Consider the following 125,593-nt stretch of genomic DNA (forward strand, 5'->3'; position numbering starts at 1 on the left):
TTTCAAAGGCATAGAAACTTTTAATTTCATGTTCAGTTGGCTGGAAGTCACCAAATTCTACACTTTGTAAGTGCCTGGATAAACTTGTCTATATACTTGCCAAATAAGTCACTTAAGAATGAAATTCCTGAAATAAATTACACAAACTAGTTAAGCCAACATTTCCAAAAGTCTCAATATTTAGTTTGAAATTTTCAGACAAGTTATTTAGGCCAAATTTTGATGTTCGGTTTCTAGTTTTATTTATAGCACCTTGAAATTTGGAACTACACCCTTAAGAACATCAAACAAAATACAACAAGCCATTTACATATAGAAATATTTTAATAGCACTTTCTTTATAAATATATTCTCACCGGCAAGAATTTTATCCTGGCAGATTGAAATGAGGACTGATACATATACATTTACTGGTTTCTTAAGCTTATAAATATATCCATAAAATGTCACTCATGTACTGGGTATCTTGAACATTCTTAAAAGATAGCCTCCCCAAGTGATTTGTTAACAAGCCAGTAATAGAAAATTTTATATACTAAATAAACAATGTGTGGCTAATGTTTAAACTCCTAAAGACAATGAACAAATAATAACTTTATTATAAATATATTCCTTTGATAACTAATTAGGTGCTTATCAATAGTTTTATGGATATATCTATTTTAAGAGAAACATGGATTCTTCCCATTAATTTTCATTACAATAGTAATCAAAATATCAGATAACACCACTATTGTATTTAACATACATGTGCATCCATATTTTTGCAAAGTTTAACAAGTTAATTGTAAACAAATTTCGTTTTCTAGTAATCTGTATTTAGTATAATATTTAATCACGTGGTCATAGCAACTGGTTCTATAGACAATAAACTACCAAATAAAAAATGTTGAATAACTGGATGCTTACATAAAACCTGGAAAAATAAAAAAAACATTATTGATATTTAGCAATGATACTTATTCAGTTGTCAAGTTCATACAGATAAGAAACTTTTCTTGCATTTGAAATGAAATGGGTTTTTAGAGCGTGTCCGCGAGAAAACCATGCAGAAGGTGCTAAGGCTTTAATCACAGATTTTTGACCAAATTTGGTTTATAAGTTGGGATAGTCCCAAAACACATAAATGTGCAATATTAGATAAATCTTTCAATTCCTGTATGAGAAAATTGAAAAAACATTTTTCATATGGTGAAATTGCCAAAATCTGTCTTTTCTCAAAATACCAACTTTGGCAAGTCCTTACACCTTTACTATACGTAGCAGAAAGACCAAACTAACACAGTTTATCGATGACTCAGTGCTGTTACCACAATATTAACTTCAGACGATTCTGGCGAACGAGATCTGTATACGGACTGGATATCAAAGCCTGTCTAAATTCCCCATTTTTCGTCACCCAAAGTTTGACGCCCTATAGCTATTTCTTTCATGGGGTGGGTTTAAAAAATTTATGCTCACGTGAACAAGCAAACTCCCAACATTTGATACAAAAAATAAAAATGACCGGAATCGACTTGACAAAAACAAGGTAAAGGAAACAATAACCCATGAAATTAACCTGTAATTTCCCTATTTTGGAGATAATTAACCGTAGTAGATAAAAAAAAAACTAACAATTTATTTTCCTTTTCATTCATATGGTGTTTACTACCAGCCTTAAAATACATTAGTATCTGTTTTATAAAAATATCTTGAAAAAAAATACTTTCAAAGGCCTGTAATCGTTCATGGCTCATCTGTCGTCAACGGGAATTGACTTCTGCAGTTGTCCACGACCTTCCATTGGAGTTTCGACGTGCTCAATCTTAACAAACATATCCATTACTCTCAAATAGACATTATTTTAAATAAAATAATCCAACGAAAATGAAAAATTCACCTAAAAGTGAGATTCGAACCACCAACCGTATGACTTCCCCCGACCCACCCTCTCACCGAGTTGTTTGTCCCAGGGCCCCAAGGTCCATGTCGTGGGCCCTGTTCAGGGGGTTTGCCTAGGGCCTCTCTTATTCTAAATCCGGTCCTGAAGGTGCAGCTGACGGTGCCCGAGAGCTGTAGCTACCATACTACACTCTTCAATGTCACCCACTTCGACACAATTAGGCTTACTTGCTGTTAATATTTAAGCTACCACATTTCTGTATTGTAGAAATCAGTGGATGTGTCCCAAAATGAATAGTGGAAACATGCTCTGAAATTAAACATTTTGTTGCCATTTTCGGTAACTTGTTTGAAAATGAAATCTTAAAGAGACAATACAACAAATTTGTTAAAGGCCTAGGGACAATACGACAATACCAAATATACAATAAATAGAGTACAACATGGTACAAATAATGGCTATGGATATGATGAAAACGTATAAAAGTCCAAAATTTTATTTCTCTAATTAAATTCGCAAAAAAATGTATCACAAAAGCTTTTTTTTTAGCACTTTTCAATAAGCTGTATATTTTAAGTATGTTTCATTCCGGTCATTTTTTTTACACCTATGCATACTATGTGCTTAGCACTTCAAAACCATCCAAAGAAATTCTACTTGCGACCATGAAAGAAAAAGTTACAGTGTATCTTTTTCTGCACTACAAGGACAATGTGAATATGGTACCCTAAAACAAGTCCACACAAAATTAGTATGTACTGATTTTTTTTGTTCAAATAAGTGCTGGGGTAGAAGTTGACCACTCGCTTTATCAGACAGGTTCAAAATTAGAAGGTTGCTATTCCACCATAGAATTCAGTCTGTGCTTAAAAAAGGTGATAAATACACATGTGAAAACCGCAATTTTACCCATAAAATGAATAATTCCTGTACAGTCCTTTAGAGCGACATCAGGCTGTAACCACTTCAGCATGTTACCTCTTGCCCCTAGGGGGTGTCACACCATAAGTTTGATCAAAAACTTCCGACCCCCCATCTTAGCACTTTTTGCGATTTTTGCAGGGTCTTCTCGCGGATACACTCTTAAATTCTTTTCTGCATCAGCAGGGCTAACGAAGATGGATGTATACCATGCAGTGAGTTTTGAAGTGAAATATGGTGTCGACAGCACTGTTTCTAACTATTCTTCATCAATGTGTACACTGGACCTGAGTTTTTTTCCCATCCAAATGACAAGACGATGTTTCTTGTCAGGTCCTTCCTCCTGCACCACTGACAAAGGAAAAATCAGGCTTCAAAATCCTAAAGAACTTCTCAGTCAACAATAGGATCGAACTTGGGAGTTTCAAGTTAGTGAATGAGTGCCTTTTGCATTTCAACTTTTGAAATCCAGGCCCCAAACTATCACTCCATTTATTATTATTTGTAACTTAGTTCAAATTGAGTTTATGACACTACAGCAATCGGATCATGTGCATTGGTTGGGATATTTGTACATGCACACTTCACAATTATTAATGCGTTTAAAACTCCCACCATCCATCCCCTTACCCCCCCCCCCCTCATCTTAATTGGATAGTAAGACATTCTGTATATAAGTTATGAATCAATTCTTAATGGCCTCACTTACAGCACCATCAAAATACCTTAGTTAGTTTGATGTATTACTATTAGTGTAACAATTGCTTATTTGTCACTTTTAATATTCATTGGGGCCACAGCTTCACATTTCTTTGCTGTAACTTAATTTTTTGGTGAAGTAATTGGGCTGCAGCTCATTATCTAATAAATCATAAATCATCACGTTAATCACAGGGGCTACAGTCCCGGGTCTACCAGCATTTCATAAGTAGATCGCAGGGGCCGCATTCCCAGGTATACCAGAATTTCATAAGTAAATCGCAGGGGCCTCAGTGCCGGATTTACCAGTCTCATATCTAGATTCTAGGGGCCAAAGTCCCGGGTCTACCAGCAGTTTACAAATAAATCGTAGGGGCTGTAGTTCCGGATTTACCAGAAATTTCACACATATATTGTAGGGACTGCAGTCCCGGGTCTACCAGCAGTTCATAAATAAATCGTAGGGGCTGCAGTCCCCGATTTACAACTTTAATTGTGTTATTAAGCAGGGCTGCAGTCCTGGTTTACTTAATGTTTAAATATATCTAGTTTATTGTTATAATTCCATTATTATCATTCTATTGTTATCTTAAGATAAGGTTTCACTTAATTAGGTCAGATTTGTTAGTTATTGTTACTATGTTAAAGATACATTATGGGAGATTCGATAACGAGTTGGCAGTTCTCACTATAATAGTTAAAAACTAGATAATGTAAAGGCAATTTTCTGAAAATTTCATTCAAATTGATCCACTATGAACCGAGAACTAAGTGATTGAAATTTCCGCATAGTCTCGATCATTATTACTCAAGTCAGTATGATAAACAGTATAGTCTCGATTATCCATTTAATTGTTAAATCGTGAAGAAAAGTTATGCAGTAAATCGTTTCATAATCCACTTAAGATCGCAGGCTAGCGATGCCATCTAGAGTTGATTATGGTCTGGATAGGTTAATTAATGTCTAATTAATAATTTAGATAACATTTCAGGCCTAAAGAAAGACCTGCAATAGACAGATTTAGCTCTTGCATAATGTATGTTTAATTTGTTTTTATCTTGAGATAAGTTTTTAAACTCAATTTACTTTTTTTCGTGCTGTCGGGGTGCAACTCTGGGTGTATTTCTCTGTGACTGAATTTGGTGGAGTGCATGCCCCTTTGTGCAAATAAATTGTTCAAATTTTTACTATTCTTGTTCTCTATTTTATTGGCGTAAAGCTATAAGTAGAGACCGGTGCTGTACATGAAACTAGGGTATGCTTACAATTCCTAGAAAACCTTATACCACTTCTTATTGGAAATGTTCAAATAATTAAGAACCATTTGAATTTTAAAGCACAATGATCTAAACTATTTTAACAATATGAGGCTTAATTGTCACATCTAATAGTAATTTCACTATTCAAATATTAAGGAATTTGTGTGGAAACGGCACCAGAAAATTATCCCTTTCGCCATGCACATAAAAATAACTGTATGTTTTGAAGAAATAACTAATGTAAAGCTACATTCACTATATTTCACAGAAATGATGTGCAATGTACCTTGACATAACTAACTCATTTTGTTTTGAGACTAACATATGTAGTAATTCTATTCTAAGGATCTTTGTAGTTGGATATAATTGGGAGACCAAACATCTAGAATGCAATCCTTTAGCTCTGCATTCTCACTTCACACCCATTATCAACACTAAGACAAATTTATTTGATTTTATGAATATAATAGCTTATTTACCTCTGCTTTATACATTTTAATTAAGCCAGAGTTGACTTTTGACCAGTTGGGCACTCCACTAACATTCCACAGTTGATTAGAATGTTCAGCAAAAGGTCCAGTTTTCACCTGAAATGGCCAAGTTTCCCATAAAATCTTTTAATTTGTTGGTACGAATCATGCGCATCAATATCCACTCCAGAGAGAACAGAATGTCAGATTATGTGTACACAGGAAACATAGACTTGTGATAAACAGGTTTAATAACTGAGAGACCTAAACCTAACCAGTCACATTCTAATCATGGCGTTAATCAGAATAATTACATAGTGTTAGAGAGTTACATCGTAAGAGTAGTTAAAGTGAGATCTACATATAGTCAAATAAACATACATAAGGAAAGTTCATTAAAATAGTATACAATTAAGCAAGGTATACACTTATTAAGTCTAAATTTACTGTGTTTCAAAGAATAACCGTTTAGATTGCAGCAGGACATTTAACTGTGTGTTGATGGCCTTGACATTGAAAATTAGAGCAGATGTGAAATATCATTGCCTAGAAAATTTCATGAAGATTTGAAACAAAAACCTATATAACTAAGAAATGTGGGCATTTAAAAATCTGAAAGGAATAAATTATAGAGTTTACCTGATTAATATATTTTATACAACCTAAAAACATATAATCTTTACAAAAATGTTCGTAAATTTCTGGATTCACAAAAGATTTCGGTTTAATTCTTGGATGGTCTGCAATATAAAAAGTTAAGACATGAACTATTAAGAATAAGAACTATAATCAACTTTTTTAAATTAAAGATATATTATGGGAGATAAGATAAAGTTCTGACAGTTCTCACTATAATAGTTAAAAACTAGATAATGTAAAGGGACTTTGCTGAAAATTTCAGTCAAATTGATCCACTATGAACCGAGAATTAAGCAATTGAAATTTCAGCATAGCCTCGATCATCATTACTAAAGTCTGTACGATAAAAACATAGTCTCGATCATCCATTTCATGATTAAATTATGAATGAAAGTCGAGCAACAAATGGGATCATAATCCAGTAAATATTGCAGGCTAGCAATGCCATCGAGAGTTGATTATGGTCTGGATAAGTTAATTAATGTCTAATTAATAATTAAGATAACATTTTAGGCCTAAAGAAAGACCTTCAATTGGCAGATTTAGCTCTTGCATAATGTATGTTTACTTAAGGCAGCAACTGAAATAATGGATTTCTTCATTGGAAGTTTTATTTTTAGGACACTTCATTCAAATCAATCATCTTTTGAGTGATATGGTCAACATTCAGCCATCCTCAGACAAATATTCATGCCACTTCCTAGAAATGAGGCCCAATTTATTCATATTTATATTTGAATATATTTCTATAGATAAAACAATACAGTGCATTAATCTGTGTATTTGTGAGATTAAACACAGAAGATCCGTAGATCTATACTAAAATTATATCAACCTCTCAATGAATTGTTTGTAAATGAACTTACCTATAAGTTGTGAACTACCCCATATAAAAGGTATAAATTGAAAATCATCTAAACTCCAGACTCCATGACTACCAGCCGGTTCCATTCTATACAATGTCTGGCATTTTCGCATTAATTGAAGATATCTGTGGATTATAATAAGATAGGTTGCCAGGCAACAAAACATACGCCCACAGCAGCTAAATCGTCCGAGCGATCGACAAGGGTTGTCGCATATTTATTCTTCTATAGGTAATTAGGGGCAATTAATAGACAATTTCCTACAGATGACATTATAATTTTCGTCATTTGAGGGTTCACAAGGTTCTAAAAACTAAAACAAAAGCCGTAACTCTGGAAGTAATCTACAGAAATTGTTGAAATTCGACAGGTTTTTTCGTTTTACTAATTCAAATAATGCATATAAATTTCATAAAGAACGGATGATAACTTTTGTCGTTCGAAAGTTCACAAGGTTTAACAAAGTAAATCAAGGGCCATAACTCACGGCATAATATACGGAAATTGCTGAAATTCAATAGGCTTCTTCGTTGCACTAATTTAAATGATGCATATCAATTTCAAACAGATCGGATGATAACTGTTGTCATTAGAGCATTCACAAGATTCAACAAAGTGAAACAAGGGCCATAACTCTAGATGTAATTAACGGAAATTGCTGAAATTCAATAGGCTTCTTTGTTTTACTAATTTAAATGATGCATATAAATTTCATACAGATCAGATAATAACTTTTGTTATTAGAGCATTCACAAGATACAACAAAGTGAAACAAGGGCCATAACTCACGGCGTAATTAACGGAAATTGCTGAAATTCAACAGGCTTCTTCGTTTCACTAATTTAAATGATGCATATCAATTTCAAACAGATCGGAAGATAACTGTTGTCATTAGAGCATTCACAAGATTCAACAAAGTGAAACAAGGGCCATAACTCTAGATGTAATTAACGGAAATTGCATATAAATTTCATACAGATCGGTTGATAACTTTAGTCGTTAGAGCTTTCACAAGGTGCAACGAAGTGAAACAAGGGCCATAACTCCAGAAGAAATTAACGGAATTTATTGAAATTAAATAGGCTTCTTCATCTCACTAATGCAAACAACATATATCAATTTCAAAACAATCAGATAATAAATGTAGTCTGTAGAGTGTTCACAAGAAATTGTGGACGACGGACGGACCGACCGACAGGTGGACGCCCCGGGGGGCGACAGCAATATACGACCACATTTCCATGTGGGCGTATAAAAAAGGTATTGAAGTCAACTAAATGTGTAATCTTCTTTTAGGTGACAGAACATGGGGGTACTTGCTAGCATCTGGTCAATACAAGCCTTGAAATAAGGAATCTGCCATAGGCAATATCAGGCACAGTTCATATGTGTATCGGTATTACTCACTGGTTATTAGGTAAGCTCAAATTTGTAGCTTTTTAAAAACATTTTCCCTGAAGTGTCTTGATAGATTTTTTAAACCAATTTTTCTTTCTTTCATATTTTGGATAAGTTTCCATTGGAAACTTTCTAATCATTGGTTATGTAAGAAACTTGCTCACCTTTCAAATATTTTAAGTACAGCTGCTATAAAATCATCAGGTTTTAAAACACCAACTTTAAACAGACAACATAAAAATGCAGCAAACGCCATTTCATGTCCTGAACCATAATCTATTCTAGTAGAATTACCAACACTTTCTACTAAATAAACAGATAATTCTACGATAGCTGGATGATATTTCTCTTCTAAGGCTTTCTTTAATAAATCGTCTACATTCTAAAAATAAACAGAAATATTATTTTCATGTCAAATAAAGACGAATATCATTCTGACCAAGAACATAAATTAGCTTTCAGCGATATCAAATTTAAAATAACATTAGACTCAATAACTCGATTATTGAAAATCAGTGTAGTATTTTTACAAGTGTTCGTTAAACTTGTATGATCGTAAATTGAAAGTTAAAGATAGGTTGCCAAGCAACAAAATATATGTGTACATGTTTATGTCCACATGGCCACACCAGCTAAGTTTAGTAGTCCAAGCAGTCCACAAAGGTTGTTGTATATTCTATTGTAGCTAATGGAGGCAACTGATCAAAACTAACCATGATGTAATTATCAGAAATAATTAAAATTTGATTGGTTTCTAGTTCTTCCTAGTAACATTTATTATAGACTTTTTCATCTAACAAACATAAACACTATGTATAAATTACAGACATACAGATCGGGTTAATGACAATATATGATGTCAGTGTAGGCATGTAAAAAAAGTGTGTATATCAGTGTGTAACTGTTATTTTTACGATCACTGTCGATTAGAAAAAAAAAATTACCCAAGTACTACAGTCCATCGAATTAGTTAGCAACATACATAGTTTAAGGATGTTCTGTAGATAAACATTAAATCATTACCTCTTGTAGTTTAAAAAACCAGTCTCTAAAAGCTTTATTACCAAATCGCTGAGGTTGATCTATTGGAGGTATTTCATCTAACCATTTATCTAATTGTTCTAATAACTCTAATAATTTAATTATATTCTGAAAATAAAAACATTGATTAAAATTAGACAATAAACTGTTAGCTAAAAAAAAGAACAAAGAATAAAGAATAAAATAAAAAATTCACACTCTGCAAGAAAGTCATAGTCATTCCACAGTCTCAACTGTTTTCATCAGATTCAGGGAGAACAGTAAATACAAAGCATGTTGTTGTTACATTTTACTCAGTAGACTGTTAATATTGTTAATTATTTTTCAGCTCGATTTTTATGTGTTCTTTATTGACTAAGAAAAAAAAAAAAAATTTGAGCGTCTGGTGTGGTATATACAAATTTCACTCTGTAACGAAAAATAGTGCAGTTGTTTTTGTTTGTTCCCAAATCTCCATTAGTGTAATAGTCAAAGTCACTAAGAGTTCACAACAGGTACTGAAAGCATCTACAGTGTACTGAACATTATTTACAAGTTGTAAAGATAAATATTGAGGTTGAGGACTAACCATTAACCATGTTCGATAATGCTCAGCATAAAAGTCAGTATATACCTATTCTTACCTCTGATACTGGATATGTGTCACTTATTTTTTTACCCTGTATTGCTTTGTTTAATGTCATCAATAAGCCCATTAAATCAGCATATGCCTATAAATAAACATCAAAAATCATTTACTATTAAAACATTTTCCTCGCTGATGATCGATGGATTAATAAACCTCTGAATGACTGGATACACTTTAAATAGGATTCTCAAGTATTTATCAAGCATTAATACAATTATAAAAAATGATGGCACATGTAAGCAACTATAATATACATGTAAGCAACAATTACAACAACTTCATTGATGATAACCAATCTAAGATATGGCACTAACTATCGTGAAGAGAACCTAAACTGATTTCCAGTTGAATTGCTAAATAGCATTAAAACAATTCTTCAGGTTACAGTGGTAAAACTAAATTTTACAATGGGTCAGGAAGTGTCAGATGGGAGGACGTATAGAAAGGAACAACTAGAACCATTTACAACATGTAATTACATGTACCTACTTTTGATTTTTCCCATTTTGGTATGTGTTCTGGTAAACTGACTTCTTTCTGTGGTGGTATAAAAGTATGTGTAGAAATATCTATTGGTTCATATTGTCCTTCTGTAAATATTAAGAAAATATACATTTTGGCTGGAGAACATTTAGATCCCTGGGTCTGTATTCAAAGGTTTTCTTACAGTTGAGTAAAAATAAATTAATTTTTCCAATTAACTCATTGTGTTACTTTAATCGGTATTCAGAGGCTGTATGTTACATCTCCTTGGCTATGTGAAAAACTTAATCGTACACTTAAATTATGAAATACCTGCAATCACCAAAAAGCATGAATTTCTAACTTATGGAATTACACACCACTGCCAAAAATCACAAATTTCTAACTTTGCATGCAAGTTATGTCCCCTTATTAGCACCACTATACCAACACTAAACTTACCCTGTCTGTTTGCAATTAGCTCCACTTGAGAACAGACACTAAGCTAATTGACCGACATTTAAATTCATAACTCGACGATTTTAGTCAAAAACTTTAAGTATGCTTTGATAATTTAGAGAAATCTTTATTCTGCTTCAATTTAATATCATTTAGTCTATGGCGGATAGCACCACATTACAAAATACACGTGAAATGAAATGAAATGGGGTTTAACGTCCTACTGTTTTGCTCCGAACTGGGCTAATGAAGACGGGCATACGCCATACAGTGTGCTATGAGGGTAATTTTGCCCGGACAGCGGCACTACGGCCTACTCTTATATCGAATTCCAACTGTCAAGGGATCTTTTACGTGCACGCCAATGTGTACACGGGACCTCGGTTTTTCGTCTCATCCGAATGACTAGACAGCTGTCCTTGTCAGGCCCTCCGTCCTGCATCACTGACAAGGGGGAACCACGCCGGAAAATCTGGATGAACTTTCTCGGCCAATGCAGGGATCGAACACCCGACCTCCAGGCTAGCGAGCCAGCGCCTTACCCACTTAGCCACCGTGATCCCCACAAAATACACGTAGCATACTAGTTTTTGGATAGGCAGCCATTTCGGGCAGAGATCTATTCTCAAAGAAGATATTTAGAAAATGATCCAGTAAGCTACTCCTGAAACAACTGTAATCATGACTATTGTTTATGCCATTATAATACATAACAAAGGAGAAATGACTCCATCTCAACACAGTCTAGCTTACTATATTTAGTAATTTCTTATTAAAATCTGAATGGTTGACAGCAAAGGGAGAAATAAAATAGTCAGCAAATTATTTGAAACTTAGACACATCTATGTCTGTACTATACATTTTCAATGTATAAAAATGTAGCCTCTTGAGTCTACAGGCAAAATGCAAACCATGCAGTTACTTTAACTATTCATCCCACTTCCGAGCAAATAACTGGACCTCTATTTAATCTTGAATGATTAAAATTAATTCGCTCGAATGACTTTTAAAACCATGGTATTATAACAGCAAAATTAATAAAAAGTCAGAAAATTTCTCACCAACACCTGCCATTTTGGATTTATATGTAAACATCCGGCGATGTTCTTAAACGTAGTCAAAGGGAAACAACTTCATATTTTTCGAAAAAAAATAGAGTTGCCTCCCTCTAACTGTAAACATTTGTTTTAGGTCACGTTTCCGAGAGATCCTCGAACTTATCAAAGAAACGCGACCCAGGGTTTAGGGTGACAGCGAGTTCAGACGCTCCAAATAAAAGTTTTGTACTTTGTACCTTCCTTGCCTTTGTTGAAATAGATATCAGTCTGTGACAATTAACATTATGCTTCGTCACTTGTTGAGGAAACCAGTGGTAATTTTTATCAATCTACATTAGTTTATGGAATATTTCTAAATAATCTTAATTTGCATCAGTGAGAGCTTATAACATTATAACTCAAAAACAAGGCAGGCATATTGCACAGATTGCAGTAACATCCAAATTTATTAATATCATATCTATATGTAGATAGATCTACACCAGTTGTTTGTTAACACTGGTGTAGGCCTACATGTATGCTGGCTCGCTTGATTGCCTACGTACAGTGTCAACATCAGTATCCTTATTATAAATCACAGAAGAATAGCATCCTACTCAGTCCTAATTTTTGGAAGCTCTGCCATCTAGGCATTAGGCTGATTAGCCTTGTGTGATGATTTTGTTAAATACTGGAGCAATGAAATTTTGCTATATAAAGTATTTTATGATTTCTTTATTATGCTGTCTTTTTATTAGGCCTATGTGTTTTTCTTTTATTTTAACGGTGATCAGGCATATTTTGAATACGGTAGCCTACTGGGTAGTTAATAAGCTTAAATTTATTCATTATCATTTTATTCAGTAGGCCTATAGTGTAGACTGACCTAGCATTTATTATAGGCCTATACCCATATCTGGATTATGTCAGATGTACAATACAAAATGAATTTTATTAGAATTTATTAACAAAACATTATTTTAAATATGGCGACATATGAAGATGTATATTTTACAGCATTAAACATTGTAAAATTTAATGTTATTAACCTGATTGATTCATCGTGCCTGTAAAAAATAACAAAATATTATTACTTTGCCACAACAACAAAACCCATTTCATTCCACATTGCTTTTAACAATCTCTAAAATATCCTCAATATCCTTATGTGAAATTCACAAGGTTTTCAGAAAATGGGGCTGAACATAAAGTCAAGGAATGCTGAAAATCGATTGAGTTCATGCTCATGACCCTGACCCTTCACATCATGAAAAAAAATCTGTTAAAAATGTAGCTCAATTGTTGCAGATTGTCGCACGTGGTAATGACATTATACACCCCCCCAATGGAATGTGGATGTATAAAAAATCACCACATCATATATAATAGACATAAGACTGAAACAGTTCCATTTTAATGCATATGACAAATGATTGGAACTATTAAAATCATTGGATGTGGCAGTTACATCATGGCTGGTTTTGTAGCTGTAGACTAGGTGTTTCAATATTATTAATACTTATCGAGTTAACTAGTATTATGTTAAAAATTAGCCTACTAAAGAGCGGAATTCATGGCTGGAACGAATCCATCGGTCAATGATTATTTTAGCGACAATGGTACACTACTTATAATGCAGATGAACATAGCTTGCTGATCATTCTTCTGGTGTGAATGTTCTGTTGAACCTCTGTTGAAAGTTATTGCATATTTTATAATTGGCTTATAAAAATTGTGCATGTTTGACACGTAATTTCTGTACCTTTGCAATATAAGTTTTGTTTATGACTCCTGTTTAGCTAAAACATAATTTCATCATTTAGATTTTTATGTATTTTGCAGATAGATCATGCAGCCTTAACAATGAACAGTATGCCAGCTCTGGCAATGGTAGGTCCCAGGAAGGGACGAATGTTTTCTGTTCAGGCGTCATTGCCAAGACTGCCTGTTCCTCCATTAAATCAGACACTTGACAGATACCTGAAAACCATCCAACCTCTCGTCACTCCAGAAGAATTAGAATATACAAAAAAGGTAGATCTGTAACATGTCATTAATAATCCAATCGAAGCTCATACCTCCAGAGCAATTTGTTGATGTACACCAGACTCAGTGTCTGGTTAATCGAGCCCGAGGTAACTTACTAGCTCTATAATATTACGTAAAAAGCACAATTGACAGATACCTGAAAACCATCCAACCTCTCGTCACTCCAGAAGAATTACAATACACAAAAAAGGTAGATCTGTAACATGTCATTAATAATCCAATCGAAGCTCATACCTCCAGAGCAATTTGTTGATGTACACCAGACTCAGTGTCTGGTTAATCGAGCCTGAGGTAACTTACTAACTCTATAATATTACGTAAAAAACACAGTTATCCAGACATTATTCAATGGACTAGCTTCCTCTTATGTTTCTAACTTAAGGAAATGAAATGAAATGGGGTTTAACGTTTTACTTTTCTGCCATGACTGTGCTAATGTTTTCTGCACCGACTGAGCTAATGAGAACAGAACTTAACATACATTATGCAAGAACAAAATCTGCCAATTGCACGTCTTTCTTTAGGCCTGAATTGTTATCTAAATTATTAATTAGACATTAATTAACTTATCCGGACTATAACTATATTCAACTCTGGATGTCATTGCTAGCCTGCGATATTTTCTGGATTAGAATCCTATCTGCTGCTTAATGCTCATTGATAATTAAATCAAAAAATGGATAATCGAGACTGTTTTTTATCGTACTGACTTTAGTAATGATGATGGAGGCTAGACCCAAAATTCAATCGCTAAAATCTTGGTTCAGAGTGGATCAATTTGACTGAAATTTTCAGCAAATTCCCTTTATACATTATCTAGTTTTTAACTATTATATAGTGAGAACTGCCAGCTCTTTATCTAATCTCCCATAATCATAATGCACCTTTAAAGAAACAAATGCCATATCCACTTAGATCAGCAAGTGAAAGCAATTGAAACCTGAACTATAAAGTTTGAGTAAAAGTGATCAAAATATTCCACATTACTTTTAAATAATACAGAGATGTTTTACTGATAAAGTTAACCAAAATATTCCATTTTTTGAGTTTTTTTTACACAGGTAACAGAAGAATTTCGAAATCATCCTGGACCTGTTCTGCAACAATTTTTAGAAGCAAGAGCTGCAAAAACAAACAACTGGGTAAACTTTTATCTCATCCATCCATCCCTCCATAATCCCTTTTTTTGGGGGAGGGGGGGAATAATTCTTTCAAAATTTTCAGTTTCTAAAGTTTTGTTCTTCTACAAGAATATATATTCACATGTGATTAAAATATAAATTAATTAGATTTCAATAATCTTTCTAGTTGTCAGAATGGTGGAAACATGTTGCATATCTGGATTTTAGAGCTTCTGTTGTCCTGAATTCAAACCCTGCAGTCATTTTTCCTAAACAGAATTACAGTGGTATACAGGAACAGTTACGGTGAGATGTTTAAAAAGAAAATATAAACTTATAGAATTATTGGATTTACAAGTAACTGTGTGAATTGGGTCTGTTTTTGGTTGAAAAGATTTTATCTGTTGAAATAAATATCTGGAATTTTGATGTAATTCGGGCATTCCCTGCAGATGAGGAATATGCTAATTAGCCAGTCACGAGATGGATTTACCCTTACTCATTCATGTAATGTTCTTTAAAATGTATTAAATTATTTTATAGGTTTGCAGCCAAGTTGGTATCGGGAGCACTCAATTATAAAAAAGGAATAGACAAGTAAGATTTACAAAAAGATACCTCTTTGAATTAGATGACAAATAAAAGTGTTGGTATAATTAAATTTGTCGAAGTAGGTAACTGTTGACCTTTGAAATTTGAGGTCTACAGGAAAAGCCTGTGTTGAAATATAAATGATTTTGTGCTCAAGAATTTAAGCCAATAAATTGTTCTCTCACTAAATGAATATACATCTCACACAAATCAGCTTTTTATTTTGACATTAATCAGTGTGGTTTTACAATCCAGTAAAGTGGTTATATTTATCTGTAAATACACAGGTCACTATTTTATGGATAACATGACCAGTTATTACTAAGGCTCTACGATACACCTGTGTGTATTATATAATATATTAATACAAGGGTGGGGGGGAGGAGTGGATGGCCGTATGGTTAGCGCAGTAATGTTGTATATACGGTCTGTCATTGAGTCAACTGGTGTGGTTTCGAATCCCCGGTTGTACGTGACAAGTAGTAGGGTCGTCTGTCAAACCTTGCCAGGAAAACCAAAATCATGTGTATACCGTTGGCAACACATAGAAGATCCCCTGACAGTTGGTTTTCAAAGAAAGTGTAGGCCGAGTGTTACTGTCGGAGGCGGAGCAAAATTTCCCTTATGATGTAGGCTTATGTTCATTAGTCATGTAGAAGATGAGATACAGGATACACAAAGTTTACTTACAAGATAAAAATGACAAATTACATCAGTCACCTTTATCCAAAATAACCATCAAATTAATATATGTTTTTTCTGAGATATCGGTTCACAAGCTATTCTTCTAAGAATCCATCTTATACACATATATATTGCTTTGATTAGATAAAAGGGATGCACTATATTAACAAATAGTGTATCATAGTCATATTGTACTATGTATCATCAGCATTATTTGTGAAATGTGTCGTATCACCAGAGTGGTGTGTCATAAAACCCAGCGATATTTTGACCAAGATCCTCTTGTCTTTTATGAAGCAGATGATACAATTTTAATAAATGAGACATACTTACAGATCAATTACTAAATGCCATTAAAACAGTTTATTTATCTTTGCAGTCAATCAATACCAATTGAAACATTAGGGGGTAAACCATTATGTATGTCCCAGTATTATAAAATCATGTCTGCCTGTCGAATACCAGGAGCAAAGATAGACACTCATTACTGTTATACACCTGGCTCTTCTAAACCACCTCGACATATAAATGTCATTCACAATAATCAGGTAGGTCTAATAGTATGAAATACTAATTCAGTCTTCATATAATGCTGATGTTGATCATAAATCTAAACTAGTCAGCATTTAGTCTAGCTCTAGCTCCAACACTGAAACAGAACAGTCCAATTGAAATGTAATTAAATACCAGAATCCCTTGTGACAATGACAAATACTTTCCGAAATGTTTTGGACTAGATATTAAACATGCATTATCCAAGAGCAAAATCTGCTTATTACAAGTCTTTCTTTAGGCCTGAAATGTTATCTAAATAATTATCAATTAGACATTAATTAAAACAATCCAGACCATAATAAACTAGGTCTGCAACGATACACCAGGCCACGATACGATGCGCATCACGATTCATACCCCACGATACGATTAATATCGCGATGCAGTTTTCTCGGTCCACTGAACGAATTCCATTCTTGTCATAATTTACGGGAAATCCAAAAAACTCCCATACTTGTGACTTATACTTGGCAGAGGGATTTTCAATTTCTACATTATTTTTGTCGCCCGTACGACCTGAATTTGTTGACGAATGCATCATTATTAAAAATATTCTGTTGCTGAATCAATTCAATGGCTGGCTCGTATTGCTACAACAATTTCAACCAATGGAAAGCTTTCTCGTTGTCAGGTCAGTCGTAGATGAGAGAATGGCAAAGAAAATAACAATACGAAATTTGAATGTCAAAATATTATTATACATTGAAAATATAGAAAAGATAATTGTGCTGATCATTGTATGCACCTATCACCATTCTTGTACAGTAGTCTTATTACAAATCGCATATTACTGACGTATTTATAATATGTTGTATGTTTTTTCCGCATATTATTCAAGTGTGTAATTTGCAAGTAACCTAATTTCATGCCTGACTTGCTTATCCAGACTGATATTTTATTGTCCCCCGCCTTTCGAAGAAAGCAGGGGACTATTAAAATGGGTTCGTCCGTCTGTCTGTCTGTCTGTCTGTCTGTCCGTCTGTCTGTCCTTCTGTCTGTCCGTCTGTCTGTCCGTCACACTTTTTGGGACACAATAACTCTCTTCCTAATTGAGCTAGAATGTTCAAACTTGGTGTATGTGTTTATTAGGTCAATGCCTTGATGGAGTTCGAAGATGAGCATTTTCCGCTTAGGGTAAGCAGAGATAAGCAATTTGATTGGTTGATGCTTTGGGACACGATAACTCTCTTCCTAATTGGGCTAGAATGTTCAAACTTGGTGTATGTGTTGATTAGGTCAATGCCTTGATGGAGTTCGAAGATGAGCATTTTCCGCTTAGGGTAAGCAGAGATAAGCAATTTGATTGGTTGATGCTTTGGGACACGATAACTTTTAATTGAGCTAGAATGTTCAAACTTGGTGTATGTGTTTATTAGGTCAATGCCTTGATGGAGTTCGAAGATGAGCATTTTCCGCTTAGGGTAAGCAGAGATAAGCAATTTGATTGGTTGATACTTTGGGGCACGATAACTCTCTTCCTAATTGAGCTAGAATGTTCAAACTTGGTGTATGTGTTGATTAGGTCAATGCCTTGATGGAGTTCGAAGATGAGCATTTTCAGCTTAGGGTAAGCAGAGATAAGCAATTTGATTGGTTGATGCTTTGGGACACGATAACTTTAGTTCTAATTAAGTGAGATTGATGAAACTTGGTGTATAGTTTCATTACAGTAATACCTTGACTAAGTTTGATAATGAGCATTTTCTGCTCAGGGTAAGCAGAGCGATACGCAATTTGATTGGTCGAGACTTTGGAAAACAATAACTCTCCTACTTTGATTGTCCCCCGCCTTTCGAAGAAAGCAGGGAACTATTAAAATGGGTTCGTCCGTCTGTCTGTTTGTCTGTCTGTCCGTTCCGCTTATGGTAAGCAGAGATAAACAATTTGATTGGTTGATCTTCGAATTGAGTAAATGTTCATGCTTATTGTCCCCCGCCTTTCGAAGAAAGCAGGGAACTATTAAAATGGGTTCGTCCGTCTGTCTGTTTGTCTGTCCGTTCTGCTTAGGGTAAGCAGAGATAAACAATTTGATTGGTTGATGCTTTGGGACACTATAACTTTAGTTCTAATTAAGTGAGAGTGATGAAACTTGGTGTATAGTTTCATTACAGTAATACCTTGACTAAGATCGATAATGAGCATTTTCTGCTCAGATTAAGCAGAGCGATAAGCAATTTGATTTGCTGAGACTTTGGAACACAATAACTCTCTAATTATTTTCCTATTTCGGCGGGGGACATCAGCCTCACTGTTGGCTTGTTTTATTCTTGACGAAATAGCTGAAAGTCTCGAATTATTCACGTGCCGAAAGCGAGTTAACACGTACTCGCTGAAAGTAAAAAAAGTTATTTTACTCATAGATTTATTTAGGCATTCCTCGTTAGGATATTTAAACAACAGAATGTCAGTCTATTTTTTTTTTAATTTTGGATAACGAATCGCGATACGGACATTGATTGTATCGTGCATCGAGGATTTTTAAACTATCGCGGTTCATCGATTCATCGATTCATCGTTGCAGCCCTATAATAAACTCTCAATGTCAAGGCTAGCCTTCGATGTTGGCTGGATTAGATTCCTATATGCCGCTAACAGCCGTTGATAATTAAATCAGAAAAAGTGGATAATAGAGACTATGCTGTTTATATTAATGATTTTAGTAATGATGATCGAGACTATGCAAAAATTTCACCCGCTTCTTTCTCAGCTCATAGTGGATCAATTTGACTGAAATTTTCAGCAAATTACCTTTACACTATCTAGTTTTTAACTATTATAGCGAGAACTGCCAACTCGTTATCGAATCTCCCATAATGTATCTTTAACATAGTAACAATAACTAACAAATCTGACTTAATTAAGTGAAACCTTATCTTAAGATAACAATAATGTATCTTTAATATAGCTATAAACATACAGATGTAACAGCTTTGAACTCTTATCATGAAATTGAAAAAAAAACCTGTTGATATCTTTAAAGGCTAGACCATTGTGGTGCAAATGCATACAGCTTGGATAAGGACAATGCCTGTCTACAAATGTCAAATGCTGTATCATCCTGTTTTCAGATCTTTTCATTAGATGTATATGGTGAAGATGGAGGTATATTAACTGTGGACCAGTTATTCGATCAATTGATGAATATAGTAAACGAATCCCAAACTGTAGCACCACCTGTAGGTATGCTTTGTGTTTTGGACAGAAAGTCATGGCACCAAGCTTATAAAAAAATTGTCAAAGGTAATATATATACAAATATTTTTGCTTTAGTGTGATGTTCACCATATCACCCTCTGATTATTCTACACATTTCAACTACTGTTTTCATTTCCCATCCCGGTTAATAACAACTCATTATTCCAATCACCAGGGGGCAGTTTCACCAAAGTTCGTAACTTTAAGAAAAAAAACTACGTTAAAAAAAACTTACGAAAAAGATACAAATTATTTACGCCAGTTTCACAAAGGCCGGTGTAAGTTTTTTCTTAACTTAACGTCATGTTGCATCACTTCATTTAATCTTCTGTAAACATTCCCACGGTCTGAATATTGACAATATCGGTATTATTTATAGCCGTAATATTTGATTTGATCCTTACCTTTTGAAACATAAACGACGAAATGATATATTCCTTATATATACGCCAAGATTTAGCTGTGTATTTATGAATAAAATGTTATTTTCGTGGCTATTTTACTTGTTTTTGTTTGCTACGCCATAGCACGTGACATAGTAGCATACGTCATCTGTCAGTCTGCCAAAAGCCGAAATTGAGGCTAAAAAGCGTAAACAAAATTGGAACCCTGCAGCTCTCAGTGTTTTGATTGAGGGCATTGAGCAGAACTATGGAATTCTGAAAGGAAAATTGAGCAGCAGCCTGACCAAGTCATCGAAAGACAGTGTTTGGGAGAATATTTATACGAAGTAAGTGTCGGTCTTTGCCACGATAGGCTTACTCTTTAGGCCCTAATAAGCCTACAGGGCCTAGTAGTAGTAATACTAGGCCTAATAGTAATACCGGGCGTTAGCCTTAGTCTTGTTCAATGAAAACTAGTATACTGAGATTATTTTTCCTGGGCTCCTTTTTGTGATAAATTAAATTAAATACTATGTTGTAGTGTAAATGCTGGCTTACAACCGAAGGCCCACAAGGCCCTAGGCTTCAGCCTGAGCCTGCCAAGCCTAGGCCTATAAAGGCATACCGATAGGCTACTATAGTAGGTAAATCCAACCCTGACCATAAAACTTAAAAGGCAATTAGTCTAGACACTGATGGTATGCTAACCCCATGTGCCATCAGCAATAAGTTTTTGGAAGCTACCTGTGGCAAAGTAGCCTATCATAATGCAATCACGACTTGTACAGATGGCAAGGATTTCGGACGGTAAGTTGCGGTTTCGATATCCTCATTAATACAGTTAATAACATGTAATATACTGATCCGATCAAGTCTGTAAGCTACCGCGAAACTAACTCCTCGTCCGTATGGGCGTCGAGAGGGTTTAATCTATCCCCGAATATTCTTTCTCGCCGAAGTTGCCGATCCACATAAAGTAACAAGACGGCCATTTTGTCAAAGATACGTAAAAATTTCCAACTTACGACAAGGTTAGAGTTGCCGTAGACTTTACAATAAAAGTTACAAATTTCATAAGTTAAGAATTTTAGTGAAACGCGATTTTTACTTAAGTTTATGGTACGATAAACATACGCAAATTTTTCATCGTAAGTTGCTTTGTGAAACTGCCTCCATGTCTATTCCAATAGTTACTTTTACTACCTGTCTTCCCTTTTCCCACTCTTCATCATTCCATCCACATTCCCCATACCAGATAGTAACCATTCCACTGATTGTTGTGGTACTAAACATTCCACACGTCTTTACTTTTCCAACTAATCAACATTCTTATTATACACAAGCACAATGTTTCGATAAGTATCCTCTTATCTTTAACAATAAGAGGACAATAACAGTGTTAGTTTTGTTAAGTTTCCAATCGCTAAATGCCACTAAAGGATTATAATCAACATTCTAGTTACCTTTTCCTGCCACCAATGTGCTTTTTCTCCCACCATCCACTATTCCCCTCTTTATCATTCTATTTATTTCCCCTATCCCAGTTACTGATCATTCTGCCCACTAGTCTTAAAAGGACATAGGTAAAATTTTGACGCATTCTATCCCACACAATTTCTTCCATTCTGCTGTACGTACTCAAGCCAAATATAATAAGTATTTTACCAATTGTAACCTTCTCATTTCCATCCAACTACTTATCTTTCCACTTCCAGCTACTGTAGTAAGCTTTCTACCAACTACTTATCCTTCTATTTCCATCTCCGAATCATTTCACCACCTTCAAATGTCAAGCTACCAGTACTTAACATTTTATTTAACTTCTGGTCATTTCACCAACATACAGTGTTCTGTTTTTATGACATGCATTTTACATTTACTAGTAAGAAGAGCAAAATTATTATGAAGAGGATTGTCATATTTATGTTATGTTTGTTTATATTTTTTAGATAAGAATAATGAGAGTATTATGGCGTGTATACAGCATGCTATATTTATTTTCTGTTTGTTTATATTTTTTAGATAAGAATAATGAAAGTATTATGGAATTTATACATTGTGCTATATTTTTTAGATAAGAATAATGAAAGTATTATGGAGTGTATACATTGTGCTATATTTTTATTATGTTTGTTTATATTATTTAGATAAGAATAATGAGAGTATTATTGAGAGTCTACAGCGTGCCATATTTGTGTTATGTTTGGATGGCAAAATGGGCAGTACAACCGATGAGACTGAAGAACGCAATAACAGTACTAGACAGATGTTATATGGAGGAGGAAGTCAGAAATATTCTGGTAATAGATGGTTTGATAAAACTTTACAGGTTTGTACTACTGGTCAAATTGACTACCTTTATTGACATATTCTGCAGTTTTGTTTAGTGTAATTGTAGATGATAGTGTTTATGATTTGTTTAATGTAAATTGTATTTCATGGGATTTGTTTACTGTAAATTGTAGTTTATAGTATAATAGATGAGCTGTGATTTGTTATTGTAAATTGTAGTTTATAGTATGTATTTGGTATTTTTTTTTTGTAAATTGTAGTTTATAGTAGGAGATGATGGTGCATGTGGTTTAAATTATGAGCATACAACAGCTGAAGGTCCACCAATAGCAGCTATTATGGATCATGTTTTAACATACATGTAAGTTATTTATTCTCTAAACTACACTTTTAATATTCTGTTGAAGGTTAAAGCCTTGAAGAATATCTGGAAGTTGGTGTACGTAATGGGTCGCATTCAAATCATCATTATTTCTTCTTCTTTGTTTATTATGGTGCAAATAAACGTTGTCTTTTCACCATAAATTATTTACAACCTAAATATTAACATACATGTATTTTATTTTCAAGAAAAGATTTGAAAAATGTTTGAACACGAACATAAACTGGTTGTCATAATGGAAAACATTCTTTTTTAAAACATTTGATTTTAAAGAGGGGATTTGAAAAACATTTGGACAGAAGCATATTTTAGAATATTGTATTCTGTTAAAGAACAACTCTTGTTTTGCATGCTTTTGTAACCACTTTAAAGTTTATTTTAAAAATTTCAGCATATTTTTTTTATATTTTGAACAGAGAACAATATAAGGGAGGTGAGAAAGCAGCTCAAGGGTTATCAGCCCCTATTAAGTTAGAATTTAATCTGACCAATGACGTACTTGAAGCAATTGAAGAAGCTAAAGATGCAGCAGATTCGTAAGTAGACAAAATAGAAATGAATAATCAAAATGAAAATACTTGTGATTTGGCATTTATCAGTGACTTCTAAAATAATGCTTTTTGATTCTATAGTGTTGTTTGATTATGGAGATATTTTTATTGTCAGTTTTTCATTTGTTTTTTTTCTTATTGAGAATGATATAATAAGAATATATATAATAAATAAAATGGTGTTAAAATTTGATACTTGTATGAGCTTCTCTACTGAATTTCAAGCATGTAAATATTACATTATAATAATATGTAAAGTTAAGGTTGTTCTTTCTAAACAAACCCAAGATACTAGAATTACTAATAGAAAAAAAAATGTCCTTCTATAGAATCTCCTTTGACACTCATCGACAAGCTCATTATATTTTTGCCATGTGTACAATATGTTTGTTGCTCTATGTAGGACAAGTTTCATATTTTCTGTGGTTACTTTTTGAGTAGGTTGAATGAAATCTTTGTTGAAAATTATATTACATTCTTCATCTCTCTATTTTCAGATTTGACAAAGATATAGATCTTAATGTTTTTACATTTAAAGATTATGGTAAAAACTTTCCTAAATCTGTAAGAATATCTCCTGATGCATTTATACAAATGGCATTTCAACTAGCTTACTACAGGTTGGTTCTTTTAGATATATATTTGAGCCGGGCTGTTGTAAAAAAGGGGAATTTCTCTTTGAAAAAAGTAAGATAAATAAAGATCAGGGCCCTTATTCACGAAAACATAAACTAAGATACAATTGAAATTTTAAGAAATACTGCAATTCGATTGGCTGACCAGTAAAATCGATTTGCATATATCCAATGAAGTTGCAGTATTTCTTAAAATTTCGGTTGTAACATAGTTTAAGTTTTCGTGAATAAGGGCCCAGATTTTATTCTGTAAACATTCTATACAGAACAGCATGGAAACAGCACGTAAGTAAATATGGTAAATAACAAATATGAACAACCTTACTAAAGATAAAATAATAAGTGTATCTGTCAGTGATTGAAAAAAAAATATTTCATTTGTTCTTACCCAACTATATAAGCTTACCATTTAAAATAGGTCAGACAGGTGCCAGAAAAAGGTTTGGATGGCATTTGTCAGGTTTTGAAAAAGGACTGCTTTATGTTTGTTTATTCTCATATAACTATCTACCTATAGAAAAATCAGACATTGCTTCTGTCATCCTTATTTGTGTACACATATTTGCTTGATAACGACTTGTGACATCTTGTTGAAACCTTGCAGTGTAATAAACCCTAGTAATTGTTATTCCATAAAAAGTATGTTATTTGATTATGTCAACATGTCCCAATTACTAAATGCCATTCAAAGAATAGTTAGTGACAGCATCCATTTTTCTTTCCTAAGCATAAAGGTTGGGTGGTTGATTGCAAATACTTGTGCTTTAGATCATTGATTTAAGGTGTTAGGTTTCGGTCATGCTGTAGAATGTGACAAGTACACGTTATTTTTATAAGATAAAAGTCTAGATCTGGTTTTATTTAGACCCCGTATAATACAGCTTGGGACACTGGTCTCCAATTCCAGATGACAACTTCACAACTGACAAGTTTAAGTTGTTTGAAAACGTATCACCTATATTGAGTTAGTTGCTCGGCCCTAAGGTAGAGGATTTTAAGGGCTTTTAACACAAAACACATACAACTATTTCATATTAGTAATATACAAGTTCAAATTTAATTACTTTTCCAGAATCTATAACGAACCATGTGCTACATATGAAACAGCTTCATTACGACGATTTCAAGAAGGACGCAGTGATACAATAAGATCATGTTCGATTGATTCATATAATTTTACAAAGGGAATGGATAATCCATCTCTCAGTCCAGCTGAAAAATTTGAGTTGTTAAAGAAAGCTGCTCAGTCTCATAGAGAATACACTGATCTAGTAAGTGGAAATATGGAGTCAAATGTTGATGATCAATTCTAATTGCTGGTTGGATATCCACTTTTCAACTAAGCACAATATGCTTGCACATTGACTCACACTTTGGTTTGAAAATGTATTTCATATTCTGGTTCATCCAATTTTAAAATAACATTGCATGAATTGTATTTTTTGGTCAATATCAAATGGCTCACTTCTTCATCCATGCTAATACATACTCAGATTGATTATTTAACATTTAAGAAAGAAATCAAAATATCAACACTAAATAAACTCTGGCTTGGATTCAATCAGATTAAAAACAGGCCCATCAATTTGATTTCATGAAAATATAAAGATGGCGGTGGGTTTGTTGTTTTATCGGAATACTGTGACGTTATCTGCAGAATCCGACAATAATTTATTAAAAATACTTGTACCTGACGATTACCGTAGATTAGAAAATGGTAGAAAGTTCAACAATCGAAGAAATGTAGGGATTCCTATATCACACTTTAAATAGATATACTCAACTTCAAAATAACATTATTTTTATTATTAAATTTTGCAGGCAATAACTGGGAATGGTATTGATCGTCATATATTGGGTTTAAAACTAGCAGCTATCGAAATGGGAATGGATATACCTAAATTACACATGGACAGTTCATTAGCTACCAGTACTTACTTTAAAATGTCTACAAGTCAGGTATAATATATATTAGTAATATTACATTGTTACAGCAAGGAGGGGTTTATTGGGTGTCATAGTAGATACAAGGTTTCCGTTCCTCTCTTAAACAATTACTATGGAAAATGACATCTACCATTGAAACCTGGAGCAAGAAATTGCCAGAAAGTACTAAGCTAAATTATATAAATAAAAAAAATAAAAAAATGGTTTGTCATAGAATTCAAATGGCTGGCAATATTTTCACAAATTGTATTTCAATTACTTGGGTGTAATTCTGCTGTTGAGGGCTCACAGTGGCTTAGTGGGAAAGATGCTAGCTCCCTAGCCTGGAGGTCGGGTGTTCGATCCCTGCATTAGCTGAGAAAGTTCATCCAGATTTTGGGTGTGGTTCCCCCTTGTCAGTGATGCAGGACAGAGGACCTGACAAGGACAGCTGTCTAGTTGTTTGGATGATATGATAAACCGAGGTCCTATGTACACATTGGCGTGCACGTAAAAGATCCCTTGATAGTTGCCGCTGTTTGGGCAAAATTTCTCTCATAGCACACTGTATGGCGTATGCCCGTCTTCATTAGTCCACTTTGGAGCAGAACAGTAGAACGTTAAACCCCATTTCATTTCATTAGATTCTGCTGTTGGCCTTGAAGTAGAAATGCTACCACAACGGATGTCTTCCGTCTTGCTCCAGTCACAGTAGTGGATCATTCTATGGACTTCTTTTGAGCATCTGATGACAAAAAAGTTACTGGCCTATAACTCCCTTATACTCTTCAAAAAAAAGTAGGGGATATTCAGAAACAATATTTCACTCGCAAAGAGATACACTGTCAAAATTGAAAATGAATGTTTTTGATTTTTGTCCTAATGAGTAATTGCCCCACCAATCCTCAGACATTCAGCAATTCGTCGTGGCATGCTCCTAATCAACCGTCCAATCACGATTTGGGGCAATCTGACCCACTCCTTTTGCAGTGCCACGGCCAATTCTTGCAGTGTTGTCTGTTGACGTTGACGAACACGTCTCCCGATCAAATTAAACATAACACACTGAAGCAAAGATACGCTAAACAGTAAATCTTCTGCAAGAACCGATAGGAAAGCAAACATGGATAGATAAACCAGCACACGGCAGTTTTCATCAACTCTTCCTTGAAGTGTCAAATTTGACAATGAACCCCTCCCACGTGTATGGAGCTATTGCGTGTCGCATGTGCAGCTCAGTGGTTCTGTTATGGCGATAAGTTCTTCATCTGTGAACATACTCTCAAAGCATGTCAAATGTCCATGACTATTTATCATATCGCAACCTGCATAGGTATTTGCATTTTTCATTATCCCCTACTTTTTTTTAAGAGTATATAATAAACCAATTCCCATTGAATTAAAGGTGAAACTTACCACATAAATTCATAAATTTGAGAAAATCCATTGACTGCACGATATTTCTGTCCCTTCTTAAATAATCTCCGAACCAGAATTAGTGCACACACTGGATTTCACTTCACCTCGAAAATATACAAAAACTGTTCGGTAAGATAAGAATAAGATTTCATTGTTCTACTCTTCACTACTGTAACATAATTCCAAACTGTGATGATATGTGTTGAAAATTTTGCAGTTTTAAGACAATTATCACGGCTATAAATATTGCAGCTAGCCTTGAACCACTTAGAACATATACCCCAGGTAGTAAATTCAGCTTCTGAAATCCAGTCCATTTGGCTATAAATATGAATAAATGACAAGTGTTGTGCATGGGGTAGGGTATGCTTACAATTTCTAGAACACTTGATACCACTTAATACTCTTTTTATTTGGACAGGTTGGTGCGAAGTATGAGGCTGTAATGTGTTTTGGACCTGTTGTACCTGATGGTTATGGTTTGTGTTATAACCCACAAGAAAAGAAATTCAGCTTTACTGTGTCTGCTTATAATAACTCACCAGAAACAAATTCCAAACGTTATGTAGATACCTTAAATCAATGCTTAAAAGATATGCAAAGACTTGTTCCGACTCCCTCCAAACTTTAAAATCATGATGTTAATCAATGTATAAGGGACAAATTGGCATCAAGAAGAACGGTGCAGCAAATCACCTTGCAGGGAATAAGCCGGTATTAAAAATTTAGGGACTATTGTGATAAGTATACACAAAGAAGAAAACTGTGTTTCCAACTCAATGTACGCATTGTTAAATACACAGGGTTAGCTTAAAAAAAATTCTTTGAGTAAGCTTATATATTAATAAACATAACAGAACAGAAAGTGCTACTTGAGATAGTTCAAACTTGGTGTAAATGTTCATTGGTGGAATGTCTTCATATGGTTTCATGGTAACCATTTTCTGCTTAGTCTAAGCAGAGATAAGCAATTTGATTTGTCAATGCTTTTAATGCAATGACTCTGATTTTAATTGAGTGATGAACTTAAATACATCAGTACCATGACTAAGTTCGATAATGGGCATTTTCTGGTTTGGCTAAGCATTGTGATAAGCAAATTGATTGCACGATGCTTAATAAAAAGATAAATGTGCCATTAATTAATGAATGTCATCTACATCTGTTTATTTTGGCACTGAGGCAGGAGACATCAGACTTATTGTTGGCTTGTTTATAATGGAAATCAATATTAAAACAAGCATTAACTTAAAGACATAGTCTAGATGCACAAATTGTAAACATACTTGAAGAACTTTAATGATATAAAAGTATTTTTATCATCCAGATAAACTGTAATGGATTGCTTGCAATAATTCCATTCTTTAATTTCTGGACTTGAAGAGGGATGTTAGGGAGTGTGTAATGAAGAAATTTTCAGCTGAACATTTAAAGTGTATCAGGGAGCAAGTGATGTAATTTCAATATTAAAGTATTCTTTATTTAATCAAATAAAATGTGTTCAATGTCAAACATTAGCCAATGAAATGGCCTGCTTAGTCAAGATGTACATGGAATTCTGGGAGACATGTATAAATTTAAAGCAGCAGAAAACAAAACAATGGTTTATTATAAATAGTTTACACAATTCATCCAAATTTCACTCCGATGAATCCTGATGTCACCTTCCACACAAATGGGTTACTGTTGATGTGTATTGATAGGGAGCCATCAAAAGTATTGTGAAATAAATGAACTGTGTTTTAATCAGATTGACAAGTAATGTAATGCAGTGCAAACACCAATAAGCATAACTACATTGTAATCTAATTTTGATTCAATTCTTATTTAGTGGAATAGAATGATTATTCCATTGTTAATTAGTAAATATATTTAATCAAGTGGATATGGGATAATACTGTTAATTGTATCATACAATTATATTATATATATATAGGCATAAATGCTATTTGTGTATCATCAGAATTATTCCTCTTGAGTTTCAAGAAATTCTGTCAGTATAACTTTTTCAACTAAATTATTATGGTTATGGGGGAATATGCTGTGGAAATTACACATTCTCATCTAGACATTTAAAAAGAAAGAAAAGACAATAAAAATGTGTTGTTTTCTTCAAAATACAGAACAACGCTTGTGTGAAACACTATTGTTTTTATTAAGATTATTATTCTTATTAGGCTTTCAGACTTTGAAAGACTATTGTTATTACCAAAATTATTATTTATTATTTTTTACCACCGAAGTCTATTTCTCCATGATCGAGAACAGATACGGATCTAATTTTCTTAATTTTCTATTCGGAAACTGGGTGGTGGCTACTTAATAAAATATTTTTGAAACTTCTGCACAGACCGCTTGCACATAGGGGTCTTTAGCAGTGAGAGGAAACCAGAGGACCTGGAGAAAACCCACGAGGTTGGTCAGGCGACCCTACTCCTTGCCACGTACAACCAGGGAATCGAAACCACCCCAGTTGACTCAATGACATACTTTATGATACAGCACACACATGCCAACCATTCAGCCATCCACCCCCACACCGGTCTAGACTGGAATAACCAGACACAAAGACTGCCATTCAATTGGGCCTCTTCGTGTATTAGAAATTACAGTAAAAACAAAAACGACTGAATGTAAATCAGTTTACATACATTCATAATACGTTATTATATGAAGAGCCCCACCAAAGAATGATCTAAGTCACCTTTAATGGCGCCATGTGGTAGCAAATTGTATAAGCTTTCTGTGGAACAATCAATTTCAGGTAAAAACGATCTGAGTCCCATCGAACTAAGGCCCTTCTGAAATGGCCTTCCGGACAAATACGTCAATCATACCCTTTATTTGACCTTAATTTGGATGAAAAGCGGAAGTCAGTAAAACTGTTGTTGTACTGTTAATTATGATTCGTATTAAACATCATTTTGAAGTTGTAATTAAACCAACTCATTGTTCTGTTCGCGTCAAGCATTCTCGTCCAAAAGTCTGTTTTGCCTTTTATGCGAAAAGACAAAAATGTGACTTAGATCGTTCTTCCCCTGGACTCTTCATATGCATTGCGACCCATTTGTGTCCCATTTCTAGCGATTTAGCTCCTTTTAAGTTGTTGACCCACTTTGGTTTGGGAATTACTCGGTTTTGGGGCAAATTATAAGGCAAACTTAAAAGATCTTCTTCAGAGTGGCTAAAATAAATCACATTTACAAATTAGAAATATCTCATTACGATCTATTCACGCTATTATCTAGTGCAGGGGTGTCAAACTCATTCATTTCAAACGTCCTTGAAACGGGTAATTTTTAGACTGGTGTCCAAATTGCCAAGATATAAAAATATTGAACACAACGTTCTCTGTATTACATAAACTTAGATATCTATGACAGTACAGAACTTCGAAGTCAGGGTTTTACTGAAACCATGGACCTTATTATTATAATGTATTAGGCCTACACTGACTATAAAATAAGATCCATTCTGAAACTGGATAAAATAATAAAAGATTTCCACCACTAGCAAGTTTCTAAGAATTATCGACACGTCAGATTGTTGAAATTTGTTCCACGGGCTACTTTTAAACCCTTGTGGCCCGCCTGTCACATGTTTGACACCCCTGATCTTGTGTATTTTCATAAAGAGAAACAACAGACGTGCGTTATTGCTCTACTTTCGATTGCTCGATTCATCAACTCGCCCGTTCATATCTCCACTAAAGGAGAGCGTGAAGTCTTGTTTCACCAGTTTCGATAATAATAATAGAAATGCAGTCTGCATCTACCGTCTTGACGAAAAAAGATAAACCGTCCCCGTTATCTAACCCACAATTCATAGTTCATATGATTCGGTGGACTTCAGTCAAGTCGGAGATTGTCCTGTATAAATGCATTGATTCTATTTGACATTTGAAATAATTTGCAAATATGGGCCGCAAAGTATATGTTGTTGGAGTTGGAATGACCAAATTTGAGAAACCAGGCCGACGAGAAAACTTTGATTACCCAGAGATGGCCAAGGAAGCTGGCACCAAAGCTCTTAATGATGCTGGAATTTCTTACGAAAAAGTCCAACAAGCTTGTGTTGGATACGTGTTTGGCGATTCAACCTGTGGTCAAAGGGCCCTATATCAACTTGGTTTGACAGGAATTCCAATTTACAATGTTAACAACAATTGCTCTACTGGTTCAACAGCTCTGTTGATGGGGAAACAATTAATTGAGGGTGGTATTGCTGATTGCGTTCTCTGTCTTGGCTTCGAAAAAATGAGTAGGGGTTCCCTTAAGGGTGTCTTCAACGACAGAGTATCACCAATGGATAAACATGTCGAACATATGGCAAATTTACGTCCAATCGAATCAGGACCAATAACAGCTCAGATGTTCGGAAACGCTGGTCGTGAACACATGGAAAAATATGGAACAAAGACAGAACATTTTGCAAAGATAGCCTGGAAAAATCACAAACATTCTACCAATAATCCATATTCCCAGTTTCAAGAAGAATATACCATGGAACAAATAAATTCGGCACCCTCTATACATGACCCACTGACTAAGTTGCAGTGCTGTCCCACCTCAGATGGCTCAGCAGCAGCCATATTGGCAAGTGAAGAATTTGTAGAAAAACACAATTTGCAGAGCCAAGCTGTTGAAATAGTGGCCATGGAAATGTCAACTGATTTACCTAGTGTTTTTGGGGACAAAAGCTGCATGCAAATTGTTGGCTATGACATGAGTAAAAGTGCTGCAGAAAAAGTGTTTGCGAAAGCTGGAATGGATCGAAGCGCTGTCGATGTAGTGGAGCTTCATGATTGTTTTTCTGCCAATGAACTAATAACATACGAAGCACTGGGCTTATGCCAACCGGGAAAGGCTGGAGAAATGATTGACAGGGGAGATAACACATATGGGGGAAAATATGTTGTCAATCCAAGTGGCGGTCTGATATCTAAAGGTCATCCATTAGGTGCAACAGGGTTGGCTCAGTGTGCAGAATTGTCATGGCAACTTAGAGGAATGGCTAATAAAAGACAAGTTAAAGGAGCTAAGGTTGGTCTGCAGCATAATATTGGTCTTGGGGGTGCTGCAGTGGTAGCATTATACAAACTAGGTTACCCTGGAGAACAAAGATTACAAGCTGTTCAGGCCAGTGCATCAAAGGAATCAGATTTCAAAAGTGCTGCAGCTTTTAAAGAAATCCAAGGTGTCTTGGAAAAAGATGGTGGCAACATTGTTAAGAAGATTAAAGGGGTCTTCTGCTTCAAAGTTAAAAATAAGGCTGGTGAAAATGGTGTCTGGTATGTTGATGCCAAGAATGGAAATGGTTCCGTCAACTTTGGAGGAAGTGCAAAACCTGATGTTACAATAGTTATGAATGATGAAGATCTTGTTGGACTAATGAACGGCAAACTGAATCCACAGACAGCATTCTTCCAGGGTAAACTAAAGATTACTGGGAATATGGGGCTAGCCATGAAATTGAAAGATATACAGCCACCAAAGACTGGAAAGTCCAAGTTATAAAATGCAAATCAAGCCCAATAAAGACAATGTCATAGTATTCAAAAATTGAAGACAATTTTATTAAAATCTTACCTGATATAAATTTTCATTGTGAAAAATAAATCTAAATATTGTGTATGATTAATTAATTGGTCAATGATAATATACTGCTTTTTACAAATGCTTGTCCACTACTTGAATGTGCCCAAATCCAAATTGCTTCATTGGATTTTATGTCGATTTGTTTTATTGTTGAAAATTTTATGTTCTTTGATAAAATTAGAATTAAACAGCTTTATATGCAAAAATATATCGGAAACTGCTCTTTAAATCTAATAATGAATTAAATTTGTATTCTATTTATCATATGGTATGTATGTATGTATGTATGTATGATTTGTTTGGTTAAGTAAGTTTCTGAGTTTGACTAAAAGATGTATATCTAATTAAGAAGAGTTGAGTAAATTCGAATGTTAATAAGTAAATGCTTGATAATATTGTTTTAATGATTTCATTTACCTGGTGTAATTTATTTTTTGTCTAATATAAGATATGAACATTAAATGTATTTTATACAATTCTAAACAAGTTTTTCATCTCAGTCTGGTGTTATCACCGAAACAAATAAAATGTTTCCTGGTATTTCCAGTTCAGTAGTTCTATGAAAGACAGTTACTCAATTTTAATTCGAACCAACTTTAAGATCCTAGCATATGGTCGCTGCAGTGAAACCTCAAAAGGTTGTATCCAGGTTTGGCCAAATTGTTCAGAAGAACACCAAAATCTTGATATTCTACAAAAACACCACATCAAAATATATTTCTTAATATTTTTACTGCTAAAGACCCCTATGTGCAAGCAAATTATTGAAATAAAATTGAACCATATGTTAGTCCCGAAATGACCTGGTTTGTGTCAAGTGGGTGTTAAACCCCATTTCTCTCTCTATATATAAGAAATGCATATATGTAGTTATTTAAACAACATGAAGCTGTCCGCACCTATTTGGCTAAACATCCAGGGCTTAAAATAAGGACTGAAAGTAAGTAATTTATAGTTTTTTCTAGTTTTATATCAGGGAAATAGATTCACCTTTAATCGCTTGAATATCATTGATAACATGCAGTAGAGGCTCAACAATAATTTCAACAGATACCGAATTAACTGTAAAACCATATGGATGGGCTGCTTGTTATGCTTTGGTACCAAGTTGAATTTTTCATTCAAATTACTATTCTGAGCGCAGTTATCACTGTTTGAAGTGTTGACAAAATGTGTGCATTGATTGTTTATTGTCGTAACCACGATGCTGGTTATTTGAGGCTTAACCTTGCTTCTCTATTTTTAAATTACTTTATTAAATGGCTGAACCATGTCTTGTCATGTTAATAAATGTCTAATTTATATACCATTTAAGGCCTAAAGAAAGACCTGTAATAGGCAGATTCAGCTCTTTGATACAATATCTATGAAACCTGTTTTTATTGGCTTAAAAGTATGTCAAATTAGATAAAAGGATGTGCAAAAAAATTCTGAGTCTAAAGACACAAGGGGTGAAATATGCAAGATACAACCTTTAGACTCCCATTTAATATATGTGGTGAATGTCTACAAAAATTCAAAACAGTAGAACATTGTATGAACCATGGCTACTATTAGCTAAAGTCAAAGTTTAATACTAAAATTTGGTCCAAAATAGCCTAGGTCCTGCAACCAAAATCTCAGTCTGTGCCGTTCTGAATTCCAGTCAACTTATCAATCACTGTTGTGACTGTGTACACCGTACACAAGAAATTTTACTTTACGAAAAACAGACTTAACAAATAATGATGATGCCAAAAAAAACCCTCTCGCTTAGAAACCACAAATTGATCATCGGTAAATATTCGCATGGCTGCTAATAATAAAGAAAGACTTTCGCATTACTGATGCATCTGAAGCAATTTGTGTCCTGCAAAGCCAGTCGCCTGTGAGCACTGAATCAAATAATGAAATTGCCTGAATAAATGTCGCGCATATGTGACTGATATTTAAAAGAAAGTAAAATTAGTGTTTTATTATCAAGTAAAAGTCAACAGATTTCAAGCACTTTTACCTGTCTGACTAGAAAGCAGAATATTTGTTTCCAAAAACATAAATTCATGGTTTTTTTCTCACTTTACCTGTCTGACAGGATAAAGATGGGGAGCAATTACATATAATTTTGTTTTATGAAAACAAATTTATTGCTAAAACAAAAGTTAATAAATATCATAACACAACACAGTTTTATGGATAACAATCACTATATTATATATCAAGCATACAAATTAATAAATATCACGTAAGATTTACATTTACACTTTTTAGCGCCTCGACAGCCCATTCTGGGTAATTTTTATTGGGAAACATGGTAGTAAAAAAGGTCTGTATAAATTTAGGAAATTTGTCTTCTAAGATACTTTCTCTTATTCTTTTCATTAGCCGTAGCTGAAATAAAGAAATAAAATATACAATAACCAAAGGGCAATGGTTCATGACTGAATTAGCACAAGAAACAATAGTTTATGACAAATTTAGTACAACGAACAATAGTTCAAGCAAATTCAGCAAAAGAAACAAATGTTCATGACAATTACAATAAAGAAACAATAGTTCAGGTAAATTACAGACAAGAAACAACAGTTTGAAATAATCATGCTCAAACTGTACCAATGCGTACACTTCTTTTATCCCACCATCAAAATATCTAAGGAATAAACAGCCAACAAGAAATCATTGCTCAGAGTTTGTTTTATTAAGAAATATTAGAAGAGAAAAATATTTTACCTGATAAGCTACATTATGTACTGTAACTAGAGAACACGCAACCGTTTCATTAGTAACCATAGTATGTAGATACGCTCTAGTGTACGATTTACATGTAGAACACTGACAGTCCTTGTCTATGGGTTGAAAATCTTCACTAAAACTTTTATTCTTTAGATTCAATAAACCGGTATCAACTAAAGCACTGCCAAACCTCTGAAAGATATTTTCATACCTTATATTAGTTAAAGTAGCCAAGTCTCCAACTCAATATCATCCAAAATTTTCAACAGTGAAAACACTATTCGTCAAATTAAATCAACATTCATGTTGTGATCTTACCGGAAAAAGATGGGCTTTTGATATCCAATATTTAAGACAAAATAAACATTTTACCATTGGTACACGAATCGTGTACCATTATGCGCTTCAGCCCCAGTTGTATCAAGAGACTCGAGGGACGAGGCTAGACACATTGCACCTAATGACCAGACGCTAGAAATTTGCACGGGCTTGAGACTGCTGGCTTATTTCGCCGAACATAACTGATTTGAAATTGGAGTAAAAACGGAAACCATTGAATATAAATCAGTTTATATATACTATTCAAAAAAAGTAGGGGATATTTGATTTTTAAGTGTTATTAAAGTCACCTAATGAAACTGACGAAGAAACAAATGACAAAATGAAATGAAGTTCACATTCATCGATTTATTCCAACTGATCGTTAGACTAAGTAAGGCACAGACTGACCATTATAAGGGTAAAATGATACCCGGGGTCAAACAGCAAAGTTACCACAGCATCACAACCTTTGGTGGCCGTAAACTCGATAAAGTAAATACATTTAAACCATAAAATTTCTTTATTCTGTCCACCATAGGATTTATAAGTAAACCTTAAACCTTGTACATAGCGGTATTGAAACGCGTCACCGTCCCTTTAACTTGAAACTGCAGCCATGCCGTTACCAATACTCAATAGCCGATGTCTTGTTTACCGTTAGCCTTTCACATAGACACGACGAATTGAGACCTTAAACTAGCAGCTTATACAGTTCGCCATCGACACTCAATATCCGTTAACCGTGTGACATAAGCATTGAGCATCTATAGGAAAACTTTAACGTTAATACCGTTGACAACGGTTTCAAATAGTTTGAGACCGCTGTTTACTTCGCCATCTTTCTTTTGCACGCTTCCCGCTTGCTTACATCATCCTTTTTAATAAAGAGAGTTGCCTCCCTCTAACCGTTAAACTAAAATACATAAATTGATCGGCTGCGGGCACATACCCGGTCCCTAAATTAGGAAATCAATTTACAAACTAATATTCAGTCTTAATAACTGCAGCCGTTTAAACACATTAAAAATTGTCCACGTTAAACCGTAATACCATTAAAGTCATTTAAATACTATTAAACATTAAATCACTTAAAAGTCACTTTAACACGTTAATCACCATCTTCCTTCTCAAGTAGTAGAACCAATTTAGCAATAGGTCGGCGTAGTTGAGTGGTTGACGTTCTAATTTTAGCAGCTCTAACTAGTCCTTTATTATCAGTTTCTGTTGAAACGATTCTTCCCATTATCCATTCGTTTCTAGGGAGACTGTCATCACACACAAGAACAATATCATCAATCTGGACATTACGTTGAGGATGACACCATTTATTGCGTTCCTGTAAACATATCATATACTCCTTCTTCCATCGGGTCCAAAACAGATTGGCGAGATACTGGACTCTGCGCCACCTGCGACGTAGATATAGATCTTCACGTTGAAAACATCCAGGCGGTGATAAAACAACTTGAGTCTTAGTAGTTAAGATGTGATTGGGCGTTAAGGGATCTAAATCGTCTTTATCAGAAGAAAAGAATGTAAGAGGTCTAGAGTTTAAGATTTGTTCGACCTCGCACATTAAAGTTCTAAACGATTCATCATCTAGACATCTTCCATGTTCCTTGAGGAGAAAATTGAAGACCTTTCTAATTGAGCGAATTTGGCGCTCCCAAATTCCTCCCATGTGGCTTGCCGTTGGGGGGTTGAATATCCAATCAACGTTGAAATGCAGTAATTTATTTCTAACTTTATCCTTGTCCATTTCATCTAATGCCTGACGAAGCTCCTTTTCGGCACCAATGAAGTTGGATCCATTATCACTTCGTATCTGTCTAACGGGTCCTCTTCGGGCTATGAAACGTTGAAGAGCTTGTATGAATGAATCCGTTTCCAAAGAGTTCGAAACTTCGATGTGAATACTTCTGCTAGCTAGACAAGTGAAAATAGCTCCGTAACGTTTAAGTTCACGTCGTCCATCCTTAATATAGAACGGTCCGAAATAATCTAATCCCACGTAGGTAAACGGTGGTGAGGGGTTGACTCTTTCGGCTGGCAAATCCGCCATTTTCTGTATGTTTGGTTTAGCTCGGTTGCGTCGACAGGGAACACATTTAGTTATCACCTGGCGTACTGCGGCGTTGGCTCCTATTATCCAATACTTTTCTCGTAGCGATGCTAGAACATGACCTCTTCCTGCATGAGCAAGTCGTTGATGAGCATGGCGAATGATGAGTTCTGTTAAGTGACCCTTTCTGGGAACGATTACAGGGTGCTTTAAGGATTCCGAGACGTCGGCTTTGTCTAACCGTCCACCAACGCGGAGAACACCATTATCGATAACTGGATCGAGCTTCCATAAATTTGACAAATTCTTCGTTAACAACTTTTTGCACTTAAACTGTTGGCGACGATTATTCTGATTGAAGTCTGTTGATCTAAGAACTTTAAGTTCTTCAGCGTATTGATGTTCGTGAACGTACTTAAAAATACTACTTTCTGCTTTCTCCATTTCTAATACAGTTATGGGTAAGTTTAAGGATCTGAATGAGGATTTCCTCCGTTCAGTCATAAAGGCTTCTTCTGATCTATTTAAATGATTATGATCTTTTCTGTCCTTACTCAAACGCAGTAGAATTGATTTAAACCGTAAAAATATAACAACAGCACGTTTTAATCTGTGCCAATCTGAATAGTGTTCAATAAACAACTTCACAGGATTATTATCAGAACAAGTTACGTTCGTTACACAATTAGAAACTTCATCCTTTACTTCAGGATCTGATGAGGGAATTAGTCCAGGTAACACTGGTTGTTTGATCCATTCCTCTTCTGGCTTCCATAAGAATTCGGGACCTTTAAGCCATCTGTTTGACTGTAGGAATGTTAAGCTTGTTAAACCACGTGAGGCGTCATCAGCTTGATTACTTTTAGTGTCGATATACAGCCATTGGGATGGTTCTGAGCAGTTACGAATCGTTTGAACTCTGTTCGCAACAAAGATTTTGAATCGTCGTTGGTCATTATGAATGTATCTTAAGACAGTAGTTGAGTCTGTGTGATAAAAGACAGAATCCGGTTTATCAGTCAACTCATTTAACAACAGTTGGCCAATGCGTGTTGATACTGTAGCGGCCGTTAGTTCGAGTCTCGGTATAGTAACTGTCTTTATCGGTGCGAGTCTACTTTTACCTAGTAAAAATGAACAGTGTATTCGATCGTTATTATCCTTGAGTCGAAGATAAGCAACCGCTCCATACGCTGTAGAACTTGCATCCGAAAATACATGAACTTGCTTTGATAGTATAGGTCCAAATTCAACCGGTTTAACACATCGTTGAATCTCTATCTTCTCTAAAGCCAGAAGATTATCTTTCCAGTTTAACCATTGTCGTTGATACTCCACTGGTATAGCGTCATCCCAATCAAGATCAAGGCGGCATAAATCCTGTAATATTCGTTTGGCTGTTAACGTTACCGGGGAAACAAATCCGAGTGGGTCATAGATTGACGATACCATGGATAAGATACCTCTGCGAGTTAAAGGTCTGTCCTTTAAGGTGATTGTGAAACCAAAAGTGTCCGATGAAACAACCCATTTTACGCCAAGTGCTCGTTCTACTGGTAGGTCTAAATTCAAATCCAACTCCCGAACTTCCTTAGCCCTTTCGTCCTCTGGAATAGATTCAAGAACCTCTTTATCAGAACAGATGAACTTGGTCAACCTAAATCCGCCTTTAAGGCATGCACCTTGTAACCTTCGTATTAAGTCTTTAGCGATTTCTGGAGTCTTGACACTTTTGAGGCAATCGTCTACATAAAAGTTATTACGAATAACATTTGCGACAGTTTTACCAAACTCTTCTTCTGATTCATCCGCAGTCTTCTTTAATGCGAAGTTTGAGCAGCTGGGGGATGAGGCAGCTCCAAACAGATGTACACACATACGGAACTCCTCTAAGTCGTTATCAATGTCGCCGTCCTTCCACCATAGAAGTCGTAGAAAGTCTCGATGGTGAGGTGGGACCATTACCTGATGGAACATTGATTCGATGTCTCCCATGAATGCGATACGTTCGTCCCGAAATCGAGTTAATACACCAATCAATGAGTTTGTCAGGTTTGGGCCCTGTAGTAGCTGATTATTCAAAGAGATACCTTGGTACTGCGCGCTACAATCGAACACGACTCGTATCTTGTCTAATTTACGAGGGTGGTAGACCCCATGATGAGGAAGATACCACGAATGTCCTGGTTCCGGTGAGGCATTTTCAGGAACTTTCTCGATAAAACCCTTATCGATATTGTCTTGAATAAAACGTTTATAATGTTCATAATACTGAGAATCGCTTGACATCTTTTTCTTCTGCCATTCACAGCGTTTAACAGCTTGAAGTCGGTTATCTGGGAAGAGAATATGCTCTTTACGAAAAGGAAGTGGGATCTGATAGTGGCCGTTTACGTTACTTATACCATCATTGACAATTTCTATAAACTTCCTGTCGTCTTGAGACAAACCATATTCTTCTGAGTTTTGATTGATCGGATCCTCGTTAAAGTCTCTTTCGAACATTTCAAGAACTGTTTGCGGTGAGAATATTTCCTTGAACCTTTCTACTTCTCTAACAGTTATGCGATTTACTGAGACTTCGTTTGTTGACAAAGATTCTTCTACGGCAACTGGCCCACACAAGGTCCAACCATGAGGCAAGCGCATAGCAAATGGTCCATTTCCTTCACTAGGTTTTACTTCTAACGGCCCTAGAGCTACGGGACAATTACTACCGATGAGAAGCCCAATGTCGCATCCTTGAATAAGTTGAGGGATTTTCTTTGCTATATCTTGAAGGTGTTCCCATTTACTAACGATTTCTGGTGTAGGAACCTGTGAGAGTGTGACGGGTATTTCACCTACTGTGTACGTTTTAGGTAATTCTATTCCATTATTGCCATCGATGTCAAGCACCAACAGGTTATTTATCATTTCTGAGTCTAACATGTCTTGACCATGCATGGTGCCCAGTTGTACTTTCGTTGAGACTCCTTTGGCATTTAATTTCGTCTGGGTGTCTTTTAGTAGAAAACAACCGCTGCTGCCATTATCATAAAAGGCAAGCGTAATAACCATTTTATCTTTCCACTGTAAACGTACTGGAAGGATGGGTTGTAAAATAATAGAGTTTACTGATCTGGTTACATTGCACACTGTTTTAGGAATAACATCTGATATCAAGTTAGCTGTATTTTCACTAGCCTTAGACGATTCAAGATGATTATCAACCATTTGAAGACTGAATCCATCAATATGTAAAGTTGTTGGATGTTTCTTTTGACATTTACTGCATGTGGCCTTTTGTAAACATCCCTTAGCCATGTGATTTGTTCCGAAGCAACTAAAGCAGAGTCTATTGTTTACCAAGAAAGTCTTCTTATCTTCCATTGTTTTCTTCGCAAAGGTTGGGCAATTATCTAAACCATGAGCGCCCTTACAAAGTTTACAGCTTAGTCCAACTTCTGATAACTGATTTTTGTACCCGGTCCCGTTTGAGCACCCGGAATTCGACGATACTGAACTCGTATTTGTAGCAAAGCTTTTCTGTTTGGGTATAAACGGTTTCCTACCATGTCCATGTAAATCTTTATGCTGATAATGTGGTTTAGTAGCTTGACTGTTCGTTGAACTCGATTTCACCAAAGCGTCTTTACCGTATATGGGATCGTTTGCAGCTTCTGCAGCATCCTTTATAAAGTCTACCAGGTCAGTGAATAATGCAGTTTTCATTTCAACCTTTCGCATTCGGACAACACGTTCTCTCCATCTTGCTTGAAGACTGTATGGGAGTTTCTGTACAATGCACTGCATATTTGGTGGGTGATTCAAGACTAACATATAAGATAAACTACTCATGGCGTTTCTACACTTGATGAGAAACAGAGAAAATTTCTTTAATGCTGACGAATCTTCTTTAACTAAGGACCAATTAAGAACTTTGTCTGTGTACGATATTGAAAGCTTGTATGGGTCGCCATATTCTTGATCCAAAAGTTGTAACGCTTCTTCAAATCCTTCTTCGGGATCTAGATGTAAACATCCGTCGATTAAATGTCTAGGCTCTCCTTCTAAGTGCTGTTCAAGATAATAGAGACAATCGGCACTGTTGGAGACTTTAGACCGAATCCTTGCGTTGAAGGCTTTAATGAATGGCGTGTATTCTATCGGGTCGCCTTTAAACTTATTTACTTCCGGTTGAGGTAATGTCATTGCAGCCATTAATTGTCTATGCATCAAAACCACATCGTGTTGAATATTAGAGCTTGTAGCATTCTGATTTTCGTTTGACCTTGTCTGTAACTGTGTTGAATCCAAACATTCAGTGTTTGTCGGTTGAAATTCATTGGCTGTGGGGTTAAGACGTTGACCTTGCGGTGTGGTATTCTTTGTGCAGTTAGGCAGGGTTTGCTCTCGCGGTTGACGATAAATAAGCGGTGTACTCGAGATGGGTTGATTTAAATTACTTGCACTTGTTTGTTTATCATTTACATGTATCAATGGCGGTATGGCTGTATGTGGAAGATCACTTGGTTTTACCGTACTAGAATGATCACTGTTACTTGAGGATCCGTTGACTTCTGAAAGAACAATATATTCGTTTGACAATCTGTTTACATTATCTTCATCAACGATTTCACGGAAAGCCTTCTCTCTGGCTTGAGCTTTAGCGATTTTCACTTCAAGTTCTAATTTCTGAATTTGTTGAGTTTTAGACAACATCGCCTGTTCAGTCAGCAGTTCTGCAACTTTGGCCTTTTCCCTTGCTCGGATCATAGAACTTGAATATCTTGACGAACTAGACGAATTTGAACTTTTGTGACTTTTCTTCGTGTGCCTTGATTTATTTGAACTGGTGTGTAAAGTACTATCATCATCGCTATCCCGTTCTGCTACCGTATCTTCATTATTGTTATTACGAAGTTCTATTATCAAGTCTTTACGTGAATCCATGTTGATAAACTGTCGACAATTGACTGTAGACAAACTATCAAAACACTATAGGACGTGTCATGCACTTTAATCTATGGAAAGTCACTTAATAACCATTAAACGAAACAGTTTTACAACGTTCATTCAGTCTATATGAGCGGCTATTCTATTTCAACCATTTGACAATACGTATGTATGGCGAGAAGTCAATAATTTTTACTATTTGAAACTAATTTGGTGGCCGTAAACTCGATAAAGTAAATACATTTAAACCATAAAATTTCTTTATTCTGTCCACCATAGGATTTATAAGTAAACCTTAAACCTTGTACATAGCGGTATTGAAACGCGTCACCGTCCCTTTAACTTGAAACTGCAGCCATGCCGTTACCAATACTCAATAGCCGATGTCTTGTTTACCGTTAGCCTTTCACATAGACACGACGAATTGAGACCTTAAACTAGCAGCTTATACAGTTCGCCATCGACACTCAATATCCGTTAACCGTGTGACATAAGCATTGAGCATCTATAGGAAAACTTTAACGTTAATACCGTTGACAACGGTTTCAAATAGTTTGAGACCGCTGTTTACTTCGCCATCTTTCTTTTGCACGCTTCCCGCTTGTATACATCATCCTTTTTAATAAAGAGAGTTGCCTCCCTCTAACCGTTAAACTAAAATACATAAATTGATCGGCTGCGGGCACACAACCAAGTCAGTAACGGGTAAATCCTCCTCTGTTTGCCAAACAAGCATTGATCCGACGTGGCATACTCCTAATGAGACGTCTAAGGTCATTTTGGTCCAGATTGTCCCATTCCTGTTGCAACGCAGCAGAAAGTTCTTGGACATTGGCAGGACGTTGTTGACGTTGACGTAACCTCTGTCCAAGCATGTCCCAGACATGCTCGATGGGGGAGAGGTCGGGACTCAGTGCTGGCCAAGGTAATGTGGTGATGTTCTGTTGTTGGAGGTAACCTGTAACGATCCTGGCCCTGTGACATCTTGCGTTGTCATCCTGGAAGATGAAACGGCGGCCATGACGTCGTGCGAACGGCACAACATGGTCTGCCAAGATGTTGTCCCGGTAGTACTGGCCTGTAACACGCCCTGCAACAACATGTAAAGCTGTTCTTCCAGCAACAGTGATGCCTCCCCACACCATAACAGAACCACCCCCAAATCGATCATGTCTGATGACGTTAACGTCTTGGAAGCGCTCGTTTCGACGACGCCACACCCTCCTACGTCTGTCCAAAAAATCAACAGTGAACCTTGACTCATCTGAAAACATCACATTGCTCCAGCGTCGATTATCCCAGTGTTGACGATCCCTACACCAACGACGTCTTGCCTGAATGTGATGATCTCTCAAACAAGGGATCACGCGAGGACGTCGGGCGCGAAGGTGACCCCTATGCAGTCGATTCCGAATCGTCTGGCCACTCACTCTCACACCAGTGTCTGTTTTAAGACGAGCGCTGATCTGATTTGCTGTGATGACACGATTTCTCAAGGCCAAGGTACGGATAAATCGATCCTGGGCTTGAGTTGTCGCCCTTGGTCGACCTGAGCGTGGTCTGTCCTGTACAGATTGTGTATCACGGTATCTGGACCATAGCCTGCTTATGACAGACTGAGAAACATTTATCGTCCGCGCCACAACCGCCTGTGTTGTGCCGATCTGTAGCATGCCAAGGGCACGTAACCTTTCATTTTGGGTAAGCCGACGCATATCAAAATTTGTTTTCTGGTCACTAAAACAATTAAACTGATGTTTCCACCCTGGAATTCAATGCCACAATGACTGTAACATTCAAAGTCAGAGTCGTGCAAATCTTGGGTTGGACCCCCATGATGATCCCAAGCATCACCTGCATTCCATGCGGTAGCTATTGGTGCGTTTGGACGTCACATGTAACTGGAAATGTTTCTTCTGTTAGGTTCTATAGTGACTTTTTTCGTAGTCATTTGCATATTATGCCCCCAAAATCAAATATCCCCTACTTTTTTTGAATAGTATACATTCATATTACAGTATTATATGCGTTGCGACCCACTTTTGTCAATTTCTAGGTCCCAAATGTTAGCGATTTAGCTCCTTTAACATATCTTCATAAATATATTAGAATTTTTTTTTTTTTTTTAATTCAAATTTTCAAATAAATGCCTGCAAATAATTAGAATAATAGCATTCAAATGTAATGTTTACACACTTATCACTGATTGTATCCTAAGAAAAGCCTTGATTTGCTATCAAACAGCTCCACTATAATCCATGGTGAATATGTCCCAGCACTTTCTACATTTGATATTTTATTGTTTCCTTACCAGAAAAGAATTTGAATGATATGTAAAGAATAAATATATACTTACTGCTGTGCGTGTTGGATACACACAATCAAACATATCACATCCAAGGGCCACACAAACAACCAGATCTACTGCAAACCTTCAAATATAAAACAGAATAGCGTAGGGCTTAATAACTCCTCAACACTAACACTTTACAAAAGCCATTTTGAGAGTACATTTTGATTGGTGGTTGGGTTTCTAATACATGTGGGAACTAAATGATGGCTCAGTGAGTATGGCATGGCCCGAGTTCACAAAGTATTCTCAGACTTAAGAAAGTATTCTCACTGTTTATGAGAAATATCTTTGATCCAGAAACACAAAACTTTACACATAGTTTCTTATTCATATATTTGATACAATAAAACAAGAAAATTTTTATAATGGGCTATATTTTAGTTAAAATAAGGCTAACAATTTTGAGTAAATTCTTAACTTAAGTCTGAGAATGCTTCGTGAACTTAGGGCCTGGTGTTGACCAACAATATTGCTATGGGTTATTCCAGAGGTGTCAGACAGAGAATCTGGCAAGAAAAGAGTGTGTAGTTGTTTGCATGGGATGATAAAATCGAAATCCACCCATGTACACATTGGCGTGTGTAGTGTTGTATCAGGATTGTGGATTTGGTACATAAATAGGGAAGCTAGGAGCCAAGGAAGAGGTAGTGTAGATTCTAAGACATATTTATTCTTCAGCCATTACACAACTCTGAAGAGGGGAGACTACTTTATTGAAGTTACATATGAAAATATGGAAAAACGTAAAAAGAACCCTTGGCAGTTGAAATTCTATGAGAGTAGGTGAAAATGCTGCTGTCCTAGCATAATTTACACCATGGCACACGTTAAACCCCATTTCATTTCTAATACACATGATTTAGTTCATATGGTCTGTTATCTATGGAAACATCATGGTTTTGAACCCATAAAAAGAATACTGTAGCATGCCTAACCTTGAGGGCTTCATTACATTCTCCTGTTTCCTTTCAATGTTAATTAAAGACCCTATTAGGAAATGATTAAAAGAAAGACATACCATGTTAGTCCCAACATAGACCAGACTTGCCCTCTCTTATATGATTTTTTAAAGATAATCAAAAAGGAAATGAAATGAAATGGGGTTTAACGTCCTACTCCCACTGGGCTCTGGGGAAATTTTATCTGGACAGCGGCACTACAGCCTACACTTATATCGAATTCTAACAGCCAGGGGATCTTTTATGTGCACACCAAGCGTACACAGGACATCAGTTTTTCGCTCCATCCAAACAACTATACTTGTCCCTTGCCAGGCCCTCTGTCCTACACCACTGACAAGGGGAAACCATGCTGGAATATCCTGGTGATCTTTCCCGGTCAACACAAGAATCGAACACAGGACCTCCAGCTCAACGGGTCAATGTTTTACTCACTGAGCCACTGTGGCTCCCATTCGACAAATGGCTCTCAGAACCTACCCCATGAGTACGACCTATACTTTGAGCGACATCCTCCATTAAAATTATTTCATTTTAGGGGCAAATTGTCCTAAGGCTAATGTTTGACAATAACTTACCCTACACCCATCAAATATCGTGGTTTCTCATGAGGTAAATGATCTGTCGATAAGGTCACCATTTTCCAAAATAAACTTTTCTCCTCACCACCACTTAACCCTCCAATAGCAAACCCTGCGACATCGCGTTTTGTTAATTCTAGAAAAACAAGCAATCCCAAAATAAATAGATGACACACATTAATTAATTGCACATTTATTTTTTTCGAAAGTATTGAATAATCAAACTGATTATCTTTACTTAGTCTAAGCAAAAAATGTTCATGATCAAAGTTTCATCACTCTCCATCAATTAGAACCAAAGTTATCTTGTGCCAAAGCATCGACCAATGAAATTGCTTAGCTCTGCTGAGCTTTAGCGGGAAAAGTTAATCATTGAACTGAGTCAAGAATTCACCTAATGAACATCTTAATCAAGTTTAACATTGTACCTCAATTAAAAACAGAGTTATGTTCCAAAATCTTGACCAAAAGGCGAAGGACATCAAAATATCAGGAAATTATTGCTGAAGTAAATTATGTGATCAGACATAAGGTCATAGAAAGTTTGTCATTGAAATGACTCGGTTCCTTGCAAAAATGGGACACAAGTTAAACTGTGCTGGTTATAGATTTATCTGGTACTCCTATTGATACAGAACCGATTTTATAACAGCTGAGTACCATATTCATTTATTCTCTTGCTTAGTTTAGTTCTATGTAACTCTCTTTATTAGTGTGCTTTTCATTAACCCTAACAATTTTTTATTAGTATTGATCTTTGATTTAGAGTCATAGTAAATTTTTATTTCTCATTTCCCCCCATATGTGTTTATGGAATACCGCAAATTTGTACTGAATTGGCTACGGATTAAAACATTTGGCAGAGGGGACATCAGCCTCACTGTTGACTTGTAAAGTCAAGGTTAAAGTCACTTTTTTGTTACTAAATAGACCAAATTAAACCATGAGAACAGATTGTTCTAAATGGAATTTCTCAAAACTCGATTTTATACTTTGTTCTACAACTAAAGAGGCTTGATTTATAAAGGCATTATTTTTATTATATATATTTTGACCTGACAATTACAACATAACTATACTTACCTATTGCACATTGTTTCCGTAGTTGAGAATCTAAACCCCCTTGAACTATAGGAAATATACATTGTTCATCAGGTCTCTTATTAGCTTTCAGACATCTATCTAACCATCTTATAGTTCTAGAACATAAATTATATGTGAATGCACATATTAAGATTGTCCAATCATTGTTGAGTACTTGTAATGTTCTAACTGAGAACTTGGCTGTACCACATTACTACTGCCAATTTGAATATAACACATCACTGACATGGTGGTTTTAGCACCTACATGTACATGTAATATGAAATTCACCACTGATCTGCTTGATGCACCACATATGGTAGAGAACAGATGACTTCATTGACATTTTGGTTGCACCATATCATTGGTCACTGGTGGTTGCATCACATCGCTAACATGGTCACTGGTGGTTGCATCACATCAATGACATGGTGGTTTCAGCCCACCAATCCACATGGTTACTGGTGACTGTACCATATCACTGACAAGATGGTTGTAGCACATCACTGATGGCTATAAACAGTAGCTAGGGTTGGATGGCTGAATGGTTAGCGTGCGTGCGCTGTATCATAAAGTCTGTTATTGAGTCGACTGGCGTGGTTTCGAATCCCCGGTTGTACGTGGCAAGGAGTAGGGTCGCCTGTCCAACCTTGTGGGTTTTCTCCAGGTCCTCTGGTTTCCTCCCACTGCTAAAAACCCCTACGCGCAAGCAAATTTTTATAATAAAATGTTAGTCCCGAAATGACCTAGTTTGTGTCGAGTGGACGTTAAACCCCATTTCTCTCTCTCTATAAACAATTGCACCAAATCAACCACATTTCGCTCATGATTGCAGCATACATGTACATGAATCACTGACATGGTAGTTCCAGCAAATCACTCACATGGTCACCACAAGAGATGGTGTAAGTACTACATACATGGTATGGTCAGTTGTCAAAACAGAACGCTCCAAATTGTCAGAATTGCAATCGAGTGATGTGGAATACAGTCCAGTCACAGTTTTGTCAGTCCCGACAAAAGAGCTGGTGTGAGTAGAATCACGATGTTATCAAACACAACGAATATCTTTCAGTTGTCATGGTTGGTTGAGATATATTCTTAAGCAGTTGGCACATGGCTCGATTGTTAGTAGTTTTGGGATTGAGAGAATTCAATTCAGGAACGTTAAATCAAGTAACAACCCCTCGATTTATTATACTAATAATGCTGCACCACTCCATTCAATTGCATCTTTATCTGTGTCACACACTCCTAAACTTTATCTTTTCGACACAAATAATATAAGTCTCTCAATCAACATACTCCCAGCAGTGTTTCGTTTGATTACAGCTAATCCCACTAAACACTGCTTTAATGGGAGCAGATTTATGTTCCAAATTATGACGAGTCAATAGTCCGATTAACAACCAATAGCTAACTGCGTAACAATATGATTACGCTTTAAACAAAGCTCCAAATTGGACCAAAGATGTTTACATAACGTTAAGTCATGACTCACGATTTTATTATGCCCAATTAACCAGTGCATAGCAGAATATTGCAGAAAAACTAATTGCATAACAAATGAGGCTATCAACACGGATACAATGAAAACAATACTGTATGAAGACGAACAAGACTTTCTCCGTTTTTAATACCTTAAATCACTGTCAAAAGTTTTAGGGAAGACCCCAGATTAAACGAAGGGCTATCATGTTGCTGTACTTAGGATAGATTTGATTGAACGGGAAGAATAGACACACTCCCTTAAAAGCTTAAGTATCAGAAGCCAATCCAGCAATGACCTGTAGCCAACACACAGAGACACAAAGAGAGAGAGAGACAGAGAGAGAGAGAGTGAGAGAGAGAGAGATGGGGTTTAACATCCACTCGACACAGGCTAGGTCATTTCAGGACTAACATATGGTTTAATTTTATTTCAATAATTCGCTTGAAGGTAGGGGTCTTTAGCAGTGGGCAAAAACCCACGAGGTTGGACAGGCAACCCTACTCCTTGTCACGTACAACCGGGGATTCGAAACCACGCCAGTTGACTTAATGACACAGTCCGCACGGGCTAACCATTCGGCCATCCATCCCCTCCCCTCTCATCCCCCCCCCCCCGAGACACAAAGAAAAAATGGGTGTGGCTCTGCCCCTGGGGGTTGGACAGGCACCAAAAAACAATAGGGGTCATCCTTAGGGTATAAAGAATAGGTATGCAAAGTTTCAAAAGGATGTTAAGAATTGTGGCATGTAGGTGACACAAAAGACACACAAACATTGGGCCATTGCGGGCTGTAAGTAACATACAGACACACAAAAAGAAAATGGGCGTGGCTCTGCCCCTTGGGGGTGGGGCAATCACAACAAACAATAAGTATGCAAAGTTTCAAGGTGATACATTAAGAAATGCAGCCTGTAGACGACTAAAAAACAAATACAAGAAATGGGCGTGGCGCTGTCCCTGGGGGTCGGGCATGCACCAAAAAACAATAGGGATCATCCTTAGGGTATAAGGAATAAGTATGTAAAGTTTCAAGATGATCACTTACGAATTGTGGCCTGTAGGGGACACACACAAACATACACACAGACAGGGGCAATATACATGTACGTCCACATTATGAATGTGGTCATATAAAAATTGTGACCTGTAGAGTGTCTACAAACAAAATGTGGGCGTTCGGACAGACAGGGGCGACAACAATATACATCCATCCACATGAAAATGTGGGCGTATAAAAATGAAAAAGGGAGTTAACCTGTGCATTGCTTCTTCAACACGAGGACCTGTGGTAGTACTGTGAACTACATCATCTAACTGCATCATTATATCAGCACCTGAAAGAGATTTAGGAACATTTTAACAAATATATGCATATATTATATATTCCTACCCAATCAAGGGGTTCAGTGGGCTATTTTTAATTCTCTCACATTAACATGGTCTATTGATTCTGCCCCCCCCCCCCATTCATTACATCTTTCCTTAGTCTTCATCCATCACAATTAACCAGACACTTCAAGCATCACCCAATACAGAGGTATGATCAAATAAATGGAGTTTAATTTTCTCACCTATAGCATTTTGTATTTCTATAGATTTTTCTGGTGTTAGCATCATAATAGATCCATCATGTGGTGATTCAAACTGTACTCCATCTTCTGTTATTTCAGCCAATTTTAATAATGATACCATCTGAAACCCTCCACTATCCTACAAAACATAGCATCAGGAATGTATTAGTTGCTAATTCTAACAGATGAAAACTTTGAAAATGAAAAATATCTCTATTCTTTTGAGATTAACACAAGGTTATTTATTTTTCTGTATAACTGTCTGAAACTCAACTCTTGTTAATTAATCCCATGGGATTCCCATCACACATTAAAATGCTGACAGTACAGCATGGTTTTATATGTCAGCTGTATCAGATTTTAAAGATTGTACTATACATTATTTTGTCAGGCTCTTTATGGAAATAAACAATTATTATTATACATGTAGTGTGATCTAAAATCAGTTCCCACACAGTAGAAAGTAAAGGGATGACAATGTCAGGTATGTTGTTAAGTTTTAATCATTTTAATTAAAGATAGGTTGCCAGGCAACAAAACATACGCCCATAGCAGCTAAATCGTCTGAGCGGGCGACAAGGGTTGTCTCATTTATTCTTTTGTAGGTAGGCTAATTGGCAGCATTCCCGAGACAATTTCATACAGATCAGATTATAATTTTCATTGTTTGAGCGTTCACAAGGTTCTACAAACTGAAACAAGGGCGTTAACTCTGGAAGAAATTTACCGAAATTGTTCGAAGTCATTTAACAAATATTAACTAATCTAAATGATGCATATAAATTTTATACAGATTGGATGATAACTTTTGTCATTTGAGCAATCACAAGGTCCAACAAAGTGAAGCAAGGGCCATAACTCTAGAAATATTTAAACGGAAATGGCTGAAACTCCATAGACTTCTTCATTTCACTAATTTAAATGATGCATATAAATTTCATACATATCAGAAGATAACTTTTGTCATTCGAGCAATCACAATGTCCAATAAAGTGAAAAAGGGCCATAACTCTAGAAATAATTAAATTCAATAGGCTTGTCCATTTCATTAATTTTAATGATGCATATAAATTTCATACAGATCGAATGATAACTATTGTCGTTAGAGCATTCACGAGGTTCAACAAGGGCTGTAACCCTAGATTGAATTAATGGAAATTGCTGAAATTCAATAGGATTCTTCATTTCACTAATTTAAATGATGCATATAAATTTCATACAGATTCATTGATACTTTTGTTATTAGACTGTTCACAAGGTGCAACAAAGTGAAACAAGGTCCAGACGAAATTAACGGAAATTATTGAAATTAAACAGTCATTGTTTTTTGAGGCGAGCAGTAGCTCCTGAGTGCCTGCCGCACACCTGAACGTCGATCAAGGGGAGGGTTTTCTCCCTCGCCTTAAAATTTAAAATCGCTCTCCTTATTTCTTAATCATGGACATATGTATTTTTTTTTAAAAGAGTGTGAAAGAATCACATTTCGATCGCTCCCATGCTGTCATTGTGAACATTTATTTGGTGTATTCAATTAGTGTATAATGTGATTGCACATGGTAATAAAATTCAGATGAATGTGTTGCTAAAAAAAGATGGTGCATATGCATCATTGGTTAATTTAACTAAAATGTAAATTAGAACTCTCGCGAGATGTGTGAAATTACAAGAGATGGCACGTGAAAAATTTCTGATGAGAATAATTCCAGAAGAAATAGATTATATTGTGATGGAATTTTCAAGCGTTTATGATTATATTTTTAATAGGGTTATGTTTTTAAACACAATTTATACAAGCTATATATATATTTAGTAACCATATATAGTTTTAGACGATAGCAAAAGTTTGACTTGACCGTACGACTACAAGTACTATTATTTAGCAGACGATGTTTATTATCATCTGTTTTTTGTAACCAGGAATGACCCCTTACACGCAGTTATTGATCTTCAGAACCATTTCCAATACATACAAATAATCAATCTCCTAGGGATCAGATCACTCTCCTTAATTTCTAACTCACTCTTCTTATCGAAACTGGGAGAGCTTTTTTACGGGAGCGATATTTTCAATTTGTTCACTAAGGGGAGTTATTTCGGCTCTCCTCTAAAATACAAAAAAACAATGACTGAATTAAATAGACTTCTTCAGCGCACTAATGTAAACAACATAATTATATCAATTTCAAAACAATTTTGTGAGTTTACCCATATTTAAACTGCAATGACGCCGCCCTAGAAATGGTTCCACTACTGATGTCTTCCGTCTTGCTCCAGCCACAGTAGTGGACCGTCCTAATGCCTTCCTTTGAGCAAATTTTGTAGTCATTTGACTACAAAAAAGTTACTGGCCTATAACTCCCTTAATTTCCAATTACACTGACCCCAAACTGTCCTGTACATAGCTTAACATATAAAAAACCAATTCCCATTGAAATAAAGGTGAAACCTTACCGTATAATTATACGATTTGATTAAACCCAACTGCTATGCGAAATTTCTGTTTGTTTTATAATGGCTGCCGAACCAGAATCATGTGATGTCATGTAACTCGAAAATGTAGAAAAACTGTTCGGTAAGATACATGTAAGATTATGATTTTAGTGTTCCACTCTTCACTATTTGTAACATGATTACTTATTTCCATGCAAACTGTGATGATATGTGTTGAAAATTTTGCAATTTTATTTGCTCAAAGCCTTGAATAGTGTATCAATTGCAGCCGTAGATAAGAATTATCACGGCTATAAATTGCAGACAGCGGCGCCAAAGGTATTTAGCTGGAGGGGACATATTTTTAACAGCGTGTTACTGATATCACATCATTTGGGACTCACGTCATTTGAGACTCAACATAAACGACATTTGGGACTCAGTTGACGACGTTTGGGACTTGATTGGTGTCAATTGGGACATATTTAGCTGGAGGGGACATATTTTTAACAGGGTGTTACTGATATCACATCATTTGGGACTCACGTCATTTGGGACTCAACATAAACGACATTTGGGACTCAGTTGACGACGTTTGGGACTTGATTGGTGTCAATTGGGACTCAACACAAACGACATTTGGGACTATTTATTTATGAGATATATAGTAACAGCTGTCTTAGTTGTCTTTCGTTTTATTTAGTTGATCAGCGATTGTTGAGACCGCGATTAACACTGCTAGTTCTCCATTGTTTTGTTTTATCTGCGAGTATAAAACTTCTCCTTTGTTTTGTTTTATCTGCGAGTATAAAACTTGACAATAATATATTGTTGAAAATTTGTGTATATTTAGTAATACTTTGTTGTTTCTCTTTTTCGTGAAACGGTATAACTGCAATCAACACACGGCCGCCATTCTCGATGATAGACAACTCACGTTTTTCCTCATCCACCAAAGAACCGTTAGGTTTCTTTGAACATACTGCAATAACATCGGGATTATCAGTTAATCAGCTTTAATTATCCCGCTTTGATCGTTGCCATTTCTCATCGTTTGGTTGAGCCTTTTACTAACCACATGTTTCATGTTAATAAATATTTTCTTTCGTGTTTTGAATTGGCCTATTTCTAATAAATTATCCCGAGTCCCAAACGACGTATACCCGAGTCCCAAACGACGTATACCAAAGTCCCAAATGTCGTATACCCGAGTCCCAAATGTCGTGGTCATATTTTTTTGAGTCCCAAATGACGCGAGTCCCAAATGACGTGAGTTCCAAATGACATGTAATCGTGTTACTGACTCTAGTGAGGTAAGCAAAGTCTTATTTTCTCACTAAAATGTACAGGCGTTCACAAGGACTGACACACGACCGTTTAGCAGTAAAAAGTTCTCCAGTAAAATTTACTGGGCAGTCAAAAAGTTTTGACAAGGAGCCAATTGGCTCGTTTACACTCGCCCTAGCTGTACGTTCAAGAGCTGAACTACTGTGTCTTTGGTATAGAACCCTATACACTGGGGCACCAAAAGCTGCACAGGTGTATTACACAAATGCTAGAAATTTTATTTACTGTTAAAAGTGATCTCTTCCATCCCATAAACTTGTGTAGACCTCCAGCTTTTTCTAATAATTCAGGACCCTGGAATAAATTAAAATCAATTAAGTCTATTTTAGCAAAGAGGGTGCCAGTGAAGTCATCCACAAGCAAAGTCGTCCACAGTGAAGTCGTCCACACCCATTGGTGGAGTCGTCCACAAGGCATTGGTGATGTCGTCCACAACTATTGGTGATGTCGTCCACAACTAAGAATAAGACTCGTACACAATTTACTCGTACTCAAAACGCCAATGTTATTGTTTGTTTTGTTAGTTTCTTGTTCACCGATGTTTTTGCAATGAAGTATACTTGTATTGTTTGTTAATTGGCGTCATGATTGTAGCATTTTTGATTGTTTGATTAGTATTAACGATGTTTTTTTAATAAAGTATATTCGCTTTTAATTGACGTTATGATTGTAACATTTTTGATTAGTATCAACGATGTTTTTGTAATAAAGTTTATTGTATTGTTTGTTAATTGGCGTTATGATTTTAGCATTTTTATTTGTTTGATTAGTATTATCGATGTTTTTGTATAAAGTATTGATTATTATTTGGTGTTATGGTTATAGCCACGTTTCTGTGTAGTATGCTCCAAGCATGTGCGTCTCCGACAAAAGGCATTGCAATGTGATAGTTGTGATCGCTGGCAACATCGCATTTGCAATACGGCCATGAGTCGGGAGACGTATCGTCAGATCGTTCATGGAGAGTTGGAGAGTGTGCAGAGTGTGCAGTTTTATTGTCAAGATTGGCCAATAGAACTGTCCAACGCAGCATCCTTCACGAGTGATCTGGAGGCTGATGTCGTACTACTATATCCAGAAATTATACTAAGTCGTGTGGACGACTCCACCAACGAGTGTGGACGACTTCACCAACGGGAGTAGACGACTTAACCAGATTTTTCGTGTGTACGACTTTGGTTGTGGACGACTTGACTGGCATTCAGCAAAGAGATGCACTGTCGATTTCTTTTTCTGTTGTTTACTATTCCTAACTAATAGTCATAGGGCCTACACTTAATCTTCCTTGTAAACCTGATACCACTTTTCCTTTGAATGACGTATCAAAAATAGGAAATAATTAAAATCATAACTGCTACTTTTAGTTTATAATGGAAATCCCTATGATGTCATTTCAGTTCTTACTGGACGATGGCCAAGATGATAGGTATTCCCCAGCATAATTCTGCAATCCAGTTCGTCTAGCTGATCTAATAGCAGACCTTTCAGCGTTCCTTGTGTTCCCACTGGCATGAATACAGGCGTCTCAACGATAGAATGTGGCAATGTAAAAAGACATGTTCGAGCTTTAGTCGTTGAACATTCAGCAAATATTTTGAGCGAAAACACATGTTTTGCTTTGGCGGCCATGTTCGGGGTAATTCCCTTTTCACCCAATCATATTTGAAACTTTTAACAGGAAGTAAACGAAAGAATACATGTGCGCATGTGCTTATGTCAAGTCTAAAAATGGCAGGTGGCCAGTCGACGCACCCAAATGGTCCAATTCCCTTGGGAAAAGATGGTACCGACAACGATATAGAATGGTCTGCTATATCAATGACTCATGTAGAATATCCTAAAGGTACAATGCATATTGCACAATGTATGTAAACAAAGCTGGAGGTGATATATAAAACATGACACGTGCAAGCCTTTTTTTCTGTATTATTATGATGAATGAATGGAATGAAGTGCCAACTTCACATAAATTTGATCAATGGTTTATCAAGCTTCTTGCCACTAGCTAGCTTTTAGACAGAAATTTGAAGTGGAGTATATTTTTATGTATATTCATATTTTTTACAGTTAATAATTTCAAAAAAAGAATTATAGTCTGAAATCTAAATTCCCATTCATTGTCATTACTATTATTACTGTCTGAACCATCATAAATTTTAAAAAGATTTCTTGAATCATAAATAAACTACTTAACTTTGGTTATTATAAACTTACCTGTGTGTTTCACATTACCTCCCGTTAAATAAAATCCCAGCGAATAAAAAAGTTCTCTCTTGTAAAACTCATCACAAACATGGACATCGAGATATACGAAAATGGAAGCTATAGATCATTTCGTACGGCAATTCAAATTTAGTGTTTGAATAAGCTATTGCTCTCGGGCCCAGTAATGAGTTTGGCTGTTTACAAACATAAATACACCAGTAGTCTGATATTTTGTTTCCGTCTGGTATTAATTATTTGGTTAGAGAGTTGGGTGGGATTATTTCTTTTGAACACTGGTGCAGAACAAAAAGAACGACATTCATTTTATGGTCCTTAATTCTCACCCTTGAATATCTTTAATATATCCTGATGAACTGAAGCAGTCCTGTCAGTTTGCTGTAGCCGAGGTAAATCCTTAAATGCCGATGTATTTTAAATTTACCTCGGCAAAATTAATAGCCAAGGCTTTTAATAGCCAAAGGCTATTGAATCATTGAATAGGTATATAACCTGGGTTTGTTTTATTATAGATTCCAAAAATTATTATAAACAAATCATACTGCCCATCGGTTTAATTATTGAGAGATAGGTCCATGTCTATCTATTTCTCTTCGTATATTATTTCCGTTGTGCAAAAACTGTTCAGAATTTTATAAAAGTGCGTCTCGGTAACACAATTAATTTCCGAAAATCCTATCATCGTTTCTATGTGCAAGCAAATCATAGAAATAAAATTGAACCATATGTTAGTCCCGAAATGACCTAGTTTGTGTCAAGTGGACGTTAAACCCCATTTCTCGATCGCTCTCGCCATCTTCGTTTTGAAATCCACAGGGCAATGTATCCATACGATTATACTGTCAGTTATTAACTAAATATTAATCACAAGTACAACTCCATTTTGAAATCCATGGAGAATTGAATTTTCTGATGGCATTTCGTAGATCGTGATCATACCTCAGCCAATCAACACTTTGAATTCTATTACTGTAAAAGGTACCATGCCATATGAATTTTCTGATGGCATTTCGTAGATCATGATCATACCTCAGCCAATCAACGATTAGAAATCTATTACTGTAAAAGGTACAATGCCATATGATTTATGATTTATTATATGCTACACAGATGCAGTGAAATTGGTTAAATTTAGCGAGAAACTTGCACAAGTTTTTCCCACGGTCTGCATAATTAACACATAAGACCCAATAATACTATAACCGCTAGGTTCTTCAATAACTAATAAGTCTGGAATGGTTCTTCAATCTTTTAATTACTGGAACTTATCTCTTACAAATGACAATAATTCAATACATACAATGTACACTTACAGCACAGTGGAAGACCGACGTAGCTGCTACTAAGTCGGGTGACCTAATGACTTCCTATTGATGTACATTAGTCTTTTTATATTCTAACTATAATTGGATAAGCTCAAGTGTTGACATCAAAACATATACTATACAGGATTATCACTAGAGACATTAACATAAATAAACAATAATGGATTAAATACTTAACTAATTAGCTTCTATCCTGATTTATATTAACCATGAGAAATTAAATACTATCTAAAACTGACTGGTCATTATGCTTGGTCATAATACACGCAATCTGCGATGCCTCTTTTGACAAGTGATTTTTTGTTTTAAATACATTTTTATAAAGAAAATATATGTTGTTTAGACATGCGAATATTTCGATTTCAGTATCTGTCGAATAAACAAAAAAGAAAGTAATTTTAGCAGGAATATTATTAATGATAACAATAATAATGAGGTTTTATATAACGTCTTCTCCATGTTGACACATGCTCAAAACACGTCTAGTAATGGCTCTACTGGTAAAACTGTTGAAACAGGAAAGTCTTTAGTGCAGATTTAAATTGATAAAAAGGCTGATGATTCTTGATCTGTTGTGTAAGTTCATTCCATAAGCTAGGACCAGTTGAACTGAAGGACCTTTATGACTTTAAGTTGTATCTTGGAACAACTAGTGACTCTTTATTTTGAGAGCGAAGTGATCTAGGGTTCTAGTCATATAAGAGTTCAGACAATCATTAAGGAGCTGCATTATTGCAACATTTATACACTAAAATTTACGACGGTTCAGACAGTAGTATAAATTACAATAAGACAAGTTGTGGCTTGTAATGTAAAATTTATTTCATCAGGCTAATAATCAAATGCTTTGATATTGATGTTTCTCTTCAGAATAGGATCAGCACGGGAGTGGATTTTTAAAAATTTACTAAGTTATGTTAGTATCTTGAAAAAGTATCATGTAGGATAACTCTTAGACTCAAATTTTTAAGTCATTAATTTAATAGATTTATATCCTGATTTAGATTAAAAGTTTCTTGTTCAAGCAGTAATTGACATTATTAGAATCTTTTCAATAATTTCCTTGTCTGGAATAGATATGTGTTTGCCCAAATACATATAAGTGACAAGTGTTAGATTCTTTCCCTGACTTCTTTGATTATGGTGATTTTTTTATATGGGTAGAGGATAGTTCAAATTTCTGACTGTTCATAACATTTTGAGACGACTTCTTCCTAATATTCCCTACACTCTATGCTATTTGAATGCTTTATTAATCATTTGCCTTTTGAAATCCCCAACCTGTCTACTACCAATTAAGCCAAAGTTTTGTACAAAACTGAAGAACCTTCATGGATTTGGGAAATCCTTGGCCAAAGTCCCGCTTTGTGCATTGCCCACAAAATAGCCATTAAAAAAGCCATGGGGAAGAATCAGACTTTTAAGACTTTTTTTTGTTGATTGACTACATCGATTCAGAGTGATATAGTCAGGATTTATTTCTAAGGGCTTTGCTGAAAGTGTGACACAATTACTTCCTCTTTGTCTAGTATACAGATAAAATCTCTAAGCTCTTAGATTCTTAGATAAAGCTGTGACATATGTAATTACACCAATCTACTGGTACACATTTACAGCTGGGCAAAGTGTCTTTTTTTTTTTTTAAAAATGGTAATGGGGGGGGTTGGGATGGCCTAGTGGTCTAGAGTGTCACGCTTCGACCTCTAGTTGGCCGGTCACCTCTGGCTTGCGGCTGTGGTTTCGATCCCAGGTGTGAGCGTATGTGGCTTGGAGATAGGGGCGCCTTCTCAACCTCGTGGGTTTACTCTGGGTACTCCGGTTTCCTCCCACAGCAAAGACCCCTGCGCGTGCGCTAAGATCATTAAAATGAACTTGCCTGCGATATCACCTTCGGTGGAAGCGGACGTTAAACGCTAAGAACAACAAGATTCTTAGATAAAGCTGTGACATATGTAATTACACCAATCTACTGGTACACATTTACAGCTGGGCAAAGTGTCTTTTTTTTTTTTTAAAAATGGTAATTAATGCATTATTTCATTGAAATAAGAAAACATTAATGGTTCAAATCATTACATGGATGTCCAAAATGTAATTTGTACCCTGAATGTACCTTTATATTGATAAAGTAGGCTACATGTAATTGTTTATTTAGTTTCACTATAATATTTTGAAAGTAATCTACTTGCAGGTGACTTGATTGGTAAAATGTTAGCTTGGTTCAGTCTTCTACCTGTGTTTATTTTGGTTGGTTTTGTAACATTAATATTATTTAGACGAGAACTTCATACTGTAAGTATTTTGCTACTTAGGCCTGTGTGAGCCTGTTTAAATTGCAAGTTTTGAAAAAATGTCTAGACCAACCAAACCAATTGGTGTCCAACTGATGTTAAATATTTGGCATACATGCACATGCATGACAGTCGGAGATATCAGTGGTTTTAAACCGCCTGTCGGCAAAATCACTACGTAGTAGTTCAATGATTTGAAAATATTGCTCTCTTTTTATTGCTCTCTAAACAAGTCACTGATTCAACAGAGGAATTTAACAAATGAGTTAATGACAATCTAGCTATCATTTCAGAGAAGCTCAATATTTAGACATGGTTAGTGCCAGTGGGGTTATTTTTTCATATTTTGGAATTTGATTTACATACTTGAACCCAATGTTATCAAAGGATACTCTGGGACTTATCCTCTAATTTTATATTATACATGTATATAGTTCAAGAAATTATTTAGACATGGTTCGGATGTCATTATATAATGAATGTGAAGGCAATAAATCTGGGCTGAAAGAATTTCTGCTTGCTTGCAGAATTATTTTCGCAGCAATGATAAACTAGCCAGAGATATATGTAATCTCCTGCTTATTATTTCAATATTTATTTCTATATCTTTTTCAGATGTGTTATTTATTAGGAATGATAGTAAATGAATTTATAAATTGGGTTTTAAAACATTTAATAAGGGAACCAAGACCTTCTGTACGAGGTAAGCATATAAGCATATTGAGAAACAAAGAGAAGACATGGATAAATATACCGAAAGGAGCTCGACCTTTTTGATTTACAACACAATGAAGTATCGACATAGAATTTTCAAAGAAGGCAGGTTGTTATCCCTCAAAAGAAATCAATACATAAAACTCCATGAAATCAACGGTTTTATTTTTTGGACCCAAACTTGTTGTTTTAAATGACAATTTGTGCATAAATTTTAATATTATTATACCCATCAGTCAATATTGTTGAATTCCCAAATGCTCTTGTAATCCCTTCGCATTTTAAAGATGCTGTGGATTTTATGTGAGTGAAATTAAATGTTTAGAAATATTAACAGACAGATACTTTTTTTTCTGTTTCAGATAAAGAAGGGTTATACTGCGAATATGGCATGCCATCAAGTCATGCACAATTTATGTGGTTTTTTTCTATGTATATAACATTCTTCCTGTATATTAGGTAAGTTGTCCTGATAAATCAGTCGACTACTGACAATATTGTGATAAAGGAGTGATAATAAAATCTAACAACCCCCCCCCCCCCCCAAAAAAAAAAAACCCAGCATTCCAGGCAAATGTGTTTCATTGAATATTATTGAAAATTTTATATGTATTTATAGATTATACCAGTGGTTCTCAACCTTTTTTTGCCAACGGCACACCTTGGAACACATGAAAAAAAAAGAGCACACCTGGCTAAATATACATACAAAATATATTTGAATTTTGCGAAATAAAAACATGGCAAGTCATAGACGACATACAAAAGTAGACACAGACTAGTCATAGACACATAGAATGACTCAAACTAAATAAAGAAAAACACAGCTATGAACTTACTTTGTTGCAGTGTTTCGAATTTCATCAGTTATATAGCTGGCTTCTTTAGTGAAAATTTTTCTTAGTGTGCCGTTCAAAATTTTCTTAGTATGCCGTTTAAAATTTTGTGGTACACTTAGGAAGATCTTGCGGCACACCTGTCACAGGATTACACCATGACACACATTATTGTCCTTCAGATTTCATACCACAGACATGAATCCATGCTACATTATTTGATTGAGTAAACCCATTTATCTAATTTCAACAGTTTTCTATCTTGTTGAATTAAACCATTTGATTGATCTGGGACACAATAGTGATGACATTTTGTGTATAGTATCATTACATCAATAGCTTGACTAAATTCGATCTTTAATATCATTAATCTGTTTATTTTGGGATTGGGTTGGGGGACATCAGTCTCACTGTTGGCTTGTTACTCTTTATAATTCTGTCATTAACATCACATCATCAATGATATGTATATTGTATATTACAGAGTATATAAAAATTATAATTGGTCTGATGATCTATGGAAGTATATTGTTAGTTGTAGTTGTTTTATAATAGCTGGGATAGTTTCATATAGCAGGTATAGTAAATTAACGTTATTTATTTATAAAAAAAAATGACAGAATTTATATTCATCCAGATCACAGGACTAAGGAAATGCGGTTTACCTCCAGGATCACTGTAATTATTTCTGAGTCCGATGAAAAAACATAAGTGTAATATTTCCCTAGGGCTCAGATATGAGAGTCCATGCACAAATATTGGGAGTGAAATATAGAGGGAGACAAAAATAGGCTTTCATATCCACTTGACACAAACTAGGTCATTTCGGGACTAACATATAGTTCAATTTTATTTCAATAATTTGCTTGCGTATAGAGGTCTTTAGCAGTGGGAGGAAACCAGAGGACCCAGAGGAAACCCATGAGGTTGGACAGATAACCGTACACCTTGTCACATACAACCGGGGATTCGAAACTATGCCAGTTGACTCAATAACAGATCTTGTGATGCAGGTGACATTTAGAAGAATTTTAAGTTTGGTGAATCCCAGGCCTTTATTGCAAATGTGTCCATTCCACACATAGTTTAACAGATATTGATTGCAGTTACTTAAAAACAGAATGACTGATTATATTTTCCAGGGTTTATTTAGCTTATCATACAGTTAGTCAAGTTTTGTGGGGAGCAGTTACAGGCCTTATTTTAGGTGCACTGTGGTTTGCTGTTGTTCAGTTTTTATTAACGCCTTTATTTCCATATATAGCATCATGGTGAGCAATTTTTTTTATTTATAAATGCTGGTGTTATCAAAAAAGCTTATACTCACCCTGTTTGTTGATGGTCTACCTCAGTGAAATGGAGTAGCTTATTGATTTTCAACAATTTTCGATAACTTCTGAGTTCCTCCCCCTTGTTACGATTTTTTGTTCGACTTTGGATTATGATTCTATCTGTCTTAAATTTGTATTGGCTGTCTATTTCTCATGAACATTTTACAGACTACATTTACCATCCTATCTTTTTAAAATTTATATTACATTTGTGAGACGAAGTATATTGAATTTCAACAATTTCCTTTAATCCTAGGGTTATAGACTTCATTTCACTTTGTAGAGTCTTAAGGGCAGAAGTTATCGAATCTGTATGAGATTTATATTTTACTAAATCTAGTTAGAACTCTCTAGGCTGCAATTATTAAACTATCTTTTGGGAATTTATATTGGTTGTCTACCCGTCATATTGAAAAGAAGAATCTTATTGATTTCTGATAATAACTTTCAGAGTTATTCCCTGTTGCTACAAAATCTTGTTAGCACTTTAGAAGCTTTAATTCTGATTTTTTTTCAAATTTTTCTTTAGCTTATATCTGTTTTGACAACTTAAGTGCTGGTGTGTGTATGTAAGTGTGGATGTTAGTTTGTTTGGTCTTCATCACTCCTGTCCAAATTATTTATGCTTCAACTGCAACAAATATTATATTATATAGTGTTATACAGGATCATACAGGGATTTCTGTCTGCCTTACAATTGCTTAAGATAACAAAAAATGCCTTTATCTTTCATTTGAAGTATGCAGAATGCATTGTTAAACTGTGTATGTGAATAGCCAGTGTCATATGTAAACAAATAAAACTTATATGGACCTCACATTTTGTTGTCCTGTTATAATTGTTATGGGATATATTTAAAGAATACAAATTATTTACTGGTAATTATCCATCCAGATTTATTTTAATTTTAGATTTTCTTTATGTTACAGTCCTATAGGCGAATTTTTAATGATTCGTGATTCGACATTGATACCCCATGTTTTATGGTTTGAATATACCTCATCCCGTACAGAAGCCAGGTACATCATTTTGTTTTTCATATTTTGCATAATTATGGACTAGTCATTCACTGGGTTGAATGACCAGCAGGGCTGCCAACAACCAGTATCGCAGCGCAATTTGCGATACATATTTTGTCCGTTGCTAATCAAAAATTAAACTCTAAAGTTTTTGATTCGCAGTAACTGCGAATCATTAATATGCCTGTCATTTTGGATATTGACACAAGGATAATCCGCATTTGAAGACTAGAAGGCTTTTTCAACACTTTCAACGTGTATAAAATGTTGAATAAAATTTTATAAACAAAACTGAATTCTCCGAGTGACATTTTCTACTCGAACTACCCAGACACAATTCATTATACGGTACTATATAATACAGGGACATAACTCTATGAATAAGGACTATTAAACCGGAAATAGGGAATCAGGTAGTACCACTCACGTTGCGAGACATCAAGTAATTATATCATATTCATTTTGAAAGAAATAAATCCAGTGTATCCCCCACGTATTGTAAATAAAATATAAAAAAATAAATATATGTTAACGTATTGTAAAATGATAAATCAAAGTAAAAATTCCCGTAAAATATTGCGTGTGTCTAGTTAATCGAAGTGCGCCCGATTTAACAAAAGTAGCAATACACGATAAAAAGCAGACGAAATTGTTTTCTAACGAAGATTTCTAACGTAACATAAAATAACAATTAAAATGATTGGGGCTTCGGAAGTCACTGTTAAGAATTGGCTTTAGACATAAGACCTAACTAAATGTCTACATCACATTCACAAACTGTCACAAGTACTTGTGGCAGTGCTAAAAAAATCTAAGAATAGTAAGAATGGAATCTAATCATATTTGTTATGAACTAAAGTAATATCTTGTTATTTAGGTGTTTTATGTTCAAACTGAAAAACTGCTAATCAATTTTTAAATTTGCTAATCAAATTTGGCAAAAGTGGACTTTTTAATTAGCAGTGCTGCTAATCAACTGTGAAAAATTACCGACAGCCCTGATGACCAGTCTGAACTAGCTTCCAGATTTGTTCTTTCCACGATATGGTTAGATGAGAAGTATTTTAAATTCACAGACGCCCAAATAAATATGATGTTATGAAATTAAACTTTATAAAATCTCTCAAATAGAATATATTTTCTCAAATGTCATCTTCAAAAAGTTGCTCTGATAATAAAATCACTACTACATGCTAGCTATTGAATTTATGAAAATACAGATTATTTTCTTTCCTTGCTAGGATGTTTTACTCAATAGATAAAAGCATAATTACAATCTGAAAGGAATATATATCGTAAGGTTTAAATTATTTGAGCAAATGTATTTAGAGAATGATACCTGTTGTTATATTACAACACAAACTAGGTCATTTTATAATATATCTGAGCTACAAAGAAAGTACTTTGTACAGTCATAGTACAATGGAGAACTTAATAAACAGCGATAATGTTTTGCACTACTGGCGATTCTTTTTGTGAACTGGCGGGAAAAAATCTTAAAATTATAATCGTATTTATCCTGGATTAACCATTATTGAGCGTCAATCATGTGATGGCATACTATAAATTAATCAATGGGTTAAAAATCCAGATCACGTCAATGAGTAATACTAATCGGTTGTCTGGGATTAATGATTAGTTGATTGATAATTGCCAATGATATATATATATATAAAGCCTATCTCAAGTCATTATTTACTCCAAATGATTAATCCAAGCATTGATTATTTGATGTTTAGTTTTGTCTCAATCTGATTAAAATACAGATCAATATTTTGTTTCGAATTTTTATAATTTCGATGGCGTCAGAGGTCATACTAGCGGCTTTTGACCCTATGACATCAGATATTAACTAATCAATCAGCGTTGACGTTTCTAGTGGTTTACCCACAGTTTTGTGCATGGCACGCCAAGAAGTCGCCATAACAGATGGTTTCATTGGCTAGTCCCTCACGCCATCCAGAACGCCTGTTATATAACAACTCTTCCAGATCGTAGTGTAGTACAGACAAATAAAACAAAATTTTGAACTATAAAAAACGAAACGAAATAGGATCTGTGTTTTAATCAGATTGGTTTCATCTTAAAAAAAATGGTAATACATGTACATGTAATTAAGATGGCTGACAGTTTCTTTTGAAGAAAATTAAATATTTTGATAATTGAATTCCGTTTACTGTAGCTTCATATACAGCATGCCTATCGGATATCATTATTTCAAATTATATTATTACCACTGGTCGGAAAATTAAGAAGGAGTTGAATAGTGTCGATTCTTGAGCAAGAAAACAGTTCACTATTTGTATCATATTACCGTCAACAAAATGTTCTAATAGTGAACGACAGATATAATTGTAAGCATCTCTTACAAATATAATTGAAACTTATATCATTCTATCAGGGTACCTGAAAATAACAATAGGCCTATTGTACCCACAACAAATAAATTTATAGAAAATTGGAAATGAGATATGACGTGTAAATACTGAAAATATATTGTACAGTACGGTGGTCAAATAAGACTAAAGTTACCAAAAATAAAATCTTATCTTATTAAATCCATACCGCATGTGCTAATCTATTACGCAAAGACAGATTTTTAAAGTTGTTATATATTGTATTGTATGTATCACTAATTGTGTTATAATAAGCCTAGCTGAGACATAAAATTGTTAGATGTTGTCTTTTTTATCACACATTTTTGACAGATAAAATATTCCAGCTAGCGGAAAAAAATATGAACATTTTTTTATATGAAAATTATCCATTTTGGCGGGTAAAAAATTGAAAGCCAGTGTGAGCCCGGAGTGTATAAGTACATCTTACCGCTACATGAAATTTATGTTGTGTTAATATACAAGAATTTATGTCGATTATTTTGTTTTACAGGAGCAGGCAGCGTAAAGTTACAGCAAGGAAATCCCAATGACGGTGGTACAGATAAATACAGATTATTTTATTATTTTTTATATTTTTTATTTAAATTTGAATATTATTTTCTGTCTATCTTGTAAATATTTATTTGTGTAAAGATATTTTTTACATGAGGATATTTTGTTGTTTTTCTATTTTTTGGGGGCCAGATGTATTAATATTATTGGCCTTAATTGTTAGGATTTGAATTCATTCAGTTACAGATTTCTTTCTTTTGATTAGCTATAGCCAGTAGTATCCTTACAATATTTTGAGTTTTTATGGATAAAACTCCTACATACTAAAAAATGAGTGATAAAATCACAGTTATTTTAGTATTGAAAATGTCTAGGGTTGTCTGTATTAAGGTCTTTGAATTGGACAAAGATCACGCCCATTTTAGGTTAATTTGCAAAAATCATTATTTACCTTCACATGTATTTTCGGTTTTTAGGAATTGAGCTATTTTACCAAAATTTCATATTGTACTTGAAGTTATAAGAATTATTAAATACCAGAATAACACCATGTATTTGAAGTAATACGAATTGTTAAATTTTATAGAATTGGTTAGCTATGTCTCCTTCCCTGTGAAAGAGAATTAAAAAATTTGATAAATATGGAACCGGAAATAAAGTTTTATTGAGTATTTAATAATGTAGTGCTAAAATTAATCATAGTGAATACACAGGGTATATAATTGGTCGAACACCCCAAAACTGAATTCCTCTAATGTCCTGACGGCATCAGTGCATTGAACATGACAATTTGGTTGACAAATAATGCAGCAAATCAGCCACTCACCATAGTCGTCACTTGCATCACTATCCTGGCTGGCGTGCAGAACCCAATTCCATGTCACTTGAATTGAATACCCTCAATTCAAGATTGAGAATAATACTATATTTTGATAAAAGCCATTCTCCAAAAATTTTGTTTTAAATTACTTTGATGACATTCTTCTGAGGTTTTAACATATAAACTCTCTCAGTTTTTGGTTTTTTTTAAAAACCAGTCAAAGCTACAACACAATCTTTAATTATATCAACTATTTGGGTTTCCATTGGGGTTTTTTTTTGGGTTGGGGTTTTATTTTTCATAACTAGTACTACTATAGTGAGAGTCTGTCTTGGTAGTTTCCCCTGTAAGGATCAATGGACTGATCCTAATTTGTCTGTTGTGGGTTAGTACTTTATTTATTAGGTCAAAGTATTTTAATATAGTATTATTTATATCTAAAATAATAACTTATTATACAGGGTTTTCAGGTTTGTTTTGAGGTTAATATGCAATTTTAAATGTGTTCATTTATCTGGTTATTTTAATTTGGTTCAAAGAATTATTTTGCTGATATATACATTACATTACAAATGTATTTTTAGGGGTGATTTGATGGTATCTTTTTGACGAAAAAAAGAGCATATATTTATCAATCCCTCTATCAATAGATGTTTTTTCCACATAATAACATGAAAAATATGTATAGGTCCATGCCTCTCTCAGAATCCAATTTTATAAAGTGGTAATCCCATGCTCCAGATATTCTATAATGGAACTGCCCATAGCAGATTAAAGCACAAAATATTGTTGTATGTATCAGTCTGTATAATGTGTTCTTTATTTTTGGTAATATCACTTTCAGCTAGAAAGGAAATGTGTTTTATTTTAATTATTTCATATACTGTTAGTTAAAGTCTTTTAAGTAAGCACATGTATCTTGGTAGTTGATCTGTTGATTGATAACAAATAATATACTTAAACTATATAAATATTTCATATCTGATTGTATTACCAATGATTGTTTTTTTTGTGATCAATTTTGATTATCAGAGCTCAGAGTGATAGGGCCTCTTTAACTAACGATAAATATGTTCATCTTTACCATTTTTAACAATTGTAAATATATGTTATCAAATATTTAGTGAGTCTGTTTAAAGTGACTATGATGTGTATGAAGATTGCATTCTAGTTTTCATTTCAGTTTGTGTATTTCAAGATATATTTCCTTGACATTCCTAAATACAGAAAAATCCATTGGAAAACATCCAGTTTCACCCAATGAGGTGTAAGCTAAGATAGCAATGTGGTTGATGCTTTATGATAATTAACTTGTTTAATTTATTGTGGGCTTATCCGGCTCTTTACAATTATTCACAGGCGTTGATTTAATCAATTGATGTGTTGAATTGCTATGTGAAGTAGGTGCCTACCTACATTTAAGATATTAGGTCAGCAATTAGCCAATGTTGAGACATAGCTGATTTTCTAAAATTTGTAAACATTATATATCCAAATGAAAGTTTAATACTTAAGAGTTTGTTGTATCACTAATCTAAATAACACATCAGATCAACCATATTCCAAACTTTTTTTTTGACCAGCATCAAAGAGATATAGCTGTTTTAAGTTTACAGGTCTAACAGATGACCCGATTATTTATGAGGGAATATATCTTTAATGCCCAAAACCAGAGTTGTTAATTACCGGCTATAGTTACGAAATTAGTGCAAAGCAAAAGCCTGAAACGAAATGCCATCATAGAAACATTTTTTTTTCATAACCAATAAAATGAAAACATTAATTTCTTAATTAAATTGAGATATATCTAAAAAAAATCATCTTATTATGAAAAGGTCATTAGCCTCTCTCGCCCAGACCATCAATTTGTATCTCGACTAGCAGTTGTAAGTTATGTATTTTGTTAATGGGTAACGGAGGCTAAAGGTTCATTCTAGAATATTTTTATGCTAATTTATATTCGTCATGGTATCTTTCATGGTTGCTCTCCACATGGATGGAATCCTGTAAAGTAGTTTATTCCATATTCTTGTGCTTATGCAAAAATCTTAATACACAATTTCTCTTCTGAAAGGACCAATTATTCTCTTCTTTCTATAATATTTTTTTTAAGGATTTATAGGCATCTATTACCCATAGGCACTTAAAGGGATTAAAATAAAACTTCTTACTACTGCTTGACTAGTATTACTAATAACACAAAGTGTATCACCCGACATATTGTTTTGACTCGTTGAAGATAATTGCTATCATCTCACAATACTCACTAGTTCTAACACTTCCAGTCATTTTTATTGCAAACGAGACTTTATTTGATTATTATACACCTTCCAATGTAATGAAATTGCTCATATTACAGTGTTATTAATTACAAATCAAACTTGAAGCGTTATCACTTGGCTGTTCGTATCTTCAACGGACCGGAAGTACGAAGAAATGAAGTCAATGACGTCGTGTTGGGGAAGCCCTGATTTTTGATTGGTTGAGGCGTGTTACTAAAAACTAAAATTGACCGCGAATTAAGAATCTCAGAACGACAGCTGAATACTCTCATTGGTAGGTAACATACTTAGAAAAATTTAATTGATCAAAAGTAAAATGACTTTATAAAGGTGATATCTATAATTAAACGATTTATTTCTGCAACTTGCATAGGCGGAAAAGTGTTGGGGGGGGGGGGGCATATCTCTCGAGTAGACAGGTAAAGTGATAAAAAAATTTTGGGAAAAAATATTTTGCCTTTTAGTCGGCAAAAATGAACTGCCCGAGATAAAGAAATAAACCAGACATCTCGGGTTTCGGCCGATATCTGCAATAATAGATTTTTCGAGCATCGATCATTATTTGTTCCATGAATTTTTCAGAAACCGTTATTTTCTTAAATTGACTAATAAATTTAAAATATATACATTAGTGTGTAAAAAAAAAAAAACGGTGTCTAGTGCCACTCTAAAACTTCAAAGGCCTGACATTTTTCATTTTAACCCGACAAACATGCGTGTTTGTGTTTAGGTGCAGTCTGGATCACCGAGTCCGTAGGCACATTTCGAGTAACAGATAGGTTAATGAAGGAACTGGGTGATACAGACTGCTACAAACAAAAGCAAAAGGGAATTCCTTTGAACTCATAATTTTCGTCTTACTTACGGTCCAAGTGATAACGCTCCAAGTTTGATTTGTAATTAATAACGCTGTTAAATGACAAATTTAATTACATTGGAAAGTGTATAATGATCAAAGAAAGTCTCGTTGACAATAAAAATGACGGGAAGTGTTAGAACTAGTGAATATTATGAGATGATAACAGGCGTAATATCTTCAACGATTAAAAACAATATGGTGGGTGATACACTTTGTGTTATTAGTAATACTAGTCAAGCAGTAGTAAGAAGTTTTATTTTAATCCCTTCGAGTGCCTGTGGATTCGAACTTTCTGCACGTTCTCATTAGACTGGTGGATTTATGTAATTGATGTTTGAATAATATATCAATGTTTCATGTAACACGTATATATAAATATATAATTGAGCTCATGACTAGGCCGAAATAACGAAGAAGACCAACTACACGTACATCTAATCTACATTTTGAAGTCTATAAAATTAAATCAACACCTAATCAAAATAAATCATTTGATGGCGATATAGTCAAATCATTGATTTGTTACTCTTAACAAAATGAGACAAATTCTACCGTCTGTATGGAAATAAGAGTTTAGACAAACTTAGCTCACACGTGGTCCTTAGAAATAAAATACAGATGTGACTTCACCCTTTGTTGGCGTACTATTATTTCAAATAATGGTACGGGCAACGTGCGAATGGTACATTATTTATATAGATGGAATATTGGACTCAAGTGACGATTTCATTAAATAGTGTCTGTATTTAAGTTGATTAATGGTCTTGCCCAAGACATTGCGTAATATATCTATATTACGCGAGGACGATCATAATGCCGGATTTACACTGTCGACTTTTTTAAATTCAAAATTTTGAAATCTGATTCAAATCCCTGATTTGATCTACATAGAATTTGGTGGTGTGTTGGAAATCATGATCGCATTTGATGATGGGTATCTGCTGACACAACTTCGGCGTTTAGATTCTCTAGTTTTACTCAGCAAATCGCGAAAGTTCATTATCGTAAATATTTACCAGCAAAAATATCGACAGTGTAAACATAGCATTCTATAGATGCGACTTTAAAGATTGCATGTCATGTAGCTTTAACTAGTATTAGTAGTTCTCTGTTAATTTTTTATACGAAATATAGAGTTTATAACAAGGTGAAATTGGAACTTGGTGTTGTTAATACTTTTTAACCCACAAGGAATGCGACTATTGATTTTGAACGATAACACCCTTTAAACAACAAAGGCATAACATACGAGGGGTGTCCAAAACGTTTCCGACCTCATCATGAACGGATCGGTGAACCAATCTGCTCATGTTGCTAGAAAAGTATCTCAGCATGCATAAAATAAATCCCACATGCTATAATTTCCTATATATATAGCTGTCAATTTCAAACAGCATGATCCTCTCTCATTTGCTCTCAAAATGGAGAAAGGCGAATGCAGATCCGTGATTAAGCATTTGAAAAAAAAGGTTACGCCAAAGCAAATTCATGATGACCTGTCACTAACATCAGGTGACAGTGCTCCTTCGTATAATACACTAAAGGCGAACCACGGTCTGCTCGCAATTGTGGAACGTGGAGTGACCACCCAAGATAAATTTGATGCTGTTGTCGACACAATAATGCAGGACAGGTCAGTAACTGTTGAACGGTAAGCTACTGTACATGACAATGGCAAAACATCAGTGACGATGGAACGAATAATGCATGGACATTTGCCCATGAATAAGGTGTCTGTCAGTATGCAGTGAAAGTACCTGGCGTCACCAACGCCCCAAAACATTCAAAAGGGCGTCTTCTAGGGGCATAATCATGATAGATTATCTAAAGAAGGGTTCCACCATAAATGATGCATATTACTGAGATGAACTGAATGCCAGGTATAATCCTCAATGATTATATTCATCATCAGAGATGAGTCAGTGGCACAGTTGCAAGATCAAATCTGAGAAAAGTGCAGAGGTAAACTTCGCTGAGATGGCTTGTTGCTCAAGGACAGTGTCACAGTTCACACTGCCCAAGCAGTAGTGAGCACTCGGCAGTACTGTGGCTTCAAGATTCTTTTTTTTACCCTGCTTATTCTTCAAACCTAGCTCCCTCTCGCATTTTCCTCTTTCCACAACTCAAATCTGTCGGGTGACTATTGGTAAGGTATGTTACATGATTGGTCACTTTGCAAACACATTATAGCCTACTACATGTAATATGGAAACGGTGTGTCCATTTTTATAAGAAAAGGCGGAAGGGGGGGGGGGCACCCTGTTTACATCTCGAGACTTTGACGAAATCTGCAGGTCCTAGCCCTTACCCTAACCTCTCCCCCAAATTCTTAAACCTAACCCACAGTCCTTATATCAAAATATTTCGTACGAATTTGAAGATCCAGTATTGTGCAAGACAAGCAAATATATGTGTAAGGAATCATTTGCCAATTTGCTGTACATAGAATGAAGTGTCCTGTCATTTAAATAATTTCTAAGACACACGCAGATGCTTTCCATTCTGCTGGGCTATACAACGTTATATTTTCCATCAGTTGTTACATTCGTAGAACTTATAGGAAAGGCCTATAGTTTGTCTCAAGAAACTTCTGGGATCTAGAGTATATTCCCAAATCCCATTTCCTCACGCGTTCAGCTGCTGTGATAGTACATTCAGGATCCATGGCATTGGCACAAAAAAAGTGGTTACAAAAGCTTATTAAAGGAGATCCTGTAAAGATAACAGTATGTGCAGTATAGACCGTTTATGGCGTATGTTCTAAAGACCCTTTAGTGTCATGTTCCAATAATCCTAATATACATTTTATATTATGGGTAATAAAGCCAAAATTTTATAGTCTGACATTATATGTCTATAATATGACGTCATATTACTTTTAATGGGCTCATTTGACATTATGGGGGGGGGGGGTGGATGGCTGAATGGTTAGCGTGCGCGCGCTGTATCATACAGTCTGTCATTGAGTCGACTGGCGTGGTTTTGAATCCCCGATTGTACGTGGCAAGGAGTAGGGTCGCCTGTCCAACCTCGTGGGTTTTCTCCGGGTCCTCCGGTTTCCTCCCACTGCTAAAGACCCCTACGCGCAAGCGAATTATGTAAATAAAATTAAACCATATGTTAGTCCCGAAATGACCTAGTTTGTGTCGAGTGGACGTTAAACCCCATTTCTTTCTCTCTCTCGTGACATTATAATATCATAATATTAATTATCATGTTGATATTGATAATACATATAGGGTCTTAAACCAACCGTTTAGGGTTCTCTTGTACAGTGTACACTGATTAGGTGAATGTCGGCCATTTTGGATTTTACCAATTTTAACAGGGAAGGGTTGAAATGGTTCCACTACTTCATCCACAGTAGTGGATCGTTAGCAGTTCCTTTTAACACGTTTTGTAGTTAAATGACTACAAAAACGTTAGTAGGCTATAGTTCCCTTAATTTTCACATAAACTAACACCAAACTTTACTGCACATAGCTTAACATAATAAACCAATTCCCATTGAAATAAAAGTGAAGGAAAGCCTTAGTTTAAGAAGACAAACTGTTTGAGATTAGAGGCAGCCTGGAAATTTAGAATATACAAAGCTTAAAGATACATTAGATAAAGAGCTGACAGTTCTCGCTATAATAGTTAACAACTGCATAATGTAAAGAAAATTTGCTGAAAATTTCAGTCAAATTGATCCACTCTGAAAGGACTTTAGCGATTGAATTTTGGGCCTGGCCTCGATCATCATTACTAAGGTCGGTACAATAAAAACATAGTCTCGATTATCCATTTCATGATTAAACCAGAAGCAGCAGACCGGGTTCTAATCCAGAAATATCGCAGGCTAGCGATGCCATCGAGAGTTGATTTTATGGTCTGGATAAGTTAGTTAAACCGATATCCTAACGAAAAGTCCATCAAATCACTTCCCTGTGTAAAAGTGTGTCCAAGACTTGTTAGCACGCGCCTCTTTAAAGTAACATTTTGATTCAAATGTTGGTGGTGTTTTTTTGGTTTTTTTTGCAATTTGGATTTAATTTTGATTATTCTGATATCTGTGTCTATCGCTAACGGTTATCAATTTATTTTTATAATCTTATTGCCAAAATAGTTATTTTCTAATGAAGTTGTGGGACCGATGTCTACTGTTATTGTTGTTCATTTAGATATACCCTTCGAAAAAAAGTAGGGGGTATTGAAATGCAAATACCTATGCAGGTTGTGATATGATAAATAGTCATGGACACTTGACATGCTTTGAGAGTATGTTCACAGATGAAGAACTTATCGCCCCAAAAGAACCACTGAAGTGCACCTGTGACACGCAATAAGCGCCATACACGTGGGAGGGGTTCATTGTCAAATTTGACACTTCAAGAAAGGGTTGATAAAAACTGTCGCGTGCTAGTTTATCCTATCCATGTTTGATTTCCTATCGGTTCTTGCATAAGATTTACTGTTTAGCGTATCTTTGCTTTAGTGTGTTACGTTTAATTTGCAATGAGACGTCTTCAACATGATGAACGTCTACGTGCTATTGGCATGCTTCAAATGGGTTCTTCACAACGAGCAGTAGCCAACATGCTTAATGTGTCACAGTCTGTGATCAGCAGACTTTGGAACCGGTACCAACAAACACAATGCTGATGATAGACCTCGTTCTAGAGCCATGTAACCGTGTGCCGGTCATTGATTGCTATGAATCAAGTTCGCCCCCACTAGTTAAAACAACCCGCAGTGGCCGTTCAGTTCGTAGGCCATCTCGATTCAACAATCAGTGAACTTATATCATCATAATTAACCAACGATAAGCGCTCTTAGTGCTTCAGTAAGCCAATCAGTTATTGTGTAATAAATGAACAGCTGATTTTCAACGGAAACCATTGTTTCTAAGCAGGGCCGTATCTAGCGGGGGTGCAGGGGGTACATAGCACCCCCAGAAAAATATGGCGCCCCGATAAATGGCGCCCCCCCCCCCCCGCCAAAAAATAAAAAAATTTGATAACCTTTCAATTATAAAATAATACACTTATAGGCGTACGAGCTGCGAGGGGGGGGGGGGGCAGCTGAATTTTCGGGCAGACGGGTAAAGTGAAAAAAGATTTTTTATTTCATCTACTTAGCAAAATAAAGTGCCCGAAATTTAATAAAACACTAATTTTACGGGCTGGAATAGCAGTAAAACACCTTTGCGGCCGTCAAATATTCCAAAAATTTCTTGGGGGGTCCATACAAGGTCAGCTCCGCTTCTTCGCCTCTCGAAGAAAACCGGTGCCGCTGTCTGTAAACCTGAAATTTTTTCGGGCATCTCTAGTTTTGCTTCCCTAACTGTCATCGAGCCCTAATAAAACACTAATTTTACTTTTCTTTTAATTGAATACCACAAAAAATTTGTACTGAGTTGACTATGGATTAAAACATTTTGTCTGGAGCCACTCTTCTTTGTGCGACATTTTGAATGGGGTCAAATTTTCTACACGTACACCAGTATGATTTTGTGGTGAGGGGGGGGGGGCAATGGGATGTTATGTACGCATAAGATGTTTTGAATTATATTTGTATTTCCATGATATTACTATTTGGGTAATATCACCGAAAAAATGATTTTTTATTATTATTATAATTAATTATTAAACATTATTTAATGTTTTTTATACGCCTACACTGAAACAAAAATTTCCGTGAAAAAACGTAGAAAATTCCGGAAACAAAAATTACCAGGAAAATTTTATCCGTATTTGTTTTTCCTGTAATTTACAGAAATTCCCTCAATTAACATAAATTCCATTTTCAAATACAGAAAAAAAATCCTTGTAAATTTTGTTTCCTGACGATGAAGGTGATAAAATTTCATTGAATTAACCATTGACTTTATACGCGGGCGTGAAATAGCTTTATTTAACGTCCGCTTCCACCGAAGTGATACCGCAGATAATCTTTAAACGTAACCTATTTTCACTAATATAAGAATCGAGAGCAAGGTATCAGCTACTCGTCAGTGATTGGGGGCTTTCAGATGTTAGATTGGGGAATTATCAATTCGCAGGTATGTAGACTCTGCCATAGAGACAAACCGACTTACACTGGCCAACCGGTTGCACTAACCGGATTTAAGCGTGCTTGATAGATAATACAACCTCAACACAAGCAGCATTAAAACATATTTTTATATATTTATGAAAATACTTACAATATGATTTCCGTATGATGAATAACAATACACTTTATATATATTATAAATAATGGAAATTAGATATACATGACAATTAATATACCAAACTATACAAAATATGATTCTTCATATTATGGTTAATAAATTGAAATGAATACTATAACATGATGATTATTAGGAATGATTATATATGTATACGATTACTTAACGTTGCACCGTTTATCCCGTAAAATAACAGACTTAAGTCCATTACAGAACGGAATAAAACATTTTATCCCGAAATTTCAAGGAACTTCCTTGTCATTCCACCGTTTATTCCGTAAAATAACAGAATTAAGTCCATTATAGAAGGGAATAAAACATTTTATCCCTAAATTTCACGGAAATTTCCTGTTTAATTCTGAATATTCCACAGAAATACATAAAACACGTAATTTGAAGAAATAATTCACACTATTAACACAATTTCTCCAAAAAATACATCGATTAACAGAAAAAAAGGTGTTAAATTACGGAATTCGGCCACATAAAAAATGGATATTTTTTACAGTGTATATTTCATGCTCGTCGGTCCGTCATGTTACAGGTCAGAATTCTAAAGTTTCACCATTCCTAAACTTGGAACAAACCTTTAATTGAATTTGAACGTGGTCAAAATTATTTCGAAATTTTCGACATACCAACAATTATCAGTCTTCGATACATACGTCAAAAGTATTTTAATTATACGGTTCCGAGATTTGGGGTATACATTCGGCAAGCGAAATTGAAAAGTTACATTTATTCTTTTGTAAAAAAATACTTGGCGTCCGAAAACAACTTGTAGTACGTTGTATGATTTATAATGAACTCGGTAGATGCCCTTTAATTATAGATAGAAAATGTAGGATTTTTAAATATTGGATACGTTTACGTAATACAGATAAAATATTAAACTTTTGTTACGGTGTATTCCCATAAAGGCGCACTAACAGACTGTGAACAAAATTAATCCTTCCCACGAAGGCGCAGAAAACGATATCTTTTAATCCGTTACGGTCAATAACTGCGCCTTTCTGGGAATAAACCGGGGAGGTGTTGATGAGGGTAAAGACGTGGAGTGTTTGAGGGTGGTGGGGGCAATGGATTGTCACATCTAAGGCATGTCAGTATATTATTCTGCAGGCCACACCACATAGATTACAAATAGCAATTCTGCTTCAACTCTATGAAACTGTATGAACACGATCTTTATTCCTTTTCCCACCTATACACAAAAAAGTAATTGCAAATCTATAGTAGCGTATCCGGCGTGTAATTATTTTAGTGCTTGTGATATTTCAAAGAAAGTTTAGTACGCCGGATAAGTAGTACGGGGGTAGAATACGCTTACTCTTTCTAAAACCCCTCATACCACTTCTTATTCAGCTGCCTCTAATCGGGATTCCAATGTGGTCCATATCCAATATTGTTGACTTTACCATAGTCTATTATTGTGTAAAATGTGACCCTTTTACCAAAAAACTTAAAAACTGAACCAAAAGAAAATCTATATAGCATATTGTCTTACACAATAAATACAAAATATGAATAAATAACAAAAGAATTGTATTACACAAATGTATTACCTATATTCTCACAAAAACTCCCTTATTTATTAGGTAAAATTGGTTTTAAAAAAAACCAACCAAAATCTATATTGAGTCTCGTTTCCGTTTTTTTTTTCGGGCAATATGGCGACTATAAGAAAATCCTGTGGGAAAACTAAAACTACACATTACTTTTTTTTTAAATGATGAATTCGGTTGCATAAAAAATTTACAAATTAACATTTGTCAACATTCATTTATTTTTCGCGAGTACAAGAAATGTCCTCAATTAATTGGAGGATTTCAGTGGTGGAGATTAGTGTTCGGCACGAATATTCGAATATTCGCTCGTCAAAAAATAATATTCGAATAGCAATCACCATATTCGAATATTTTCGAATATCTTATACATTATTTATTCTATTTGCTCTCAGATATTATTTAAGGCGACTTTCCTGGCCACATTTACATTCAAAGCTTATTTAGATTACCTAACTACAGCTTGTAAGGGGGAGGGGGTGTATCATAAGGTTTGTCATTGAGTCAACTGGCATGGTTTCGATTTCCCAGTTGTACGTGACAAGGAGTAGGGTCGCCTGTCCAACCTCCGGTTTCCTCCCACTGCTAAGACCTCTACGCGCAAGCGAATTATTGAAATAAAATTGAACAATGTGTTAGTACCGAAATGACCTAGTTTGTGTCGAGTGGACGTTACACCCTCCCTCCCTCTCTCTCTCTCTCTCTCTCTCTCTGAATATAAACCACTTTGAATATATTGGAAATATTCGAATCCAGCATACTCAAAGTGACCTAATAGGACCTAACTTGGGTGTCTGACCAGAATTCCATTCAACCATTCAATCGTTTACAGTTCAACATGGTCCAACCTGGCTGATCGGGATTCCAAGCAAACAATCGTTTAATCCACGGAGCCGAAGGGTTTTGGAGCACCAGTGTTAGCCAGTGAGTTAAGCAATTTCAAAGTTGTCCAATGGTTTTGCAACCGAAATCCCATCCTCTGCCGACCTGAATACCGATTATCCAATCAGACTGTTGCAGCTTCAATCACAAATAATAATAATCTGGCCCCAGACATAATGTTTTAATCCATTGTCAATTCAGGACAAATTCGCGGTATTCAGATAAAAGAAAAGTAAAATTAGTGTTTTCGGGCACTTGTTTTTGGCCAACCAGATGATATATTTTTTTCTCACTTTACCGTCCACCCTGGGCCCCTGGTCCGTACGCCTATGACTAAAACTCTGGGCTATAGCATTTCCACCACTCCTTCCCTTTTCGAAAAGGCTGGATTCGTCCATATTAGTAGCACATACAGCCTTCCAATCTGTTCCACAGAGAATTACGAATCCTCTAATATAATTGTAGCGTAGCGTCAGTGTGACAGCCTTCCATCAGAGAAAATAATGGCGGTCTCTGGGAATCACTTGTGCTGAACCAATCTTGAAAACACAACAAAAAACTGGGCGTGCATGTTTTTTTAAAAAAATAATCTATTAGTCTTATAGGAACTAAACCTCTTTGATGTAGTTAATGGGGTTGATTCGATGGCTTATTTTGATATAGTGATGGAGCTTGTTTATTATTAGCTTATCTTTTGGCTTGCTTACTGTGTCGACAGTGAAACAATAAATCTGTTATATCTCAACCCTAGCTTCATCTGAAGACGTCAAATTTTCAATGAAGACCGGTTGTCATTCCGATGGAAGATATTGCGGCCATTTCATAATCTCGACTTCTTGCCGCGAGGAAACTATGGAAGGCGATTTCGTGTAGAAAATGCGCGGAGTGAACTGAATAGTTATGTACATACATGTATACATCTTTTAATTATTTACAATCGTTTTACTGGGGGGGGGGGGGTGTTACCATGTTAACTGGGTGTTAAAATATAAAGCTGAATGACCCGCTATAACAATAAAAGAAACAGTCTAAATGTTGCTGATTGTTAACGGGTAGACTATGCATTACTGCCCTGTGGATATTGTGTATAAATTATTTTCCAATATATTGATTTACAAGATAAGACAGTATATATATGTAATAAACCTAGTCAATTTTTTATTCATATTTTGATATTTCGTCAGGAGGTATGTTCCAAACCTTATTAATTATAATATTTTCTGCACAGTTTATTTATATTTCAAAATCTTATATACCCTTTAAAATCTTATATACCTTTTCAAAATCACGATAAATTTATTTTGTAAATGATTAAATTTTACTTTGTATCATTGATTCGAAAAATTGATTTCTTGGTCTAAATTGTCAGTTATAGAACAAATATTCAGATTTTTCACAACGTTCTAAATTTATTTTGAAATTAAACTTAAACCTGCATTATGCAAGAGCTAAATCTGCCTATATGGAGTGGTTATTAATTATACATTAATTAACTTATAAAACCCAATTTATTCTTAAAAGTATACTAATAAAGTGCGGTAAGCTGTTTAATATTGGCATTTGAATTAATCCATTATTATTTCATTTTCCTATTCTGTAGTATTCTTAAAGTTATAATTCTATATTTTTCTACATATATATTTATATTATATAACTTCCAATTCTGTATAGGTTAATATAGCCATGATACTACTAAAATAAATTATTGTGTAAATATTAAAATACTTTACTATTTTGTTATTTTGTACTTTAAAATATTGGAATTTAAGTTGAAAACATTCTTAGACACTAATTAATACAAATGAATATTCACCAGTATATAAATATCGATCTCCCATCATCGATGACTATGTTTGGCAGGGTGTCCAAGAAGATTTATGAATGAACTATTTTTATGCAGCTATACATTTATCAGAACGTGAATTTCAGCAGTTTTAATTTTTTTTAGAAAACTGATAAAATACAAAATATATGTTGTCTGGAGGAATTAATGCTACCTTGTTGATTCATTCTCCGGGCTTTAAATTAAAATGTCAGTTTCCATCTTAGATATGTCGGGATTGTTGGAGAAAGCAGACAACGTCCGGGGTCTGTTGACCATATTCCCCATTCTTCTGTTAATAACAAATTTTACAACAACCCAAGCACAGAGTAAGTATCATATGTTTATTTCGGTATTTTCTTATTTTTATACGGCTACAAAAATTGTTGATGTCAAACAGCAATTTCCCCCAGAAAAGGCGACGGATACGACAAAATATCCCTAGCTTTTTGGGCGAAAACTGTTAGTTTGTGGTATCAATGGCGTGATAAAATGTCAAGAACGATCCTCCTCCAACCCCTTTACACAAATTTTGTTGCCAGAGCTAAATGTGAAATACATTATATTTTGTAAGCCGGCTTTAAATCTTTAGAAGAAATAGTCCTGGAATAATTCCATTGGTCTGATATGATCCGTTATTATATGTAGATTAAAAATTTAAAAATCCAACCGTCTAATCATCCAAAAACTAGTTAAGGCCCCATTCACAGATAACGAAGATCTTGTTATACGTGCTTACTATACGCGCAAAATTCTATAGAGTCTGGTGAGGTGTGAAGGCAACTGTACTCTCAGTACGTGCAAAATCGCAGAAAATTTAACCCCGTTCCACGTTTTCACAAAGTACGCCCCATGCATCATCGCTATCGGTTAAAATCAGTTTTGCCTAAGACATGGAAACACTGTATACAGTGACGTAGCAAGTGCAAATATACATTTGACGGGTAGTCATACTTTCCGCCTGATTTACTTAATTTTGTTAAAGGAGCTAAATCGTTAATATTTGGCACCTAGAAAATGACACAAATGGGTCGCTAAGCATATAATAATGTAATATGGATGTATATAAACTGATTTACATTCAATCGTTTCTGTTTTTACTGTAATTTCTAATCAGTTATGTTCGGCGAAATACGCCAGAAGTCTCAATTGAAGACAATCTTTAGAGTCTGGTTATTCCAGTCTAAACCGATGGTATTTATTGCGCATGCTCTCCAGATAAGAATATAGCGTCACCATTTGACATGACTTATGAAATATGTCTAGCCTCGTTCTTTGAGTCCCTTGTTTCAAATGGCACTGAAACGCATTATGGTACACGATTCGTGTACCAAAGACAAAATGTTTATTTTGTCTTGAAAATTTGATATCAGAAGCCCATCTTTTCCCTGTAAGATCACAAGACCAATGTTGATTTGAATTGACAAATAATTCGTGTTTTCAATGTCGAAGATTTTTGATGATATTGAGTTAGAGACTTAGCTACTTTAAATTGGATTAAGAAAAAACAACTACTAAAGAAGGATCATATTTTGACTTAATTGTTATTTTATCTCAATATTTTCAGCTGTATTTTTATACTGTATAACCAAGGGTCTTATTTTGACTGTTAATTGTTATTTCTTCTCTGGATTTTCAGCTGTATTTTCATACTGTATAACGGATTGCACCGGTAGATTAAATGGGTTTTACAGTCACTGCTCAGATTGTACGCTATACATAGAATGCAATAATGACGTCATAGTCTCCCGAAGCTGCGTTGGGGGAACAAATTACAATTATAATACTGGACTCTGTGACGCAGCCTTTTCGTGCAGGTAAAATTAAGCGTATATTATCTCATTATACTAACATCAATGTTTTGTGTTGTGCTCAAGAACATATATGGATTTACTAAAGCACAGGGGGCCACGGTGGCTAAGTGAGTAAGACGCTGGCACGCTATTGTCTGGAGGTCGCAGGTTAGCTCCCGGTGTTGGCTGAGAAAATTTATCGGGATTTTCCGGTGTGGTTTCCCCTTGTCACGTGTACACATTGGCGTGCACGTAGAAAACCCCTTGGCAGTTGGAATTCGATATCAGAGTGGCTGTCCGGGCAAAATTTCCCTCCTAGCGCACTGCATCGCATATGCCAGTCTGCATTAGACCAGTCGGAGTAGAACAGTAGGATGTTAAACCCCATTTCATTTCATTTCATTTCACTAAAATATAAAATTATTTTTTTCAACTAAATTTATATAAAATCATCGGTCCTACATATCATTTCCAAAATTTAAATTTTATGTAATAATAAAAAATATAGTAGGCTTAGTGGTATTCAAATTCAAAGATAATATAACTACAAAGCGATATATTATTAGTGATGCTACTCTCAAACAATGGCGAATATCCTTGCGAATAAGAGAATATTGAAATTCGCGAAAAATTCGCCGAAAATGATAAGACTGACATGGAGAAAAACTAAATAAAGTTAGACCTTACAAATGTTTATCGATGCTCGTGAATTTCTTACGAGTCCTTGCAAATGTTTACGCGTGCCCTTGTCATTTTCCTCACAGTGTTTCGTTTGATTAGACCTAAGCCCACTTAACACTGCTGTAATGGAAGCAAATTTCTGTTCCAAATTATAACTGGTCAATAGCCCGATTAACAACCAATACCTGACTGCGTAACAATATCATTAGGCTTTAAACAGGGCTCCAAATTGGACCAAATATGTTTACATAGCTTTACGTCATGACTCATTTTATTACGCCCTATTTACCAGTGCATAGCAGAATATTGCAGAAAAACTAATTGTGTGATAGACGAGGCTGTCAAAACGGATACAATGTAAACAATACTGTTTGGAGACGAACAATACTTTCACCGTTTTAATACCTTAAATTACTGTCCAAAGTTTTAGGGAAGACCCCAGATTAAACGAAGGACTGTTATGTTGCTGTACTTGGGATATATTTGATTGAACGTGAAAATTAGACACACTCCGTCAAAAGCTCAAGTATCAGAAGTCAATCCAGCAATCGCCAGAGAGGGATTTCTCGGGCCATTGCTTCAGGAATATGTCCCTTGCAATTGCATGCGAACGCCTTACGATTGAAACGACTACACAACGCATGCATGGCCAATTGTATATAAATACTCTTGCTTTGTCACTTAATATACTGCTCTCACAGCCAAACATTCGTGGGGTCCTTCATGGGGTATTGCGAATATTAGAATCGGCGAGAATACCTACTTTAATTGATACCTACTCATGACGACTACTCACATAGCTCTTATTTTTGAAGAATGCAGAATTACCTTTGAACAAAAACTCAGAAAAGTACATTTTCTTTTATTTATTATCATTATCATGGAGCAATGGCGGAAAGTAATTACCACCGTTTGCAAACTCTCAATCATTATTGTGAGGTGGTTAATCTAAAGGTGTCAAGTGACCAGTGATGAAGTATGTATGTCAAATAGGTCCTTAAAAACGTGGGTTTAAAATATATACCTTTTGCCGACCACCTCTAAAAACTGGTAGGCGAATGCCGACCCAGTCGACCGGGTTCCCGCGCAATTGACATTGGGTGTTGTTTCGTTTAATCCACACTAAAACGACTAGTGTTTCGAACTAGCATACACCTATACACCTAAACAATATTTTAAAATTGTGACAGGAGAATTACATTCATTAAGTAACTACAAATTATATAAGAAGGGAAACACTTACTATCATTAGTACAAGATTAGCGTCTACGAGTTGTCCATTTATAGAAATTACGAAGTCATCCCCTTCCCACTCCACCCCGCCTCATCCGAGTGAGGTATGGCAAAATTATGTTTATCTAGTAGTTTCGTTAGATATGTGATTGTGAGGTTGTGTGAAAAAACAGTGAATGCTTTAGAAAGGTTTTTGGTCAAATCAATTTCTTCTCAAGTTAAGTATCAAATAGATAATCTGGCACAAAGGATAAAGCCACCTAATATTCTTTTTAATTTACTTGATTCGGTAAGCTTACATTAAGACCTATGAACAATAACATTCAATTCACTGAATTTTCCTCGGAATGAGGTGAAACACCTTTACATCGCAATTCAGGGTGTATTTTAATGTTTTTATTTTTCCACGAAAAATAATAAAATATCAATTACATATGTAGATTCTGAAAAATTTGAGTGAAATTAGATATAGGTGTGGTTAAAATAGATATTAATGACTTCAGGCAGTGTTGTTATCATTTCTATATACTAGATGACATTATAAGATAACATATCACAAACATTGTCACGCCGATCCCTACATAAAGTTAATATTTATAATAAAGATATTTTTGACCATTATTTTTTTTTAAATAACTAGACCTTTTTTTTGATTCGATATCATTAAAATTTATACAATAGTAAGTCAAAAATGAAACTGAAATTTGAGGATCTATGACAAATATATGTGACTACTTTTCTGAGCAAATGTTGAAAACAAATCGCATTACCCAGTTTGGACCAAACTAGTTCGTTAATATTCTGTTCCTAGATTTTGAATATTGGCTAAGCATATAGCCACGATTGCCCACGAACCTGCGCAAAGATGCGCGTCATTGGAGGAATAATGATCTGAGTGTACCCTCGTCTGGTATCTTTAACCAGCCACTATACACTTTACCGAAACATTATAAAAAAAATCACTGATAACTTTTATTTTCCAGTGTTTCAAGTCAAACATTTTTATCTGGTGAGTAATATTATTGTAAAATATTATTCGGTTTTCTACTAAAGGTTGTATATCTTTCCTATCTATTTATGTTTGCACCTTTGTTTTGTCTAATTTTTATACGCCCACATGGAAATGTGGTCGTATATTGCCGTCGCCCTCGTCTGTCGGTCCGCCCGTCCGTCCGTCCGTCTGTCGGTCCGCCCGTCGGTCCGTCCGTCCATCGTTCACAATTTCTTGTGAACACTCTACAGACTACATTTATCATCTCATTGTTTTGAAATTGATATATGTTGTTTGCATTAGTGAAACGAAGAAGCCTATTTAATTTCAATAACTTCCGTTAATTTCTTCTGGAGTTATGGCCCTTGTTTCACTTTGTTGCACCTTGTGAACGCTCTAACAACAAAAGTTATCAACAGATCTGTATGAAATTTATATGCATCATTTAAATTAGTAAAACAAAGAATCCTATTGAATTTCAGCAATTTCCGTTAATTACATCTAGAGTTATGACCCTTGTTTCACTTTGTTGTACCTTGTGAGTGCTCTAATGACAACAGTTATCATCCGATTTGTTTAAAATTTATATGTATGGTTTAAATTAGTAAATCGAACAAGCCTATTGAGTTTCAGCAAATTTCCGTTAATTACACCTTGAGTTATGGCTCTTGTTTCACTTTGTTGCACCTTGTGAACGCTCTAACGACAAAAGTTATCAAACGATCTGTATGAAATTTATATGCATCATTTAAATTAGTAAAACAAAGAATCCTATTGAATTTCAGCAATTTCCATGGCCCTTGTTTCACTTTGTTGTACCTTGCGAATGCTCTTACGACAAAAGTTATTATCCGATCTGTATGAAATTTATATGTATGGTTTAAATTAGTAAAACGAACAAGCCTATTGAATTTCAGCAAATTTCCGTTAATTATATCTAGAGTTATGACCCTTGTTTCACTTTGTTGAATCTTGTGAACGCTCGAACGACAAAAGTTATCACCCAATCTGTATGAAATTCGTATGCATCATTTAAATGAGTGAAATGAAGAAGTCTATTGAATGTAAGCAATTTCCGTTAATTACTTCTAGAGTTATGGCTCTTGTTTTACTTTGTTGAACCTTGTGAACGTTCGAATGACAAAAGTTATCATCCGATCTGTATGCATATTTGAATTAGTGAAACGAAAAAGCCTGTCGAATTTCAACAATTTCTGTAGATTACTTCCAATGTTATGGCCCTGATTTTAGTTTTTAGAACCTTGTGAACCCTCAAACGACGAAAATTATAATGTCATCTGTATGAAATTGTCTCTTAAATTCCCCTAATTACCTACAAAAGAATAAATATGTGACAACTCTTGTCGACCGATAGGACCGATTTAGCTGCTGTGGGCGTATGTTTTGTTGCCTGGCAACCTATCTTTCTTTTAATCATATTTAAGTACATATCGTAAGTATCGATTCTGTATTTACTTTAGCTGTAGAGACACATGATTTCCCCAATTATTATTATTCATATTACAACACTTTGGAAGCCGCGGTGGCTCAGTGTCTCGCTAAACGGGAGGTCTCGGGTTCACTCTCGCTATTGGCCGAGAAAGTTCCTCGGGTTTTTCCCTTGTCAGTGCTGTAGGACGGAGGGCCTAATGAGGAACAATGTCTCGTCGTTTAACGAGCACGTAAAAGAACCCCTGACAGTTGGAATTCGAAATAAGAGTAGGCCGTAGTGTCGCGGTCGGGGCAAAATTTCCCTCACAGCACACTGTAGGGCGTATGCCCGTCTTCATTAGACCATTTATGGTATTGTGCTTAATACTGTGAAATTTCGTGGTTTTTCAAAGAAAATTGAGGGTGGTGTGCATGTCACTAAATCGGTGTTATTCTTTTTGTTGACATCATGGAAATACGCAAAGGAATGACCCCTTTATCTGCATTGCACAAGATCAGTTAGGAAAAAAATACTTTAAGTTTTAAAATGAGATTCAACGTATTTATAAGACTTAAAGCCCTTTAAATTTATTTCAATTTTTAGTCCAACAGACATGTATAAGTAGCTGTGTTGGTATGGGAGACGGTAGATATCCGGACTGTAGTGACTGTAGTAAATATATCAGCTGCAGTAATTCAATAGACCAACAGGTGACTTGTCCCACTGGAACTCTATTTAGTATTTCTACTTATAATTGTGATTCATCCGGAGTCGTTTGTGGGTAAGACATCTTTTTCCGTATCAAAATTAGGCAAAACAACACTTCTTCCGTGGTTAATGTGAGAAATGGAAATGGAGATTCAATGTCCACACAGCACAACCCTTTAGGGTCTAGCATAATATGGAACATTTTATTTCAAAAGCAGCCGGAATCCCCGGAAAAACCACAAGGGTAGGCATCGTACAGGTCAGGGTTTGAAACCATGCCACCTGATTCAATGACAGATACCAATAGATTCTATAATCTGAAGCGTACGCATTAGACATACATTGCACATTACCCGGTCTTCATACTCCTCACAGTGTTTCGTTTGATTAGACATAGGGGATTTCTCGGGCCATTGCTTCATGAATATGCCCGGCCTTAAGCCTATGTCACTCCTTTTAAATAAAAAAGAAGAATTACGGTGAAAAATAGAAGGTAAGGACTCCAAAATAGCCGTTGAACACTGGTGGGGTAGCGCGTGTAAGAGACCATTCCGAAAAGAGCTATAGTAAGCTCGCTTTCTCCGTACATGAATAGCATCAAAACGGTAGCCTAACTTGTTACAGATGACTTTGTGAGTAAGGCCCCGGGTCACTAATCAAGTGGTCCCATGATCGATCCCGGTGTTGGCTATAGTTACTCGGTACTCGAGATTTTCAAGCCAATTGATGCAGAGCAGTGAGACGTTTAACACGATTTCTTCATTTGTTACAGATCTAGCTCTCTTCCCAAAAGTGGAGGACCGGGGGCCTGGCAAGGGACAACGTATAGTCGTTCGGATGACACGAAAAATCGAGGGCCCGTGTCGCCCCGTGTACACATTGTCGTGCACATAAAAGGTCGCTTGGCAGTTGGAATTCGATATAAGAGTAGGCCGTAGTGCTGCTAATTTCCGGGCAAAATTTCCCTCATAGCACACAGTATGGCGGATGACCGTCTTCTTAAGCCCAGTCGGAGCAGAACAATATGACGTTAAACTCTACTTCATTTCTCTTCCCAAGATGTCAAATAAAAAATTAAAGAGGCATTAAAAAGTAATCATTTATCATTTAAACAATTTTATCTTAGAAGAACACAGAACAGGTGAACTGCTTAAGTAGTACAGCAGATTGTGATGGGAGATTAGGTGATATTCCACACTGTGATGACTGCAAAAAATATGTAAGGTGTTTCATTAGTGGTGGTACTGAATTAACGTGTCCAGGAAGTTTTCTGTTTAACTCGGTAACAACTGCACGTAGCCTTCCACAAACAATAGAAAATAACAAGATATCTTTTCTTTTCGCAGTGTCACATCACCTACTAGTATGACGTCGTCTACAAACATTACGTCACCAACAAGTGTCACATCGCCAAGGATAAAAACGCCATGTATTGACGTGACAGAATGCCTTAATGGTTTAGGCGATTTTCCACACTGTACAAATTGTCGAAGATATATTCGTTGTTTATATGCTGGGTTGGGAGAAGACAAAATTTGTCCAAGTAATTTATATTTTGATGCTGTTACGTTAACATGCACCCAGTCATCTCAAGCCAGATGTAGGTAGGTACTTTGTTTTAATTGCTTGCAGTGTTCTGATGTTAGAATAATATCATTGCAAATATTTAGTTAGTCTAAAGGAGTTAACTGTTTTTTGAATGATGTTACTTGACATTTTTATTCACCCAAATTTTCATGCGAATGTATATTGTCGTCGCCCCTGTCCGTTCGTCCGTTCACATTTGTTTGTGGACTCTCTACAGGTCACAATTTTTATCTGATTTTGACGAAACTTCTGATATATGTTTATATCCAAAAGATCTCGGTTCTAGAGCAGAAGCCCAGGGGGTTAACCTAGCTGAAAAGTGTACCAATTTTCTCCTATATGGTATCAATGTATGTATATCTGGTATCATCAGAATGTTAGTCTGCCGGGTTTCTGGTGATGGGTGTGGTATTCCACGCCCAAAATGCCATGATCCCCAACTAGGCTAGATTAGCTCAAAAGTGTACCACATGAAAATCGCACAGCAATGTACCGTACATCTTCAGGTATTACAAAAACACTCTGACAGACATTTCTAGTTATGGGGTACCCCTGACAGAGCTATTTAATTGCCAGACATTTGTAGTAATGGAGTATCCCTGACAAGAGTTATCTAATTTCCAGACCAAAGCTAATCTAGCCTAGCTGGTACACTGCAGTAAGTCGTTGTATTAGCTTGTTCACTATCCTTCTCTTGCAAAATGTGGGCGCATCTTGCATGACAACCGCTTGTTATTTTTACTTACGATTTTATGCAAAATAATCTAATTCTGTTCAGGGCGTAATTTAGGCGATCACTTATGAAAGACTCAAGTTTATTTAGTAGAAATCTGCTTCATTAACTGTGTTTCTGTCGATTAAACTTTTAGTGCTTCTACATCACCTGCCAGTGTTACATCGCCTACCAGTGTCACATCACCTACCAGTGTCACATCGCCAAATAGTGTCACATCTGCTACCAGTGTTACGTCACCAAACAGTGCAACATCAGCCACCAGTGCGACTTCACTTACAAGTGTGACTTCAATTACTAGTATGACATCACTCACCAGCGATACGTCACCAACCAGTGCGACTTCACCTACAAGTGTTACATCCCCTACTAGTGTTACATCGCCTACCAGTAACACGTCACCAACCAGTGCAACATCAGGTACTAGTGTAACATCACCTACCAGTGTAACGTCAGCTACCAGTGAGACGTCACCTACAAGTGTGACGTCACCAAGAATGGAAACGCCATGTATTGACGTGACAGAATGCCTTAATGGTTTAGGTGATTTTCCACACTGTACAAATTGTCGAAGATATATTCGTTGTTTAAATGCTGGGTTGGGAGAAGACAAAATTTGTCCAAGTAATTTATATTTTGATGCTGTTACGTTAACATGCACCCAATTATCTCAAGCCAGATGCAGGTAGGTACTTTGTTTTAATTGCTGGCAGTGTTCTGATGTTCGAATAATATCATTAAAAATATTTAGTCAGTCTTATGTGATATTCGGAAGCGATATTATTTAATGGGTTAACTCGTTTCCTATGGGCATATATTTTGATTGGTGTTACTTACCATTATTTATACTTTATGCTTACGATTTTATGCAAGTTAATCTAATTACGGTCAGCTGGCGCGGATCCGCGGGGGGGGGGGGGTCGCAACCGGCGCACGCCCCCCTCCCCCATTTTTTGCGGTGGTGAACAATTTTTTGCCCCATATATTCTCGCGGGAAAGGAGAACAAAATACTTAAAAATAGTAGTGATCCCCGTTGTAATTTACTCCGAAACAGGCCGGTTGGTGACTTGGTTGATTGCCGATGAGTCCGCCCACCGAGGGCCGGGCTTCGCACTCCGAAGTAGGGGCAGCCCCCCCCCCTCCTTTCTGAAAATTCTGGATCCGCCCCTGGCCAGGTCTTTTTTTAGGCGATTATTTCTTAAAGATTAACATTTTTTTAGTATCAATTTTCGTAGCTAATGAACCCATTTGACCTTTGACCCCGCATATCTCGAAAACGCCCCAACGGCGGACTGATTACCACTCGGCATCGTATTCTACGCAACATTTTACTCTAGAAATGTTGGGTCTGGTTTTGTGCCCCGCGCTGAGCCTCCAGACTATGTAGAATCTGGCACGGGTTGCCCCGTTAACTTTGTTTCTGTCCATTAAACTTTTAGTGCTTCTACATCACCTACGAGTGTTACATCGCCTACCAGTGTCACATCACCTACCAGTGTCACATCGCCAAATAGTGTCACATCAGCTACCAGTGTTACGTCACCAACCAGTGCAACATCAGCTACCAGTGCGACTTCACTTACAAGTGTGACTTCAATTACTAGTATGACATCACTCACCAGCGATACGTCACCAACCAGTGTAACGTCAGCTACCAGTGCAACATCAGCTACCAGTGCTACTTCACTTACAAGTGTGACTTCACTTACTAGTATGACATCACCCACCAGTGATTCTTCACCAACCAGTGCGACTTCACCTACAAGTGTTCCATCCCCTACTAGTGTAACATCGCCTACTAGTAACACGTCACCAACCAGTGCAACATCAGGTACTAGTGTAACATCACCTACCAGTGTAACGTCACCTACAAGTGTGACGTCACCAAGAATGGAAACGCCATGTATTGACGTGACAGAATGCCTTAATGGTTTAGGCGATTTTCCACACTGTACAAATTGTCGAAGATATATTCGTTGTTTAAATGCTGGGTTGGGAGAAGACAAAATTTGTCCAAGTAATTTATATTTTGATGCTGTTACGTTAACATGCACCCAATTATCTCAAGCCAGATGCAGGTAGGTACTTTGTTTTAATTGCTGGCAGTGTTCTGATGTTCGAATAATATCATTAAAAATATTTAGTTAGTCTTATGTGATATTCGGAAGCGATATTATTTAATAGGTTAACTCGTTTCCTATGGGCATATATTTTGATTGGTGTTACTTACCATTATTTATACTTTATACTTACGATTTTATGCAAGTTAATCTAATTACGGCAGCTGGCGCGGATCCGCGGGGGGGGGGGGGGCGGTCGCAACCGGCGCACGCCCCCCTCCCCCATTTTTTGCGGTGGCGAACAATTTTTTGCCCCATATATTCTCGCGGGAAAGGAGAACAAAATACTTAAAAATAGTAGTGATCCCCGTTGTAATTTACTCCGAAACAGGCCGGTTGGTGACTTGGTTGATTGCCGATGAGTCCACCCACCGAAGGCCGGGCTTATTTAAACTTTATACTTACGATTTTATGCAAGTTAATCTAATTACGGCCAGCTGGCGCGGATCCGCGGGGGGGGGGGGTCGCAACCGGCGCACGCCCCCCTCCCCCATTTTTTGCGGTGGCGAACAATTTTTTGCCCCATGTATTCTCGCGGGAAAGGAGAACAAAATACTTAAAAATAGTAGTGATCCCCGTTGTAATTTACTCCGAAACAGGCCGGTTGGTGACTTGGTTGATTGCCGATGAGTCCGCCCACCGAGGGCCGGGCTTCGCACTCCCAAGTAGGGGCAGCCCCCCCCCTCCTTTCTGAAAATCCTGGATCCGCCCCTGGTCAGGTCTTTTTTTAGGCGATTATTTCTTAAAGACTAACATTTTTTTAGCATCAATTTTCGTAGCTAATGAACCCATTTGACCTTTGACCCCGCATATCTCGAAAACGCCCCAACGGCGGACTGATTACCACTCGGCAACGTATTCTACGCAACATTTTACTCTAGAAATGTTGGGTCTGGTTTTGTGCCCCGCGCTGAGCCTCCAGACTATGTAGAATCTGGCACGGGTTGCTCCGTTAACTTTGTTTCTGTCCATTAAACTTTTAGTGCTTCTACATCACCTACGAGTGTTACATCGCCTACCAGTGTCACATCACCTACCAGTGTCACATCGCCAAATAGTGTCACATCGGCTACCAGTGTTACGTCACCAACCAGTGCAACATCAGCTACCAGTGCGACTTCACTTACAAGTGTGACTTCAATTACTAGTATGACATCACTCACCAGCGATACGTCACCAACCAGTGTTACATCCCCAGCTAGTGTAACATCGCCTACCAGTAACACGTCACCAACCAGTGCAACATCAGGTACTAGTGTAACATCACCTACCAGTGTAACGTCACCAACCAGTGTAACGTCACCAACCAGTGTAACGTCAGCTACCAGTGCAACATCAGCTACCAGTGCTACTTCACTTACAAGTGTGACTTCACTTACTAGTATGACATCACCCACCAGTGATTCTTCACCAACCAGTGCGACTTCACCTACAAGTGTTACATCCCCTACTAGTGTAACATCGCCTACTAGTAACACGTCACCAACCAGTGCAACATCAGGTACTAGTGTAACATCACCTACCAGTGTAACGTCACCTACAAGTGTGACGTCACCAAGAATGGAAACGCCATGTATTGACGTGACAGAATGCCTTAATGGTTTAGGCGATTTTCCACACTGTACAAATTGTCGAAGATATATTCGTTGTTTAAATGCTGGGTTGGGAGAAGACAAAATTTGTCCAAGTAATTTATATTTTGATGCTGTTACGTTAACATGCACCCAATTATCTCAAGCCAGATGCAGGTAGGTACTTTGTTTTAATTGCTGGCAGTGTTCTGATGTTCGAATAATATCATTAAAAATATTTAGTTAGTCTTATGTGATATTCGGAAGCGATATTATTTAATGGGTTAACTCGTTTCCTATGGGCATATATTTTGATTGGTGTTACTTACCATTATTTATACTTTATACTTACGATTTTATGCAAGTTAATCTAATTACGGCAGCTGGCGCGGATCCGCGGGGGGGGGGGGCGGTCGCAACCGGCGCACGCCCCCCTCCCCCATTTTTTGCGGTGGCGAACAATTTTTTGCCCCATATATTCTCGCGGGAAAGGAGAACAAAATACTTAAAAATAGTAGTGATCCCCGTTGTAATTTACTCCGAAACAGGCCGGTTGGTGACTTGGTTGATTGCCGATGAGTCCACCCACCGAGGGCCGGGCTTATTTAAACTTTATACTTACGATTTTATGCAAGTTAATCTAATTACGGCCAGCTGGCGCGGATCCGCGGGGGGGGGGGTCGCAACCGGCGCACGCCCCCCTCCCCCATTTTTTGCGGTGGCGAACAATTTTTTGCCCCATGTATTCTCGCGGGAAAGGAGAACAAAATACTTAAAAATAGTAGTGATCCCCGTTGTAATTTACTCCGAAACAGGCCGGTTGGTGACTTGGTTGATTGCCGATGAGTCCGCCCACCGAGGGCCGGGCTTCGCACTCCCAAGTAGGGGCAGCCCCCCCCCCCTCCTTTCTGAAAATCCTGGATCCGCCCCTGGCCAGGTCTTTTTTTAGGCGATTATTTCTTAAAGACTAACATTTTTTTAGCATCAATTTTCGTAGCTAATGAACCCATTTGACCTTTGACCCCGCATATCTCGAAAACGCCCCAACGGCGGACTGATTACCACTCGGCAACGTATTCTACGCAACATTTTACTCTAGAAATGTTGGGTCTGGTTTTGTGCCCCGCGCTGAGCCTCTTGACTATGTAGAATCTGGCACGGGTTGCTCCGTTAACTTTGTTTCTGTCCATTAAACTTTTAGTGCTTCTACATCACCTACGAGTGTTACATCGCCTACCAGTGTCACATCACCTACCAGTGTCACATCGCCAAATAGTGTCACATCGGCTACCAGTGTTACGTCACCAACCAGTGCAACATCAGCTACCGGTGCGACTTCACTTACAAGTGTGACTTCAATTACTAGTATGACATCACTCACCAGCGATACGTCACCAACCAGTGTTACATCCCCAGCTAGTGTAACATCGCCTACCAGTAACACGTCACCAACCAGTGCAACATCAGGTACTAGTGTAACATCACCTACCAGTGTAACGTCACCAACCAGTGTAACGTCACCAACCAGTGTAACGTCAGCTACCAGTGCAACATCAGCTACCAGTGCTACTTCACTTACAAGTGTGACTTCACTTACTAGTATGACATCACCCACCAGTGATTCTTCACCAACCAGTGCGACTTCACCTACAAGTGTTACATCCCCTACTAGTGTAACATCGCCTACTAGTAACACGTCACCAACCAGTGCAACATCAGGTACTAGTGTAACATCACCTACCAGTGTAACGTCACCTACAAGTGTGACGTCACCAAGAATGGAAACGCCATGTATTGACGTGACAGAATGCCTTAATGGTTTAGGCGATTTTCCACACTGTACAAATTGTCGAAGATATATTCGTTGTTTAAATGCTGGGTTGGGAGAAGACAAAATTTGTCCAAGTAATTTATATTTTGATGCTGTTACATTAACATGCACCCAATTATCTCAAGCCAGATGCAGGTAGGTACTTTGTTTTAATTGCTGGCAGTGTTCTGATGTTCGAATAATATCATTAAAAATATTTAGTTAGTCTTATGTGATATTCGGAAGCGATATTATTTAATGGGTTAACTCGTTTCCTATGGGCATATATTTTGATTGGTGTTACTTACCATTATTTATACTTTATACTTACGATTTTATGCAAGTTAATCTAATTACGGCAGCTGGCGCGGATCCGCGGGGGGGGGGGGCGGTCGCAACCGGCGCACGCCCCCCTCCCCCATTTTTTGCGGTGGCGAACAATTTTTTGCCCCATATATTCTCGCGGGAAAGGAGAACAAAATACTTAAAAATAGTAGTGATCCCCGTTGTAATTTACTCCGAAACAGGCCGGTTGGTGACTTGGTTGATTGCCGATGAGTCCACCCACCGAGGGCCGGGCTTATTTATACTTTATACTTACGATTTTATGCAAGTTAATCTAATTACGGCCAGCTGGCGCGGATCCGCCGGGGGGGGGGGGGCGCAACCGGCGCACGCCCCCCCCTCCCCCATTTTTTGCGGTGGCGAACAATTTTTTGCCCCATATATTCTCGCGGGAAAGGAGAACAAAATACTTAAAAATAGTAGTGATCCCCGTTGTAATTTACTCCGAAACAGGCCGGTTGGTGACTTGTTTGATTGCCGATGAGTCCGCCCACCGAGGGCCGGGCTTCGCACTCCCAAGTAGGGGCAGCCCCCCCCTCCTGGATCCGCCCCTGGCCAGGTCTTTTTTTAGGCGATTATTTCTTAAAGACTAACATTTTTTTAGTATCAATTTTCGTAGCTAATGAACCCATTTGACCTTTGACCCCGCATATCTCGAAAACGCCCCAACGGCGGACTGATTACCACTCGGCATCGTATTCTACGCAAAATTTTACTCTAGAAATGTTGGGTCTGGTTTTGTGCCCCGCGCTGAGCCTCCAGACTATGTAGAATCTGGCACGGGTTGCTCCGTTAACTTTGTTTCTGTCCATTAAACTTTTAGTGCTTCTACATCACCTACGAGTGTTACATCGCCTACCAGTGTCACATCACCTACCAGTGTCACATCGCCAAATAGTGTCACATCGGCTACCAGTGTTACGTCACCAACCAGTGCAACATCAGCTACCAGTGCGACTTCACTTACAAGTGTGACTTCAATTACTAGTATGACATCACTCGCCAGCGATACGTCACCAACCAGTGTTACATCCCCTACTAGTGTAACATCGCCTACCAGTAACACGTCACCAACCAGTGCAACATCAGGTACTAGTGTAACATCACCTACCAGTGTAACGTCACCAACCAGTGTAACGTCACCAACCAGTGTAACGTCAGCTACCAGTGCAACATCAGCTACCAGTGCGACTTCACTTACAAGTGTGACTTCAATTACTAGTATGACATCACTCACCAGCGATACGTCACCAACCAGTGTGACTTCACCTACAAGTGTTACATCCCCTACTAGTGTAACATCGCCTACCAGTAACACGTCACCAACCAGTGCAACATCAGGTACTAGTGTAACATCACCTACCAGTGTAACGTCAGCTACCAGTGCAACATCAGCTACCAGTGCTACTTCACTTACAAGTGTGACTTCACTTGCTAGTATGGCATCACCCACCAGTAACACGTCACCAACCAGTGCGACTTCACCTACAAGTGTTACATCCCCTACTAGTGTCACATCGCCTACCAGTAACACGTCACCAATCAGTGCAACATCAGGTACTAGTGTAACATCACCTACGAGTGTAAAGTCACCAACCAGTGTAACGTCAGCTACCAGTGCAACATCACCTACCAGTGCTACTTCACCCACAAGTGTTACTTCACGTACTAGTATGACATCACCCACCAGTGATACGTCACCAACCAGTGCGACTTCACCTACAAGTGTTACATCCCCCACCAGTGTCCCATCGCCAAATAGTGTCACCTCGGCTACCAGTGTTACGTCACCAAACAGTGCGACTTCACTTACTAGTATGACATCACCCACCAGTGATACGTCACCAACCAGTGCGACTTCACCCACAAGTGTTACATCCCCTACTAGTGTAACACCGCCTACCAGTAACACGTCACCAACCAGTGCAACATCAGGTACTAGTGTAACATCACCTACCAGTGTAACGTCACCAACCAGTGTAACGTCAGCTACCAGTGCAACATCAGCTACCAGTGCAACATCAGCTACCAGTGCTACTTCACTTACAAGTGTGACTTCACTTACAAGTGTGACTTCACTTACTAGTATGACATCACCCACCAGTGATTCTTCAGCAACCAGTGCGACTTCACCCACAAGTGTTACATCCCCTACTAGTGTAACATCGCCTACCAGTAACACCTCACCAACCAGTGCAACATCAGGTACTAGTGTAACATCACCTACCAGTGTAACGTCACCAACCAGTGTAACGTCAGCTACCAGTGCAACATCAGCTACCAGTGCTACTTCACTTACAAGTGTGACTTCACTTACTAGTATGACATCACCCACCAGTGATTCTTCAGCAACCAGTGCGACTTCACCTACAAGTGTTACATCCCGTACTAGTGTAACATCACCTACCAGTAACACGTCACCAACCAGTGCAACAGCAGGTACTAGTGTAACATCACCTACCAGTGTATCGTCAGCTACCAGTGTGACGTCACCAAAAAGTGTGACGTCACCAAGAACGGAAACGCCATGTATTGACGTGACAGAATGTCCTGATGCTCTGGGCGATTTTCCACATTGTACAAATTGTCGAAAATATATTCGTTGTTTAAATGCTTGGTTGGGCGAAGACAGAATGTGTCCAGATCTTTTATATTTTGATGCCGTTACGTTAACATGTACCATGCCATTTCAAGCCAGATGTAGGTAGGTATTTTTAAAAATATTTATTGTTTTTTAACCTACCATTTGTTACCATCCACAACAAATTACTGTAGGTATCAGAAGATGTCCTTTGTTTTATATCGAAATTGCTTCGACTTTTCATTGACTAAATATGTTGCTAAATATGTAAGTGTGTATTAGGTCAATGTTTTGATGGAATTCGAAGATGAGTATTTTCTGCTTAGGGTAAGCAGAGATAAGCAATTTGATTGGTTGATGCTTTGGGACACCATAACTTTAGTTCTAATTAAGTGAGAGTGATGAAACTTGTTGTATAGTTTTATCACATCAATACCTTGACTAAGTTCGATAATGAACATTTTCTGCTGAAGATAAGCAGAGTGATAAGAAATTTGATTGGCCGAGACTTTGAAACACAATAACTGTGCTTCTAATTGAGGTAGAATGTTCAAACTTGGTGTAGGCGTTCATTAGGCGAATGCCTTGATGGAATTCGATGATGAACATTGTCTGCTTACGGTAAGCAAAGATAAGCAATTTGATTGGTTGATGCTTTTGGGCACGATAACTGTGGTTATAATTAAGTGAGAGTTATGAAACTCTGAGTATAGATTCATTATATCATTACCTCGACGAATTTTGATGATAATTTTCTGCTTAGGCTAAGGAGCGATAAGCAATTTGGTTGGTCAAGACTCTCGAACATTACTCTGCTTTTAATTGAGGTACAATGAATTCAATGATTAACATTTCCCGCTAAAGATAAGCAGAGCTAAGCAATTTCTTTGACTTTCATTCTATCTGATAAAGAGTGATGAAACTTAGTTTATAGTTGATAATCTGTTTGATTGTTCGATACTTTTGAAAAAGATAAAAGTGCAATTAATTAATATGTGTCATCTATTTATTTCGGCGCTGTATAATAATCTCAATAAGACGAGGGAAATAATTACTATTAGTAAATCTCACCTAACTCAAAACGAGTGTCAGATTTTAGGTATTGTAATATATTAAATATTGCTTTAAGCCCGCCTATGTCGCCCTAATTATCCGATGCAATACGTTAGTCGCAAGTACATGCAACCTTTTGAAATGAAATGAAATGAAATGAAATGGGGTTTAACGTCCTACTGTTCTGCTCCTATACTGGGCTAATGTAGACGGGCAAACGCCATATGAGGGAAATTTGATCCGTACGAAATTGTAACGCTGTAGACTCATTCTTCACACAGGCAACTATCTACTTTGAGGATGGGGTCATGTTGAAGAATTAATGCACCGCTCTAAAGACTAAAACAAAGGTTTTAAATTGCATTATTGAAAATGGACGCAGAATTATAAACATCTCGAAATTCTTGAAGTATAATCAGTGGTTTCGACTAAAATCGTGGACGTAGGAATAAAAACGTCAGTGAACATGCGGGGTTTCGTATGCTAATCTCATAGCCTAAAGTTAGTAATATTTTAACGTTGATTTTGCTATTGGGCGATATTAGACATCAGCAATTTTTCTTTATACCAATAATGACGTAATGGAGATTTTTTCTTGGGAGGAGGGGGGGCTTAGCCACACGATAGCCACCCCGTGGCTATGGGCCTCATTTGGCGGTATTAGACGCCAGCCATTTTTATTTATACAAATAATGACGTTATGAAGACCTAAGGAAAAATGACAGAAAAAGTAGAACATGTACAATTAACTGCAACTGGATTTTTCTCACAGTCGCATGGGGTCGTAAGACTGTTTATGGTGCCCTTCAAATGCACCAAACCAATTCGCACACATTCGCATCAAAATTAAAAATCAAAAATCAAAATCTAAATTAACAGACATTATTTATCGTGCATGATCACATATTTTTTGACAATTTTAGTTTCCTTTGTATTTTTATTTTTCATTATTTTTTTGTTTTTGCAGTGTAACATCACCAACAAGCGTGACTTCACCAACTAGTGTTACATCTCCCACCAGTATGACATCAACCAGTATTACATCGCCAACTAGTATAACATCGCCATCAAGTGTTACATCCCCTGCGTCTGTTACTAGTGTTACTTCGCCCACCAGTGTTACATCGCAAACAAGTGTTACTTCACCAACAAGTGTTACATCACCAACATCTATTACAAGTGTTACATCACCTACCAGTGCTACATCTCCCACCAGTATAACATCGCCAACAAGTGTTACGTCACCTACCAGTGTGACATCACCTACCAGTAATACTTCGCCTACCAGTGCTACATCACCTACCAGTATAACATCACCAACAAGTGTTACGTCACCTACCAGTGTGACATCACCTACCAGTGTTACTTCGCCTACCAGTGTTACATCTCCCACCAGTTTAACATCGCCAACAAGTGTTACGTCCCCCACCAGTGTAACATCGCCAACAAGTGTTACATCCCCTACCTCTGTTACAAGCGGAACATCGCCTACTAGTGTTACTTCACCCACCAGTGTAACATCGCAAACAAGTGTTACCTCACCCACCAGTGTTACATCACCTACGTCACACACTAGTGTGACATCGCCTACCAGTGGTGCATCCCCTACATCTGTTACAAGTGGAACATCGCCTACTAGTGTTACTTCACCCACGAGTGTGACATCGCCTACCAGTGTGACCTCTCCAACCAGCGTGACATCACCTACCAGTGTCACATCTCCCACCAGTTTAACATCGCCAACAAGTGTTACGTCCCCCACAAGTATTACGTCACCTACCAGTGTGACATCACCTACCAGTGTTACTTCGCCTACCAGCGTTACATCTCTCACGTCTGTTACAAGTGGAACATCGCCTACCAGTTCCACTTCCCCCACCAGTGTAACATCACCAACAAGTGTTACAAGTGAAACATCACCTACTAGTGTTACTTCACCCACCAGTGTGACATCACCTACCAGTATAACATCACCAACAAGTGTTACATCACCTACGAGTGTGACATCACCTACAAGTGTGACATCGCCTACCAGTGGTACATCTCCTACGTCTGTTACAAGTGGAATATCGCCTACTAGTGTTACTTCACCCACAAGTGTGACATCACCTACCAGTGTGACATCACCTACCAGTGTTACTTCACCTACCAGTGATACATCTCCCACCAGTTTAACATCGCCAACAAGTGTAACGTCACCTACCAGTGTGACATCACCTACCAGTGTTACATCTCTCACGTCTGTTACAAGTGGAACATCGCCTACCAGTTCCACTTCCCGCACCAGTATAACATCGCCAACAAGTGTTACATCCCCTACCTCTGTTACAAGCGGAACATCACCTACTAGTGTTACTTCACCGACCAGTGTAACATCACAGACAAGTGTTAACTCACCCACCAGTGTTACATCACCTACGTCACCCACTAGTGTGACATCGGCTACCAGTGGTTCATCCCCTACGTCCTTTACAAGTGGAACATCGCCTACAAGTGTTACTTCACCCACGAGTATGACATCACCTACCAGTGTGACCTCTCCTACCAGTGTGAAATCACCTACAAGTGTTACATCTCCCACCAGTGTAACATCGCCAACAAGTGTTACATCCCCTACGTCTTTTACAAGTGAAACATCGCCTACTAGTGTTACTTCACCCACCAGTGTAACATCACAGACAAGTGTTACCTCAACCACCAGTGTTACATCACCTACGTCACCAACTAGTGTGACATCGCCTACCAGTAGAACATCCCCTACGTCTGTTACAAGTGGAACATCGCCTACTAGTGTTACTTCACCCACGAGTGTGACATCACCTACCAGTGTGACCTCTCCTACCAGCGTGACATCACCTACCAGTGTTACATCTCCCACCAGTTTAACATCGCCAACAAGTATTACGTCCCCCACAAGCATTACGTCACCTACCAGTGTGACATCACCTACCAGTGCTACTTCGCCTACCAGCGTTACATCTCTCACGTCTGTTACAAGTGGAACATCACCTACCAGTGTTACTTCACCTACCAGTGATACATCTCCCACCAGTTTAACATCGCCATCAAGTGTTACGTCACCTACCAGTGTTACTTCGCCTACCAGCGTTACATCTCTCACGTCTGTTACAAGTGTGACATCCCCTACCAGCGTTACTTCACCTACTAGTGTTACATCTCCCACCAGTTTAACATCGCCAACAAGTGTTACATCCCCCACAAGTATTACGTCACCTACCAGTGTTACTTCGCCTACCAGTGTGACCTCTCCTACCAGCGTGACATCACCTACCAGTGTTACATCTCCCACCAGTTTAACATCGCCAAAAAGTGTTACGTCCCCCACAAGTATTACGTCACCTACCAGTGTGACATCACCTACCAGCGTTACATCTCTCACGTCTGTTACAAGTGGAACATCACCTACCAGTGTCACTTCCCCCACCAGTGTAACATCGCCAACAAGTGTTACATCCCCTACCTCTGTTACAAGCGGGGCATCACCCACCAGTGTAACATCACAGACAAGTGTTACCTCAGCCACCAGTGTTACATCACCTACGTCACCCACTAGTGTGACATCGCCTACCAGTGGTACATCTCCTACGTCTGTTACAAGTGGAACATCGCCTACTAGTGTTACTTCACCCACCAGTGTAACATCACAGACAAGTGTTACCTCAGCCACCAGTGTTACATCACCTACGTCACCCACTAGTGTGACATCGCCTACCAGTAGAACATCCCCTACGTCTGTTACAAGTGGAACATCGCCTACTAGTGTTACTTCACCCACGAGTGTGACATCACCTACCAGTGTGACCTCTCCTACCAGCGTGACATCACCTACCAGTGTTACATCTCCCACCAGTTTAACATCGCCAACAAGTATTACGTCCCCCACAAGCATTACGTCACCTACCAGTGTGACATCACCTACCAGTGCTACTTCGCCTACCAGCGTTACATCTCTCACGTCTGTTACAAGTGGAACATCACCTACCAGTGTTACTTCACCTACCAGTGATACATCTCCCACCAGTTTAACATCGCCATCAAGTGTTACGTCACCTACCAGTGTTACTTCGCCTACCAGCGTTACATCTCTCACGTCTGTTACAAGTGTGACATCCCCTACCAGCGTTACTTCACCTACTAGTGTTACATCTCCCACCAGTTTAACATCGCCAACAAGTGTTACATCCCCCACAAGTATTACGTCACCTACCAGTGTTACTTCGCCTACCAGTGTGACCTCTCCTACCAGCGTGACATCACCTACCAGTGTTACATCTCCCACCAGTTTAACATCGCCAAAAAGTGTTACGTCCCCCACAAGTATTACGTCACCTACCAGTGTGACATCACCTACCAGCGTTACATCTCTCACGTCTGTTACAAGTGGAACATCACCTACCAGTGTCACTTCCCCCACCAGTGTAACATCGCCAACAAGTGTTACATCCCCTACCTCTGTTACAAGCGGAACATCACCTACTAGTGTTACTTCACCCACAAGTGTAACATCGCAGACAAGTGTTACCTCACCCACGTCACCCACTAGTGTGACATCGCCTACCAGTGGTACATCTCCTACGTCTGTTACAAGTGGAACATCGCCTACTAGTGTTACTTCACCCACCAGTGTAACATCACAGACAAGTGTTACCTCAGCCACCAGTGTTACATCACCTACGTCACCCACTAGTGTGACATCGCCTACCAGTAGAACATCCCCTACGTCTGTTACAAGTGGAACCTCGCCTACTAGTGTTACTTCACCCACGAGTGTGACATCACCTACCAGTGTGACCTCTCCTACCAGCGGGACATCACCTACCAGTGTGACATCACCTACCAGTGTTACTTCGCCTACCAGCGTTACATCTCTCACGTCTGTTACCAGTGGTACATCCCCTACCTCTGTTACAAGTGGAACTTCGCCTACTAGTGTTACTTCACCCACGAGTGTGACATCACCTACCAGTGTGACCTCTCCTACCAGCGTGACATCACCAACCAGTGTTACATCTCCCTCCAGTGTAACATCGCCAACAAGTGTTACGTCCCCTACGTCTGTTACAAGTGAAACATCACCTACCAGTATAACATCACCCACCAGTGTGACGTCACCTACCAGTGTGACGTCACCTACCAGTGTGACATCACCTACCAGTGTGACATCACCTACCAGTGTCACCTCACCTACAAGTGTTACATCTCCCACCAGTGTAACATCGCCAACAAGTGTTACATCCCCTACATCTTTCACAAGTGAAACATCACCTACTAGTGTTATTTCACCCATCAGTGTGACATCACCTACCAGTAAAACATCACCAACAAGTGTTACATCACCTACGAGTGTGACATCACCTACCAGTGTGACATCACCTGCCAGTGTTACTTCACCTACCAGTGTTACATCTCCCACCAGTTTAACATCGCCAAAAAGTGTTACGTCCCCCACAAGCATTACGTCACCTACCAGTCTGACATCACCTACCAGTGTTACTTCGCCTACCAGCGTTACATCTCTCACGTCTGTTACAAGTGGAACATCGCCTACCAGTTCCACTTCCCCCACTAGTGTAACTTCGCCAACAAGTGTTACATCCCCTACCTCTGTTACAAGCGGAACATCACCTACTAGTGTTACTTCACCGACCAGTGTAACATCGCAAACAAGTGTTACCTCTCCCACCAGTGTTACATCACCTACGTCACCCACTAGTGCGACATCGCCTACAAGTGGTACATCCCCTACGTCTGTTACAAGTGTAACATCGCCAACAAGTGTTACGTCCCCAACAAGTATTACGTCACCTACCAGTATTACGTCACCTACCAGTGTGACGTCACCTACCAGTGTGACATCACCTACAAGTGTTACATCTCCCACCAGTGTAACATCGCCAACAAGTGTTACATCCCCTACGTCTTTTACAAGTGAAACATCACAGACAAGTGTTACAAGTGAAACATCGCCTACTAGTATTACGTCACCCACCAGTGTGACGTCACCTACCAGTGTGACATCCCCTACCAGTGTGACATCACCTACAAGTGTTACATCTCCCACCAGTGTAACATCGCCAACAAGTGTTACGTCCCCAACAAGTATTACGTCACCTACCAGTGTGACGTCACCTACCAGTGTTACTTCGCCTACCAGCGTTACATCTCTCACGTCTGTTACAAGTGGAACATCGCCTACCAGTTCCACTTCCCCCACCAGTGTAACATCGCCAACAAGTGTTACATCCCCTACCTCTGTTACAAGCGGAACATCACCGACTAGTGTTACTTCACCGACCAGTGTAACATCGCAAACAAGTGTTACCTCTCCCACCAGTGTTACATCACCTACGTCACCCACTAGTGCGACATCGCCTACAAGTGGTACATCCCCTACGTCTGTTACAAGTGGAACATCGCCTACTAGTGTTACTTCACCCACGAGTGTGACATCACCTACATCACCTACCAGTGTGACCTCTCCTACCAGCGTGACATCACCTACCAGTGTTAAATCTCCCACCAGTGTAACATCGCCAACAAGTGTTACGTCCCCGACATCTGTTACAAGTGAAACATCGCTTACTAGTGTTACGTCACCCACCAGTGTGACGTCACCTACCAGTGTGACATCCCCTACCAGTGTGACATCACCTACAAGTGTTACATCTCCCACCAGTGTAACATCGCCAACAAGTGTTACGTCCCCAACAAGTATTACGTCACCTACCAGTGTGACATCACCTACCAGTGTGACATCACCTTCAAGTGTTACATCTCCCACCAGTGTAACATCGCCAACAAGTGTTACATCCCCTACGTCTTTTACAAGTGAAACATCACCTACTAGTGTTACTTCACCCACTAGTGTAACATCACAGACAAGTGTTACCTCAGCCACCAGTGTTACATCACCTACGTCACCCACTAGTGTGACATCACCTACCAGTGTGACCTCTCCCACAAGCGTGACATCACCTACCAGTGTTACATCTCCCACCAGTTTAACATCGCCAACAAGTGTTACATCCGCCACAAGTATTACGTCACCTACCAGTGTGACGTCACCTACCAGTGTGACATCACCTACCAGTGTGACATCACCTTCAAGTGTTACATCTCCCACCAGTGTAACATCGCCAACAAGTGTTACATCCCCTACGTCTTTTACAAGTGAAACATCACCTACTAGTGTTACTTCACCCACTAGTGTAACATCACAGACAAGTGTTACCTCAGCCACCAGTGTTACATCACCTACGTCACCCACTAGTGTGACATCACCTACCAGTGTGACCTCTCCCACAAGCGTGACATCACCTACCAGTGTTACATCTCCCACCAGTTTAACATCGCCAACAAGTGTTACATCCGCCACAAGTATTACGTCACCTACCAGTGTGACATCACCTACTTCGCCTACCAGCGTTACATCTCTCATGTCTGTTACAAGTGGAACATCACCTACCAGTTTCACTTCCCCCACTAGTGTAACATCGCCAACAAGTGTCACATCCCCTATCTCTGTTACAAGCGGGACATCACCTACTAGTGTTACTTCACCCACCAGTGTAACATCACAGACAAGTGTTACCTCAGCCACCAGTGTTACATCACCTACGTCACCCACTAGTGTGACATCGCCAAAAAGTGTTACGTCACCTACCAGTGTTACTTCGCCTACCAGCGTTACATCTCTCACGTCTGTTACAAGTGGAACATCGCCTACCAGTTCCACTTCCCCCACCAGTGTAACATCGCCAACAAGTGTTACATCCCCTACCTCTGTTACAAGCGGAACATCACCTACTAGTGTTACTTCACCGACCAGTGTAACATCGCAAACAAGTGTTACCTCGCCCACCAGTGTTACATCACCTACGTCACCCACTAGTGCGACATCGCCAACAAGTGGTACATCCCCTACGTCTGTTACAAGTGGAACATCGCCTTCTAGTGTTACTTCACCCACGAGTGTGACATCACCTACATCACCTACCAGTGTGACCTCTCCTACCAGCGTGACATCACCTACCAGTGTTACATCTCCCACCAGTGTAACATCCCCAACAAGTGTTACGTCCCCGACATCTGTTACAAGTGAAACATCGCCTACTAGTGTTACGTCACCTACCAGTGTGACATCACCTACAAGTGTTACATCTCCTACCAGTGTAACATCGCCAACAAGTGTTACATCCCCTACGTCTTTTACAAGTGAAACATCGCCTACTAGTGTTACTTCACCCACCAGTGTGACATCACCTACCAGTATTACATCACCAACAAGTGTTACATCCCGTACGAGTGTGACATCACCTACAAGTGTTACTTCACCTACCAGTGTTACATCTCCCACCAGTTTAACATCGCCAACAAGTGTTACGTCCCCCACAAGTATTACGTCACCTACCAGTGTGACATCACCTACCAGTGTTACTTCGCCTACCAGCGTTACATCTCTCACGTCTGTTACAAGTGGAACATCGCCTACCAGTGTCACTTCCCCCACCAGTGTAACATCGCCAACAAGTGTTACATCACCTACCTCTGTTACAAGCGGAACATCACCTACTAGTGTTACTTCACCCACAAGTGTAACATCGCAGACAAGTGTTACCTCACCCACCAGTGTTACATCACCAACGTCACCCACTAGTGTGACATCGGCTACCAGTGGTACATCCCCTACGTCTGTTACAAGTGGAACATCGCCTACTAGTGTTACTTCACCCACGAGTATGACATCACCTACCAGTGTGACCTCTCCTACCAGCGTGACATCACCTACCAGTGTTACATCTCCCACCAGTTTAACATCGCCAACAAGTGTTACGTCACCTACCAGTGTGACATCACCTACCAGTGTTACTTCGCCTACCAGCGTTACATCTCTCACGTCTGTTACAAGTGGAACATCGCCTACCAGTTCCACTTCCCCCACCAGTGTAACATCGCCAACAAGTGTTACATCCCCTACCTCTGTTACAAGCGGAACATCACCTACTAGTGTTACTTCACCGACCAGTGTAACATCGCAAACAAGTGTTACCTCGCCCACCAGCGTTACATCACCTACGTCACCCACTAGTGCGACATCGCCTACAAGTGGTACATCCCCTACGTCTGTTACAAGTGGAACATCGCCTACTAGTGTTACTTCACCCACGAGTGTGACATCACCTACATCACCTACCAGTGTGACCTCTCCTACCAGCGTGACATCACCTACCAGTGTTACATCTCCCACCAGTGTAACATCGCCAACAAGTGTTACGTCCCCGACATCTGTTACAAGTGAAACATCGCCTACTAGTGTTACGTCACCCACCAGTGTGACGTCACCTACCAGTGTGACATCCCCTACCAGTGTGACATCACCTACAAGTGTTACATCTCCCACCAGTGTAACATCGCCAACAAGTGTTACGTCCCCAACAAGTATTACGTCACCTACCAGTGTGACGTCACCTACCAGTGTGACATCACCTACAAGTGTTACATCTCCCACCAGTGTAACATCGCCAACAAGTGTTACATCCCCTACGTCTTTAACAAGTGTTACTTCACCCACGAGTGTGACATCACCTACATCACCTACCAGTGTGACCTCTCCTACCAGCGTGACATCACCTACCAGTGTTACATCTCCCACCAGTGTTACATCGCCAACAAGTGTTACGTCCCCAACATCTGTTACAAGTGAAACATCGCCTACTAGTGTTACGTCACCCACCAGTGTGACGTCACCTACCAGTGTGACATCCCCTACCAGTGTGACATCACCTACAAGTGTTACATCTCCCACCAGTGTTACATCGCCAACAAGTGTTACGTCCCCAACAAGTATTACGTCACCTACCAGTGTGACGTCACCTACCAGTGTGACATCACCTACAAGTGTTACATCTCCCACCAGTGTAACATCGCCAACAAGTGTTACATCCCCTACGTCTTTTACAAGTGAAACATCACCTACTAGTGTTACCTCACCCACCAGTGTAACATCACTGACAAGTGTTACAAGTGAAACATCGCCTACTAGTGTTACGTCACCCACCAGTGTGACGTCACCTACCAGTGTGACATCCCCTACCAGTGTGACATCACCTACAAGTGTTACATCTCCCACCAGTGTAACATCGCCAACAAGTGTTACGTCCCCAACAAGTATTACGTCACCTACCAGTGTGACATCACCTACCAGTGTGACATCACCTACAAGTGTTACATCTCCCACCAGTGTAACATCGCCAACAAGTGTTACATCCCCTACGTCTTTTACAAGTGAAACATCACCTACTAGTGTTACTTCACCCACCAGTGTAACATCACAGACATCGCCTACCAGTGGTACATCTCCTACGTCTATTACAAGTGGAACATCGCCTACTAGTGTTACTTCACCAACGAGTGTGACATCACCTACCAGTGTGACCTCTCCCACAAGCGTGACATCACCTACCAGTGTTACATCTCCTACCAGTTTAACATCACCAACAAGTGTTACATCCGCCACAAGTATAACGTCACCTACCAGTGTGACATCACCTACTTCGCCTACCAGCGTTACATCTCTCACGTCTGTTACAAGTGGAACATCACCTACCAGTTTCACTTCCCCCACTAGTGTAACATCGCCAACAAGTGTCACATCCCCTACCTCTGTTACAAGCGGGACATCACCTACTAGTGTTACTTCACCCACCAGTGTAACATCACAGACAAGTGTTACCTCAGCCACCAGTGTTACATCACCTACGTCACCCACGAGTGTGACATCACCTACCAGTGTGACCTCTCCCACAAGCCTGACATCACCTACCAGTGTTACATCTCCCACCAGTTTAACATCGCCAACAAGTGTTACATCCGCCACAAGTATTACGTCACCTACCAGTGTGACATCACCTACTTCGCCTACCAGCGTTACATCTCTCACGTCTGTTACAAGTGGAACATCACCTACCAGTGTCACTTCCCCCACTAGTGTAACATCGCCAACAAGTGTCACATCCCCTACCTCTGTTACAAGCGGGACATCACCTACTAGTGTTACTTCACCCACCAGTGTAACATCACAGACAAGTGTTACCTCAGCCACCAGTGTTACATCACCTACGTCACCCACGAGTGTGACATCACCTACCAGTGTGACCTCTCCCACAAGCCTGACATCACCTACCAGTGTTACATCTCCCACCAGTTTAACATCGCCAACAAGTGTTACATCCCCCACAAGTATTACGTCACCTACCAGTGTGACATCACCTACTTCGCCTACCAGCGTTACATCTCTCACGTCTGTTACAAGTGGAACATCACCTACCAGTGTCACTTCCCCCACTAGTGTAACATCGCCAACAAGTGTCACATCCCCTACCTCTGTTGCAAGCGGGACATCACCTACTAGTGTTACTTCACCCACCAGTGTAACATCACAGACAAGTGTTACCTCAGCCACCAGTGTTACATCACCTACGTCACCCACTAGTGTGACATCGCCTACCAGTGGTACATCTCCTACGTCTATTACAAGTGGAACATCGCCTACTAGTGTTACTTCACCCACGAGTGTGACATCACCTACCAGTGTGACCTCTCCCACAAGCGTGACATCACCTACCAGTGTTACATCTCCTACCAGTTTAACATCACCAACAAGTGTTACATCCGCCACAAGTATTACGTCACCTACCAGTGTGACATCACCTACTTCGCCTACCAGCGTTACATCTCTCACGTCTGTTACAAGTGGAACATCACCTACCAGTGTCACTTCCCCCACCAGTGTGACATCACCTACTTCGCCTACCAGCGTTACATCTCTCACGTCTGTTACAAGTGGAACATCACCTACCAGTGTCACTTCCCCCACTAGTGTAACATCGCCAACAAGTGTCACATCCCCTACCTCTGTTACAAGCGGGACATCACCTACTAGTGTTACTTCACCCACCAGTGTAACATCACAGACAAGTGTCACCTCAGCCACCAGTGTTACATCACCTACGTCACCCACGAGTGTGACATCACCTACCAGTGTGACCTCTCCCACAAGCCTGACATCACCTACCAGTGTTACATCTCCCACAAGTTTAACATCGCCAACAAGTGTTACATCCGCCACAAGTATTACGTCACCTACCAGTGTGACATCACCTACTTCGCCTACCAGCGTTACATCTCTCACGTCTGTTACAAGTGGAACATCACCTACCAGTGTCACTTCCCCCACTAGTGTAACATCGCCAACAAGTGTCACATCCCCTACCTCTGTTACAAGCGGGACATCACCTACTAGTGTTACTTCACCCACCAGTGTAACATCACAGACAAGTGTTACCTCAGCCACCAGTGTTACATCACCTACGTCACCCACGAGTGTGACATCACCTACCAGTGTGACCTCTCCCACAAGCCTGACATCACCTACCAGTGTTACATCTCCCACCAGTTTAACATCGCCAACAAGTGTTACATCCCCCACAAGTATTACGTCACCTACCAGTGTGACATCACCTACTTCGCCTACCAGCGTTACATCTCTCACGTCTGTTACAAGTGGAACATCACCTACCAGTGTCACTTCCCCCACTAGTGTAACATCGCCAACAAGTGTCACATCCCCTACCTCTGTTACAAGCGGGACATCACCTACTAGTGTTACTTCACCCACCAGTGTAACATCACAGACAAGTGTTACCTCAGCCACCAGTGTTACATCACCTACGTCACCCACTAGTGTGACATCGCCTACCAGTGGTACATCTCCTACGTCTATTACAAGTGGAACATCGCCTACTAGTGTTACTTCACCCACGAGTGTGACATCACCTACCAGTGTGACCTCTCCCACAAGCGTGACATCACCTACCAGTGTTACATCTCCTACCAGTTTAACATCACCAACAAGTGTGAGATCCGCCACAAGTATTACGTCACCTACCAGTGTGACATCACCTACTTCGCCTACCAGCGTTACATCTCTCACGTCTGTTACAAGTGGAACATCACCTACCAGTGTCACTTCCCCCACCAGTGTGACATCACCTACTTCGCCTACCAGCGTTACATCTCTCACGTCTGTTACAAGTGGAACATCACCTACCAGTGTCACTTCCCCCACTAGTGTAACATCGCCAACAAGTGTCACATCCCCTACCTCTGTTACAAGCGGGACATCACCTACTAGTGTTACTTCACCCACCAGTGTAACATCACAGACAAGTGTCACCTCAGCCACCAGTGTTACATCACCTACGTCACCCACGAGTGTGACATCACCTACCAGTGTGACCTCTCCCACAAGCCTGACATCACCTACCAGTGTTACATCTCCCACAAGTTTAACATCGCCAACAAGTGTTACATCCGCCACAAGTATTACGTCACCGACCAGTGTGACATCACCTACTTCGCCTACCAGCGTTACATCTCTCACGTCTGTTACAAGTGGAACATCACCTACCAGTGTCACTTCCCCCACTAGTGTAACATCGCCAACAAGTGTCACATCCCCTACCTCTGTTACAAGCGGGACATCACCTACTAGTGTTACTTCACCCACCAGTGTAACATCACAGACAAGTGTTACCTCACCCACCAGTGTTACATCACCTACGTCACCCACTAGTGTGACATCGCCTACCAGTGGTACATCTCCTACGTCTGTTACAAGTGGAACATCGCCTACTAGTGTTACTTCACCCACGAGTGTGACATCACCTACCAGTGTGACCTCTCCTACCAGCGTTACATCTCCCACCAGTGTAACATCGCCAACAAGTGTTACATCCCCTACTAGTATGACATCACCTACCAGTTTTACATCACCTACCAGTGTGATATCACCAACAAGTATGACATCACCAACCAGTATGACAAGCCCTACCTCGGCAATAGGAAAATGTGGTACTGCGTGTTCTGACGACTGTACTTCAGCAGGAGTCGGTATCGTTACTATTACTAGGTGTTCCGATTGTTGTCTGTTGACGTGTAATGCTAATTCAATAATCTCAGTATTGTGCTTTACTAGTATGACGTCGCCTACTAGTATAACATCTGTAACATCCCCAACAAGTGTAACCTCTGTTACATCTCCCACCAGTGTAACCTCGCCTACTAGTGTCACATCACCTACCAGTGTTACGTCACCTACCAGTGTGACATCACCCACCAGTGTGACATCACCAACAAGTATGACATCACCAACCAGTATGACAAGCCCAACCTCGCCAATTGGAAAATGTGGTACTGCGTGTTCTGACGACTGTACTTCAGCAGGAGTCGGTATCGTTACTATTACTAGGTGTTCCGATTGTTGTCTGTTGACGTGTAATGCTAATTCAATAATCTCAGTATTGTGCTTTACTAGTATGACGTCGCCTACTAGTATAACATCTGTAACATCCCCAACAAGTGTAATCTCTGTTACATCTCCCACCAGTATAACCTCGCCTACTAGTGTGACATCACCTACCAGTGTTACGTCACCTACCAGTGTGACATCACCCACCAGTGTGACATCACCAACAAGTATGACATCACCAACCAGTATGACAAGCCCAACCTCGCCAATTGGAAAATGTGGTACTGCGTGTTCTGACGACTGTACTTCAGCAGGAGTCGGTATCGTTACTATTACTAGGTGTTCCGATTGTTGTCTGTTGACGTGTAATGCTAATTCAATAATCTCAGTATTGTGCTTTACTAGTATGACGTCGCCTACTAGTATAACATCTGTAACATCCCCAACAAGTGTAACCTCTGTTACATCTCCCACCAGTGTAACCTCGCCTACTAGTGTCACATCACCTACCAGTGTTACGTCACCTACCAGTGTGACATCACCCACCAGTGTGACATCACCAACAAGTATGACATCACCAACCAGTATGACAAGCCCGACTTCGCCAATAGGAAAATGTGGTACTGCGTGTTCTGACGACTGTACTTCAGCAGGATTCGGTATCGTTACTATTACTAGGTGTTCCGATTGTTGTCTGTTGACGTGTAATGCTAATTCAATAATCTCAGTATTGTGCATTACTAGTATGACGTCGCCTACTAGCATAACATCTGTAACATCCCCAACAAGTGTAACCTCTGTTACATCTCCCACCAGTGTAACCTCGCCTACTAGTGTCACATCACCTACCAGTGTTACGTCACCTACCAGTGTGACATCACCCACCAGTGTGACATCACCAACAAGTATGACATCACCAACCAGTATGACAAGCCCGACCTCGCCAATAGGAAAATGTGGTACTGCGTGTTCTGACGACTGTACTTCAGCAGGAGTCGGTATCGTTACTATTACTAGGTGTTCCGATTGTTGTCTGTTGACGTGTAATGCTAATTCAATAATCTCAGTATTGTGCACTTAGTCCGACTGCCAACCTACATTTTAGGGTGAAAATAATATAGTCCACCTAATGTTTTTTGGTGGATTATATATCTTCAATATGTCTCGATGTAGATTCCGGATGATGCCACCCTGGCACCCTTGGGGATAATCAAGATAATCCACATGAGCCATTTTCTGGTTATTTACTTGACAAGGGTAAAATTCAAGACAGATTCTCTCGGACCTCGGTATGAATATGGTGTCTCTAAGAATTTAAGCCACTGAATTAAATATGAGCTTGGGCATTCCTCCTGAAAGTGATGGCTAATTCTGGTAGCGGACCAAATTGGAAATGAGGACTCACTTTGGAGGGAAACGCATAAAGATCTCCAAAAAGGTGTGCAATGTATTGAAATATAGGTTTTCGCTGGCAATTACTTCAGATGTAAACATAAAAAAATGTTCCGGCCAAAGGATATTCCAACCCGAGAATATCCTTCCCTTTGTATTCTTATACGGTCACAAATTATACAGTCAACTATCGGACCATCTAAAAGCTAACTGGTGCTTTAGGGGTCTTTAGCAGTGGGAAGAAACCGGGTAATCGAAACCACGCCAGTTGATACAACTAACCATTCGGCACCCCTCCATTTTGAATTTGGCATCCTAGCGGAATTAGTCGTCACTTTGAGGACGAATACCCAAGCTCATTCGATTCAACGGTCGAATTCTTATAGAAACCATCTTCAAACTGAGGTCCGAGAGAATGTGTCACGTGTTTTACCCTACTAAATAACCAGAAAATGCCTCATGGCGGCCATCTTGAATATTTAAATTTCCCCAGGGGTGCCATGGTGGCATTTTCCGGATTATGAATCTACACATACTGAAGATAATCCATCAAAAAACATTAGGTGGACTATATTTCCAGATTTGTCGACCTGCTGCCGGACTATTATATGTACTAGGCAGTGTAGCTACTGAGTCATTGCATAATGCTATACTGTATAGCATATTGACATAGGTCTCATTTTGGTTTAATTGAATGAGTAAGAGACTCCGGCAAACCGGCCCATTTCCCCGAAAACACCGACCCCCTCGGCAAAAAAATCGGCCAGTTGTGCGCCACTGATAATCACGATTCTCATCACCGTTATGCAGATTATGAACGGTTCATAATTTTGAGTTTGAACTCCATGCCAAAAAAAGAAAAATAATCTTCATACTCAAAAAAAGAATTATTGTGATTTTCTTGTATCAAAACATTTTATTTTGTAACTGGCCATTTTTATACGCCCACATTTTCATGTGGACGTATATTGTCGTCGCCCCTGTCCGTCCGGACGTCCGTCCGTCCACAATTGTTTCTGGACACTCTACAGGTCACAATTCTTATCTGATTTTAACGAAACTTGAAATATAGGTTTATCTACAAAAGATCTCGGTTGCTTTCGATATTGGCATGTATCGGACCGAAACTTCATGGATTATGGCCCCTGATTGAACGAAAAATCATGTTTTTAGCTAGTGGACCCTATAGAGGTCACAATTTTTATCCGATTTTGTTGAAACTTGAAATGTGAGTTTATATCCCAACGATCTCAGTTCCTTTTGATATTCGCGCATATCGGATCGTAACTTCCTGAATTATGGCCCCTGATATTTGTGCATTTCAGACCATAACTTTCTGGATTATTGCCCCTGATTGTACAAACAGTCTTTTTTGTTTTTAGCTTGTTCTCTATCCATCTCTTGCAAAATGTGGTCGTATCCTGCCTGGCAGCCGCTGTTTTAATGAAGCAGTCATTCTTATTTTCCATATATTTCGTTTTCAATTTACCTTTCCAATTTTAATTTTTTTGACCCGAAAGGCGGTGTGATTGTCAAATGTACGTCCAGTGTAAGGGTGATTTTTGAGCCGGAATCTAGGTGTATCCCAAATGACCATCACCAGGCCCCTGAATGGTGGGGGGAGGGGGCAGGAATGGCAAGAAAACCCGAGGTCCCATGTACACGCTTGAGTGCACCTAAAGAACTCTTGATAGAATTCGAAATAACAGTAGTGTAGTTCGGTTCGTGCAGAATAATAGCACACTAAACCCTATTTCGTTTCATATTTAAATTGGAGAATGGGGTAACAGAGGGTAGTCAAACCACCTTTTGTTATCAACCGTCCAAATAATATAATTTTTCTTGCAACTTGTTTGAGGTTAGCATTAAATGACTAGACTATTCATAGTAGGCCCATGACGCCGTCATATCTATGTGACGTAGACTATAAATGTGACACACTAATATATACTCTTCAAAAAAAAGTAGGGGATATTGAAATGCAAACAACTATGTAGGTTGCGATATGATAAATAGTCATGGACATTTGACATGCTTTGAGAGTATGTTCACAGATGAAGAACTTATCGCCCCAACAGAACCACTGAGCTGCACATGCGACACGCAATAGCGCCATACACGTGGGAGAGGTTCATTGTCAAATTTGACACTTCAAGGAAGGGTTGATGAAAACTGCCGCGTGCTGGTTTATCTATCCATGTTTGCTTTCCTATCGGTTCTTGCATAATATTTACTGTTTAGCGTATCTTTGCTTTGGTGTGTTACGTTTAATTTGATCGGGAGACGTGTTCGTCGACGTCAACGTCAACCGACAACACTGCAAGAATTGACCGTGGCTCTGCAAGAGGAGTGGGTCAGATTGCCCCAAATCGTGATTGGACGGTTGATTAGGAGCATGCCACGACGAATTGCTGAATGTATGAGGATTAGTGGAGCAATTACTCATTATTTAGACAAAAATCAGAAACGTCCATTTTCACTTTTGACAGTGTATCTTTTCGCGAGTGAAATGGGGCCGTCAGATAAGCCGCCCATATGAACTGTTTATGTTCATGTGTAGGCAACTGGCATGTTATTAACATACACTGGTTACCTCTAATAAAAACAGCAGGTCATTTCCGCAGTTTTGTATTGTTTCTGAATATCCCCTACTTTTTTTTAAAGAGTATATTACATACATCCCAGAAGAAGGCTAGTTTTTCGAATGACAGACTGGGTAACCTCAGGTAAATTATCGGTGAACAGATGAAATGACAAATCGAGGTTTTCGCCCAGGCATCTTATATCTGGCCGCTATAGGCTACGTGTGCGTACTGAATACTGTTTTATTTGTTACATGATATATATGTATATTACTATCAAATATATGATACGTTTATAATAAAACTACACGTGAATTATATTTATTCGTTGATAATTGAGTAGTCATTTATAGAGAGAGAGAGAGAGAAATGGGGTTTAACGTCCACTCGACACAAACTAGGTCATTTCGGGACTAACATATGGTTTAATTTTATTTCAATAATTCGCTTGCGCGTAGGGGTCTTTAGCAGTTGGAGGAAACCGGAGGACCCGGAGAAAACCCACGAGGTTGGACAGGCGACCCTACTCCTTGTCACGTACAACCGGGGATTCGAAACCAAGCCAGTCGACTCAATGACAGACTTTATGATACAGCGCGCGCACGCTAACCATTCAGCCATCCAACCCCCCTAGTCATTTATATGTAAAGACTAAACTTCCAACATTTTATAAGCCCACATTCTACCCGTGACTGCATGTACATTGTCACGTCTGGCCCAGGGGCGGATCCATACCAGAGGGGGAGGGGGCATTCAAAGCGCGAGATAATGATACAATTAATGCTTTGCGTCAATGAAATTGAATCACTATGTGATCCTATTAATTCATAATAAAAATTGACGTCAAACGGGGTGTTGGGTTTCTCTCTTTAAAAAGTTCAGTGTGTATGTATGCCTACATAATTTGAAGAGGATGATGGCATTATGCATTGTCAACTGTCAAATTTCCTTAACAGGAACCTAGTAAACCCTGTCCTGCAAAACTTCCTGGATCCGCCCCTGTGGCCGTCTGGTCAAAATTTTCATAAACCCACCCAGTGGTGGACAAAGGACAGAACAGAGTTGGCACATCTCTGCTATGTTTTATTTATTATCCGTGACATAAATTCATAAATACACCCACCTCACCGTATCTCGAGGACTCAGTTTATCAGCATGTGACTTCTAGATGTCTACGGTTTGATAATCAGTTTCTTCTGGATACTCTAACATAAAAAACTGAAAACTTTTGGGGCTCATAGAGCAGGAGCCCAGGGAGTCAACCTAGCTGAAAATTGTACCAATTTTCGCATATATGGTATCAAAGCATGCATATCTGGTATCATCAAAATGTAAGTCTGCCGGGTATCTGGTGGTGGGTGTGGCTGTGAGGGCTTCGATACTGGGTATGGATTCTTGAGCTAGATTAGCTCAAAAGTGTACCACATGAAAATGGTCCGCCAGTGTACCGTACATCTTCAAGTATTACAAAAACACTCTGACAGACATTTCTAGTGGTGGGGTACCCCCGACAGAGTTATGTAATTGCCAGACCACAGCTACGCTAGATTAGCTGAAATCTGTACCACTTAAAACTGCTTGGAAGTTGTTCAGCACCACCACAGGAATCAAGAATGATCACTGCCAGAAAATTTATGCGGTGGGTTACCCCGACAGACACGACGAAAATACCCCCCCCCCCAACTAGACTAGATTAGCTGAAGTCCGCACCACCTAAAAGTGCTAGGAAGTTGTTCAGCCCCACCACAGGGATCTTGAATTACCACTGTCAGACAGATATTGCGGTGGGGTACCCCTGAAAGAGAGGCCCACAATGCCTCGCCCCGCAACTAGGCTAGATTAGCTAAAATATGTACCACTTATAACTGCTTTGGTGTTGTTCAGCACCAGCAATCATGAATGATCACTGCCAAACAGATTGTATGGTGGGTTACTCCTAACAGACACGCCCAAAATGACACGCCTCGCAATTAGGCTAGAGTGGCTGAAGTGTGTACCACTTAAAACTGCGTGGAAATTGTTCAGCACCCCAGGGATCACACTGTCCATTGCTAGAGAGTTTGTTTGGTGGGGTTCTCCCAACAGACACGACAGTCAAGCGCCCCCTCCCAAAAATGTGGCTTTATCAGCTGGGTCAGACTTATTGAGAATTCTGGGTATTACATATTTTCATGAGTATGTAATATCTATTAAAGATTAAGTAATCGTATGAAGAATAATAAGTAGTGGTTCAACTCAGTGACCACTGACATACGAACCATAAAGTCCAGTTGCCAAACCCCACTTTAAGCCTTGACATGGAAATATAGCCCACCTAATGTTTATTGGTGGATTATATATCTTCTATATGTGTAGATCCAGAATTGGGGAAATTTATTTATTCACGATGGCCGACATGAGACGGTTTCTGGTTATTTAGTGGGGTAAAATATGTGGCAGTTGCTCTCGGATCTCGGTTTGAATATCTTTCTAGAAGAATTCGACCCGCTGAATCCAATGAGCTAGGGTATTCCTCCTGAAAGTGATGGCTAATTCCGCTAGAGGGCCAAATTCAAAATGGAGGCTCATTTTAGAGGGAAACTCGTCAAGTTCACTAAAAAGTTGTGCAATATATTGAAATGTAGGTTTTGAGTGGATTATATGTCTTTAATATGTGTAGATTCCAAATCTGGGTAATGCCACCCTGGCACCATTCGGGAAATTTAAATATTCAAGATGGCCGACATGAGACATTTTCTGGTTATTTACTTTAATTTAGTTGGATAAAAGTCGGGACAGATTCTCTCGGACCTCGGTATGAAGCTGGTTTCTATCGTAATTCCAGGTTGAGGTCATATTTAAAATGGCGGCCAATTTTAGCGAGACATAACGATGTTATTAATCTTTTAAACTATAAGTTTTCTGATTCGCCCGATGGTTGATTCTGTTTGACCGTGTACAGAATATCATCGGATTGGAATACCTTTTGGTCGAAACATGTTTTTTATGTTTATATTTGAAGTAATTGACAACGAAAACCTATATTTCAATATATTACACGCCGTTTTAGGAAACATTATGAGTTTCCTTCAAAAATGAGCCCCCATTGTGAATTTGGCTTCCTACTGGAATTAGCAGTCAGTTTTAGGAGGAACACCCAAGCTCGTCGGATTCAATGGGTCAAATTCTTATAGAAACTACCTTCATACCAAGGTTCGAGAGAATCTCTCCTGAATTTTACCCCACTAAATTAAAGTAAATAACCAGAAAATGTCTCATGACGGCCATCTTGAATATTAAAATTTCCCCAGAGTGGCATCATCCTTCAGCTTATGTAGCCTTGTTGTGGGGCGTGACATTTTGGGCTTTTTTGTCATTGGATACCCCACGAACAAATTGTCATTTAGTGGTCATTCTTGATTCCTGTGGTGGCGCTGAACAACCCCCAGTTTTAGTTGGTACCGACTTCAGCTAATCGAGCCTAGTTGCGGGGCGTGGCAATTTGGCCGGTCGTCAAGGGTACCACACAATCTGTAGATCGTACGGACTTCAACTAATCTAGCCTGGTTGGTGGAGGGGGGTCGTGGTATTTTGGGCGTGTCTGTCAGGGGTAAACCATCACACAAACTGTCTGGCTGTGGTCATTCTTGATTGATGTGGTGGTGCTGAACAACTTCCCAGCAGTTTTAGGTAGTACGGGCTTCAGCTAGACTAGCCTAGTTGGGGGCGTGGCATTTTTGGCGTGTCTGAGAGTGTTAGGGGTAAACCACCGCACAAACTGCCTGGCAGTGATCATTCATGATTCCTGTGGTGCTGAACAACTTCCAAGCAGTTTTAGGTGGTACGGGCTTCAGCTAATCTAGCCTAGGTGGGGAGGGGCGGGGCTGGCATTTTGGGCATGTGCTTTAGGGGTAGCCCACCGCACAAAATGTCTGGAAGTGATCACTCAAGATTCCCGTGGTGCTGAATGACTTCCAAGCAGTTTTATGCGGTACGGATTTAAGCTAATCTAGCCTAGCTGGGAGGCGTGGCATATTGGGTGTGTCTGTTCTGTTAGGGATAACCCACCGCATAAACTGTCTGGCAGTGATCATTCATGATTCCTGTGGTGGTGCTGAACAACTCCAAAGCAGTTTTAAGTGGTACAGATTTCAGCTAATCTAGCCTAGCTGTGGTCTGGCAATTACATAACTCTGTCGGGGGTACCCCACCACTAGAAATGTCAGTCAAAATGTTTTTGTAATACTTGAAGATGTAAGGTACACTGCTGTACCATTTTCATGTGGTACACTTTTGAGCTAATCTAGCCCAAGAATTCATGACCAGTATCGCAGCCCTCATAGCCACACCCACCACCAGATACCCGGCAGACTTACATTTTGATGATACCAGATATGCATGCTTTGATACCATATATGTGAAAGTTGGAACACTTTTCAGCTAGGCTAACCTCCTGGGCTCCTGGTCTATCAGTCAATTTCCAATATTGCAACTTTATAGAACATTTTTCCTCTTCACCTTAAAACCTAACAAACCTTAACTTCCTTCAAATCTAAATTGAAAACGTGCCTGTTTCAGAGATATTGGGATTATTATTTAGTGTGTGTGTATGGGTTGTGTCGGTTATGAGAAAGTTATATCTGGTGTAATTTTCGGTGGAAGATGTAGATCATAGATGTTCTTTTTCTAGGATGATACACTGTGCATTCTTCTTGTTTAGTTGTCATTCCCCTCTCCTGAACTATATGTTGGCGATTTTTTTTTTTCTTGGTCGACGGGTGGGTTGCTGCTAGACAGACCAGCATTTCCATGTCGGTTAATCATGTACCGCTCACTGTTAGGAATACTGATCGTCTTCTTCGGGCACTCTATTGGGTTTATGCTTGTAGAACTGGATGGATCGAGTGGAAGACTGGAGAACTGGAACAGCAGTATAACAGGGGCTGACACTAATTAACAACTGACTGTACAGTCTGTGAATGATAGTTTTGTCAAGTCCAGCGAATGACTTAACACTGTGCACGACTTTCAAGGAGAACCCAGACTGGAAAATACCGATGTATCTACTCTACCAAGAACGGCATCGAACGCGGTACCTCCTGGTTGGTGAGTGGGAGGAAACCGGAGAAAACCTACGAGGTTGGACAGGTGACCCTACTCCTTGTCACGTACAACCTGGGAATCGAAACCCCGCCAGTTGATTCAATGACAGACCTTATGATACAGCGCGCACATGCTAACCATTCGGCCATCCAACCCCCCTACTTTGTAAAGCTTCCTGTGGAGCCATATTTGTTATTCTATAGTCGACAAGCCCCAGATATAGTTTGTTAAAGAATCTGTTTTGCTATTAAAATTGTGTATCCCTTGTTATCATTAGAAGCACCCAAGGCACCTCAAATTCACTGACCATAGAGTAATAATAAATAATTTGCTGAAAAACATGCAGGTGGGGCCGCCCGGTCGGGTAATCTCCGAACGTGAATTGAAGGAGGATACTGTTTTTTCCTACTGTGTTAACTGTGTGTGCACAACGTACTTGATTCATATAGCTCCATGATTAACCTGAAGATCACAAATCTTTGCATTACTGAATACACCTTATAAAGAAATGTTTTTAGACCAAGACAGGGGAGTAAACAACTAAAGGGTAATCGTGATAATTAGACTGTGTAGAATGTGCTAATTTTCATCTAAATTGAATGAAACCGATCTACAAACAACACCATCCTTTTTCATGGCACAGGTGGCATATTCAGGACAGTAAATTGAGTAAGCTTATGCCTGCCACTTCTTAATCATTTACAAAACAGAGAATTCAATTTCTTATAGAACCACAATGGTTTTAATTTAATGTATTATTATACAAACATTTTCTACAACATTTATAATTTAAATTGTCTTTACACCATATTTAGACCGGAGGCTCGGTGCAGAGGGGGTTATGGGGTTTGGGGGGGGGGGGGTCCGTCAAATGGGCACAAAACCAGACCCAACTTTTCGCAATAGTTTCTTTATGTATAGCAATCGTTGTGAAACTAAATCAAAGAGTTTTTTGAAACAGGTTTCGAAGTGTTTTGGTTCTGTTATGCACGATCTTTTTCGACCTTCTAAAGTAAATGTACGGTGCTATGACCACCTAAAGATATGTTTTAAATGTTCCTTGTATTAATTAGAACAGGTTTAGCTTTAGTTTTTATATTTTACGCTGACATTTTATTGCTATAAATCTTCTTAGTGCAAAAACTGACAATTTGAACTTTTGGCCTCCAGGGTCACAAAGAACAAAGGTAAATTTAGCAAGTTAACATTTTTATTGAAAGGTTGATTACTTTTGATCATTTTCAGCATGTTTTCGAGATACAAGAATGGCTGAACATTCACTTTCAGTGCAAATGACGTAATTTGAATTTTGACCCCGAATATCTCGAAAACGAACCAACGGCGCACTGATTACCACTCGGCATCATATTCTACGCAAAATTTTACTCTAGAAAAGTTGGGTCTGGTTTTGTGCCCATTTGATGGACACCCCTCCGCAACGACCCTCCAGACTCATAGGCGTAGAAGCTCAAAGTAATTCAGGGGGGCATAAGAGAAAATTGCCCG

The 125,593-nt window shown here is 38.0% G+C and overlaps 6 protein-coding genes across 10 annotated transcripts; 4 read left to right on the forward strand and 2 right to left on the reverse strand.

Annotated features, from left to right (window-relative positions):
* Nucleotides 1–311: 311 nt before the first annotated feature.
* Nucleotides 312–11,852, reverse strand: LOC126827986 (serine/threonine-protein phosphatase 2A activator). Of its 2 annotated transcripts, none has more exons than XM_050557571.2 (9): nt 11,791–11,852; nt 10,297–10,397; nt 9,803–9,889; nt 9,162–9,287; nt 8,303–8,520; nt 6,741–6,865; nt 5,875–5,975; nt 5,245–5,352; nt 312–916 (listed from the first exon to the last, which is right to left on the reverse strand). In XM_050557571.2, exons 1-9 carry the CDS (start codon nt 11,822–11,824, stop codon nt 836–838), a joined length of 981 nt encoding a protein of 326 aa, XP_050413528.2. In that variant the 5' UTR covers nt 11,825–11,852; the 3' UTR covers nt 312–835. The 2 variants fall into 2 exon arrangements, with proteins under 2 accessions (XP_050413528.2, XP_050413536.2); XM_050557579.2 differs by lacking the exon at nt 11,791–11,852 and adding an exon at nt 10,732–10,754.
* A 59-nt stretch (nt 11,853–11,911) lies between these two features.
* Nucleotides 11,912–23,446, forward strand: LOC126811464 (carnitine O-acetyltransferase). Its single transcript, XM_056098440.1, has 9 exons — nt 11,912–12,101; nt 13,609–13,800; nt 14,877–14,957; nt 15,124–15,242; nt 15,480–15,533; nt 16,591–16,759; nt 19,835–20,006; nt 22,294–22,316; nt 23,435–23,446. The coding sequence occupies exons 1-9, from the start codon at nt 12,072–12,074 to the stop codon at nt 23,444–23,446; spliced, it is 852 nt and encodes a 283-aa protein (XP_055954415.1). The 5' UTR covers nt 11,912–12,071.
* Nucleotides 23,447–31,351: 7,905 nt separating this feature from the next.
* On the forward strand, nt 31,352–33,686 carry LOC126827945 (sterol carrier protein 2). Its single transcript, XM_050557530.2, has one exon. The coding sequence runs from the start codon at nt 31,467–31,469 to the stop codon at nt 33,063–33,065; it is 1,599 nt and encodes a 532-aa protein (XP_050413487.1). The 5' UTR covers nt 31,352–31,466; the 3' UTR covers nt 33,066–33,686.
* A 1,631-nt stretch (nt 33,687–35,317) lies between these two features.
* On the reverse strand, nt 35,318–56,644 carry LOC126827956 (queuine tRNA-ribosyltransferase catalytic subunit 1). 4 transcript variants are annotated; one of them, XM_050557540.2, is made up of 9 exons: nt 56,397–56,644; nt 55,218–55,286; nt 51,216–51,354; nt 50,900–50,978; nt 48,153–48,268; nt 47,067–47,205; nt 45,533–45,608; nt 35,853–36,047; nt 35,318–35,513 (listed from the first exon to the last, which is right to left on the reverse strand). In XM_050557540.2, exons 1-9 carry the CDS (start codon nt 56,619–56,621, stop codon nt 35,364–35,366), a joined length of 1,188 nt encoding a protein of 395 aa, XP_050413497.2. In that variant the 5' UTR covers nt 56,622–56,644; the 3' UTR covers nt 35,318–35,363. The 4 variants fall into 4 exon arrangements, with proteins under 4 accessions (XP_050413497.2, XP_050413518.2, XP_050413505.2 ...); XM_050557561.2 differs by having other exon boundaries at nt 35,319–35,513; nt 56,474–56,609; XM_050557548.2 differs by lacking the exon at nt 56,397–56,644 and adding an exon at nt 56,266–56,368 and having other exon boundaries at nt 35,319–35,513.
* A 69-nt stretch (nt 56,645–56,713) lies between these two features.
* Nucleotides 56,714–72,742, forward strand: LOC126828022 (dolichyldiphosphatase 1). Its single transcript, XM_050557607.2, has 8 exons — nt 56,714–56,835; nt 60,732–60,832; nt 61,447–61,534; nt 61,908–62,004; nt 62,866–62,958; nt 63,524–63,652; nt 64,642–64,731; nt 67,621–72,742. Exons 1-8 carry the CDS (start codon nt 56,721–56,723, stop codon nt 67,658–67,660), a joined length of 753 nt encoding a protein of 250 aa, XP_050413564.1. The 5' UTR covers nt 56,714–56,720; the 3' UTR covers nt 67,661–72,742.
* Nucleotides 72,743–92,935: 20,193 nt separating this feature from the next.
* Nucleotides 92,936–115,965, forward strand: LOC126811441 (uncharacterized; the record flags this gene model as incomplete). The annotated part of the gene is made up of 6 exons (XM_056098442.1): nt 92,936–93,030; nt 94,326–94,892; nt 96,154–96,681; nt 97,931–99,538; nt 101,670–114,598; nt 115,760–115,965. Coding segments are annotated over exons 1-6 (15,933 nt in total), but the record flags the coding sequence as incomplete, so codon positions are not given.
* Nucleotides 115,966–125,593: the final 9,628 nt, after the last annotated feature.

This window comes from Patella vulgata, chromosome 1 (assembly GCF_932274485.2).
Source record: "Patella vulgata chromosome 1, xgPatVulg1.2, whole genome shotgun sequence".
NCBI lineage: Eukaryota > Metazoa > Mollusca > Gastropoda > Patellidae > Patella > Patella vulgata.

Coding starts and splice junctions, on each gene's coding strand:
- LOC126827986 (XM_050557571.2), bottom strand. CDS start 11,824: ATGTTTACATATAAATCCAAAATGGCAGGTGTTG. Junction 8,521..9,161: donor GGTTTTTTAAACTACAAGAG/GTAATGATTTAA, acceptor GTTTATTTTTAG/AATGTAGACGATTTATTAAA. Junction 5,976..6,740: donor GGGTAGTTCACAACTTATAG/GTAAGTTCATTT, acceptor TTTATATTGCAG/ACCATCCAAGAATTAAACCG.
- LOC126811464 (XM_056098440.1), top strand. CDS start 12,072: ATGCTTCGTCACTTGTTGAGGAAACCAGTG. Junction 16,760..19,834: donor ATGTCATTCACAATAATCAG/GTAGGTCTAATA, acceptor TCCTGTTTTCAG/ATCTTTTCATTAGATGTATA. Junction 20,007..22,293: donor TTATAAAAAAATTGTCAAAG/GTAATATATATA, acceptor TATATTTTTTAG/ATAAGAATAATGAGAGTATT.
- LOC126827945 (XM_050557530.2), top strand. CDS start 31,467: ATGGGCCGCAAAGTATATGTTGTTGGAGTTGGAATGACCAAATTTGAG.
- LOC126827956 (XM_050557540.2), bottom strand. CDS start 56,621: ATGGCCGCCAAAGCAAAACATGTGTTTTCGCTCAAAATATTTGCTGAA. Junction 47,206..48,152: donor ACGGAAACAATGTGCAATAG/GTAAGTATAGTT, acceptor TTGTTTTTCTAG/AATTAACAAAACGCGATGTC. Junction 45,609..47,066: donor CGATATTTGATGGGTGTAGG/GTAAGTTATTGT, acceptor TTATATTTGAAG/GTTTGCAGTAGATCTGGTTG.
- LOC126828022 (XM_050557607.2), top strand. CDS start 56,721: ATGGCAGGTGGCCAGTCGACGCACCCAAATGGTCCAATTCCCTTGGGA. Junction 56,836..60,731: donor TCATGTAGAATATCCTAAAG/GTACAATGCATA, acceptor ATCTACTTGCAG/GTGACTTGATTGGTAAAATG. Junction 60,833..61,446: donor TTAGACGAGAACTTCATACT/GTAAGTATTTTG, acceptor TATCTTTTTCAG/ATGTGTTATTTATTAGGAAT.